Genomic DNA, 144,179 nt, shown 5'->3' with positions numbered 1-144,179 from the left:
CATGTTATTATGTTTATAGCTAGCAAAATTGGCTCAGCCTTCCGGGCCGGGCCGGGCCGCCTCGCCGGCCAAACGGGACGAGATGAGTTGAGTTTTTCAAACTTGCTGCTCGTCAAGTCCGCCAAGCCAAGTCTGTCAGCTCGCTTGGGCTGATTTTTTTTTAATTTTTAGTGTAAAATGTAACGGGCTTGACAAGCTGAGATTTCTAGCCCACCTTCAAAGGCGGGGCGGGGCGGGGCGGGCCAGCCAGTTTTTTGGCGGGCTGGGACGGGGCGGGCAGCCTGTTTTGCCACCTCTAGTTATATTATAGGAGATAAAATTATATCTTATACACACATAAAAGTATGCGGGTCTATTTTTTTTTTCTCTTCTTTTCCTATGGTCCATACGTGTGTACGAGATAATTTTATTTGGTATAACATCAAAAACATCAAACTCTTTTTTTAATAACCATGTACTAATGTTATATAATTGTTGGGTTGTGCAAGCAGTGGCTACTTCGTGCTCCTATTTTAGACTTTCCAGAATTTCATTTCTTACTTCGTCTGGAGATCATTCTTCCATCTTTCAACTCGAGTTTTCTGGTGAACTTGCTTCAAAAATGTCATATGCTTCAAGTTCTTGAGATTCGTAATGAGAGGGTTTGTTGAGTTTTCAAATTTAAAGCTTTGACCTATATGAATATATTTTCTCTGCTCTCATCTTATGAGCGGTGTTGTTCCTTGTTGTGACCAGGAACCATCACCTTTACGAAGCTGGGTGCAACCAATAAGTGTTCCTAATTGTGTTGAATCACACCTGACCTTTATTCAATTTAGAGGATATCAAGGATTTGCAGACGAGCTCGCATTTGCTGGGTATATTTTACGAACAGGACATGTTTTGAAGACAATGATTATTAATACTGATATTATGTTGGACCTAGACCTAGAGAAAAAGTATAGTGTTCTCAGAAAACTATCTATTATGCCAAGGGGCTCGAGCATGTGCCAATTGAATTTTTTTTGAGTTGTATCTCCTTAAGATATGAACTATTTCCATGTGGCTTACTTATTGAATAAAAAATGAATAGAAATGAATTTAATTTGCGCTACTAGTTATATTCTTATATACATATCACCACATTTTGCAACTATATTTTTGTGGAATTATATAATTTCATACACAAAAGTTCCTATTTTTTTATTTGTTATGTTCTTATCATACCTAATATAGTATTGACCCCTTCCAAAAAAACAGAATTAATTCTAATTTTGCCCCAGCAACTAAGGGCGCCAATTTAAGTTGGCAGATTGTATTTGAGTCAAGACGAATTTGACAAGAACAAGGATATCCTGACCGAAACATCACATGAATTGCTATTCATAACCCTCGACATTATCATAATTTGTTTATTACGCTAGCTGACACACACGACATGAATAATTCATTAATTTTACTTTTTGAATGAAAATTATATAAATTATCTAAAATTAACAAATAAAAATGTTTAGGAAGGGGTAAATAAGTAATTACGCATATGTTTAATTTAAACGGTTTAATTGAAGGTCAACACGAACACAAAAAGGATAAAAAAAATTTCCTTATCAGTTTTTGATTGACATAAACATAAATATTGATCGACACAAACATAAAGATTTTGTGTTGTATTTTGCCATGTCTACAGTTTAAAATTATCATCCCTACTGTTTGCAATCATATATTTTTTTTAGGATTTCAAAGCTTACCCAAGGAGTACTTGAGCTATCTACAAGATTTATAACAGAAGATTAAAAAAAACTATACATTTACTTGTTTAGTAAAATTGAAGGAAAAGCTTGGTACGTATGTTTCGTGTCACTTTTTATAAACTTAATAATCACTGACCCGATTAATTTGAAATAAAAATAATGTTGATGTTGATAATTTTCTCCCCTGTATTTATTTGTTGTTATTGCACCTAAATCTTTGTTCATTTTGGAGGCGCATTGTATACAGTGAAGAATCAACATCACCTTTGTTGGTGAAGCGTTTATGCTGTATTCATGAGTTTGATCTTCTAGACAAAATTAAATAATAGATTATCTTGGTTTACAAATATTTTTCCAGAGTTTATGAAAAAGAGCAGAAAATAGGCCAAGTTTTTGTGGCATTTGCATTCAATTTAACTTTTACAGTAATGACATATTTGAAACAAGTAAAATCGTGATGTTCATGGATCAATCACAATTTTTTTTCTCCACGAGTTTGTCACATTTTCTACCTACCAGTTAACGATAATTATTATGCGGTTAATTAGTAGGTACCACCATATTTTTATTATTTCAGATGATGAATTTCATTTGGGAATTAAATTATACTACGATGTTGTTATCATTGACCAAGTGTTGCAGAAAAGATACTTTTAATAAAAATTTAAGATGATCCAACGAATGATTAAAGAAATCTTTCTCTTTGAATTTCACGACCACAAACCAAATAACTATATTGACGCCATATTTTTTCAACCGCACAAATCCCTCTTGCAAGCTTCAATCAAAATTTTATAACTTTAGAATTATATGCGATGAAACATTTGTCAAATTTTGAGTTTGATTTAATGGTGCCTCTCAAAAGACCGTTGTTTGCTGTAAGAAAATTGTTTGGTTTGATTAATTACTAGGGATGTTTCAAACATCCAATCAATAAATCCATCATTCAAGATGAAGAACAATGAGTCAAGGACTCAAGGTATAACCCCCCACGAGGCGTTACACAAGAACTTTGCTGAAAAAATTTCAACTCAATCCAACGATGGAAGAAGGAGAGATCAAAGGTCGAAGAAGACAACCTCTAAAATTCACAACAACAAAAGTGTTGCCTTTCCTTTGTTCTTTTCAAACAATGTACTGATATTTTCTTGTCCAGAAAGCTTTTCTAAGTGTACACAAGGGAACCCTAGGATTTTCCCCTTATTGGGCTTGACTCTTTTAAGACTTTCAATGTGAATAGAAATATTGCTTTCCGGCCTAGTGAAATAGTTCTTCCCTTGTTGGTTTGAAAATTGTTGTTACTTTTTGTGTACAATAAAGGAAAGTCATGGAAGTGTTGGCTTATGGGTACTAGTGAAATATTCACACACACACAAACACCAAGCGGAGTCTAGATGTCTGTTTAGCCTTTTTAGAAATTTCAGTAAGGGAAAGTAATAGAATGAGTGTGGGTGGAAGAAGATGCTCGAAGGGATATGTATCAGGGAAGATTGAATTGCCTTGGCAATTAAGATGTAGGTTTTGGGCTGGAAAGCACGGATACAAAAAATTTCAAAATTTTGCGTGTCCGACACGGACACGCATCTGATACGCGGTTAACATTTGGGGACGCGGTCAACTTTTTGACACGTTTCGACACGTTTTTCCGACATGTAGTCAACTTTTTTGGACACGCGGTCAACGCTTGGACACGCTTTTTTTTGTTAATCTTAATTTTATTTTATTTATAAATTAATTTTTTTCTATTATGAAATTTGACATGAAAAATTAATAAAGTATGAAAAATTATTTTTATTTATATTTATGTTATGAAATTTAAATATTTGATTGGTTATATGACTTATTATAGACTCTTATATGTATTAAATATAAATTATATTATATATATTAAAATTTTTATTTAATATCAAAATATGTCCCAATGTGTCAAAATATTACATTTTTTAGAATTAACGGGTCGTCCTGTCGTGTCTCGTGTCAGTTGCATCATAGGTTTTGAGAATGTTTTGATAAGAAGAGTATTCCCTTAAAAGGTGGAAATGGAGTTGGAGTCGGGATGAGGGCATCAAGCAAATATGGTCGATGGTAAGGTGAAGGGATTGTTGGGGGGATGTTTCCAAATTTGACTTGACTATTGCACGAGACACAAAAAGAGACACAAAAATCCGTCCTTACCAAGAAGGATGAAGGATCACAGGTGTGGATGAGGATAGTTTGGGAATTTTCTCGAAAAGGACTAAGGAAACTTTAAATAATCTCTCTCTATAATTTTATTATATCCAAAGAAAAATTTAAATATAGGCTTGAGATATTGTGTGGTGAAAATAGCCCTTTAGGTGTTACACTGTTCGTGTTATGTCGTGTCATACATAGGTTATTCGGGTACTACTAAAAAAACTTATTTGCAACGTGCAAAATCCATCGCAAATTCCGTCACAAACACCAAATTTCGTCACAAACGACCAAATTCCGTCGCAAATCAGTTTTTTTTAGTAGTTATATTGTGTCATCTCAACTCGCATAATAAGCAACACACCTTAAGGTTTGACAGATTATTCGTGTCATGTCACGTCGTATCAACCCGCATAATATGCGACACACTTTGAGGTTGCAGGTTATTCATGTTGTGTTAACCCACAAAACGGGTCATGTTCGTGTCAAAGGTTTTAACCTGATTTCAAATTTGTATCGTGTTCGTATTGAATGTATTTGTATTTGGGTATGTTGAATTTGTGTCATGTTGTGTCAATGCGGATTATCTTCCCTAATTCTGCGGGAAAAGCTACACTAATCAATTTGTAAGACTAAAGCAAAAGATACTAGCACTTAGGCCGAACATGATACAAGCGTAGAAGTGTACCATGTTTGTGAACAAGTAATAAAAGATGTAATTATGGACAATACTATGAGTGACAAGTGTTTGTAAACTCAAAATATGTGTGTGTATTTTGCATTTCACTAGGTTCATAAGTCTTTTGCCAACATCAAAGCTTTTTGTAGACATAAATCAAGACATGGTACATAAGGGTCAGAATAATAGCGAAGATGGCTTGCTGGACAATTGAAATAGTTCTTCCCCTGTTGGTTTGAAAATTGTTCTTGGTGTTTTGAGTAGAATATAGGAAAGCCATTGAAATGTTGTCTTCTTTCTCACTTTTAAAGATTGGTCTTCCAGTCACGTGCTTGTAGTGTCCAACACTCAATATCTGTAGCGAAGCAATGTCAACCTTGTCAATTGAGACAATTATGTATTTTCTCACAATTTACGCTGCCATGCATGAAAAATTGAAATAATAGCCAACACGATACTAATAATTATACAAGACACACACATATATAAAATCTTACTCACCATCTAAAAGTTGAGATCAGAAATAAAATTCCTTTTATATATATATATATATATATATAATTTAGAGGCAAAAGTGTAAATTAACCTGGATTTGATCTCCACAAGTGATTATAAGGGCACCTTCTTCTGGGCAGAAAGAGAGCCAACTTTTCTTGGAGTAAAGGTGAAACTCTGAAGACCCATCACACACATGCAAGCACAAAGAATGAGAGTAATCGGCACCCTTAATCAGCATTCTAATCACGTCATAATTTAAACAATTAACCCAGCGATCAATAGAACTATCTGCAGGGCGATGCTTGTAAACACAACAAAGTGTCCCAAGATCATGCCCATGATGAGTCATATCAGCATCAGCATCACATGCAAAATTTCTCTGAACGTTTTTCAATATCACGGGCAAAATTTCCTTGGCCACCATCTCTATGCGTGACATAAGAGTCTCCATCTTCTCGCTGCAAGTTCAACAAATTTAACATTAACAACATTCAAAAAATAATATATTTAGAATATGACGTGTCATATAAGACCGAAATATTTACTTAACTCACAATTAATCATGGGATAGGATCAATTTATACTGGTATAAAAATTATAACTATCACATCATATTTAACCATTTATTTTTGTGTATGCAAAGGTTAAGATTAATTAATTATTGTGACTCAATAAATCTCAACTGTTGGACGTATGGAAATCAACAGTGAAGATCTAGTGTAAGATTTATTATTCTTCCACCAGTGCAAAAATAATCTACCCCATTAATCATATTTGAGAATAAAGTTTCTAAATTTACTTTAGACAAATTTGTCTAATGTTCATCGAAACGATGTATTTTTGGGTTGAAGATTAAAATATTAGAATAATAAAGACTGGAATAAATTAAAATTACAAACACACCAAGATTTATGCCCAAAAAGACGTCATTTCTGTAAACATTAGACAAATTTGCCTAAAGCAACTTTAGAAAAAACGAACCCATCATATATATATATATGGTAAAATTATTTCTGCAGCTGCTTTACGTACAACAACAACAACAGGTGTATGATTATGATTCCTCACATTTAATGCTTTCAAGTATATATATGACAAGTATTTGATTACTACTCGTACAACAGCTGCAGAAATGTAAATCCCTTTATATATATATATAGGGTTCGCTTTTTCTGCAGTTACCGCAGAAAAGTAATCTGCAGTTAGCCCAATACAATATCATTTTGGGGCGAAAATTATAGTATTTTTGTAATTTTAATTTATTTCAGGGTTATAATAGTCTTTATATTTATATTTTTTTAATATTTCAATATTAAAAACGACGTTGTTTTGGGAATAAATATAGATAACTTATCTGTATTAACTGCAGAAATATTTTTCCCATATATATATATATATATATATATATATATATATATAAAAGCTATTTTTACATCGATATAAAAATAAGAAGTCTTACCCTTTATTTGCATTTAACCACTCATATATCTAATAAATCAATACAATTAGATATAAACAGTATGATCAACGATAAACATTGAGAATGTATAATATAAAATTATTATTCAGCAAGTTATAATATCGATCTAATGATATTTGAATAACATATATAGTAAGGGTATATAGTGTAACCTGAAATTCGGATATTGAGTTGGTGAAATTCCCTCCATTTTCAACTTCAATTCAGCATCATTGCACCACACGAATTCTTCGCTCAACTCACTTCCCTGATCTTCTTCTTCCCCCGCATGATACTCCTCGAAACCCCAGGGCTTATCCGGCGATCTCGTTACCGCCGATCGCTTTCCCGGCGGCATGCGAAAGATTCCGACGGCGGCCTCCGCCGCGGAGGAGATGAGTTCTTTTGGAATCCCATGGTTGATGAGCTGAAAGCATCCGATCCTGGCCATGGATTCGGAAACGACGTCGCGCAGAGCGTCGTCGTGGTGGAAACACAAGGAGACGAAATCAACCTTGGGAGGCGTTTCGAGGTGCTTCTGTTTGGGGAATATCTTATCGGGCAACACCAGATCCGGGACTCGGAGTGACGTGTCCAAGAACTCCGTCAGAACGTCGTCGTTCGTCACCGACGATCTTCGGCCGGAGCCCACCGGTGACGGTGGCGGAGCACGGAAATCGATGGCCATTTCCGGCATGGATATTGGGATATGGAAGTGATCAGTGAGAGTGATTATTTGAAAACAATGGGAATGGTTTTGGTTTTTGTTTTGGGAGAGCAAGGACAGAAGAAAAAGCAGCGATGATAGCGTGTCCCTTGCATTGCCGACATTGGTTCCGGGAATCCTCACGACGTCGTTTGCTTTTCCTTTTTTCCATTTTGCTTTTTGCTTCTTCTTCCTTTACAGCACTGCTACCAGTGTGTTCCTCATCATTTCATTTCAAAGGAAAGGAATCACAAAAGTTAATTATTAATTTTGTGGGGGCTATAAGTATATAAAAAATAAAATAAGATGACCTATTCTTTTTTTGGAATTACCCAACCCTAATTATCTCTTTGAGACGAGTTGGCTCCCTCCAGTATCCCCACGAGCTTCGACTCTTTGAGCCGGCTATGAGACTAATCCGGAGTGCGGGAGAACAGTGATGGCTAAAGGTTCAGCCCCCTCCCCAAGAATGCATTCAGCGGGAATCGAACACATATCCAACCCCACTAACTCAGCGCCAAGTTACCAACTGAGCTGCACCCAATGGGTTAAGATGACCTATTCTTGAGTTATAAAATTAGGTTCGTTTTTTCTAATGTCAATATAGATAATGCCCAAAATGACATCATTTTCAGACATAAAAAAGTCTTTTTTATTATAATTTTTTGATTTTTCAACTTAAAATGATGTCGTTTTGAGAATAAATGTAGATAACTTATCTACACTCATTATAGAAATATTAAAGCCTACAAAATTATATATATATATATATATATATATATATATATATATATATATAGAGTTCGTTTTTTCTACGATCAATATAGATAACTTATCTAGATTGAGTCCAAAACGACGTCGTTTTAGGACAGAAATCAAGATATTTTTGTAATTATAATTTATTTCAGGGTTATAATAATCTTTTTCATTATAAATTTTAATTTTTCGACCCAAACCGACATCTTTTTTGGGAGCGAATGTAGATAACTTATCTACATTTGCCGTAAAAACATTAAAGCCATATATATATATATATATATATATATATATGAGAGATCATTTGACTCCAAGTCTTACTCATCATCTCAGCCCTTGATTTCCATCCATATAATGGTTATAACTTTTTTTTTTGAAACCTATAATGGTTGTAATTTAGGAATCACATTGACTAATTAATTATTAATTATATTATAAATGACAACCATTGATTTCCGTCTATCAACAGTTAAGATAAGCTCTAGCACTGTTTGTGAAAAGAAACAATTCTTTTCTATTTTTGTGACTTGGAACAGTTTCTGAGAAAATCAAAGTGTTTGATAACATGTTTTATTTTTATTCCGAGAATGAGAATTGTGTTTGATAACCCAACCGTTGATTTTCGTCCATCAACACTTAAGATAAGCTCTAGCACTGTTTCTGAAAATAAACAATTCTTTTCTATTTCTGTGACTTGGAACAGTTCCTGAGAAAATCAAAGTGTTTGATAACGTGTTTTATTTTTATTCCGAGAATGAGAGTTGTGTTTGATAATACAACCGTTGATTTTCGTCCATCAACACTTAAGATAAGCTCTAGCACTGTTTCTGAAAAAAAAAATTCTTTTCTATTTCTGTAACTTGGAACAGTTCCTGAGAAAATCAAAGTGTTTGATAACATGTTTTATTTTTATTTTGAGAATGAAAATTGTGTTTGATAACACAACAAATAATATAATAAAAAATAATTCCTATTAAATATAAAATTTTTGGATCATCACTTTCCTTTCCGTATGGTGTGGTTGTGGTGGTGGTGGCAGTGGGGGATGGCATGGTGGTGACAGCAGCGGCGATATGGTAGTGACGGTGGCAGTGACGTGATGATGATAGTGGTGGTGGTTGTGACGGCAGTGGCTACGACGATGGCGGTAGTAATGGTGGCGGCGATGGTGGTAGTGGTGGGGATGGTGGTAAAGGTGACGACAATGGCTGCGACAATAGTGGTGGGGATGGTGGAATTGGTGGTGGTGGCCATGGTGGCGGTAGTAGTAGTAGTGGCGATGGCATGGTGATGGTAGTGATGAGGGTGGTGTAATGGTGGTGATGGTGGTGGCGGCGACGGCGGCAGTGACGATAGTGGTGGGTTGGTGATAGTGGTGATGATGGTAGCGGTGGCGTCGTGATTGTGGGAATGGTGGTGGTGGTGGCGGTGGCATGATGATGACGAAGGTGGCGGTGGCGGTAATGGCAATGGTTGCGATGGTGGTGGTTGATGGCGGTAGTGATGATGGTGATAGTGGTGATGGTGGTGGTGGTAGTGACAGTGGCATGGTGGTAGTGATGGGTGGAGGTGGTGGTGGCATCGTGGTGGTGGGGGTGGTGACAACGACACTAGTGGTCCCACGACGGCGACAACGATGGTTGCGGAGGTCGTGTCAGGATGGTGGTGGTGGTGGTGGTGGTGGTGATGATGATGGTAGTGATGGAGAGTGATTGAGAGAGATAAGTGTTTATCATTTTGTGCCCGAGAACAAAAAAACGGAAATTTTTTGATCTTTTTTTCTATTCCTCGGCGCAAAAATTAAATCGGTTCATCCCGAGAACAAAAAAATAAACTGATTTACCAAACAAGTTTTCTATCCATTTATGTTCCCGGGAATAGAAATTAAAAAAATGATTCTGGGAAAGTTGTCATACACATCCTTACTCTGGAGTCAAAAGAACCCTTTATATATATATATATATATATATGAGAAAATATTTCTACAGCCACTTTAGATAAGCTTGTCTACAACTATCCCTTCGTAACTAAATATGACCGGTCATACATAAAAATTGCATTTTCTCTCTCCGCCACGTCAGCAAGAAAAGAGAAAAAAAGAACAGCTTTTTGTTATAAAAGGGTAGCTGTAGATAAGCTTATCTAAAGTGGCTGTAGAAATACTTTTCCCATATATGTATATATATATATGAGAAAAGTATATATACATATATGGGAAAAGTATTTTTACATATATGGGAAAAGTATTTCTACAGCCACTTTAGATAAGCTTATCTACAGCTATCTTTTTTTCACTAAGTACGACCGGTCGTACTTAGTTATAACAATAAAATTGTTTTTTTTTCTCTTTCCTCAGACATTGTCGGCTGACGTGGCGGAAAGAGAAAATGCAATTTTAATGTACGACCGGTCGTACTTAGTGAAAAAAGGGTAGCTGTAGACAACCTTATCTAAAGTGGCTACAGAAATGTTTTCCCCTATATATATATATAGAGTCAGGATCATTTTACACTCTTAATCTTATCCGTTGATTTCATTTTTATCTTAGGGCTCAAATTTTTTAGTGATGTGAGCCATTGGATACAAGTGAATCAATGGTTAAGATTGAGTGTAAGACTTCTAACTCTTACACCGGTGTAAGAATATCCTACCCCATATATATATATATATATGATACGATCTTTTAACGCTGGTGTCAAATTTTAAAAATTGACACCAAATCGTAACTGTTGATTACCACCAATCAACTGTTAGCATTTATTATAAAATAGTTAGATGTAAGTTATACTTTTAATTTTTGATTTTATTTATATATAACAACTCTAATTTAATAAATATGTAAATAGTTAGATGTAAGTAAAACAATCACAGAGATTTAAAGTAATTTTTTTTTTCTCACACTGCTCTAAGAATAACCTGCGCTGTCAAATAATATGTATAACTATGTGAGTAACATTACTCGTGTTAGTATCACAACTCCGTACGTGTGTATCGTGCATATCTTGTGTCTTTAGTTCAATAAAGTTGGTGACAGAGAATGAGGGAAAATAAAAATAAAAAATACAATAAAAAGCAAAAGCTCATTAATTCAATGCCAAAGATAATGATACACTAATTTATCTAAATTAAACTCGTATAAAAGTACATGGGTTTCAAAAAAACTTTTTCTCACCGCTTCATATGAAATAAATCTTTGCAATGAGAGCATTACACATCAGAGAAGAGAAAAAAAAATTGACAAAAAATAATAATTTATTTGACATGTAATATTATTATTGGTGAGATGTACTGAATCTTTGGTACAGCAGTAGTACCAAAGATTTATTCCTTCATATGATCCTAATGTAAATCTTACACATTTTTATTTATATATAAAAATTAAAATTATTTTTCATAATATGATAAACATTAATCACATTGAACAAACACGAAATCTAAATTTTACGAGATGCCCAGTTCAGTTTTGGGAGGAACATGACCACAACCACTTTTGAGCCCATTTTTTGATTCAATAGGCGTTTGCCTTTCTGTCTTTTTTAATTTTTTTTTGGTAACATGCCTTTCTCTCTTTATTTCATTGTTGACTGCGAGACAAAAAGAAATGGGCCTAACTTTAAGAAATTATCCCCAAACTGAACATTGGGCCTCAATTGTAAAAGAGAAATGGGCTCCACCAAAAATTCGTAATGGGCTTATACCAAAATAAGTTTAGTGGCGGAACGCGGAAGCTAGAATTTTTTTTGTCTTCTTTTCCCACTTCAATTTGGAGAAGACCCGTTGGAATTTAATAGATTTTGGCTGTCAAGGCATCGGAGTTTGGTGTGAATGAGGATTTGTGACAAAATCTCAAATTGGATTTGTAATAATTCCTTCATGCACTAAGAAAAAAAGTGTGAAAATTATACATACATAAACTTTGAGAGAAATATTTTATGGGTTTGTTTTTTCTGCGGTCATTGCAGATAAGTTATGTTATCTGCAGTAAGCCCAAAACGAGAACATTTTGGGACGGAAAACATAGTATTTTTGTAATTTTAATTTATTTCAGGATTATTATAGTCTTTATAATTATAATTTTTTAAACTTTCAATCTCAAAATAATGTCGTTTTGAAAATAAATACAGATAATTTATCTGCAGCAGAAATATTTTTCTGATATTTTATAGATACAATTCATACATAAATTAATAAACTTATACATTGTCTGCGTTATTTCTTATGCTAAGAATAGATTATATGAGGGAATGACGTTATACTAAAAAATGTCATGTTACGTTGATTGAGGCGGAACCAAATTGGTACCCTCGACTCAGGCAGTTGTTTGATATAAACTATAAAGTATGTTTGATTGATATTGACACGTACCACGTAAGAAGTCATTTGTTTATAAATTTTTACAAATTATTTGATATTTTTTAGTATAACCTAATATATTTTTAAAAATATATAATATAATTTATAAGAGTTTGTAATAAAAGAATTTGTAAATAATTTTTTTTAATAAAACTTTATCTTTTTTCTGTAACTATTAATGATTTTCCTCCGAAAAACCCACTTTTATGAGACGATATGCATCTGGTCTAGATAGTGATGTTTCAACTGTACTGCGGAAATAGAGATTCGTGTCGTTTGCGTATTACATTAATAGTCACCCTAAAAATGCATATCACTTGTAATTGAGAGATATCTCGATCAAAGATGCGTCATTCTATGTAAAAGTAATTATTATAAAAAATTTAGAGGCACCACTAATTAAAAAAGAAATGGTGAAGGGAAGAAACGTGATGTTATCACGAGCAATTTCTTATGTAATATATATGTCTTAGTGGCTACTGGCTAGTATTTTCCAAATCTGAAGTCCCAGTCTGGTCTCTGTATATTTGCAAGTTGCATGCTGTGTCGTCCAAAACCTAGTCTAGCTAGCTATATAGTAAAATATTGAATGGAAGAAGTGTGTATTATTTTAAAAGATATAAAATTATGTCATTTTAAGTGAGAGAAGAGAAAGATAAAGAGGAGAGAGAATCAATAAAAAAATATAAAGATGTGAGTCTCACCTCTCTCTGTGAGAGTGAAATGACATATATAAATTATGATATTTAAAAAGACAAATAATTTTCTCATATTAAATATCCATTTTTTTCTTTTTATATCAATTCTAATTACCCTTTTGAGATTAATGGGGTTTCCCAGATATTTTCAGAAATTTTGATTTTTTGAACAGGATACAAAACTAATTTCAAATACAAGATGAGTCCAAAATTAAGATTTTATGTTCCTTCCAAATAAAATATTGTTAGAGATCGAACCAAATTTTTTTACCACCTATTCTACTCCCATATCATATTATTGAATACCCAATTCTTATTATAAGTTGTACTGTGCCTTCACCACATTTTATACACCCCTTCTCTGAGCGTAGCTACTAGGGACTAGGGTCCCCGACCCCAAGACTTATCCAGCACTAACTTCCAACTAGTCCTAAATAATAGCGTAGTGACATGATTAGGGAAAGTAATAAATCTTTTTGTTTTGGCACCAAAATGAGAAAGCTTTATATACGGATATGATCTTACGTGTTTTTCAGAAAGTGCCAAAAATAATATGTCTCAATACTTTAAAATATATCACTACCTCCCAAAGCCATAAGAAATTAAGAATGGCATCAATCAGAATTCACTGTTTATGTGGGGAGCAAATTTTGAATTTTGAAGCACAACTAAATGACAAACTTCCGACTCCATTTATTGGTTTCTCATACGTGGAAAGAAAATAGGATAGTGGGGATTGTTTATTCCTCAAACTCCTATTTTTCGTTTTTCAATTTTCAAATTGAAGATTGACCTATAAAGCACAATAAAATAACAAAGATTTCCCGGGTCACCAACCATTTCTTGGATTCTGTTTGCTAAGAGAGAATGGATCTAGAGAAATATTATCACTTCAGTTAAAATTTGGCATGAAATTAAGAATGAAAAGGAGACCGTTTTTAAGTCAAACTTAAAAAAAAAAAAAAAAAAAGTGTTTTCATCTGGCAAGTTCTAGCTTAAAGAGAAGAGTAGGTATTGTGACTTATGACTCGCCTGCTACCAAGTTTCCCTTGAGTAATGACTAAAGAGTAGGTGAAATGGTGGGAACTGGCCCTTTGATTTTCTTTTTATAATATTTTTAAGAGTAGGTGAAATTTTATCCATTCTTCATTTCGTCAATTATGATGGACCTAAAACACGTTGTAAATGTGTATTATTTTTCCCCAACCAATGGAGATAGCTTAGCTGGTAGCTGCTGAGAGATCATAAAACACACAAAACGATAAATAATCTTATATATGCAATTGCACTTTGCAACAAATTGGGTTCCCCTTAATAGTAACCCCTCATATTTCTTTTTCGTATATGTTCCCAACGATTGAGAGAAAGTGAACAGATTAAAGTATCTATGTCATTAAGTACTTTTTTTATTTTTATAATGGTCCAATATTCAACAAGTAGGATTGAACGATTATTGACAAAAGAGTCTCGGGTTCGAAATTTTCACTTGTTATAGACTTTTGGGATACCCTGACTTTATAATAAAATAAGAATTTTATGTTTATCATTGTTACGTAATATAATTTCATTTTCTTACACACATATTAAAAAAGTGGAATCTATATGTTTTTGTTTTTCTTTTATCATTTCATTTTTTCTCTCTCATTTATTATGTGTGTTGAAAACAAAACTTATGTTATGTAACATAACATTAATAAAATCCATAAAATAATCTCCCAGTTTCCTAAACTTTTGTTTTGTAAAATTTGTTTTTCTTTTATTTGTCAATTCGATTGATAATATGAACTACTTTTTGCTGGTAATGATTTTTCGTATAATTGTTAAAATCTCGATTTATCACTACGATTTTACATTTTTATAATTTTTTATGTGAAAATTATCAATATTTCAAACATTTTTATGATTTTTTACGACATTTTTACATTATGATTTTACGTTTTATGATTTTTTAATTCTCTTTCGATTTTGCTTAAAATCTCAATTTTAACAACATTGATTTTTCGCACAAAAATTTTCAGAAAATTTTAAATTTATTAACGATGTTTTAAGTAATAGTTAATAAGGTGTATATAACAATTTGGCTATCCGAAGAATCTATTACTGATTAAGTAGTAACAGATTACTAATTCGTTAATCAATATATTAATCAATATATGCACCTTATTAATTGATAATTAAGTCAGTACTATTAGCTATTATCAAATAATATGAAAATATTTTAATATATATATATATATATATATATATATATATATATATATATATATATATATATGGGTTTTGGTTTTATCCTTTAACATAACACAACAAACTTTCCTACACTCAAAACATTTTGTGGGACCCACACTTTTTAAAACAAAAAAATAAATAAAAAATTAAGGCACGCAAAACGAATCTCTATAACATTACACAATCACTTTTCCTACAACATAACTCTTATAAAACCCTATATATATAGGGTCAGGATCATTTTACACCAGTGTAAATTACACTCTCAATCTTGTCCATTAATCTCACTTATATCTAAAGGCTCTAATTGTTTTAGTAATGTGAGCCATTGGATACAAGTGGATCAATGGTCAAGATTGAGTGTAAGACTTCTAACTCTTACACCGGTGTAAGAATATCCTGTCTCATATATATATATGAAAATTTTGATGTATGAATAACATTATCGCTACTTTTATCTCTGGCAAATGAAATTATATATTAAATGTTGGTAAATTCTAACTGAGTTCTGTGTAATTTTTTGAATGTGTGTTATATTAGTCATTGTTTAATAAAACTTCAGATATCGTAGAGCACACAAGAATCCAAACTACTAACTAGATACGATTCTATAAACCAGAGAAAATAATGATAATAAATGTTGAAATTACTCTTTTAAAGAAATACGAGATATTAATAGGTTTTTCTTCACAACTTTTTAATATCAATTTAGTCCTTAATATGAAATAATCATTAGTTTAAGAAATAAATTAATGTTATGGACTATAGTGACGTCAATTTTAAACATTAGAGACCAAGTGGATATTAAATTTTTTTAAAGAACCAACTTGATATATATCTCGTGTATTTTGACGAATTAATTTGAGTATTTGATTAATATTTTTTATACACTCATACATAATTGAAAACTTAGTGAATGCATTTTACCTAACCATATTTAAAGAGAAAATAAATAGATCCCGGAGGGGCTTAATACGAGACATTTTAAATTATTTGTACATTTTAAAAACAATCTCATCATTTGAAAAAAATAGAGTTAATCGATAGTATGTGCATAAGCATATTTGTTTTGCATTTAAGAACAAAAAATAAAAATGAAGTACAATGATGAAAGATTTTGAGGCTTGCATGGAGTGAGTGAGGATGTTTTGCAAAACTAAAATAGAAAATTACTAGATTGCCTCCTAATATGGCTTTTTGACCAATGCAAAAAACCAAACATATAACAGATTTATTCATTTCTGCAAATTATTTAACAATCTAATACAAGTGAAATATATATATATGGAAAATGTGCACATTTAAATAACGTATCACCTTCATGTGTGATTTGTGCAAAAATTAAAATATGTCTATTACATGTCATGTTATGCAAAATGCACATGAGGATACACGCGACTTGAACACACACTATCACGATATGCAATTTGCATTGCACAAACTTTTATACGAGTCATATATGATGATGATGTGTGACTTAAATGCACATACTCTCCATGTATATTTCACTCATATTATATATGAATGAATAATTTGTCAAAGAAATTAAATTGATAATATATTTATTTTATTTTATTTGCGTTGTTTGGATCAAAAAGCCGGCAAAAAAATTAATTTATTATTTTTTTAATAAAAAATTATTAATAAGTAGTCGTTTTTAATTTATTACTTTATTAATTTATTACCAATGTTGGGCGTGACCGAGGAGAGAGACACGCCCAATGTTGGGCGTGTTTCACCAGGTGCCGCCACGTGGCACAAAAGCCAACAGTTTGACCGTAAAACTTTGGAAGTCCATAATTTTTGACTCGGGTATCCGAATTTGGTAATTCTTTTTTTGAATCCACATAACTTTTCAAGATCTACGTAATGACACCTCATTTGGCATATTTTGTCTCTCACAAAAAAATTGAATTTACAATAATGATACCATAAGAACGTTTAAACAAAAATTAATGGACAGAAAACTACTGTTATGATTAGAAACATTCATAATAAAGATCCTTATGATTATAGAAAGTTTTGATAAGGTTAATTATGTATGTTATTGAGATATATATTAAAATTTTGAATGAAGAATTTTATGAAATTTATAATTAATAAAAGTTAACATCTGTCGGTGACAGAATATCAAATAATTTATATTAAAAAGTTAAGTGAGTGCTTTTCGTTTTATTTTGATTTTTAAGTTTTTGTTCATGATTATAAAAATGTTAAATTATTTTTAGTAATAATTATAAGGTAACAAAGCCATGTCATTTTTAATAATTATGGTACCATTGTTATAAATTTAATTTTTTTTGTGAGAGACAAAATAGGTCAAATTAGGTGTCATTACGTAGATCTCGAAAAGTTATGTGGAATCAAAAAAAAAAATTACCTAATTCGGATACCCAAGTCAAAAGTTATGGACTTCCAAAGTTTTACGGTCAAATTATTGACTTTTGTGACACGTGACAGCACCTGGTGAAACACGTCCAACATTGGGCGTGTCTCTCTCCTCGGTCACGCCCAAAATTGAGCGTGTCTCTCTCCTCGGTCACGCCCAAAATTGAGCGTGTCTCTCTCCTCGGTCACGCCCAATATTGGGCGTGTCTCTCCAACTTGGTCACGTCCCATCTGGGCGTGAGTCATGCTTAGGTCACGCCCAACATTAGGCGTGTCTCTCTTCAAAAGGTCACGCCCCTATGGAGCGTGTTTGACTGTTATATTTTCATAATTAATTTCAAAACGACTACTTATTCGTAATTTTTTATTAAAAAAACAATAAATTAATTTTTTCCCCTCAAAAAGCATCCTAATATACACTGCGAACATAAAAACTAGTTCTTGAACATTGAATGGTGTAAGTAAAGGCCATAAACTCCAGGTCACTTTACCAAACCTTTCAATTTGTTTTTTGTTTTTTAGTACCAAAAATCACTTGAATAGATCGAAAGCCATCCTTGATCAACGTACGCAATTAATATGATTTTGCGTAATGCATTTGTGTGCATTCAGCTTAATTTTCAGAACTATTGAAAATGAAGTGTCGACGTATGAATTGAACCTATTCGATTTCAGTTACGCCACATAATATGTTTAATTAATTACTTGTGTGGCGCGTCCGTACCAAACAATTAACAAAATGGAAAATATATATATGGAAAAAAATTTCTCAAATAGCTTGAGATAAGTTTATCTCCGGCTACCCAAAATTACGTCGTTTTATTTATTTATTTCCTTATATGTGTTGAAGAGAAGTTTTTAATTTCAATTTTAAATGTTTGTTGGGATCTGATATCCTTTGATAGAAATAGAAAAACTAGGAAGTTGTTAGTTTGGTGATAGTTTGTTAATATTCTAAAGTAGTTGTTTACATATTTGTTTCCCTGTATATATACACCTCAAGTTGAGGTTTCAATATATGAAATACAGATTATCATAAAGTTGACATGGTATCAAGAGCTTTGTTCTGATCCTAGGCAACGAACTCTCTTTCGTTTTTTTTTCCAAAACCAAATTCCTCATCTTACCCGTACTTTTTTTTTATCCAAAATCAAATTCCCGTTTTTTTTTAACCCCTTACTTTCTTGAAAAACCCAACCCATACCCGCCTCAGAACCCACTAAACACCCGAACATTTCCCCAACCTAATTTTTTCCCCAATCCGAAACCTAATCTTCTCCACCGCCATGGAAAACGACAACTCTGAAAACCAAAATTCAGAAGTCGTTCCTCCTCCTCTCGGCCCAAGGCTCCAAGAAACAGAACCAGAACCAGAAAATGAAACACAAGCAGCATCACCAATCTTAACACACATGACTGAATCAGCTTCTTCGGATGTCCCAAACACTACAATTCACATGGAAAATGAGGTAAATTCTGATCCACAGTCATCTACAGTTAACTCTTTTAACTTCTCACAACCTACTTCAATCTTAAGGAGATCCGAAAGAGCTACAAAAGACATCCCCATACAACTGTATGAACTGAATCTTCATGCTTCCATTAAATACCCAATTGGAAATTATGTGTCAACAATAAATTTAACCGAATCATATGCATTAGCCACTAATCAATTGTCTAGCATATATATTCCTACAAATGTGCAGGATGCTATAGCAGAAAATTTTTGGAAAACAGCCATGGAAGGGGAGATGGCAGCTCTACAAAAGAATTCCACTTGGGATATAGTCTCCTTAGCTACCGGAAAACAGAGTATAGGCTGTAAGTGGGTATTCACCTTAAAGCAAGGCTTGTGGCAAAAGGGTATACACAGAAGTTTGGAATCGATTATCAAGAAACGTTTGCACCCGTTGCCAAACTTAATACCATTCGAATCCTAATCTCCATAACAGTCTCAAAGAATTGGTCATTAAAACAATTTGACGTAAAGAATGCCTTCCTAAATGGAGATTTGGAAAAGGAAGTCTACATGGATATCCCACCAGGTATGAATTACGGTCCCTTAGAAAAAAATGCAGTGTGCGAGTTGAAGAAAGCATTGTATGGACTAAAACAGTCCCCAAGGGCATGGTTTGGCCGATTCACTCTTGCCATGAAAAAATTTGGATACAAACAGTGTAATTCTAACCATACTATGTTTGTAAAACAGAAAGACGACAAGGTAACTGTCCTTATAGTGTATGTTGACGACATTGTATTAACTGGTGATGATATAGAAGAGATGCAAGCATTGGAAGTACAACTAGCAACCAAATTTGAGATGAAAGACTTGGGACAGTTGAAATACTTTCTAGGCATCAGAGTGGCTAGATCTGATCAAGGTATATGTCTATCTCAAAAGAAATATGTACTTGATTTGTTGAATGAAACTGGAATGTTAGCCTGTAAACCGGTAGATACTCCAATTGAAATAAACCATACTCTTGCTATTTATCCTAGCCAAACACAAACTGATATTGGCAAGTATCAAAGATTGGTTGGGAAATTAATATACTTAGCACACACCAGACCTGATATCTCTTATGCAGTAAGTGCTGTGAGTAGGTTCATGCACTCTCCAAGTGAAGACCACATGAATGCAGTATACAGAATTCTCAGATACTTGAAGGGAACTCCTGGAAAAGGACTGTTTTTTTTTCAAAGAACCGAAATACATCTATTATGGGATATACCGACTCTGATTGGGTCGGAGATAAGACTACAAGACAGTCAACATCTGAATATTTTACCTTTGTAGGAGGCAACCTAGTCACTTGGAGGAGTAAAAAGCAAAAAGTAGTGCCAAGGTCAAGTGTTGAAGCAGAGTTCAGAGGAATGGCTCAAGGGATTTGTGAACTACTATGGATTAAAAACGTTCTTCAAGATATTGGGATTGAACATGATGAACCAATGCAACTCTACTGTGACAACAAGGCAGCCATTGAAATAGCTCACAACCCTGTACAACATGATAGGACTAAACACGTGGAAGTAGATAGACATTTCATCAAAGAGAAATTGGACAAGAAGGTAATACAACTTCCATTCGTTCAATCAAAAGAACAAGTTGCAGATGTATTGACAAAAGCAATTTCCAGCAAAGCCTTTGGAGAAGCAATTAACAAGCTGGGCATGATAGACATTCATGCACCAACTTGAGGGGAAGTGTTGAAGAGAAGTTTTTAATTTCAATTTTAAATGTTTGTTGGGATCTGATATCCTTTGATAGAAATAGGAAAACTAGGAAGTTGTTAGTTTGTTGATAGTTTGTTAATATTCTAAAGTAGTTGTTTAGATATTTGTTTCCCTGTATATATACACCTCAAGTTGAGGTTTCAATATATGAAATACAGATTATCAGAAAGTTGACAATATGTCATTCACCTTTGAATGATTACGATTTTCCTTTTCTCTCTCTTCCTTTATCACCATTGATCCATCTTTGTACGGTTATGATTTAGTAGCCGGAGATAACTTTATCTCCGGTAACTTGAGAAATGATAAGCCACACATATATATATATATATATGTGAGGTAGGATCCTTTGACATCAGTGTCAAATTTGAAATTTGACACCTCATATGAAAGTCGTTAGATAAAAAAAGGACAACGACTTTGATTTTTAAGTATATGACACCGTTGATCTTTTTTTATCTAATGACTCTCAGATGAGGTGTCAAAGGATCCTACCTCCATATATATATGGGAAAAAATCTATCCTTTTAAAGGATAGAAGTTTATATCCTTTTAGATCCTAACCGTTGATTTCCGTCTATCAACGGTTATAATCTATTGGGTCAAACTTAATGGGCCAAATTTATTATTAATTAATTAATAATTTTAATCCAATAAATTATAACTGTTGATGGACGAAAATCAACGGTTAGGATCTAAAATGATATAAGTTTATATCCTTTAAAATGATAGATGTTATTCCCTATATATATATAATAAATTTATTTCAAGCAGCTTGAGAAATATTTTTTCCATATATATATATATATATATATATATATATATATGGGAAAAATATTTCTCCGGCAACTTGAGATAAGTTTATCTCCGGCTACCTCAAAACTACGTCATTTTGTTTATTTATTTCCTTATATTAATTGATTCACCTTTGAATGATTATGATTCTTTTTTTCTCTTTCTTCTTTCATTACCATTGATCCATATTTGTACGGTATGATTTAGTAGCCGGAGATAAAATTATCTCCGGCAGCTTGAGAAATGATAAGCCCTGTATATATATATATATATTGTAAACAAAGAGAAAGCTAAAATCAGAAACAAGAAGATTAAAAAAAAAAAAAAACTGAAACAGGAAATAAACAACAATTTTACAATCATCATTGGAAAATTGACTCCCATCGCATCATCTCGCAGCAGGTCTCGGAATTCCTTGGAAGGTATTGTAACAACGTGTATGTCTCAGTCTTGCACCATTTGGTGGGTGGGCATCCAATCCGCAACACTACTGGCTTCTTTGTCATGACATATGAATTGAACCTATTCGATCTCAGTTAGGCCACATAATATGTTTAATTAATTACTTGTCCCGCGCGTACCAAACAATTAAAAAAATAATAATATTATATTTACTATCAATTAATTAAGTTTATTACTTTTTATCACTTTATTACAACCGGCTAGATAATGATGATAAAACATGATAAAAAGAGAATGTTAAAAGAGAGAAAGAGAGAGTGAAGAAGATCGTGGAAGAGAAAAAAAAAAATTATATCAAATGACAACCATTGATAAAAAAAAGTGATAAGAGGTGGTAAATTTTTTTTTTTTTTTTTGTATGTAAAAAGAGGTGGTAAATTTAGTTACTGGTAAATGTAACATCTCAAAAAAAAGAAAGAAAAAAAGATAAGGTTTGCTGATTATGCGTTGAGTGCTGACCAAAAGAGCCAAACACACATCCACCCAAAACGTGGGGAAATTTGTATCCATAAATAAATAAATAAAATTGACCTTTCCTCGAATGCCAAAGTTGAATTTTCGTATTGAAATTTCACATGTAGGACATGCTTACGGTTGCCAAAAGTTCATAACTCGTAACAACCATATTTTTTAACTTCCTCCTTTGAGATTTATGTTTATAATTCCCCCAATTTTCTTTTTTCTACGTAGTAGGACAGCACATCCTCTAACTGTATAATATATTTTATAATTTATGACTCCCACAATTTTCTCCTCTCTTTTTTCTTCTAAAGAAATACTTGCACATTCCCCACGTACACAGGCACAAAGAATTAGAAAATTCTATGACTAAAATTGGCACTTATTGTATTGATTTTACCAAATCAAAGGTTGAATTAGTCATATATACATATAGTTTCAAGTGTTTGTTAAATTGGTAATCATATTGTATATAAAAATATGAGTTTAGCTTAATGGAATATCATAAATATTCCACTATTTTATTTTACGGTGTCAATGTCAGGTCTTCCCTAGTTTGAACTTCTTAGCCTTGTTCTTTCCATAAATTAAGACTCCAATGCAGTATCCTTCCATCTCAGGTTCCATGTATGCGGTCCTAGTTTTGAGTTTTGACTGACATTTTCTAATTTTGTGGCAGTTCTCTTCACTTTCATTTGTTTACGATAAGAGTTATATTGATAATTTTTTTTTTTATAAACTTACAAATTATATTATGTCTTATTTACTAAAGAGTGTCTTATCAGTTAAACATAATATAATTTACAAGAATTTGTAAACATTTTTTTTTAAATATAACATTCCCCTTTGTTTATATAAAGGGTTATGTTTATCTCATGTAAAATGAGATAAACAATTTTCCTACACACAAAAGAGTGATGGGTTCCACCACTTTTTTTTTCTCTCCTCTTACATAAGGTCCCACATATAATTTTATTTCTATAACATGAGATAATTACTCTTCTACAATATATAAAAAATATTTTCCTTATATAAAATAAGAAATATATGCACACCGTTACATAGATGGTCCCGGTCATAATAATATAAGCACTGCAACCGGAAAGAAATTATTTATTTACATTTGCCGGTTTTGCCTTAAAGGAGTAAAACAATCTTCTCCGAGATATGATCATGAATATTTTATTTGGCCAATGTTAATTTGCTGCCAACTATATATGTTGAAAAATTGAATTATATAAGTTTGGAAAAACAAATCAAACAAATCTTTCTAATTTAATTAAGGTTGTTTTAGTAATTTAATATATGATTGATTTGGTTTTAAACGTGAATTGGATTCATTCAAATTAAATTTAAATTACTTTGACCTGAAAAACATGCGTATAATGATTGGATTTGAATTGAAACTTTAACATATTTATTATTTTAATGATATCATAAAATTAAGAAACACGGATAAATTAAATACCTTTTTTCATTTTATTTTATTTTTAAAAAATAGTAGGTGAGTTGGGTTGAGTTGTATGGATTAGAAAAGTCTCAACCCGCAACTCAACACGTTTCTATGGATTGAGTATTTTTAAATTAAACTTCCACAAAAATTGGATAAAAACTCATGATTTTGCAAGTTAACCCAACCTGATGAACACCCTAATTCCGGCGTTATATTAATCTCAATTATAAGTTGGGTCAATAGTTTTGAAATTACTCATCCACGTACACTGCGTGATTAATTGCATGATCTTCTTCCTGTCACTTTAATCGAATTTGAAAAACTGATATCGAAACAAGTTTACTCGTGGTGTTGTTTGCACCGCATGACAAAATGTTAGCAACATCAAATATTTCTGATTTCTGAAAGCAACTTGTTCTAGAAAATATCAATTTGTAAGTAGTTACCACTTACCACCAACCACCTAGTTAATATTTTCTGAACAAAATAAAAAAATAAAAGAAATCTGACTATTGTATTCGTTGTATGCTAATACGCATGTTGAACAATGCTGGTTCATAGTTAGTGAACTCTTAAATATATAGTCAGCGCAATGGTTTGTAAAATTGGAGACGGAGACTAAGAGAAACAAATATTTAAAAAAAAAAGAGACGAAAATGCGTTATTTGGTTGCCTGTTTGCTGTTGTTTAGCGCTAAAGGTAGCTAAACAACTTCAAGTAGAAACTTTAAGACAAATAAATAAACAGATAAAGGTAAACAGCTAACAAATTAAGTACGTGGAAGGTGATTACAGATTAAAATGCACAGTTAATAAATATTAGCTGATCCATCAAATTAGGTCATTAGGTGTATATACTTTTCCCTGATTATTTTTCTATTAATTTCAAAGGTAGTTATGGAAAATTATATGGAATCAAAGTTGATTTTTTTTTTTTTTTTTTGATAACAAAATCAAAGTTGATTTTATTATTGAGAGACGTTTATTTATAGACACACAAATTTAAGTACAAAATTGATAAACAATTAAGCAACTAATAGATAAGGATAAAAACAAGAAATTAATGTTTACATTGCTAATTAAAAGACAACTCAGGATACCGGATACATTAAAGTGATAAATGTTGTTTGAAAATAAACTCAGCAAAATGATTAGAATGACCATAAAAGTTGGTTAAAATATTACTTGACGAAATAAAAAGACTTTACTGGAATAATATCAGTAAAAATTTCCTTCGATGGAATAACCATCACCGAGAATATTCTATGCTGGAACAACCATTAGCGGACTTGCACTGTTGCCTCTGTGGGCAAGTGCACACAATGATTATTATTTTTTCTATTAAAAAGCTGCAGTTTGATTTACTAAATTTTTATTTTATGTTGTCTTAATGGTTGGTGTTGTGGTCATGTATCTAAAAATCACATTTTTTATTTTTATATTCAATCTTTTACAAATGTAATATAAGGCTATCTATTGTACACCCTTCCATAGATCTTATACATAGAGAGAGCTTAAAAAAAAAATTGGGAGCAGAGCTCTCAAACTCCGATCATTAAATATGCAGATATAAATAAAATTTTCGCTAGTGGGAACAACCATATGTTATGGCAAGCAAGCATATAAAGTAAGAACTAAAGCCTCTCCTCTAAATTCGTCAAAAACATCAATTGGAAACTTATAAAGTAGGCAACAACTATAACAAATGGGCTTTGTTGAAAAAGAAAATTAAATTAAATGATTGTTGGAAAATAAATGGGACATCAGGAGTTGGAAAAAGCAGTGTTTTAAAACTCGGGCCAGTCATCGACTCGGTCGAGGTACTGGGTTATTGGGTCATTGGTTCAGCTAGATTCAACTGGATTTACTGTTCACATATCAAAAAAATATAAACATATTACTTATATTAAAAATTCACATAAGAAAACTATCAATGATCTTCAAAAAATAAATTAGTTCTCAATGATAGCAAATATTATATACTTCTAGGCTTCAAGCTCTAGACCATATCCTAACATTGGATTAAAATTGTAATGTAAGCTAAATGCACCTTTTATGCCTTGACATAACACAGATAAATTAAATCATGATGACAAATAATAGGCATGAAATATACACTAAGGAGAAAGTTTCTACCATTGAGATGAGACCATAAGTGTTTATCCCTTAACTTCTTTAGATCATTATAAGATACAACTAAATTACATAAACGAAATGCACTAATCCAAAATACCTCTTTATTTTAACTTTACTTTTTAATCATATTTACCACAAAATATGAACATGATTTAATTCAAGAGTTCATAGCAACCACAAAAAAAATATTTACAAAAAAAAGAGAGGGTCAACTCGGTCACCGAGTCGCCGGGCCTCAGCCAGGTCAATCGGTCCAAACTGAGTTGACTACAGAACCGCTCCAAATAATCGCTCGGACTAGGAAACCCACCGGGTCACCGAGACAGGGGTCGACCCGACCGATCCGAGCTAGTTTTTATAACACTGGGGAAAATGGTGACGTAGAGCTACCGGCAATAAGAAATTTCACAGTAGAAAAGTCACGGATGATGAAACCGCTTTGATACCATATTGAAAATTCTATGGAATCAAAATTGGTTTTATTATTATGAGACGTTTATATATAGATGCACAAATACAAGATTCATAAACAACTAATTAACTATTAGAAAAGGATAGAAGCATGAGTTGTTTGCATAATTTAAATACGATTTTATCCTTATCCCCCTAATAATCAAAATTAGGTTTATATAATTTTTCCTGGTTCTTTTTCTATTGATCTCAAAGGTAGTTTTATATAGAACTAGACTAAAAATGTTAATTACTTTTCTTTTTATAATAAGATGGATAATAAGGGTGGGCAGGTTTTGACCTAAATTATTGTTGTTGTTGTTTTTTTTTCTACCCAATCAAACGAGTTAATTTAAACTGATTCGATTCAAAGAATTAAACCATTTTATTTTATCTGAACTGATTTTTTTTTTCTTTTTCAAATAGGTTCAGAACCTATACATAGTTCAAAGTCAGTTTATAATTTATAAATGATTCTGAACCAATTCAGAACCTTCAAAATCAATTTGGGTTTGCAAATCGGTTTTGAACCAGTTCTGACTGTTTGAGTTAAAACAAATCATTTCAATTCTTTTAATTTTTCAAATCAATTTTTTTTTGTCGATTTAATTTTTAAACAATTTTTAAAACTAGTTTAGAAAAATACAACTCGGTTTGATTTGATTTGGTTATTTTGCACAACTCTATTGAATAATGGAATTCTTCTTTTATATTTGAAACTTTTAAATTGTAATAATTTAATTAAAAGAATAATGAAATAACTACACTCTCACATACTGCTCTGTAAGATATTAGAAAACAAATTTTACATAAATTTCACGTAGTCTATATGTACAACTATCACTCTTCTTTAAGCAATAATGTCAACTTAAAAAATCAATTCAACCAATAAATATTCAAATTAACTCTTAACAAATTTAAATTTTTATGGGATTCTAAACTTCAATGGAGACTTACGTCCATTTTTGTAATTAATTACATTATTCCCTGATAAAAATAGTATACTGCCATTAATGTAAATTTGGGAAATCCTTTGCTTGGGAGAAGGGTTTAAGATTAACCTTATTAGTTATTAATGCAACCAATTCTTCCAAAAAGTTTAAGTCATTACTGATGGTTTTATTATATGGTTCGCTTTTTGTCATGTGACATGATTAGAGCACTTTCCTGCACACACAAATCAAGTGTGGATCCCACGCTTAAAAAAAAAAAATCAAACTAAAATCAGGATACGACGCTGTATCCTTAAGATACGGAAGCGGATCCTTGTTGCAGGAATAAACAGTGTCATTCTTGCAACATGATTCTTATATTTCTCTTTATTATATCTCTTAGCATAATAATCAAGGCTTGAAACAGAGTCTGAAGTTGCAGATAATCTCATTAAATGAAGGATGTGATGATTTTCCGATTAAATTGATTGTTCAATTAGTAGCTCAAGGTTACTCTAGCCAATCGTGTTTGTTTAATTGGTCTTAGTCTTATGCATACAACCCCAGTGCTTTTTCTGGAATCTGAAGCTCCTCCAGATGTTTGGAGTAAGTACACCCTCACGGAAGATATGTAATGAGCAATGTCTCGTGTAAAAATTTGAGTCATCACATAATTGCAATTGTTATGGACACATATACGAGGCTCGTTAATTGAAGTCCAATAAGGGGCAATCCAAGATATAAATCAGATATAATTATGGAAGCATATCAAACATATCAATCCTAATACGACAGCATAACATATGAGCTTGAGCCATCGTCAGAAGCACTGAAGGTCCAGAATTCACTGCCCACAGATAAACTCTATAAATGTTAGATTAGGAAGTTTAAATTTAGAAAGTTGTTGTAACAAAGAATATTTGTTTTTCTGTTTCAGCAACAAAGTATTTGATTCTTTATTTTGTTAGAGGATTTTTAGGAAGTTTAAAATCTTGTTTTGTGTATTTATACACCTCAATTGAAGAGGTAAAGATATCAATGAACAGAAGTATTTCAGTAGTGTCATGTTTTACATGGTATCAGAGCGTTCTGATCTAGGAACCTTGTTTTTTTCGGATTTTTCGTTTTTTCCTTTACCCAGAAGGAAAAAACCCGTATTGTTTTCTTTTACCCGAATCCAAACCCGTTCTTTTTCCGCATTCTTTCTTCCTCTGTAACCAAATACCCGCACCATTTCTTGCTACCCGAAAGTACACCCAACCCGTATACCACTTCTTCCCGTTTTTTCCCACCCACAAACGTCACCATTTTCCTAATCCCTAATTTCTTTCACTCGATGGCATCTTCACCTCCTTCATCGCCCACCGCCCCTACCCCACCTCCCTCAAATATTATTATCCAACAAGATTCCTCCTCTTTTCCCATCACTGTTGTCCTTGATGACCACAATTATCCGCTTTGGTCTCAGTTACTTGATATGCGAATTGGTGCGCGAAACAAAACCGGGTATCTCACCGGTGCCACCAAGCAACCACCGGCGGCTGATCCTTTCTTTGATACGTGGGTGACTGAAAACAAGAAGGTGAAAAGCTGGTTAATTGATTCCATGTCTCCTCCCCTCATGCAGCGCTTCATCCGAATCAAGTGTGCATCGGAGATTTGGGATGCTGTCCGGCGAACCTTCTTTGATGGTTCAGACGAAACGGTTCTCTTTGAGTTGAATCAACGGTCCTTCAACACCGCACAAAATGGCCGGCCACTGTCCACTTATTTCAACGACCTTCTTTCCATCTTCCAGGATATTGACCATCGGACCTCATCTCAGGCAGGCACGGTTGCTGCTGTTGTCCAGATGCACTCAGCCATGGTGCGTATGCGGGTGCATATTTTTCTCTCTGGTCTTGATGCTGAATTTGAACAGGTCAGGGGAGAGATTTTAAGAAAGGATCCTAAGTTGGATCTTGAAGCTTCATACGCCTATGTTCGGCGTGAACAGCAGCAACGTGTTACCATGAATAGACCTCTCTCCACTAATGATTCCTCAGCCATGGCGGCTCACAACTCACGATCATCCTCTGCCCCTCTGAAGTCTCGCAGGGATGGGTCTGCTTCTAAGATTATTTGCTCACACTGTGGCGACTCTGGTCACACAAAGAATCGATGCTACGAAATCGTTGGCTATCCCGATTGGTGGGATTTCACTAAGAGGCCTCGCCGGAAATCCTTGAACAGAGCATCATCTTCCATCACTGATTCGGGCCCTCCTCCTTCAGCCAATGCAGTTTATGAAGGCATCCTTGGTAAGTCTCATGCTCTCTCTACATTATCTGCAATTGATTCATGGATAATTGATACGGGTGCCTCTGATCATATGATTCGATATCCCCATTTATTGTCTAATCTTACCCCTTCCCCAAAGAGTGTAATTTCTACAGCTAATGGTGGGACATCTGCCATTGTTGGCCAAGGCTCCATCTCCCTTTCCAATCGGTTACATCTCTCCCTTGTTTTGGCTGTTCCATCTTTAGATTTTAATCTACTGTCTGTTAGTCAAATTACCTCTAATTCTAACTGTTCTGTGAATTTTTTGCCAAATATTTGTATCTTCAAGGACAACCAGACACAGGAGATTCTTGGTTTTGGTGTTAGAAGAGGAAAATTGTATTACCTGGATGCTTCTCAATTCGGCAGTCTCTCCTCTCCTTGTGTGGCTGCTACCTCTGTTATGGATTCTGCAAAAAATAAAGTCTGGCTTTGGCATAGGAGACTAGGTCACCTTTCCTTTAGATATCTCCATAGATTGTTTCCTAGTTTTTTTAATAATAATTTGAGAGTTAGTGATTTTCATTGCTCGGTTTGTGAGCTGGCCAAAAGCCATAGAATTCCTTATTATCCAAGTTTGAATAAAAGTTGTGTTCCCTTCCAAGTTATTCACTCTGATGTATGGGGCCCAGCAAAAATATCATCTTTTTCTAAATGCTTTTATTATGTAACATTCATTGATGAATGTACTCGTATGTGCTGGGTAAGTCTCTTGAAAAATAAAAGCGAAGTTTATTCTGTCTTCAAGAAATTTTTTTGCATGGTTCAAAATCAGTTCAACACTAAAATTCAAATCCTTCAGTCTGATAATGGAATGGAGTACATGGCTGGTGCTTTTTCTGATTTTCTGACCTCTAATGGAACTATACACCACACTTCCTGTTCCTACACACCACAGCAAAATGGTTTAGCCGAAAGAATGAACCGTACCCTCATGGAAGTAGTTAGAGCCTCTTTATTTGGAATGCATGTCCCTTCCTCCTATTTGGAATGCATGTCCCTTCCTCCTAAGAGGTAAAATCTACAAGTACGTTACACTCTCTCTTACTGTTATGCTATCACTGTGCGCGCACACCCATTTTTGGCAAAGCCATTTATAGTTCTTCTGTGTACAATGATTTACTTGACTCGAAATATCTTATCCATATATACCTTGGAGACGACACCTAGATCTGATAGCAACATACTAGTCCATTAGCTAGACATTTCTGTCTCTAAGACATAACAACAATATATTTCCTATGTTAGCTTAGTCAAAACTCAAACGACCAATAAAATTGACAACAATGTTCACAGGTCAAGTAAAGAGCTGAGCCTGAAGTCGTCTTTGTGTTTTTGCAGAGCAATACGAGATTGACTTGATATATATGTCTTCTATACTCTACTTCTAGAAGGAAGGAAACACAAACAGCGTGGATCTAACGTTGCCATTATGCATTGATAACTTCTGAATAAGGAAAGCAAAAGAAGCTAACAATTGCCACATGTAATTACAATGTGTGAACTAATTGACAAGAGATACCTGTTCTGTGAATGTGCTCATGACTTTCAGCATTAAACATTTAATTTCTTGGAGTCAATGGTTGAGCAAACTCATTTTAAGTTGTCAGACTATTAATATCGTATACCCTTTCCCTCTCTTGTATCACAAGAAAGCATGGATTCAGCTTTAAAAAAAAAACACTTTTTTTAAGGTTGAAAAAGCATGAGCTATTTTGTTTCAATTTTTTTTTTGGTGAGGATTTTGTTTCAATTTACTTTGTTAAATACGAGGGAGGTTATATTTACACAAATTTTCGCTCACACACTCTAATAATCAAATCTTAAACTAGTATTTTCATCGATTTGATGGTTATAATTTATTTGGAATTAACAATTAATTAATAAGTATAATCCAATAAATTATAACCATTAGATTTACAGAAATCAACATTAAAGATTTGTTTATAAGAGTTTGTAAATAAAAAAATTTATAAATATAACATCCCTCGTTAAATATATGTAATTTAAAATCTTCTTTAATTATATCTCCACTCTTTTCTTTCTTTTTTTAACAAAAAGTTACTTTCATAAAATTTTCATTTATGAAAGGAGGAGGTAGTACGTTGAAATTTAACGGCGTTCATCAACCGATCCAAACCGATTCAAATCGCGGTGACCGGACCAAAAGATCGATAACCGAATAAACTGAAAATCGAAAAACCGAAAATCGAAAAAAAGCCGCAAATTTTAATTGGATTGGATCGGTTTTTGGATGGGTTGATGAAAACCGATCCAATCCAAACTGATCCAATATATTAATTCCCCTCTACCTACTTGGGTCTTTTTTCCAATCATAGTCCAAAAATTTCTAAACCCAAGACCTATTGGGTATCAACTAAACCCAAGAAAAAATCTAGTCACATTTCATCAACAAAATTTTATCTTTGTAGAGCTTCATATCTCATTGCCCAAAAAAAAATTATATTATAGTTTACTTATGCTTTTGTATTTAAAAAATAATAATTTACAAAGACAATATATACAAAAGATGTTATTTGCATAATAATTATAAAATAAATTTTAGGATTTTCAAAAAACCGAAAACCGATCCAATCCAAACCGAAAAAAATTGGATTGGATCGGATCGGATTTGAAAAAAAATCCAAACCGAATGAATTATTATATGATCAAACTGAAGGAATTTGATTGGATAATTTTTGTTTTCAAAACCGATCCAATCTAGACCGTGAATACCCATACGTCGAATATCCAAATGCACCCATTCCTCATGATGATGTACGTCGAATATCCAAATGCACCCATTCCTCATCATGATATTGGATTATAGCTCTTTTAAATGCTTAAAATATAATCTGCAATAATTGAGTAAAACATCCCGTGATATGTGGCAGTATAAGAGGCAATGAAAGTGCTTCTAGAAACTAGCTAAAAAGAAACTCCCCATGGACTAGAGCTTGCATTTGATTATGTTACATTCAATCTATTTTTTTTTTAATGATATAATGTGAGTGCGGAATTATTCTTTTCTTCTTTGAAACAACGGGGGTATTTTGTTTTGGCATATCGTTGACTTGGCATTTTCTTTAGGTCCAGTTGAACACTTGCAGATTATCGAAGAAAAATAAATGAGATTTTACACAACATAGTTTAATGATGGAGAAATAATAGCAAGTCAAATTCCTTAAATTTAATCGTTGTTCCTGTTCTATTGATTCTGTTATGTATATTTTATATCTTGCAGAAGTTACATTTCGTTTAAAGGCTTTTTTCTCCCTAATTTTTGAAATCATTCACAATTTTTCCAATAAAGAAACAGAGGTGGTGTAGAGTTATGAGAATCACACTATCTCGGAGAATTTTATTGTTACAAAATCGGAAAATGCCATTGGTGACTAATGGTTGGAACCTGTTCCAGGTTTGTAGTCCTGATGAGCCTGATCATGTTAATTTGAAGATTACATATAAATTTATTCAGAACCCATTTAATAAGCCTTACCTGGAACCGGAATTGGAGCCCGAAATATGAACTTTAACCCACGATCTATTCCCACATGTTGGCAATGCCACGATCTTAATAATCATCTCATTGTTAATCACCTACGATCATTAATAACCGTTAACTAGTAGAACCTATATAACTTTTATTAATATCCCAAACCAAACTCTTACTTCCATGAGTTGTTTTCACATATTTTTTAGTAATTTTATACATAAAACATATTTTTAAATTTTAATAACCAAATATATTTTTTTTAGTTAAAAGTGTTGTACACATGTTACATCAAAATGCAAAATAACTCTAGGTTTTTTTTAAAAAAATCTTCTAAAAAAAGTAAAGTATAAAAAGACTTTTTTTTTTTTTCAAAAGCCCATTCAAATGAACTCTTAAATGCACATTAGATTAAAAAAAACGCAAGTTAGTATGAAATTCTCAACCAAAAGCCCATTCATACTAACTTGTATCATAAAAACTTTTGAAATAAATCATATCAAACTTACTTTTCACCAAAATTAAAATTTTAAAATCAAAATTACTTAAAATTAAGTTTGAAAATGTTCACTCAAATATATTCTAAATAATGGTAACATATTTTTTAATGACAATACAATTTTTTTTTCATTGTTGTTTTGTGTTTAAAAAAGGAGAAAATATTTTAGTAATATTTATGAATTATGATACAAGAGGAGATCAGGAGAGTAAAAGTTTTAAAATACCTTTTATTTTATTTTATTTTATTTTCAAAAACCAAAATAAAATCGATTTAAAATTACTGAAAATAATTGTATCTCATATTATAAAAAATCACCTTTCCCTAAATTTTATGTGTAAAATTACTTGTATAGTTTATATAAAATAAAAGCAACGTATTGAAGTTGTGTAAAATGATGGGCGGACGATAGTTCGGACATCTTACCTCAAGCTTTAGCTGCCAAAGAGGACTTTTCTGTTCTCTTTAATGAATCGTTGCTAAGAATTACATGGTGGATATAACTTAGTCAAACCTGCCCTATGGAGATGAATTATTTTGTCTTTTTTAAAATACTTCAATCGATTTATTGCTTCACAATTAATTTGATTCGGAGCGTATTCAAGATTAAGACTTTAAATTCCTTCCAAATGTGGTCTGGAAAGATTCGAACACATATTCTCATTTCCACCTATTTAGCTCTCATGCGCCAACTGAACTACCACTATTTGGTATGAATTATTTTCTCTAAAACTTAGTTTACATGTCAATTACTCAATTTACAAATTTGAACTGCTGCTAGGCTTTTGGATTGTACTATCAGTATTCATACTTCCAGATTGACCAAATCCTCAAATATCATTTATTTATTTTTTTGAAAAAAAGAGATAGAAAAAATGCGACAAAATATGATTCATTCACACTATTTACTCACTTTTCTTTTTAGGTACAAAGTTACCGAGTTTTTATTCTAAGTCACGTTGGAATCGGTCTGTAACACGGAAACTAATTCCATTAGATTGATAATCAAGCAGGACCAACATATTAAAAGTCGTAACTCCACATTTTTTTTTTCTCATTGCAAGTTCTCACCATATAGTAATATTTATAACAAATGTATACTAAACAAATGGTTTCTTAGCTATTAATTTTCTTATTCCTTTATATAAAGAAGTATTTTTCTCATCCTGCAAATCAATTTAATACTTCCAACTGACAAATGAGATATCAAATTATCATCTAATGTTGAGATTCCCGCATCCCCACCTGACTTCACATGGCACGATTGATCATTATTGATGAAGTGAACCTACTTTTAAATTATTATTTTTTTACCATTGTTTTTTTTTTTTAAAAAAAAAGAACGCGAAGGATTAATATAGGGAAATACTACTTTCATTTTACATGAGGTAGTTATCTCATTTTCTCTCACATCGAAAATCACACCTCTTCTTTTTTCTTTTTCTTTTTTACTTTTTAATGGTGGACCCCACTTAAACTCTCTCTATAGCATGAGATAATACTCTCATGTAACATAAGATTAATATTCCCCGTTAATATATATATATATATATATATATATATTTTTATTCAAAACTACGCATTTGTAGGAAGCTGATGAGAAGGTGGAAACGCTGGTCATGTTTGAATGGACTGTACTTTTCAACACAAGTTGCATATATTATATATTATTTATATAATAAATAATAAAGAAGTAGTCATCAAATTTCTCATTAGAAGATAGGATTATAGTTAACGACAATTCTTCCACTAACATCAATCTCTCTCGTGGTTTCCACTCTGTCTTCCTCAGTCTTATATATATATATATATATATATATAGAAATATCAAACACTAACACACATAGGCTTTCTTTAGAGCTTGGACTCTTCTGTGGCCAGTGGCATATCATTCCAAACATCTATCATGAGTGAAGAATAGATAAGAGAGAAGAAACCAAACAAGAGAGGGTACTTTGTAGAGTAAGAGTAGTAGACATAAAAAAGAGAGGGTGAAGTTACAAACAACCTTCCTCTTCGTGTTAAGCCAAGAAAGTAACATAAGAACTTCATGTAAGTATATATATACTCTTTCATTCTTTTACTCCTTGTTCTTGTGTTTGGTTTCCATTTTTAAACTTTTAATCCATTTTAGAACAAGGGAAAGCAAAAATGGATGGGAATTTAGGGAGAAGTATAAGCAGGAGCATAAGCAGGTCAAGTTGGAAAATGGAAGAAGTGTTTGCGAGTGGTAGGTATTCTCGAAGGACTTCTCAAGTTGATGAAGATGAAGAGGCTCTCAAATGGGCTGCAATAGAGAAGCTACCTACCTATGATAGGCTGAGAACAAGTATCATTCAAACTTTTGCTGAGGGTGATCAACCTCATGGAAACAACAAAGTCCAACACAAGGAAATCGATGTTCGAAAGCTTGATGTCAATGAAAGGCAACAAATCATTGATAAGATTTTCAAGGTTGCAGAAGAAGATAATGAAAAGTTCCTCAGGAAGTTCAGGAACAGAACTGATAAGTGAGTTTCATTTCTTTCACATGTGCTGTTCCCTCCATACCCCACCCAAAATAATTCAGACTTTCAGAAACATACTTGAAAAGCTTTTTTTTTTTTTTTTTGACTAACTTATACTAAACAATAATAAGTTTTTAGCCTCAATATTTTAAATCTAAGGAACTTAATCTATTTAGATGCCCTTGCTTTCTTTTATTATCTTCTTTGTGCTTTCTATCATTTGCTTGCTGAAGACAAAAACATGTTGAAGAATCATTTCATGATGCTGCTATGCAGATGAGGGGAACCAGATCTAACGTGAGGATTCCCCTCTTCCATTTCCTACATATGAATATTATTACAGATGTAATTTAAACTCAGAGACGTTATATTAACAAACTTTTTTGTTTACAAACTCTTACAGACTGCATTATCTTCTTCCGCGAAAACACTACGTTTCATTTTCTTCTCCCGGAAGAAGAAGATAATGTAATTTGTAAAAATTTGTCAAAAAAGTTTGTAAACGGATTCTTCTCCTTAAACTTAATCCTTAATTAATCAAGATTTTTAAGAAGCTATACTTTCTTTTACCTTCAAAAATCAAGTGTCAAATTTCCAACTTAACATTGTTAACACAGAGTAGACCATGAATTGAAAAAACGTACCTAGTTTATTTTTGTCAATAGATTATTAGTGCTATTATATGATTCGAATGCTTGGAGTAATGTTACTTACATATAGTATGTACTCAGTTTTTCTTTGAAAACATGACACTACGGTTCAGATTGTGCCCGCTAATAATCATTAATCCAATTGGTTTTCTTCTCATTGCAGGGTTGGGATCAGACTTCCAACGGTAGAAGTGAGGTTTCAGAATTTGACTGTTGAGGCTGATTCCTTTGTCGGAAGCAGAGCTCTGCCAACCCTACCAAACGTTGCATTGAACCTAGTTGAATCAGTTATTGGCATCTTTGGGATTAGTACCACTAAGAGAACAAAGCTCACAATTCTTAAGAATGTCTCTGGCATTATTAAACCAGCAAGGTACTACAACCAAGTTGTTATCTATAGTGTGTGGTTGTAACTTGTAACAATCTTAAGAAAAAGTTTCTGTAGGCTAGTTGTTGACTTTCTTATATAGTTTTTTTCTTTTTATAACAATTCTGGTTCTTTGCAGGATGGCCCTTTTACTAGGTCCCCCTTCTTCAGGGAAAACAACCCTTTTGTTGTCATTAGCCGGAAAATTGGACCCTGAGTTGAGGGTAGGTTCCAACCCCATCATTTTGCTGAAAAAATTGATCTTTATACAGATTATTACCTTTTAATCAAAAGGAATAATACTAATGATGAATAAGAGTTAACTATAAATGTTTGGTTTTGATGAAACAGGTAAAAGGAGACATCACTTACAATGGTCACAAACTTAATGAGTTTGTCCCAAGAAAGACTTCAGCATACATTAGCCAAAACGATGTTCATGTTGGAGAAATGACTGTAAAAGAAACCCTGGATTTCTCAGCTAGATGCCAGGGGGTTGGAACTCGATATGGTACTTGAATTAGCATTTTCTTTTAAACCCAGTTTTTTTTTTTTTTTTTTTGTTGTAAATCATTTATTGACAGTTTCATTTTGGTTTTTAATAATGTTAATATAGATTTATTAACCGAGCTTGCTAGAAGGGAAAAGGAGGCTGGCATATTTCCAGAGGCAGAACTTGACCTTTTCATGAAGGTATTTTCATTAATGTTCCAAATTCCAATTAATTGTTGTATACATTAATAGACTGAACAGTCAATAATTATATCAAATCTTGTTAATCTATGAAAGTTTTCTCACTTGTTTCATGCATTATAGGCAACTGCAATAAAAGGAACAGAAAGCAGTCTCATTACTGACTATACTCTCAAAGTAAGTTGTTTCTTTTTTCAACATTTCTGTTTCAAGTTGAAAGGAGAGGAATAAGGAAATAGTCAAATAGATGGTTAAATTTCACTTTCTGACTTTCTGTTAAATTAGACTTTAAAAAAATTCACCCACCCACCAAATCTCCTTCCCAAGAGTCGGTCACTAACTAAGATATGTTCTCAAAAGTTTTCCTTGTATTTACCCCAAAAAAAAAGAAAAAAGAAAAAGAGTTCCTTGTAAAAGTTTTCTGCTCACCTACCCTACAGTGCTGACTGCTTTCAAGATATGGTGGCTAAAGTAGGCCCCAGCTGGAGCATCACTTGTGCTATATGGATTATTACTGTTATTTGGCAACATAATTATTGTTAATCACTGTGCTTAACGGTTTGAGTATGTTCTAACAAATCATTCTTATTTGTTCCTTGCTGTATGAAACAGATATTGGGGCTTGATATTTGCAAGGATACCATAGTGGGAGATGAAATGCATAGAGGTGTATCTGGGGGTCAAAAGAAGCGTGTGACCACAGGTTAGAAGGACTAAAAAGTCAAAATATTTTATGGTCATCTTTTTATGCTCACAACTCAGACGGACAATTTTCTAAAAAAATTAAGAAAATGGGGCAATTATGTACTTTTGCTGACCAAACTCTTTCTTATTGGACTTGGTCCTTCTCCTTCACCTGCCACTTTGGTTCCTCCAAGAATATTGTTAAAAGGAGTTCCCTTTTTTCTTATTTGCTTTTTGAAAAATACATTACTTTTTTCTTATTTATTTATGCCATCCATAATTTTCTATGTATAATATACATATATATAACAAAGCCAAAAATCAAATGTCTAATTATTGGAATTGTAATTATTTCCTAAAATGAAATGGTTTTGATTTTATGCAGGAGAAATGATTGTTGGGCCCACAAAAACACTATTCATGGATGAGATATCAACGGGTCTTGATAGCTCCACAACATTTCAGATTGTGAAATGCTTGCAGCAGATTGTACACCTTACTGAAGGAACCATCTTAATGTCCCTTCTCCAACCTGCTCCTGAGACGTTTAATCTATTTGATGACATCATTCTCATATCAGAGGGTCAGATTGTGTACCAGGGCCCACGTGAGCACATTGTAGAATTCTTTGAATCATGTGGGTTCCACTGCCCTGAAAGAAAGGGAACCGCTGATTTCTTGCAAGAGGTATGTATGATCATTCATAACCACCACCTTGTTAATCATGCACCCTCACATACATTATGAAACACCACAACTTATATTTTGGGTTCATGTGCCCATACATAATATTGTCAAAGTCTCACCTTGTTAATCATGGTGCATGACATTGTTAATTGAAAAAGAAAAACTAGAATTGATTTCATAAATGAAATGCAACATACACTATACCATAACTTTCTAGAGTAAGTTGGTATTAATTTGAAAAAATAAAATTTAAATTTTTGAACAGGTTACCTCAAGGAAGGACCAGGAACAATACTGGGCAGACAAAAATAGGTCATATCGTTATGTTTCAGTGACAGAGTTTGCAAACAGGTTCAAGCAGTTCCATGTTGGAATGAGGGTTGAGAATGAGTTGTCTGTCCCATTTGACAAGTCAAGTGCACATAAAGCTGCACTTGTTTACAAGAAAAACTCTGTGCCCACAATGGATCTTCTTAAAGCATGTTGGGACAAGGAATGGCTTCTGATCAAGAGGAACTCTTTTGTCTACATATTCAAGACAGTCCAAATCTGCATCATTGCAATCATATCTGCAACATTGTTCTTGAGGACTGAAATGCACCGAGATAATGAAGATGAAGCCTCACTTTACATTGGTGCAATTTTGTTCTCCATGATCATGAACATGTTTAATGGTTTTGCTGAGCTGGCACTCACAATTGGAAGGCTTCCTGTGTTTTACAAGCATAGAGACCACCTTTTCCACCCTGCTTGGACTTACACCCTTCCCAATTTCTTGTTGCGGATCCCCATTTCTGTGTTTGAGTCTCTTGTTTGGATGCTTGTTACCTACTACACCATAGGATTTGCACCTGAAGCCAGCAGGTAATATCAAATACCTTTTCTTTTATTTCATAATTTGCATGTGGCATTAGATGCCATGATCATGGTACTAAGTGATGTATTCATAATTACTAAGTGAGCATTTTGGTGCCTATTCCACTTTTTAGGTTCTTCAAGCAACTGTTGCTGGTGTTTCTTATCCAACAAATGGCTGCTGGGATGTTTAGGGTCATTTCTGGAGTCTGCAGGACAATGATTATTGCTAACACTGGTGGAGCCCTCATGCTCCTTTTTGTTTTTCTACTTGGAGGTTTTCTCCTTCCCAAACGTGAGTGTGACAATCCAAACTTTTTTAAGTAAAAGCATTTGAAAACTGACTCCAAAGTTACACATGTTCATCAAAGAATATGCTCACATGGATGCTTAATGGTTACAGGTGAAATTCCAAATTGGTGGGTGTGGGGCTACTGGGCTTCACCATTGACATATGCTTTCAATGCTATGTCTGTGAATGAAATGTTTGCTCCAAGGTGGATGCATCCACAGGTAAATAGCATAAGCTTTTAATTAGCAGATGAAAGTGAATAATTGGCTTAAGAAGAAACTTGTTAATTTCTGACTTGAACTTATCTTTTGACTACAGACTTCTTCAGATAAAACTACCACATTGGGTCTGTCTGTGTTAAGGAACTTTGATGTTTATGCTGAAACAAAATGGTACTGGATAGGTGCCGGTGCTCTTGCGGGTTTCACAATTTTGTACAACGTTCTCTTCACCCTTGCACTTATGTACCTTAATCGTAAGAGCTCACAAATCTGATCAATCTTTCAAGTGAGTTATTTCCTTCACTTTCTGTCTTAATAAAGCTTATGTGTTTTCTTGTTTGGTGCACTAGCTTTTGGAAAGAAACAAGCAATTATATCTGAAGAAGATGCGAGTGAAATGGAGGCTGGAGGAGACCCCAATGAAGCACCTAGACTTGTAAGGCGTCAGTCCAACAAAGAGTCAATGCTTCGATCATTATCTACTGCTGATGGAAATAATACAAGTAAGAAGTTTCAAAGCAAACGACATTAATCTTTTCATGGTTTAGCTAAAAGTATATTCTTGTTGATATAATGTGGATTGTTGCTGATTATGCTTGTCTTGTACATGAATCATTTTAGGAGAAGTTGCAATGCAGCGAATGAGTAGCCAAGCTAATTCCAATGGATTAAGAAATGCGGATGGAACACTTGATTCAGCCACTGGAGTTGCCCCAAAAAGAGGAATGATTCTACCTTTTCAACCACTTGCAATGTCCTTTGATAGTGTTAACTACTATGTGGACATGCCTGGAGTAAGGATCCCTTCACTTGTTCTGTAAAATTTTATAATTTATACCATTTACAATCCATGGTGTACCTATGAAAGCAGTTCTAACTCATGTTAACTTTTACAGGAAATGAAAGAGCAGGGAGTGACAGAAGATAGGCTACAATTGCTTAGGGGAGTAACCAGTGCCTTCAGGCCTGGAGTTCTAACTGCACTAATGGGAGTTAGTGGAGCTGGGAAGACAACTTTAATGGATGTTTTAGCAGGAAGAAAGACAGGTGGTTACATTGAAGGAGACATTAGAATCTCTGGGTTCCCCAAGAACCAAGAAACTTTTGCAAGAGTTTCTGGTTATTGTGAACAAACTGATATTCATTCACCCCAAGTTACTATCCGAGAATCTTTGCTTTACTCTGCCTTCCTTCGGTTACCTAAAGAAGTTAGCAGTGAGGAAAAGATAGTAAGTAGTCAGCGCTTTATCTTTTGATTCCTCTCTTAATAAAGGTACTTAAGAGTGGTGAAATAAGACTTTCAATTGTTTTATCTTTTCAGCAATTTGTGGACCAAGTAATGGATTTGGTAGAGCTGGATAATCTCAAGGATGCTATAGTGGGGCTTCCAGGAGTTACAGGGTTGTCAACCGAACAGAGAAAGAGGTTGACAATCGCTGTTGAGCTTGTTGCTAATCCTTCAATCATTTTCATGGATGAACCCACTTCAGGTCTAGATGCAAGAGCAGCAGCTATTGTTATGAGGACTGTGAGGAACACTGTGGACACTGGAAGAACAGTTGTCTGCACAATTCACCAGCCTAGCATTGATATCTTTGAAGCCTTTGATGAGGTACCAACCAACCTATAAACCGTTTGTCATGTGTTTTCTATATATCTGCCAGCCACTTTGGTACCTAATAATGTATTTCCTTTTTTTGTGACAGCTCTTGTTGATGAAAAGAGGAGGGCAAGTGATATACGCAGGACCATTAGGTCGGAATTCCCACAAGATTGTAGAATACTTTGAGGTATTACATTACATCTAATTGATTATATATATTTTTTTGATCATGTGCTTTAACATGGAGTTCAACATCAAGTTTCATGTTAACTTCTTTGTCACAGGCAATTCCAGGGGTCCCAAAAATTAAGGAGATGTACAACCCAGCAACATGGATGCTAGAAGTAAGCTCCATTGCAGCTGAAGTCCGGCTTGGAATGGACTTTGCTGAATACTACAAGACATCAGCTTTGCATCAGTAAGTCAATGAACAATTAGAATACATATATTGTCAAGTGGATTTGCATATTTTTGTTGGTTTGAGTTAACACATGTGCTTATTGAGCAGGAGAAACAAAGCTCTTGTAAATGAGTTAAGCACACCACCACCCGGAGCAAATGATTTGTACTTCCCCACTAAGTACTCTCAATCCACATGGGGGCAATTCACATCCTGTCTATGGAAGCAGTGGCTAACATACTGGAGGAGTCCAGATTATAACCTTGTCAGATATTTTTTCACCTTGGCATGTGCCCTCATGATAGGGACAGTATTTTGGAGAGTTGGCAGAAACAGGTGAGAGTTGTTTCCTATTATTAAATTTAACTTCAATCTTCAACCATTAGTTCTAGATTTCAGCTAATTTCTTTCCATTTATCTTTGTTTAGGGGAACATCAACCGACCTGTCAATGGTCATAGGAGCAATGTATGCTGCTGTTATTTTTGTTGGAATTAACAACTGCCAAACTGTTCAACCAATTGTAGCCGTTGAAAGAACAGTATTCTATCGAGAAAGAGCTGCTGGAATGTATGCTCCTTTGCCTTATGCCTTAGCACAGGTTGGTGGATTGATTTACTTCAAAAAATACCAAAGTAACTTAAAAGGGTACATGTTGCTTGTTATGATGCCATTGCCTTGTTGCCTTATATTCCATTGCATTTTCAATTGCAGGTTTTTACCGAAATACCGTATGTGTTTTTCCAAACTGTATATTACTCTCTCATAGTGTATGCTATGGTGAGCTTTGAATGGAAAGTGGAAAAGTTCTTCTGGTTCTTCTTTGTCAGCTTCTTCTCCTTCTTGTACTTCACATATTATGGGATGATGACTGTTTCCATCACACCAAACCACCAAGTGGCATCAATCTTTGCAGCAGCATTCTATGGACTTTTCAATCTCTTCTCTGGCTTCTTTATCCCAAAACCAGTGAGTACCATTCTAGTTTTGTTATTCTATTAAAACACATTAAGCATCATAAGAATGTATATCTTAATAGTCTTTTTACTAACATAATTCTTTCTACCAACTTTGGCATTTCAGAAAATTCCTAAATGGTGGATTTGGTATTACTGGATTTGTCCAGTAGCTTGGACAGTGTATGGACTAATTGTATCTCAATATAGAGATATAGCGGACCCAATTATTGTGCCTGGGAGTAATATCAATTACACTGTTAAAGGATATATTGAAGACCATTATGGGTTCAAACCAGACTTCATGGGTCCAGTTGCTGCAGTTTTGGTGGCTTTCACAGTCTTCTTTGCCTTTGTATTTTCCTTCTGCATCAAGGCATTGAACTTCCAGAGCAGATAAAGAGCTACATTGTTGGAAAATGAAGTTCTGTTCTTGAAAATTGGTGTATGTATATCACTGAGGCTGTTGTAGTCAATGCTCAAGATTTATGCAGCATATTTTATTATATATTTGGTAGATAACGACGATTATATTGTTAGCAGAGGATTATTTAGTAAGTGTAAATCAAGTTGATCATGCTACTGTTAGTTTGGTTTGCTACCTAGAAGAAATTAGTTTTTTCATATGGTCAATTCTTGTAAAAAATATTACCTGTTATGAATAAAAACTTATTCTTTTACCATTTTTTTTTTTATTTTGAAGGAGGGTGTACTGCCGCACTCATTCGTCTCTATAATGACCCAAAATGATAAATCTTAATTAGAGATTTAATTTAAGGATTTAAATGCCATAATTAGCCGGTAGTGCGTTCTGTCGGAGAATTCGCAATCTTGTGAATTAACCGGTAGAGCTTAAATAAGCAAAATGATTTGAGAGACATAATTTGACAATTCTGACGACAAATATGAGTTCAGAATGAAAAATTGTATAGTCTGGCACTTTCCGTGAAAATCTCGTGAATAGTGTTTCTACTGGGTATTTTGTACTGCTGTTGAGCAACCGGTAGAGTCCAGAAAATAAATAAATGATGGAATAAGAGTAAGAAAGTCCAATATATGCCATACAAGTCAAACTAGGCCCAAGAAAATGATAAGTTTATAAGTGTTAAGTTTCAAAAATAAATAAAGTACAGTTAGTGGTGGTTCACAGTGCTTTTCGTCAAAAACGGTGCAGAAACGGTACTGTGAATTATGAATATTGTTTCTTGGGAAATAAAAAATGAATGTAAATGTGGACAGAAAAATAAAAATAAGTCTGTAGCTTTAAGTTAAGTTTCGGGTCATTTTAAGTAAAATACGCGATAGAAAAATATCTGTTAAAAAAAGGCCACATGTGCTAGCCTTATAAGTGACTTAGTCTCATTATCCCAAATCAGTTTCTCTCTCCTCTCACCCTCTCAAACCCGAGCTGCACCATTGGAGAAGGGGGGTAGGGTTTTGAATTTCTCCTCCATGACTCTCCATCATTTCTACTCCAAATTCAAAGACCCACCACATGAAATTGCTTGTAAACCACCCAATGAACTCATTCCAACCATCAATTTGAGGTTTTGTTGAGTGTCTGAAGAGTTATCCTCTCCTCCAAATTCGTGCACTATTCATCAAGAGGGCAAAAATGAAGTTTTTGGTGGAGATCCTTTTGGTAAAGGACTTCTAGGCTTTGGGGTAGTTGTTGGAGGTAACAAACCTCTATTCTCATGATGTTGTCTTGATTATTTAAGTTATAAATTGATAGATATGTTTTGATGGGAGAGTATTATGAGTTAAAAATTGATTTGTTGATGAATCCTTGGTACCTTGGATGTAAGTAATGAAAAGGAGCATTTTGATGCATGTTAAAAAGTAGAGAAAAATCATATGTTTTCCCTCCTTAAGTTCGGCCTTTGATAGGGTAATAAGAGTTATCATGCAAATTTTTATTGTATGTTTGAAGAGGTAAAATATGTTGGAATGTAGTGTAAATGGATGAATTGGTGGAAATGCCAAAGTTGGAAAAAAATCCTACAAATACTTGCTCTATGTTTCGAACTATAGGATGTTTAGGGGTATATATATATTGGTTACATTTTATTCTAATAAAATGGTTGCATTTTAATGTACCCATGGATGAGTTAAGAAGTGAAATGACAGGAAAAATGGTTGAAAAATACCTTGAGTCCCTAAGGGTATGCCCGCGACTTTAAAGAAAATAGCGTGATTTATGTGGAAAATTCTTAAGGAAATGCTTGATTAAATTAAAGAACGTCAACGGGTATATAGAGGTCTAGACTTGTGTATTGGCATAGAATTGACAAAAATATAAAGAAAGGAAAATAAGCGATAAAATGTATGCTTATGAAATAATCATGGCATAGTACCATTTTATTGATGCATTGTAAATTATTCTCTAGATGTGCCTAGGGATTGAGAAGGATCGGAAATCTCTTGAAGCGATAAAAGTAACTTGTTCCACAAGTAAGCGTATTGGTAAAGCTTCAAGAGGTAAGCTCTATGTTTAAGGAGTCTTTTCCTACTTGAGTGCTCCACCATAGTTAGTGGACTATGGTTGGACTCTATAATCGTATTGATACTCTGTATAGGTGCATTCATATAGAGTTATTTGATGATATGATATGAAATGATATGATATGACTGGTTCTGATATAAATTCTGTATTGACTTCTGGTACACTGATGTCTTCTTAGGACTTTCCTGATATTGACTATGTACACCTCTGAGATACTCTGGTTCCGCTTGGGGTCATCCCTTGGGAACACGTGCGTTGAATTCCGCTTGGGGTCATCCCTTGGGAATTACAGCGCACACCTCTGTTATGATATGGTTATATGTTCTGTTCTGTTATGATATATGTTATATGTTGTAATGGTATACTCTGTATCTGACTTTCATGCAGGAGTGAGCCAGGGGTATGGAGAATTCTCTATAAACCTGGAGCTTACTGAGATTTGAAATCTTACCCCTCGTTGGGGCAACATTTTCAGGTGCACAAACTTCCGGTGAGCCTTCGTTAGGCAGGGACACGACACGGGGCTGAGACGTTTGACGGATCAGTATTTTGAGTAGTTGTAGGCTACTAATCTTTTTGGAGTGTACCTATGTATTTCGTATTTCCGTAGTGATGGATCATTATGTTAGATCCTGTATTTTGTATATGGCCTGTATATGTTTTGTACATGTCATTCAGTTGATGCATGTACCTTTTGTATTCAGGCATGTTGATATGACTATGTAGTATTCAGTTATGTTTCTGTATTGGACTGCATGCTGTTAGATTAGTGGCACGGAGCCAAATTCTGCATGCGCCCATGGATGGGTATCTGATTATATTGCATGACTGGTACTTCTGAATATGAATATTATTGAAACTGTCTATCAGGAACTCTTGGGAGTGAGATTGGAAAATCCTCAGTTGTCCGATTTACAGAGGTTACTCTGTCCAATTTTTGGTTATACTTTGTATGAAGCTAAGAAGAAAAAGAAAAAGTTAGCCCGTATTTCCGTAAGATAAGTCTTCCGCTGTATCTGTTTATATCATATGTATGTTAATTGAACCGGCTCGAGACGGGGATGTTACAGTCTCTACTCTCCAACTATGCGTGTAAATAGGCTAGGCCGGCCTACAGAGGCGTACAGCCTAGCCTATATTAGGTTAGGTTTGGCCTATTACAAATAGTAAAATAAAACAACATGTTGATATATTTTAAAAAATTTATTTAGATAAAGCTAATTGTTCATTTGAATTTTCAATGTTATGAACATGCCTAGGTTTTTTAAAAAATTTATTTAGAAAATATGTCATAGGCTTTTTTGACATATTTTTGGCCTATAAGCCTACAAGTCAGCATATATCATAGTTATTCTTTTAATTGTTAAATGTTTAATAGGCTTAAACATTCTAATAAGCCTAGGCTAAGATTTTTATTTTTTAAATATAGGTTATGCCAGACTTGTAATTTGGCGTCTACACACAGTCACGCCAAACTCAATATTTTTTTACAGGACTGGCCTATTTAAGTCAAAGTCTAGCCTAACCTAACTTATTTACACCCCTATCTCCGTCATTTTTTTTTAAATGCCCTTTGGTAAATAATTTAGAGTTTGAGACATTAGGATAGAAAGACTTAATTACCATGTAGATATCCCCCCATAAGGATACCGACAGAATTCCCAGGTGGGTAATAATACTTTTCTTTTCTTTTTGGGTGAAGTAATATCATTATATCATGCAATTAATATTTTTCATGTATATTTTAGGAGACAATTTTATTTCTTATGTGTACATAAAAATATATGAAGCCAATGTGAAATCATGTGAGGAGAAAAGAGAAAAAAAAAATATGAGCCCGTAAATATTATTCTGCTATATTATATATGCATAGTAGCCTCAACTGTTTATGACTGATTGTGAGGTTTAGCACAACATCAATGATGAGTAATGCCAAATCCAAGCATCAAGTAGTAGGTGGAAAACCAAATAGGAAAAATGACCTAATTTTTGTGTGGCTGACTGCAGCAACATTGGTCAATTTCGCAGCCTATTCCCCTCTAATGTTTGCAGTCTGCGTCAAGAATTTATTTTCAACAGATGTAGTGAACCGTTTATGAACCAGCTTTTGGCAACTAGAAATTACACACATAATGTCCTCTTCCAACATTCACACAAAAATCCAGAACCGGGAATCCATAGAATGAAATACAGAAAAAACCAATTTATCCCTCGCTCCTATGCACCACATGAATTGCCTCGAATTTCTACCTCTTACACAAATTCTCAAACTGCTATGCTAGTTTACCAGTACGAAATCCTAACTCTTTAGGATTCCGAAATCCTATCACACAAGGGTTCTCAAGTTACTCTTAATTTTCAAGAAAAAGAAATATGCTGGTATCCCAGTTTTCCAGCCGAAGAACTGATATCCAAGATTTTCAATACAGACCTTAAAAAAAGGTCAAGAAGAAAATTATAATTAAAGTGCTTCTTTTCTTTAAACAGAAGCTGAATTCCTATAAAAAAATATTTACTTTGTCAAAGAATAAAAGTATGAATGAATATTATTTGAGAAAGCCCTTCAATTAATGCAAAGAAAGAATTCTAATTTTGAAAATGTCATCTTCAGGGACCAACAGTGACGTTGCCGTACAAATTGACAATAGTTGAGATACACAGCAAGTTTTATATATGGGAAAAGTGACCATCATGTAACTGGAACTAAACCAATTTTTCCTGCTGAAAGAACAATTCGTGTGAGTCCCATTCATGTAATTAAAATAAAAAACAAAAAGGGCTGGTGCGGAAATCAATGGGTGAGTTGGTAACATTTTTTACATCCTGTTACAGAATACTAGTTTTCCCCTTTATATATTGTTGTGAATCAGAAAGCAAAAAGATATTGAACCACCCAGCAACACTACTTCAAAGGGATCACCTTCCAAGATGCATACACAGAGTTACAGCAGTTTGCAGGGTTCTTGTAATTCCCTTAATTATATGCCCATATAGTTTTCCATTTGACCGCTCCGCCCACATGCCTACAGCCCTACACATGCATATCTATTATCTTGTACTCTATCTATATGCTATCAAAAATGCTGCACAAACATTCTGCCTAACTTATTATCTCACATTTTTTTTCCATCAAAGAGAGTTTGGATTCTTCTATATCTACTCATGCGGTACTTCATTGTGCGATATATAAAAGAATTCTACGATATATAGAAGATCCACCTGTATAGATATTATCATCTACATCCAGAAATTATTCATGTTCAAGCTAGTTTCAACAATACCATTGTGACTCTTACAGATGTTCGGGGTCAAGTGATTTCTTGGTCTATCAGTCTTGTCATTTTTCAAACATTTGTCTTTACTTCTTCTTTCCCTCTCACTTTTCCACAATTACTATTTTTTTAATCTTTGATTTGGAATAACATATTTACTAAAACTTATTTATATTCATGTATTGTGAATTTATTTATACAAAAAATATTTATGCAGTTATTACAGAAATTTTTGTCTACCCAACACTTTATATTACATAGGAAATTTTTTTGACATAAATTATATTGCAGGAAACCCACTTCTTTTTGTGGGACCCGTTCCCTTTTTTTTTATGAAAGTGGCAAACAAATTTTTTTGCAGCAACTACAAAAAAGTTAAATTCTTTATTTATATATGTTTTTCTAAAACTAAATGAAAATACAAATAATCAATATATTATAAAAATATACATAATTTGACTCTAAGATTATCATATGTAACTTTTGTAATGGGCTAAGTCAATTCCTTATAAATAGAAACCAAAATCTTCCGTGAGTTGCTACCTTAACAACCACATTTCTTTTATTCCATCATATTCACAATACAAAATCTAACTTAAAGCATCTAGTATATTTACATGTACAACTTCACTGCAATACTTGAAGTTTCCACAATATAATCTACGACTATCTCGATTGAGGTCATTCCAAATCCTTATTCTAGAATAAAACAGCTTCCATTTTTTTCTTAAAACACCGCAGGTTTTGAGGAATTAAAATATATTTTTCTACATAAATAAATGTTAATATATTGAGAGAAATATACTTACAGCTTCTTTTCTTTTACGATCACTTTTACTAATAGGGGAGCCACCTTGGTGCCTATAGATACTTTGACATTGGTTAATTTAGTGATATTTCAAGCGTAGCTAAATAAACGTAGCAAATGACATTTTAAATTTTTTGAAAATTAGCCACGTTGACGTAGTTATATACCATAACTATCTTAGTACTGGATAAATTTTTTGACACCAACTAAAATACATTGCTGGCTAGGAAAAATTTTGGCTAGCGGGCCAGTTTAACACAATTCTCTAAATTATAAAGCTTTGAGGGTTAGGGTTAAAAAAATCCCTAATATATTAGGGTCAAATATAAGATTTTACGAACTGACCCCAAGACTTTAGCCCATTTTGACACCAGTAATATTGACCGTGCAACCAATTAACCAATTAAAGAGATTACTCATTTACTAAATCAACATGGTACTGCTGCATTCTCTACGCAGGGAAATTATTCAAGTGATGAATGACGTTCGGTAACTTAACACGCTCTTATCGCTTGATAAAGTAAAGTTTCATGAATTGAGGAGGTGCAAATATTTTTTTTTTCGAGTGTTTTATTGAATTGTATAGGCACAATAAGAAAGGGGATTTCAATTTTCCCGTAGTAAAGTTTCATGAATTGAGAGGCGTAATTTTTTTTATTTTTTTTTAAAGAGGAGTTGTTGAAATGTACATACACAATAAAAAAAGGAAGAAAGGGGGTTATTGGTATATGCGAAACCAAATTAGTATACTTGGTACATAAGTTTACTCATTTTTTTTATATACTTATTTCTAATAATTACATACTTGCTAGCTAAGATGGCCAATATCAAGGCAAATCATGTCCGGTCAATGTTTTATTTTTCTTTAATTCTGTTGATCTATTTCACATATTTTATCATAGTAATCAAAATATCTTGCTAGACTCAATCCATTTTAATACTCTGCATCTCAAAATTTCTCATTTCTATCTCTCCAACCTAACTTTTCGGTTGTCCGACATAGTTTACCAAAGAAAAATAATCCCCATATAAAAATTGTGAGAAAATTACCTTTTTTCTGTAAAAGTAGTCATAATAAGGGCCCGTTTGGATGGACTTTTTTTTCTCCAGAAATTGCTTTTTTTGTGTGAAAAAAACACTTTTCATTTTTAGTTCGTTTGGATGTCTGCTTTTAAAAAAAACACAAGTCACAAAAAAAGTCAAAAACTTACTTTTTTCTGAAGCTAAAAATTTTAACTTCTAAAAAAAGCAGAAGTCAAAAGTCAAATATTTTTTTCAAAATCTAAATATTTTTATAAAAATATAAATAACTTTAATTTTTGTAAAAAAGACTTTTAAAATAAAAAAGAGATAAAAACTACTTTTTTTTTTTTAAAGCGCAGGCTCTAAATTAACAACCCGAGAAAGGAAGCATTGAATATCCAAGTATTATTTTGGGGGCATAGAATTCTGCAACCCATACCTAAAACGCATTAACAGCAGTGAAGTGACATTGAAGCAGCACAACCGAGTGCCGCACACTTTTGCCACGGCCTACCCTTTTGACATTGTTTTCTCCGTTTACGACCACTATAAACAAAAATATAAACAAAACAAATTTAGGGCTTGTTTAGATTAATTTAATTTAAAATTATAATTTTTTAACATTTTTAGGGAAATTTTTTCAAAAAGTATTATTCCTTAAAAAATTTATTACGACACTATTAAGATGAAAAGAACATAAGAAACATTTATAGATTTAGTATTTTTCCTAAATCACATGATATAAAATTGTTTTCTATCATTTAAAATGACATCATTTTTGGATTTGAAAAAAAAAAATTATAAAAAAATTCACATCATAATAGAGAAATAAAATTTTCGAAATGCTTTATATTTTTTGTCTAAATTCTAAAATAATATTGTTTCAAGCTCGTATGAAATGATTGGTGATATTTATAAGTATAAGATTTTTTTCCTTGACTGTAACATAATTACAAATTTTTTTCTCTTGAGGAGTGTTTGGTTAAGGAGAATTTTTTTACTAGAGAAATATAAATACAAGGAAGTAAGTAAGAAAGTAAGTTTGATAGGAAAATATAAAAAAAATTATTTGGTTTAGCAAAATATTAACGAAGAAATTGAGTTAAATATGCTGAGTGTGTGTTTGGTTGAAAATAAAATTTTGATAAGAAATAAATTGAATTTACGAAAGTAATCTTTTAATAAAATTTTGAACCATTTCAAGTAAGAAGAGGGGTATTCTTGTAACACTCTTCATGCACTTTTTTTCGTTTCTCCAGTTTTGACAGCAATACCACCTTGGAAGTTAGATTCGTTAATAGTGAATTTGTCCCTCTTTTATGAGAGAAAATGTAGGGCTCCTGATCTATTGGTCTCCCAAGACACAAAAAAGTAGAGAGAGGGAAAAAAAAAAAAAAAAAGGACCAGGGAATAAAATTTCCTCTTTTACATGTTTTTGTAAATGAGTTTTATAAGAGTTATGTTATAGGAAAGGAAAAGTGATTGTGTAATGTTATAGAGATTCATTTTGCCTGCCGTAATTTCTTTTTTTTCTTCAAAAAGTGTGGGTCCCACAAAATGTTGTGTGTGTAGAAAAATTTATTGTGTCATATTAAATGATAAATGCAAATCCCTTTATAAATAGATAGACAAATGTGTAAACTGGATAAAAATAATTAAAACGATCTGCCAAACGAGGAGAATAGAGAAACCCATTTCCACTTCGTTGAAAAAATGTTTAGAACTCTTAAACCAAAGAACCCCTTGAATAATTTAAAATGATTGGTAACCGTTTTCGCAACGAGTTATTGACTCCAATTAACATTGGTATATCCGCCTGCAAGTCACTTTCTCCAATGGTCATGTCATAGCTTGCCAATGCCAAAAACCAAATGGCCATCCCAATACTCCAACTAATTCATTAATTCACTATCAACTTTGATTTACCAACGACATATTTTCCAAGGCTTTTTCCCTTTTTGCCCCTTATTAATTAATTAATAATTATTTTGTCCCTGATTCGAAACTATCTATCAATCTGCCCATCTTTAATCGACTACCTTGCATTTTTAATCGACTAAACGGTTGTTGAGAGATTTAATCGACTAAGTCTCTCTACTTAATCGATTAAAATCATACTGACTTATTTTTTTTTGTTGTAAAATATGAAGATTTAGTCGACTAAATAGGGAGATTTAGTCGACTAAATCTCCCAGCAGCCATTTTTTGTCTGTTTTGGTCATTTAGTCGATTAAAAATGCAATGTAGTCGACTAAAGAGGGGCAGATTGATAAATAGTTTCGAATCAGGGGCAAAATGGTTATTAATTAATTAATAAGGGGTAAAAAGGTGAAAAAGCCTATTTTCCAATGTAACTCCGAGTTATCAGAATGGGAATTTTTAATTTTTTTATTAATATTTGTTATTTTAAAAGATATAGAATTATGTTATTTTAGTTAAAATTATTATGTTTTGTAGTGATAGAAAGAGAAAGATGAAAGAAAGTATGAGGTTTTTTTTAATTTAAACATTAAATAAATAATAATAATTTCACTAAAATAATTGTCTTTTAAAAATAATTTTTTTATTTTTTTATTTTTTATTTCTTACTTTCTTTTTTAAACTATTAATTTACCGTTGACTTTTTTTTTTTTGTAAATTACCGTTGACTTTTCAAGAAAGATAAATAAATGTGATAGGAGGAATTTCATGAGTGGCAAGAAATCGTAAAATACTTCCCCCGGATGCATATATATGATGGGTTTAAAATTTTTATACGTGAGAGATAATTTTATTTTTTATACATATATAAAAATATATGAAATGCATATGGAACTATATGAGAAGAGAAAAAAATAGAAAGATTAAATTTTACGTATTTTTATATATATGTAGAAAATAATTTTACTATATATTCTTAAGCATTGAAAGAATACAAATATATGTACTAAAAAAAGAAGAAGAAAGAATACAAATATAGATGTTTTGCCATTACTTTTAATACAAGAGAAGGTCCATAAATAGTCATAGGTTAATGCATCAAGTTTTGGATGCTTTCAGCTTGCTTTGTGGTTCCTTAAATGGCCAACGGTTTTGAATTGAAAGAAAAGGAGTCATTAAATTCAATAAGCCTGCAAGTTAGCCAAAAAGATGCCCTAAGCACGACACTTTTCCTACCTGGCGTTTTCCCCAAGTTTGAGATCCAAACTGGAAATTCTTAAGTTGTTCATATCTATTTTGGAATGAAAAAATTTCATGATCTACTAAAATAAAGAGTAGAAAAAAATAATTAAAAGATAGATATTTCAAATAAAAAAGGGTGATTCGATTTATAAAGAACATTATTTTTGTTCTTTTAGTTTCACGGATCTTTATAATTTATAATGAATATTACATTTATGATTTCGCCTTCCCTTTATAAATTTTTTTTGGCTTCGCCATTGTTTATATGCATATGAAAATAGTTTATTCGACAGCTGAAAAATGGAAGAAAGAATTGGCAATCAATAAAGAGAACTGAAAAGTGAGAAAGATATAAATTTATGAAAGATTAAGTTGAAGTGAACAATTGGTATTTTACTAATTTTCAATTTTTGTGTATTTTGAGTTTGAGTCACCCTTGAAAAAAATATATTAGACTCTCTTCTTAAGTGATATTTTTTAGAGTTACGTTAAACTTTTATCATTTCTTAAAAGCGTAATTTGCTTATCATTACACGCAATTTCATACAAAATTTTAGTTAATTTTTTACATTAACGTAAATTAAGTTCTTTCCCAATTCATCTTTAAGGTAGTGTTTGATAGAAGATTTATTTTGGGATTGATGAGAAAGTGTAAGTGAATATTAAAAAATACCACGTTTGGTTCGGATTTTTGAAAAAAATACTAGGTAAATAGAATAGATGAGGAAATGACTTTTGTGTTGATTTTTGGATGAAATTCACTCTTATAGAATACCACTTGAGATGTGGTATTTTGAGATAACTGGGGAAGTGAAAAAACAGGTGTGAAGTTTCTCTCGAACCTAGATTTTGCAAATTTAAATAATTTTTCCTGGTAATATTTTAGTCAACCAAACAACTTTTTTTATATTTTCCTACCAAACTCACTTTCCAATCATTTTCTTAGTAATTACATTTCTCTAATATTCAAAAAATTTCTCTTTAACCAAACGTCTCGTAAGTGATTAAAATATAGAATATAGTGTACGTCCTTGATCACTACCCAATCCTATCAGTTTGGGTTATATTTTGACATGGTGACCCAATTTCAACGACCATTGATATCGTCCCCATTGCCCACCTAATCAGTGCAACTCTTTGTACCTCGATTTCTCATTCAGTTATAAATCAAATTGGAAATTATTAGTATTTTATAATCAATATTGATGGCTAAATCACTTTAGTCAATGAAACCACGACGCCATTCCATGATACAAGTCATCATAGAAAGAATAATAATAATTAATAAAACTTACAATCAATGACTCACAACACAATGCCATGATATATGTAATTGTATAAAGAATAATAATAAAGTCACTAGATTTGATCAAGATGTGAGTGATTTTAGTAAATTGTATTAGGTTATGTATTTAATTTTCACTTATATAATAATAATAATAATTAATAAAACTCACAACTTCGTACCACAAGCCATTATATTTCACAAGAAGTAATGACAATTGGGTAATTTCATGATATATAAATTTGTTTAATATATAACGAGATATTTCGGATGGACGGATCATGTTTCGATTTACACAAATTTGATACAAATATAAATACTTTCAATTTGAACATGACACAAAAAATAATTTATATCAAAACATTCGACACTAATATATGATCTAACACGACACGAACAATTTGTTAAGTTTACATAGTAAATAAAAAATGTATAAATAAATTCAAATTATCAAATAAAAATGGAATACATAAAATTAATATATAATTAATTGATTATTTAATTTTAATGGATCAATTATATATCGACACAAATATAAATAACTTTAACATGAATATGACTTAATTTTTTCTGTATCTATTTTTCTTAAATATAAACACAAAAGTTTCATATTATATTCAAGTCATATTAACATGTTAGGTTGTTGCCACCTACGATGCACGGATACTGACATAGGACACGCCATAACACGCCGACACGTTAATTCTAAAAAATGACATATTTCGACACGTTGGGATACGTTTTGATATTAAATAATATTTTTAATATATATAATATGGGGCAAGTTATATTTACAAACTTTTTTGTTTACAAACCACACTAAGTACGACCGGTCATACTTTAATCATGCAGTGTACGACCGATCGTACTTAGTGCCTGTTTGGATCCTCTTATTTTTAAGCTAGAAGCTACTTATAAGCATAAGCTAAGCCAAACAGGTTTTGGGAAAAGCTCTTATAACGAAAAGCTCTTTTTTTTATAATGAAGAAAAAAGCTGAAAACTAAAAGCTCCTAGGAGGAGCTTTTTTTTAAGCTCTTATCTATTTTTCTTGAATTGTGTGCTTTTTTTTTAAATGAAGAGTGATAAAGATAGAGAGAAAGATAATTTTCTTGAAATATGTGATTTTAAGTAATTTTTAAGCTAAAACTTTTATGTAATTTCCAAACAGCTTTTAACTTATTTTTTTAAGCTTTTTTTTTTAGCTTTAGCTTATAAGTAGCTTCTAGCTTAAAAATAAGAGGATCCAAACAGGCTCTTAGTGTAATTTGCAAAGTAAACGGATCTTATCCCATATAATATAATTTATATTTAATAGATATAATATTCCATAATAAGTCATATAACCAATCAAATATTCATATTTCATAACATAAATATAAACAAAAATAATTTTTCATACCTTGTTAATTTTTCATGTCAAATTTCATAACAGAAAAAAATTGATTTATAAATAATTTTTTTTATTTAATAAAATAAAATTAAGACTAAAAGAAAAAACGTGTCTGAACATTAATCACGTGTTCAAAAAAATTAACTGCGTGTCGGAGAGTTGACCACATGTCATAAAATGTTGACCGCGTGTCGGAACATGTCCGTGTCGAACACGTGTTGAACACGCCCTTTTTCTAAAAATGTTCGTGTCCGGGTATTGGAGGTTGCCACTCCATTGTTGAGAACAAAATGACAAACTCAAATTGCACGCATGTTTGTATACACGTGTTTTTTTTCCGGTGAGATTACAGGTTGTACATAATAATTGTGCAAAACTAGTACCTGTAGTAATTGCGAAGTACTTTTTGTATTTCCATATGATTCTAAAGAGTAAAAATTACAAATAAAATTTGTAAATGTAGAAATACAATAAAGATATTTGGTTCGATAATAAATTTTAAGGAAAAAATGTTTCTTCGTTATAAGAGATAAAATTATCTCATATAATCTCAAAACAACATCGTTTTAAGATTTATAATTAAAAAATAAAGAGTATTTTACAATTTTATTTTTCTCTTGTATTATTAATTTCATTTTAAAACCACAAAATTGGGGTTACAAAAGATAAAGTTATTGCCTTGTGACAAAAAAATCGTTAATTTCATTTATTATTTATGTAATAAAGTTAGGGTTATACTTTTATTCAGTTACAAGAGAAAAATTATCTCTCATACCCACACAATACAAAATATGGGGTCCACTGAAACCCTACACCTTGTATTGTGTGTAGAGGTGTAAATGAGCCAGGCTGGCCCAGCTCAGCCTACGGTCCGGCCTACATTGAGCCCAGCCCAAACTCGACCTTTCAGAAAAATAGAGTAAACATAGACTTATAAAAAATTTTTTAACAAATAGGCCATAGGCCAATTTTGTCAAGCCCGGCCTACAACCTTGTAGGCTGGCCTATTTAATTTATTAAAATAAAATAATATTTATTTTATGTGGCAAAATACCAAATACCAATATCTCTTACTTTTTGTGCTATTTTATTTTATGAAAGGAAAACTTGTCTAATGTCTCCAAATTTTACATGCTGTTGCAGCTTAATACCAAGGAGTAATGCGTACCTTGCTGGATTATGATGTTACTGATGAAGATCTTTCAATAATACTCTTATTTTTCTTGTCTTGATGGTGGTTTAAAGATTTTTAGATAAATGACATTCTCTTGTAGACTTTATTTCAGCTTCCGATAATTGTATTTTTCTTATTTTCTCCATTTCTTTGACTCTATTCCTCTATGATATACATTCTAGAGCTGGGGTATTATGTTGACTCTTTCTTGTTTGTTATTTTTTTATTATGAGAAGTACTAGTGCATGCATGAATGAAACTTTCTTTGCTCTATAGAATTATTTTTTTTGCTTAGTATCTACAGTGGGAGGCCTACAAGGCCGGTAGGCCATGTCAGACTTTCTTATTTTTAAAAATGGGTCGGGCTTGGCTTACAAATAAAGCCTTTAATAGGCCAGATAGACTGATTTTTTTTTGACGTGGGCTTGGGTCAAAAATGCCAAAGCCAAGCCCATTTACACCCCTAATTGAGTGGTAAAGAGAGATAATTTTTCTCGAGAAATTATAATTCACAAAGTTATCATATGACGTGAAAATCTATATTGCACCGACATTTTAAAAAATTTGACGTGTCATGTCTGACACTCTCCGATACTCTGACACGTTTCAACATCTATAATATTTGAAATTTCATTACATATCATAAAAAAATTGATTGATGTTTTACCAAATAGATATAATAAAAATTAAAAACGGATATCGAATAAGTCTCACCCGAGTGTATAATAGATTTTAAATTTTAAAATATAATAGTAAATATTTATATCTTATGTTTCTTTGCAAAATTGATAGGTATTATAAGTTTAGTTTTATTTTTTATTAAATTATCGAATATTAAATATAATATATATTACATAAATTAAAATATTATTTAATATCAAAACGTGTCCTAATGTGTCAAAATCTAATATTTTTTAAAATTAATGTGTCGAAGTGTCATATCGTGTCCCATATCTCATGTTGGTATCGGTGCAACATAGATGATAACAAAGAATGATAAGAGCGGAGACACCACCTACACTTATGCATTTTTTTAATTGTTTTTTCTTGCTCTTTTAATGTTAAAAATTATAAATTTGATACTATCAATCAATTATTAAAAGGATTTTACCAAAAAAAAAAAGGATTTTACTTTTAAAGTACTAATTGTTAATTTGTTACCATGAATGTTTAAATATGATTAATAATAATGATAAAATTCATATTAATAACTCCTAAATTAAATCCTAAAATTAATGTAATGAGATAATGAGAATTTAACTACTCATAAATCTTATAAAATTTTAATATTATTTTCTAAAATGTTAAATCAACAATAAAAATTCAAGATTTTAAGTCCACTTGACTAACAATCAAACACCACAAGCACAAGCACAAGCACAAGCACAAGCACGTCTTTAATATACAGGTTTGACATTGGCCCTCTCTTGAAAAGGCATTAAGTTTTTCTGTCGAAAAAGCTAGTGGCTCTAAACAACATCAAGAGATTTTTATTTATTTATTTATTTATACCGGCCGTAATTATTTTTTTGAGATAAATTAATTTATATTCTCACAAAATTTTAATTCTTTGAATTGATTATAAAATTAACCCCAAATTAAAACTTAATCACAGTCAAACATCTTCCCAACATCAAAAGATTTTGGGTAGAAGCCACAACATATATAAAATCATCCTTGAAAGATCTATTAATAATATTTGCAAGGTGCTGCTCTTCGATCTCTACACTCTTGTTACATACACTTAAGAACGGTACACGACAAGATTGAGGTACAAGACAATACCAAAAATGAGGACATTTTTGTTGTTGTCATTCACGCAGATAGGCGTTTAAACCAAACCTCATGACAGCTGCAGAATCCCTTGATTGAGGCTTACTCTTACGTGAAGCCTGCGAAAAAGACATTACTCTATGTAAATCTCAATGTCTCATCACACGCACCTCCTACTCGAAGGTTACCTAGTAGCACAGATCACCAGTGTATTTAAACAATATTATAAATAAATAGAATAAAGTTAAAATATTTAATTATTAATTTTTTTTTTTTTAGAGTTACCCAACTCTAATTATCTCTTTAAGACGAGTTGGCTCCCTCCGGTATCCCCACGAGCTTCGACTCTTTGAGCCGGCTATGAGACTAATCCAGAGTGCGGGGAACAGTGATGGCAAAAGGTTCAGCCCCCTCCCCAAGAATGCATTCAGCGGGAATCGAACACATATCCAACCCCACTAACTCAGCGCCAAGTTACCAACTGAGCTGCACCAATTGGATTAATTATTAAATTTTTTTTTTTAAAAATAAAATTCACTTACTTTTACGTAAGTGTTATAAAGATATTTTTTTATAAGAAAATCAGAAAAAATTATAACTTAACTAGTGTATAAATATCATTTATGATCACACGATCTTCTCTCCTCTCCCAAGTTGTAGCTCAGAAACCAGGCGGAGAGAGAGAGAGAGAGAGGGAGGAGACAGGGAGAGAGACACAGAGAGAGGAGAAAATAAAGGGCAGCTTCCCTAAAGACTCTCTCTTTCTCTCTTGTCAGTTGTCATCATTCATCTCTCATTTCTTTCTCTCTCCCTCTGATTCATAGTTTCATACAACCGCAACTCTCTCTCTGTCACACATTTGTTTCGCCACCATGATCTCCTCCGTTAGATGCACCTTCCTCGTAAGTATAAAATTTTTGAATCCACATTCTGCATCAACAATACCAATCACACACAAATTCCCACCTTCATATTTCATTTCCTGCTGGTAAATCAGAATTAAAAACAACTCTGCGATTCCATTTTATTTTATTTTTGTTAACAATTTGGTACAACTAGACTAAAATAAAAAAATTCAACCTTTCTTCTAATTTTGCTGAGATGAGTTGAATTGTTTACCTGGGTACTGATAAAATATTCTCTTTTTCCCAATTTTTTGTGAATATTTTACACAGTGCAACTCTGGAATAGTTGGGTGGTCTTCTTGCAGCAACTTCACTGGTTCAAATAGAAGGAATTCAGGTCCTTCGAGGGTGTTGTGTTCAGCTAAAAGCAGTACCAGGAAACACGGCAGCGTTGTGATGGAGAATGAGGCATCGCTGAAAGAGGTTAGTAACGATTCCACGGTGGCCGATGTGGACGACAACCAAACCTCCGCCGGCGGCGTTCAGGATGTCTACGGTGAAGATAGGGCCACGGAGGATCAGTTTTTTACTCCATGGAGTGTCTCTGTTGCTAGGTAAATTTGATTCTATCTTCCATTTTTGTAATTTAACTATGTTTGCTTTTCTTGCAAACACTTATGTTTGTGCTTGTGATGAATGTGATGCTTTGTTCTTTAGTGGGTATACTTTGTTGAGAGATCCACACTTCAATAAAGGGCTGGCCTTCAATGAAAAAGAGAGAGACGCTCACTACCTGCGTGGTCTTCTTCCCCCATCAGTTATTCCTCAAGAAACTCAGGTTAATCATCTCACTATATAACATATTCCTTTATTTATATATATATATATATATATATATATATGAGATAAGATCTTTGACACGTGTCAAATTTCGAAATTTGATACCAAATCTTAAGATTTCACTCGGTAAAAGTTTATTATTTATTGAGAATTAATAATTAATTAATAATATATATATATATACATGAGTGAAGATTTTTTTTCTTCCGTAAAAGAAGTGTTATATTTAATTTTAACCATTGATCTCTTGCATCTCACGGTTATATTTTATTGGTTACACCTATTAATTAATTATTAATCTCAAATAAACTACAAGTGACAAATATTCATAAATTAATGGCTAAAATTGAATATAAGACTTCTTGTATTTATGCCAGATCAAAAAATCCCCCCTCTTTATATATATATATATATGGGTTCGCTTTTCTGCAGTTACTGCATATAATTTATCTAAAGTAAGCCCAATACGACGTCGTTTTGGGGCGAAAATCATGGTGTTTTTGTAATTTTAATTTATTTCAGAGTTATTATAGTCTTTATAATTATAATTTTTTAATCTTTCACTCCCAAAACGACATCATTTTGGAAATGAATGCAGATAACTTATCTGCATTAACTGCAGAAATATTTTTCTGTATATATATATATATAGGATCCTTTGACACCAAATATTAACTGTTGATTTCTGTTAATCTAATGGTTATAATTTATTCGGAATTAATAATTAACTAATGAGTGTGACTCAATAAGTTATAACCGTCAGATCCACGAAATCAACGGTTAAGATCTGATATCAAATTTTTTAATTTGACACCAATATCAAAGGATCTTGCTCTATATATATATTATTATTTATTTTTTTGGAAGGGGTTAGATAGTGTATGAGTATGAGGTCACACTATATCCAGTAATTGTTATTGCTGCTTCATTTGTCCAGGTGAAGAAAATGATCCAACATATACGCCAGTATCAAGTTCCATTGCAGAAGTACGTGGCAATGATGGATCTTCAGGTGGTGGCCTTGTGAACAATTCCTTTTCTTACTTTTAAGGAGAGTTAATAAATGAATAGTGTTTTTGGTCTGCTTCTCCTTTATAAATTTTATTTATGGTATTGAACTGAATTTTTCGTAGAATGCACTATGCAGTATGACAGAATTGCAAGTACATAAGATAAGCTGTTAATAATGACTCCAAAGCTTTTCCAAGGAAATCACTTTAAGAATTTTCTGTTTCCCGAAATGTGCTCTTTTCTGCACATTTTACTGTTTTTCTCATGATTTTGTTTTGAACTTGGAATTTCATCTTTACCATAAAATCATATCTGGGGGAAATTTTATTCACGATTTGATTTGCAAATATTGGATTGGATTCTAATGCTTACCTTTCTATATTTCCCTTTCATTTCAGGAGAGAAATGAAAGGCTGTTTTACAAGCTTCTAATTGATCATGTTGAGGAGTTACTCCCTGTTGTCTATACTCCAACTGTTGGTGAAGCTTGCCAGAAATATGGGAGCATCTTCATGTATCCTCAGGGTCTTTATATAAGTTTGAAAGAGAAGTAAGTCTGAGCTCAGTTGCTCCTTTATCCTCCTAGAATTCTTTGTCCGTATACTGTACACTTTTAGTTGAATATGCTGTGTCTATTATATGTCTCAAAGTTATTGTTCTATTTTTTCTTGGGTGGGGTTTAAAGAGGGAGGATTCTTGAAGTACTAAGGAATTGGCCTGAGAAGAACATTCAAGTCATTGTTGTAACTGATGGAGAGCGGATACTGGGTCTTGGGGATCTTGGTTGTCAGGTAATTTCTGTTATACTTCTACATGTGTATTATTTATGATAATTATATTCATAATATCTATTACTGTAATCTTTACTTTGGTACCTATGTTATATTCTCAGGGGATGGGAATACCAGTGGGAAAACTTTCTTTATACACTGCACTTGGAGGAGTTCGTCCTTCTTCTGTAAGTATTTTTAGCCTACTATGCCTGTCACAAACTTGTAATATGTTACTTTGCTTTAAGATGCTACTGAAATTTGAGTTGCAGATTTTAGCCCCCAACATATCCAAATGCAGAACCCCCACCTCCAAATAAGATAAAATAATAAATAAAAAAAAAGAAAGAAGGGAAACTGTTTGAAAGATTCCTATAATTGCTTTTGGTTTTCAGGAGCTTGGAAAAAAAAAATCTACATTGTGACAATGGGCAGCATTACAATTTGCAGTAATTGCTATGGTTGTTTATAAGAAAAGTGAAAACACTTTGAACACTTTTAGTCTTATAGTGTTCTAAGTTAGCTTCATGGGTAACTTTAAATTTTTGGAAGTTTACTTAGTCTACGTCCTAAGTTCTCTCCAATTTTTTTTTTTAAATTTTTTATAATGTGGCTTCAATTTCTTAACACAGACTATAATATTATCTTATGAAATTGTTCCAGTGCTTGCCTATTACCATTGATGTGGGTACAAACAATGAGAAGCTGATGAATGATGAATTATATATAGGGCTCAAGCATAGACGAGCAACTGGGAAGGTTGATGATTCGTTTTCTTTACTAGGCCTCATTTTTAATTTCAGGCATCATGGTTATCTAATATTCCATAATAATGAATTTGCTTCAACTTTCTTTATTCCAGGAATATGCTGAACTTCTACATGAATTTATGACTGCAGTGAAGCAAAACTATGGAGAAAAAATCCTCGTTCAGGTACTAAGCAGTGTGCATAGACATCATTTCTTGGTTTATTGGACTGCAAGTGCAACACTTACTGATCTCAAGTTTCCTGTTTTGCCTTTTTTTTTTTTTAGTTTGAAGACTTTGCAAACCACAATGCTTTTGATCTACTTGAAAAATATAGGTCAACTCATCTTGTTTTTAATGATGATATTCAGGTAAGGAATTCCTGTCTTAAATAATGAATTTAGGCACTTTGGAAACAAATAATTATCTCTTATATTCTATCTACTTTGTTGCAGGGAACAGCATCAGTGGTCCTTGCAGGACTAGTTTCAGCTCTGAAGTTGGTTGGGGGAAGCTTAGCTGACCATAGGTTCTTATTCCTTGGTGCTGGAGAGGTAAGTCCATACAATTCCAGGATCATGTCTCCTTCTTCATTAGTTCATGGAGAATTTAATCATTTATCGACGGAGAAAAAAGTGGAAAAAAGAGAGTATTTAACATTACCAAATCACTTTGAATTGTTCACTTGCATTCACTTACAACAAACAATTCGATTGTCTTTGTCCTTATTGATGAATTGTATTGTTTGTGGTTGCAGGCTGGCACTGGAATAGCTGAACTCATTGCACTTGAAATATCAAAACGGGTTACTAGCTACCTTTTGAGTCATTACTTTTTTCTTCCTTTTTTTTGGTGCATGGGGGAGAGATATAGTTGTTTTGGTTTGGGAGGAGGTAGGGATTTATGATGTGAACATTGCATGAATGGTTTACATTTATCAATAAACTACTATTGTTTGTGCAGACAAATGCCCCACTGGATGAAGTGCGCAAGAATATATGGTTGGTGGACTCAAAGGTTGTACAGAATCCAATTTAGCTCCTACCTGTAGAGAGTGAATTCTCATCGTCCTCTGATAAATCTTTTATTCCTACTTTTCCAGGGTTTGATTGTGAGTTCCCGTATAGAATCACTCCAACATTTTAAGAAGCCCTGGGCTCATGAACATGAACCTGTTAAGGAACTTGTAGATGCTGTTAATGTAAGATCTCTGTCTTTCTCTCTCCCACTTGCACACATCCACACCCAGAGAGAACAAAGCATCAAATTTCTTACATTTCATTGCTTTATTTTCAGCAAATTAAGCCAACAGTGTTGATAGGAACATCAGGACAAGGGAGCACTTTTACTAAAGAAGTGGTTGAGAGTATGGCCTCCATTAATGAGGTACTATGTCAATGTATTCGTCAACCTACTGTGCAATTTGATGTCCACTTAAGCTAATCTATGTATTATATGATAATGCTTGTAGACACCTATTATTCTTGCTCTTTCCAACCCAACATCACAATCCGAATGTACTGCTGAAGAAGCTTATACATGGACCCAGGTAATATGAAGATGCAGCTAGTGTCGTCAAATTATAATTTGAGCTACATTATTACTTATCTATTTATATAATAAGATTGATATTATGTGGTTGGAATGGATCAATAAAGAGTTTTAATTTTTTTGGTGTTCCTTATCCATTTTCATTTCTACCAGGGACGTGCCATTTTTGCTAGTGGGAGCCCATTTGCCCCTGTTGAATATGATGGAAAAATGTTTGTGCCTGGCCAGGTAAAGAGCTTAATGGAATTTTAAAAAATGGTTGAAAATTTGTCATATGAAATGAATTCTAATTTGAATGTATTATTTATTAATCAGGCCAATAATGCATACATTTTTCCTGGATTCGGTCTTGGTTTAATAATGTCTGGGACCATCCGAGTACATGATGACCTGCTTCTGGCAGCTTGTAAGTGCATTACAGATTGAAACATTTACTTCAATGTTAAGCTTGGGACATAATATATGTGTCAGGAACACCTCTGATTTAAATTATAATTCCTATTTCTTGGAACAGCTGAGGCTTTGGCATCACAGGTGACCCAAGAGGACTATGACAAGGGTCTCATATACCCACCATTCACCAACATCAGAAAGATTTCAGCACACATAGCTGCCAATGTGGCTGCTAAGGCCTATGAACTTGGTGAGCCTTAGTTTTCCTTTTGGTATCTATAGGCTTTAGAGTTTCATGTTTTTAATGCTTTTTGCTCCATGAAATATTAGGAATGATTTAGAATTATAATAAAACTGAGTTTACATTTTCCTTCAGGCCTGGCCACTCGCCTTCCTCAACCAAAAGATTTGGTGAACTTTGCTGAGAGCTGTATGTATACCCCGGCCTATAGAAGCTACCGGTGAAGTGACAATAGCCCCCTTTTCAACTTTTATATTTTTGGGTTTTTATCATAAAAATCAATTTTATTTTATTTTATTTTATTTTTTGTCCCTTTTCAACTGTTGTAAGTTATTGTATTTGGGTGGATAGAAATTAGGTGCTTGGTATTAGTGGCAGGTGAACAGTAGTGTAGCTTGAAATATTCTCTATTCTGCTATAAATTTTATGTGACAACAATTTAAATTAGAAAATGAAGCATTTGAAAGCATCAGCAAGCATAAATAATGCTTTTGCGTTCATAAAAAATGGTATACCATTATGCATTTCTCTTTTCCTTTCTATCCCTTTTATTTATGGGTGTTATTAACACCATGTTAAAGGAGATAAGTTATCTCATGTCATAGAGATAAATATATGGGTCTCACCACCTGAAAAAATAAAGAAAAAAGAAAAAGACTACACAGTTACAAAGGGTGTGTAACATGAGAATAGTTTTTTCTTTTTATTTATTCATTAAATCAATGGTTAAGGGTTTCGGGCACGTCATGAGCAACTAACAGAAAAAAAAAAAGTATTACCAAGTGAAACGTGCTGCAGAAAACTTATATGCTCCCAGGTGGGAAGTAACGTACTCCTGAGTGTAAACATCATATGAATCTGGGAGCTTTGGAACAAGCATGCAAGATCATTTTTTGACTTGAGGGAATTATGATTTGCACTTCAATATGGTCTCTTTTGGGAAAGGATGGAATAAGGTTGCATGACCGGTTAATGAGAATAAGGTTGCCTTAGCTCAATGTAATAATACTTGTGTGAAAGAAAATGTAAAAATTAAGGCTCCGTTTGATAATTGTTTTTAAAATTATTTTTTTGATTTTTAGAAAAATAAAATAAAAAAACTCGTTTGGTAAAATTTGTTTTCTAAAAAATATTTTAAAAATTGTAATATTTTTTTTGTTTTTAAAATTAAATTTAGAAAACATGTGTAAGCTGTTTTTGTTTTTTGTTTTTAACTTTCAAAATAAAATAAAAAACATAAAAAAAACACTTGTTTTCATAACTATTCTATAAAATAGTTTGAAAAAAAAAAAAAAAAAACAGAACACAATCAAATAGGCTCTAATTCTAGATTGTAGAAAATATTTACCTTTGAAGTTGGACCGAGAAAAAGACCAACATAAATATCGAGGAGGGATATTTTTACTACTTAAATTTTTCACTATCAACTTATTACTCATCTAATCATCGTTGGATCAAAGAGAGAGAATGTTAAAAAGTTTTTGAAAAGAGAGAAAATATTAATCCAACGGTGATTAGATATGTAGTAAGTTAGTAGTGAAAATTTTTGATAGTAAGAATATTCCTTCTCATAAATATCATATTGAAAATTGGATTAACTTAATCTTATTTTCCTATGATTTTGATGTGTACTGAAATGAATATCATATTGAAAATGTGAAGAGGAGCTCATCATGCCAAACAGAAGATATCACATCAACGATGAAAAAAAGAAACAAAAAGGATATAGGAGACAAGGAATATAATGAGTAGGAAGGAAATATTCCTTATGGATTAGGTAAAGAAATAAACTAATGTGATGTGTAGTAGCTTCAACCCCACCACTTTTCCACACGCCTTATTTCAAAAATAAAATAAAAACTCTTGGTAGAATAAATTGAAATGAAAATAATAGATAGATAGATACTATACAAGATTTAAATAATTAAACTCTTGATATAGAACCTGTGCTTATGTTCTAAATCCAGGTTTATCTATCTTATGCTATTAATAAACACACAGAATTTGATTTAATTATTATGCGTAGAGTTAGAATTATATGGCATGCAAGATAATGCAGTGTGTAATATGATATGATGTGACTGAGTTGGGGGCAGCATTACCAGCGCGGTGCACCATGACTCGGCGATGCTCTAACTGCAGCAACAATGGCCACAACTCACGAACATGTCCATCTCGCACTGTCAAGCTTTTCGGTGTGAGGATGAGCATCACCGACGGTGGATCCATCATGAAGAAGAGCGCCAGCATGGGCAACCTCTCCTCCTCCTCCTCCGCCGCCGCCGCCGCTTCCCCCTCCTCCGACGGCTACTTGTCCGATCACCCCTCCTCTTCCCCTCTAAGAAAGAAAGGTATTCATTGCATTTCACTACCACTTTTTTTTTTCATTTTTTCATTTTCCTTCTATTACAGAATAATTCTGATTCTGTTACATAACCACACATTCTGTTCTGCTTTCTGTTAGCTTTCTGTTACGCTTTCTGTTAGATTCTGTTATGCTTTCTGTTACGATTACTGTTGGCTGTTAGCTTTCTGTTTGTGTGTGTTGAATGCTGAAAACCAAGATTCATTTAGCTGTGAGCTCTGATTGCATTCGCGACATTTAATGTCCAAATTCATCAGTGATTTTCAAGAATGCGAAGATTCTATGTATTGGACACTTGTTCCATTAAGCAAGTTGGGTTTCCTTTTGTCGATAATGGTGAATGGTGATTGAATTTCTTTTTACTCAATAATGTACTTTAATGTGGTTTAGGTGTTCCATGGACTGAAGAGGAACATCGAATGTTCTTGATTGGTCTCCAGAATCTGGGCAAAGGAGACTGGCGTGGAATAGCACGTAATTTTGTTGTGTCAAGGACCCCTGCTCAAGTTGCAAGTCATGCCCAGAAATACTTTATCAGACAGAGTAACGCTACCCGAAGAAAGAGACGTTCAAGTCTTTTTGACATGATTCCAGATATGGTTGGTCTTCATTCATTATATCTAATTGATTCATGCTCACATTGCATAGATATCATGTACATTACAGAAAGCATAGAAACATTGAGTCCATATTACTTGCGATTTTTCTTATATATCTTTTTGCAAATTTAATTGGGATGGATGTGATTGATGTTCTTTATTTTTAGCATAGTAACCACCTTCTTTGTCGGGAAATATATATATATATATATATATATATATATATATATATATATATATAAAAGGAGGGATTTTTTGATTTCAGTGCAAGTATATATATATATATATATATATATATATATATATATATATATATATATATATATATATATATATATATATAAAAGGAGGGATTTTTTGATTTCAGTGCAAGTTCACGTCTCATCCGTTGATTTTCGTCCATCTAACGGTTATAGTTTATTGAATTATACCAATTAATTAATTAATAATTCTAAATAAATTACAGCCATTATATAGACAAAAATCAATGGTTGAGATAGGAAGTAAGATTTCTTCTTTCATCTTTTGTATGGTTATGATTCTCCATATTTAATACTTTTATATATATATATATATATAACAAGTATTTGATTGTTGCACGAAGAGTAGGTGCAGAAATGTAAACCCCATATATATTGCACCTTCAATTTTTTGTTAGGTTGCAATGTTGCATGATATTGGTTCTTGCTTTAAACAGACCTTAGTGTCTCTATATGACACATTTGTAGAAACCTATATATCTTAATGAATGCAAATGGAACCATTGTAATTTATAGCTGGACATTGAGTATGAGTTATGGTTCGTTGTATTGTTTTTCCCGTGTCCTTTTTTTTTTCTGCTGTTAACTTTATTTGATTATATATTAGGCTTCAGATCCACCTTCCGTGCCAGAAGAACAAGTACTATTGCCACCTTCTGAGAATGCACAGCCTAGTAACGCAGAATCACAGCCTTCATTAAATCTCTCTCTCAAGTCAGATTTTGAACCAATGGAAACTACTTCTCAAGAAAATGTGGAAGAGCCCAATGAAACTATGATTGGATCAAATGGAGAGATACCAGTGCCTCCTGAATTCTTCCCAACTTATTTACCTCTCCCATTTTCCATATGGCCATCAAATGCAGCTTCCTTTGAAGAAGTTAACGGAGCTGAAACATTGCATCATCGGGTCCTCAAGCCAATCCCGGTCATTCCCAAGGAACCTGTGAATGTTGATGAACTCGTGGGAATGTCTCAGCTGAGTATTGGTGAAACACAGGTACGTGATAGAGAGCCTTCTCCACTTTCCTTAAACTTGTTAGGAGAGCCGTCAAGGCAGTCAGCATTTCAAGCAAAGACTCCAGTTGGAGGTTCTGATATATAGACAATGGCAAGAACAGTGCAATTCAAGCGGGTTTGATCTTTTAATTTGGGTGAAGATAGCAGTGTTTGAGCCTTCTTTTGGTCATCTTTTTATTTGTAATATCATATATGATTTTTTCCTTTTTTCTGATCCATGCTGTTTAATCTTGCAGTAGTACCAAGTTATAGGGTATGTAGCTCAGGTTAGATCAATTCTTGACAAATATTTATTCTTTGTTAATGTAAACATGTGAAATTTAAATAATCAAATGAATATGACTAAAAGGTTCCTATTCCTCCAGATTTGGTTGTATTAGTTGACTAGCCAGCAGGCCCTGCATTCTGTATTATGCCAACTCAAGCACTGCCATAGTTATAAAATCTGAATATAAGTGCCTATAAATTTAGGTGAGACCAATTCAATTAGATGATAAAATATGTGAAGATGTGTATGGAAAGCTTAGTTGTGTTATTGATGCTCTCTATTCTCACTCCATAACCACATAGAACTAATCAATGCCACTCTCTTCCTTTTGCCATCTTTATTAACTTATTTAATCTGTCATGTCATTATTGTTGGTCTCCCCTGCAATTATTTTTCTGAACATATTTTATTTTTATCCGGTGGCTTCTTCAATTTGATATTTTCAGTTTCATTAGCAGGACTTTCCTTGTTTCCATTCGCTGCATCTTCTTCACCTGCAAGTTTCTCCTCATCTTCATCAATTATGATGACATATTAATCATACTTCCATCACAGATTGGAATTTTTTATTTTGACATTTTTGGGTAATTATAGATTGAGATTCAGAAACACTTCTTTAAGGAAAATATAAGTTTCACATAATGCCGCATAAGAAATTGTAAATAGTTGATTTTGATGAAGAAAAAGGGGAGAGATAGAGGAGGAGGAGGAGGAGGAAAGGAATGATATTGATTAGTATTATGTGAGTTATGTAAGGGTGACATAACTCTCATAACTATCTCCCATTTCTGTTTGGCTTGCTCATTTTTTTCTTTTTCTTTCTCATCATGCACGATCCACCATCTGTTGCATCAGCTATATTACGTGGGATTATCAATTTATCATTTTCATGTATAAAACCAATTTGCACAGAACAGAACAGAACATGAAAGCCATGATGTCCTACTAGCTACTTCCCCATCCCAGGCGTTTTGCTTTGCTTGGGATTCCCATGGTCCCATACCAGTTAATGGGAATCAGTGAATCATGTATTGGATTTGGATGTTGCCTTCAAAAAGGTCCAAACAGGAAAAAGTTAAAATAAAAAAGAGGGCTTGTATCCCAAAGCCAATTGGCTGAGTTTTAGCTTGAGTGTTGTTAAGCGGACTCCAGCCAGAGTAAAGGGAACATAGTCTGTAGCCACATATTAGTCCACATTTTACATTGCTTCTTATTCATTCTTAAAATCATTTTTCTTTTTTGCTGTCATTAAAATCAAATTTAAGAAAAAAGAAAATAGAATATTAGGTTGTATGTTAATGTTAATCAAGATACTAGCTATTTTTAAATATTATTATAGTAGAGGATTTCCTACTAATCTACTAATTAGTGGAATGATTTGTTAACCCAAAAAAAAAAATAATAATAATAATAATAACAGTATAACTGGTTCAGCACATCGTTGCCTTGAAATATTTGAGCCACCATGCATCCTCATTGGATTTGCATCCTCTCGAAATTTATATTGCGTTGTTGCAAAAAAAATTAGAGCATACATACAGAAATTGGCCTGATAATAGTCGTACTGTGGTGGCCTTATAAATCCATTATACATCGAGAGATATAGGATTTCGAATTCAAGTAAAAGACAATGTAAGACTTTGATATATTGATACAGTTCTAATCCTTTAGAGTTTGGTTTGTTGAACTTGGCATTTATTGGATTGTTTTCTCGAAAAATAAAGGACACCTAACTAGACATTATATATACCTTGGTTTGTTGAACTTGGCATTTATTGGATTGTTTTCTCGAAAAATAAAGGACACCTAACTAGACATTATATATACCTTAAATCCCTTAATAACAAAAAAAAGTTTTCAATCCATCCATAGAATAGGGGTAAAACTTCTCCTTTAGGTTCAACTTCAAGAATAGCCTCATTACAAAAAGAGTAAGGTTGCTTAAAAAGATTTTCCTCACTCCACCCTTGCAAGTCGAAGTTTTATGGGAAGTGATTTAGTTTAAAAATTCAGCCAAAAGGTCAATAATCAATCATTTGTCAGGTGGTGATCTGATGAGAAATGCTATTGTGGGGTTTGAATGATTTGTGATTTATCTTTGACTGCTGGTAGTTTGGTGTTCTTGCACTTTTTAATTTAGACGATTCTGTATAATCTATTATTGAACATTGTTTTCAAAGCTTGATCAACTGAAGGGTGCTTCATTATGATTTATGAATCTCGAATTTTGCCTAGCATTGTATTTTCAAAATTAGTTTAAAAGTAATCAAATGATAGTAGCTCAGTTGGCACTAAGAAACTGAGCAGGTGAGAGTGAGAACATATGTTCGATTCTTGCCAGTATCGTCTTTGGGAGGGGTTTAAAGCCTTAATCCTAAGACCCGCCTCGAATAGGACTAGTCGCGAAGCGATGAACCGATTGAAATATCTTCAAAATAATAATAATAAAAAGTATTAATGACAATACACTGGCATATGAATCCATGATTGTACTGACCTCTCTCGTGTGTCCATTGGAAATGCTGATAAACTGCATTTGTTAGTACGAGTATATTTCTTGACAGCTAACTTGAGGCAGTGTTTCTTTATTCTTTGTTTTGCCAGTTATCTATCATCCTTTGTTGCTATTTTTTACTTGTTCATTTTATCTTTATTTGGATAACATTTTAGCTAACAGATCAAAAGTTGTCTTTAGTGGGCATGCATGCTAGCTGCTTTCAACAATATCTTCCAAGAAATGGATTCTGTTCTGAAGAAGATGAGCATAATTGATGCTGCCAGATAAGAATACCACCCTAAAGTCACTGAGAAAGTAACCTCAGTTAACCTCTCCATGCCCACAGGATAGGATTTTTCCTCTCAGCACATTCTTGATGAGGAAAGGAAATAATATGGATACCATTTTTAGGTCCTTGAGTTGCCAATGCTTCAAGGTGGCAAGGTTCGAGAAGGTCCTACATAATTCTTTCACGTGGCATGTCATCTGGGCCAAAGTTTATTGCGTTCATGTCCCTTTAGGAAATAGTAGACACAATCAATGTTTGGTATAAAGATGGACGTGAAGGCACTTCGACGTGTTAAGATTCTAACTTTAGTTTGTCATGCTCACTAATTAAACATTCTTTCATTTTTGGTACCTACTATCTTGTTTAGTTTACAGCATTTAAAAATAAGTTTCCTGTTTTAAGGAAATGAAATAATGGCATTGCTTATGAGCTTTTCTTATTTCTTTTTGTTATGTTGATGAAATGATTCTGTGTGGTGGTAGTACTAACATCAGCACAAACTTTTTTTCTTATTTCCAGCAAGGTGGGATCCTTATCAAGATAGTAAATAGTGATAAGAGAAGAAAAAAAAAAAAAAAAAAAAAGCACAATTTGCCAGACTTGAAAATGACAGAGAAACCAGATTCTGATCCCTTTCCACCCACTCAAAACACTAAGCTTTTTAACTCTTTACAAAGAAGCAGATGTGACCACACACATGCAAAAGAAACAATACTATTGGAGGAAGTGTGTGTACTTGTGAGAAACAAGAGAAGCGCACTCATGCACAAAGAGGGAGTGAGAGGGTTGAACTGTAAATCATCTACTCCCTTAGTTCTTCTTCACTTCAGTGTGGCAGAGGAATCTCTTTTCCAATACTTATTTCTCCTTATAACATTTTGCTTTCCTGAAATTGATGGTGCGTTGCAAAATTCTGATTCAATCATTGGGAATTTTTCCCTCTTAATTGTTTTCCACTTTTGGTCACTTAATGATTCCCCTCTTTGTTATTCTCTATGCACCACATCTTATCACAATAACATGGTTTTCTTCTGTCCAAGTTTTGTTAATTTTAGGTGTGTAAATAAAATGCACAACATTCAAGAACAAAGCAATTGCAATAATTTATGTATAGCCCTTGAGGCTTGCCGCTACATTGCTTGATTATATTGACCTTAATGTAACACTTGTCTATGATCTCTCGATCTCAACTAGGAGGCACTTGCATGGACTACAAAGCAAGAAAGATTACTTAAGACACAAATAGAAAGAAGAACATCAAATATTTAAATTGGACAGTAGTGATAAATTTGATGTTGCCTTCCACCTTTGCCATCGCATTCAACTTGGTTAATGTGCAATGACCATTAGTGTTTTATTCCATTGGGAACTATAGAGTATAGACAATGTGGCACGTGTCCTGAAGATAGTGAAGATTTAATGAATTTGATTGGTTGATACTCAAGAACTCCCTTTACCCTGTTTCTTTTTACAGAAATATACAAGTTCTGATATATATATATATATATATATGGGAAATGATTCGTTTACAAATTTTTTTGAATTTTTTTTACAAATTACACTATGTTCTCCCGGGAGAACATAATATAATTTGTAAGAGTTTGTAAACAAAAAAGTTTATAAATATAACATGCCCCTATATATATATATATAAAAGTTTATTTTAATATTAGATTACAAGTTTAAATTGATTATTTGCTTTATAAATAATACATTTATATAAGTGATAATTAAGTATGAAATCGTTAAATTTTCGTATAAACAAGTTATCTTTCCCATGGGTCATGATTTCAAATTATAATTCTATGGTATGATTTTTTTAATACAAGTTCATGTTTGAATTATACTTTATTGTAGGAAAAAATTATAACTATAATATTCCAAATAATTTTTTTAATTGAAGTTATATTTAAGTAAAAAATAAATTCATCTAAATATATTTATAATTTTACTCAATTTTTTATTGGATATATACTTTTAAACTTTGTTGATTAACTAAAATTAGCATAAGTTAAAGAAAAATTACTTTTCAATGTAATTTTATATAAATAATATTTAATATTTTATTTTAGAGTTGATTGTAATTAATAATTAATATGATCATTAATTATTTACCAAATTTCTGGAAAATTTGTTTAATATTCATAGATACTTGAGGGGACAAAAGGGTTACTATAATCCTGGTGAAAATACGAATACTACATACGTACATTGACATTGACATTACCTTGCACATGCATAATTTTGTCATATTACAATTGTTTTATGTTCTATCATCGAATAAGCATTTTTCCAGAGTAGATGGTGAGCTTTTGTATCTCAATGATTGTATGTCCAATGCTGCTCATTCTTGAAGAATGATGCTAGACTCCTGCATCACATCTTATAGTTTTTATTATTTGATTGTAGTTGAGTTTATTTTATTTTTTATACACTTATATTTTGATCTTGTCAGTTCACAACATGTAAGAAATGTAAGATAAAGAGTATTAGGTAATAAGTTTTTTTTTTTTTTTTTCATTTTGATATGAATAACGGCTATTTCCACAAACTTATACACATACCACTTTCTCTCAATCATACAATTTCTATTATCTAATTATAATTAATCTCATTAAAGTATCTGTACATATTTCTAATTAATCGCATTAAAGTATCTGTACATCTCCATTTTAATTCGGTTACTTAATATTAACATGCATGGAACATGATATGTAATAAGAGGAATGATTCGTTTACAAATTTTTTCTATAAATTTTTACAAATTACACTATATACTCTCGGAATACATAGTGTAACCTAGTATATTTCTAGGAGTACATAGTATAATTTGTAAAAATTTGTAAATATAACCTTCCTCGTGTAATAAATTATATTGTTCTATAATTAAGGAAAGGCATAATATGTCAGACAAGAACAAGGGTTTTACATTAGCAATGTCTTTTCATAGAATCAATGACTTTTCTTCACTTTTTTTTTTCTTTCCCCGAAAGTTATTCCTTCTATAAATCATATTAACTAATGTATGTAATACTAATATGAAGGAAACAAAAGTAAGTAACAAAGGCGAAAGTATTTGCCATAAAGTTAATTGTCTAGTGGTGTCTCACTTAAATTTTAAGATTTGACATGTTTAAAGGATAGTGAATTTAATTTCTGAGAGTCAAACGAAACAGGATTAGTTTAACCCATTAAACATTGGATATTGGCAAGTAACTACCAAAAATTGAAAGTTTTTTTTTTTTTTTTTAAGAAAAAAATGCTAAGGTATTTCTCCTCTTTTTTAAATAAATCATAGATACTGGTCTTATTTATAACATTATATGTTTTAGTGGCCGTAAGCAAACTTTTCGGCTCTCATTTTTGGATAAATTCTTTGTTTCATGCGATGCCCAATATCGCTTTCTTGGAATTTTGTTAATTTAAATTCCTTTTGCTTCCAATCAACTAAAGGCTGTTTAGCTTTACCATACCACAGTCGACAGATATTGAATGAAAGGAGCTCATAATATTTAGATTATAATTTCCGTACTTCAAAGTTTAAATTTTAACGAGGAATGTACAAATTGTTTTACATAACCAATTGCATATTTGAATAAACGATAATTGGATTGGGTTCAAATATGCGAGTATTTTGCGCATGTCACAGATATTTTAAAATTTAAGTAAAATTAAGAAATATGAATTAAAAAAAATCAAAATTGAAATTATAAAGAAAATACGTGTAATATATATTTGAAAATTTAAATTTATAAAGAAGATGTATAAAATTATCTTAAAAAATAGTAAATTAAAAAAGAGAATAATAATTAAGAATAATATTATTTTTTTTAAATATATAATACGTTAAGAGATTTAATTACTCTTTTGAATTAGAATTTAATATATAAAAGTGAATATGATTTTGAATCACAAAATAATGTATAAGTATGAACAATTATTTTAATAAATCAAAATATGATTTTTAAACTATATATAATCCAACCAAACTAACAATAGGTCCTCAAAATATATGTGGTTTTTATACTGTTGCAGGTAAAAAAAAAAATATCCAAAAGTTAGTTGAGATCACACGGCATATATATGCTAATTTGGTATATGTCTCATATTAAAAAAGGAAAGAACTTCAAATTATTCTTTCTTGTCTTACATCCTTATTTTTTTTAAAGATTTCCGGACAGTTTGCATTTGCGTAATGCGACATTATGATGACAAGAGACAATAGCTTTTTAAGTATAGTTATGAAAGTTTTGGACATTCATCTCTTACTTTCACGATTCAAAAAGGAAAAAATATTTTAAATGACATAATTTTATGTTAATTTAAATGAAATTATTAAATTTTTTAGGGGCTTTTACTTTCTCTTTCTTTCACAAAATCATGAAAAAATATCTCACACTTATTAATTAATTATTAATTTGAATAAATTATAGTCGTTAGATTGACGGAAATCAATGGTTAAGATTTGGTAGTAACAAGTAGTAAGAAAAAAAAGTAGTAAGCATAACATCACCCTAAAAATAAAAGGCGTTACTGGTGTAAAAAAAAATGTAGTCTGTTTTCCCTTATTCGAAATGGAGCAATATTTGTATGTTACTGGTGTAAAAAAAAATTAGTGGGACAGAGTGTAACAACCCGAGTGCTGACGATTGTATGGTTAGTGAAAGAGCTAACGCACAATTGAATGTATGGTTAGTGGAAGAGCTAACGTACTATCAGCGAGAGGGGTACATGAATGAATCAAATGACACTGAAAAGAGAGGGATTCCAGAAATTGTGCTGGTATAGGACAGCACAACTGAGAATAGCTTATAAGAATTAATTAGTACTACCTATACTAACAAGATGCATCTACTTTTCGGTAACCCGGAACAGAAGAACTCCATAGTTAAGCGTGCTTGACTTGGAGCAATTCTGGGATGGGTGACCTCCTGGGAAGTTTTTCCGGGAAGTCTGCGAGTGAGGACAAAGAATGCTGAAAAGTCTCGTGTTAATGTGTGGGGACAGTCATTGATGCTTTCAAGTGGCTGGGTCTTACACAGAGATTGGAGAAAGAGAGAAAAACAATGAGGAAAGAGAAAAAAAGAGAGAAAAACAATGAGGAAAGAGAAAAAAAATTGGTCTGAGTATTAATTTCTTAGTGAAAGTACCATAGTATTTCTGTATCATATTAAAAATTTTCTTCCATGTGAGTAGAGATTGTTTTCTCATGAGAAAGTAATTTCGCATGAATAAAATTTAAAAAATAAAAGCCGATGCATAAACCTTCCATTTCTAATTTTATAAGGGGGCGTTGGGTAGGCGAGAAATATTTTTTTATCCGAGAATCACGATTTTCAAGAATATGATGAGAAAATGAGTTTTTTGGAAATGTTACCAAAAAATTATTTGATAGATCAAAATATTCCCAGGAATATTGGGTTAATTTTCTTGATTCTATGTTTAGTTGTATTAAATTTTTTCTTAACATAGAAATCTTAAAATACCACCCATGAATGATATTTCTGAAAAGTATTTTCAAAAAAATTTACACACAAAATAAAATCCTAAAAAAATCAGATTCTCAAGAAAATTTTAAAAATCTTACACAAAACGTGAATAAATACAATTACCACTTTCAATTTCTCGAAAATCCTAAAAAAAAATCTTATAACAAACGCCCCCTTGGATTAAATGAATTTAGGCTGCAACTACGTCCATGTATAATGTCATTTCAATGTTCCTATCAACATTGATGCGATGCTCAAATGATGGGCTCCACGGTACCGTACAGCCACCATTTTTTGCGGCTATGATTCTAATTAAAGTGTTACTTTTTTAAGAAAATAATTTATAACTTTTAAGTATGAAATTAATATTTATCTATACGTCAGTTTAATCTTTGTAGTAAGATTCTTTTGGTGAATTTTTAATCTATAAACTTAAAATAAAATTCGGAAATTTTAATTTATTAATTGAGTTGCATCTTTTGTTTTAATTTTTTATTAAATGATCAAACAATGATATTTGTACAGAAATAATTTTTAATCTATAAAATTCGGAAATTTTAATTTATTAATTGAGTTGCATCTTTGATTAAATTTTTTATTAAATGATCAAGCAATGATATTTCTACAAATAAATCTCTTACAAACTCTCATGCGAGCGGTCATAAAAATATTATAGTTTTATTGTAACTTTTTTCAACATTCTAGATGAATTTATCTTAAAGTTTGCAAAAGATTTGTGAAAAGATAAGTGTCATTACTCTTATATTTTAAGTATTTTATTAGGGTACCTAATTCCTTTTTTTTTATAAAAAGAAGAAGAAGAAGAATTTAAGATTTTTATAGTATTATTGTAAAATTTGAATTAGTGACTTTATACTTCGATCCGGTAATTATTCACTTGATAATAAGTAAGCACCCGATTGTTTCAAGAAAGAATATGTTTCTCTTGACCAATTTTATTGCGCATTTCGCACAGTAATTTTACCTATTTAGTTACTTTTTTGGATTTTTAAGATTTTGCAGTAAATAAAATTGATTTTGAGAAAAGTAAATCTTTTTAACCTCTTTACTAAGAATAATTGATTTTAGGTACAGAACATTATAAAAATTTTAAAATCATATATATATTTATACTTTAAAAATATTTTATTTTATCATCTAAACAAAATTAAATTTTAGAATTCACTATTATCATTGTTAGCTACAAGGGATTCATATATGCAAATAACATTCAAGAAGATACTCTCCCCCATAGTGCTCATGAAGTGTCCCTTTTTCCTTGACACAAGTTTCACTCTCAAAATGTCCTAAAGAAAATGCATGCAACATTCGAATTTCCAACCAGCCCCACCCCACCCATTAATGATGAAAATGAAAAAAGTTTCACTTCTTAGTTCCTTGACACCTGACATCTTTTCTCTGCTATAAAACCCCTCCATTTCATGCATTTTCACCACACCCTTCAATTGCAAGAACTACCTTTGCTTCTTTTCTCTTCACATCTTCTTCTAATGGACAGAAACCAATCTCACAGGCAGGTTGCTGCAATGAAACAGTCCCTCTTTGATCAGGTTCTTCCCTCATCATAACATCTCTATATTCATGTGTTATGTAGTATGATCTCATTGTTGAAAATAATCAAGTATGAGTTGTAAAGAAGTACCACATAGACTAGACATAGACCAAGTGATGACCATATAAGTGTGAAAGACCCATAAACCTGCAGCCTTAAGGTTTTGGGTTAAGATGTGGTGTCGGCCCACTTATTATGGTTTGTCATTTGGCCCATTGATGGATGTATCCTTTGCAAAGGGTTTTGGGCTCCCTCGTTCCATTTCCCAACACTCGTTAACCTTCTTTTATTGCTACTTATGATAATGGTGGCATTTTTGTGCAGTTACTATAGCATACATGAATGCAATGTTAATGAATATATATTGGTTGTGTGCAGGGATTACTGGATGAACAATTTACCCAATTGGAAGAATTGCAGGATGATGCTAATCCTAACTTTGTAGAGGAAGTTGTGACTCTTCACTACCGTGATTCATCGAGGCTTATCTCGAACATAGAGCAGGCATTGTTAGTCAATTAAATTCATCATTTCCTTTGTGTTTTCTTCACTTTTTCTTTTTTCTTTTTTTAGTTAATTAATTTAATCATTCTTTGTATTTTATTGACTTTCTTTTTTACTTTAATGTATAATATTGGTCCATTCTTGTGCTTGCAGAAGGGAGAGGAACCCCCCGGATTTCAACAAGCTGGACACACTTATGCATCAGTTCATAGGAAGCAGCTCAAGGTAAAATATATTATAGTCCAAAAGAAAATCATAAAAATTATTATTATTATTATTATTATTAAGTGAACTGTTAATATTTATTTAAGTGTATCATTAGGTACATACTGTATTGGCTTTATCACAACAAAGAATCCTAATTATTTGAACTCATTCTTTTTTTCTTTTTTTTTTTAATATTCTTTTATAATGGGTTGCAGCATTGGAGCCAAAAAGGTGAAAGCAGAGTGCAATATGTTTAGGGGATATTGCAATGCAGGAAATGCAGAAGGGTAATCTATCTTTAACACAAGCTTCCTAATTCATATAATCCTATGATAACTATCTTAATTAGCATTCCCAACTGCTGCATTATATTGTATCATCATGTTGAATAACTAATATTTCATTGAAGAGCCTAGCCAGGGCTATAGAACTGAAGGCTTAATGCATTTTATTATATGCACAATATGAAGAAAGAAAACAAATGATATTTCACTGACCCAACTTGTAAATTTTCCTAAACAAAGATGGTAATGTTATTGTGTGAATATGCAGATGCATGAAGAGCTTCCAACAAATGAAGAAAGAATATGCTGCACTGAGAAAGAAACTTGAGGCTTATTTTCAGGTGAATACATAAAAAGTGGAGTTTGTGTGTATAGTAAATTTGTTGTGTTTGGCAAAAAAATGTTTTAAACTCAAAATTTCCTTCTTTTTTCCTTTGTGCAGTTGGTTAGGCAAGCTGGGCCCCTGGAGAGAGCATGTCGTTCCAATTCCAAATGAAAACCTAAGGAAAATAATATGCCTCTGAAAAGGGCAAATGTAATTGGTGAATTTGGAACATAAAAAATATATTCACCACAAGAATAGGAAAGTGATGTTGGCCCGTCTCAGATATTTTTTGTTTCCAAATATCAGTTTTGTTTTCGAATGAAGGAATCTTGCTTTTGCACTTTATGCTATATATATATATATATATACATACATATATATATATGTGTGTGTGGTGTACAACTGTACATAATTAAGATATTTTAAAATTTAATTTATAATATTTGAAATATGATTTGGCTTTAACAATTACTAGGACTCGTCACGATACACTTTTTTAATTGCCATTCAAGTCAAATCATTCGAGTGAATTGATTTATAATATTTGAAATAAGAGAACTTAAATAAAAGGAGTTTGATTTTTTCATGTTACATGATAATTGAATTCTCATGTTGTGACTCATATAATGGTAGACCTCACATTTATTAAAAAGAGAAAAAGAGAAGAAAAACTTTGCACGCAAATTGAATGGTCATAACATGAGAATTGAATTCTTATACAACATGAGAAAATGTTTTCCCTAAATAAAATGCATGAAAGTATCTTCCCAATCATTTTGGTACATGAGAACATACAGGTCGCAACAAAAATTAATTATTTTTCTTACTATTGATTCATCTTAGTAAAGAAGAAGAATAGGAAGAATTCAGTTTGAACAGAAAAGTGAATTCATTAATTGATATTACTGATACAAGTTATCAGCTATATACTGATGTTTACATGCAGTAACCATTGAGTGGGAAAGATAAAATGAAAATAACCGAAATAACAGAATATTAACTAACTGACTAATTCCACTAACTAACTAACAGATGAATAAGCTTTCACTGGTAATAGCCCCCCTCAAGTTGGGAGATGAACATCAATCATCCCAAACTTGGATATGATATCCCGAAAAGGGGCAGGGTGTAATGACTTGGTAAAAACATCTGCTAGTTGATGATGAGTGGAGATAGGGAGCAACCGAATAAGACCACTGTTAATCTTCTCCCTTGTGATGTGACAATCAATTTCGATGTGTTTACTTCGTTCATGGAAGCTGGGGTTATGTGCTAGGTATATAGCAGCTTGATTATCACAATAAATGGGAACTGATTGAGAAATAGGAAGATGCAGATCCTTGAATAAGAATGCCAACTACTGGACTTCACAAGTAGTACTGGCAAGGGCTCGATATTCAGCTTATGATGATGACTTTGAGACCGTTGTCTGCTTCTTGGAATGCCAGGAAATTAAGGAATTTCCTAGAAAGATGCATATACCAGTAACAGATTTTCTTGTATCAAGACAACAAGCCTAATCGCTGTCAGTGAATGCAGAAAGTTGAAGAGAATTGGTGACAGAAAACAACAATCCTTTTCCAGGTGAATTCTTCAAATAACGTAGTACATGACAAGCTGCAGCAAAATGAGCACACATAGGATTGGAAACAAATTGACTCAGCTGATAGACAACATGAGTTATAACGGGTCGAGTGGTAGTTAAATATAACAGTCTACCAACAAGACGTCTGTATGCAGAAGGGTCTTCATAAGGATCACCTTGAATTCGTTGTAACTTAACTGAAGGATTAAGGGGAGTAGTAGCAGGTTTGGCAGCTAGAAGTCCAGAATCAGCTAACAATTCCAGAGTGTATTTTCTCTGATTGAGAATTAAACCCTGATGAGAACGAGCCACTTCTAAGCCCAGAAAGAATCGAAGAGGACCCAAATCTTTTATTTTAAATTGGCTGTGAAGTGTAGATTTTACACGTTGAATTTCATTTGCATCATTGCCAGCAAGCACTATATCATCTACATAAATCAGCAGTGCTGTAAATAAGTCAGAAACATGACGAATAAAGAGAGAATAATCGACAATAGACTGAGTGTATCCCAAGGATTGAAGGGATTGAGTGAGCTTTTCGTTCCACTAGCGACTTGCTTGCTTTAATCCATATAAGAATTTTTCTAGCTTGCATACAGCATGGGGAAATGGGCTTGCAGTACCAGGTGGCAATGTCATAAAAACATCTTCATGTAGGTCTCCATGGAGAAAGGCATTATCCACATCCAATTGTTCAAGATGCCAGTTTTTAGCTACAGCAATAGCAAGTAGGGTGCGGACTGTTGTCATTTTTACTACTGGAGAAAATGTTTGAAAGTAGTCAATTCCTTCACACTGGTTGTATCCCTTTGCAACTAGCCTTGCTTTGTATCTATCGACGGAGCCATCAGGTTTCCTCTTGATTTTGAAAACTCACTTACATCCAATTGGTTTCTTGTTGGAAGGAAGTGGGACTAATGACCAGGTTACAGAAACAGGATAAATCGAAAAGCCAATATGGCCACTCATGAAGGTAATGATTTTTTTGAGTATGCAGATCAATACCAAAGATCAATACCAGAGAATGAAGATGAAGGAAAGAATGATGACAACTTTCATTTCACCAAAGATCAATACCAAAGCTTACTTGGACTGATTCAAAATCCAAGAAACGATGGATCACATTCATCCAATATTGTCCAAACTAATGCAACATTGACTAATCCAGGTAAAACTTGTTTTCAATGGATCCTTGATACAGGGGAAACTGACCATATAACCCATTGTTTTGATCTTCTTTTATGTCCTAAAAGAATCAACCCTATCCCCATCAAATTACCAGATGGCAGTCAACTCACTTCACAGCCAATTCAAAATAAAAGATTTGGGTCCTCTTCGATTCTTTCTGGGCTTAGAAGTGGCTCGTTCTCATCAGGGTTTAATTCTCAATCAGAGAAAATACACTCTGGAATTGTTAGCTGATTCTGGACTTCTAGCTGCCAAACCTGCTACTACTCCCCTTAATCCTTCAGTTAAGTTACAACGAATTCAAGGTGATCCTTATGAAGACCCTTCTGCATACAGACGTCTTGTTGGTAGACTGCTATATTTAACTACCACTCGACCCTTAGTAAAGAAGAAGAATAGGAAGAATTCAGATTGAACAGAAAAGTGAATTCATTAATTGATATTACTGATACAAGTTATCAGCTATATACTGATGTTTACAAGCAGTAACCATTGAGCGGGGAAGATAAAATGAAAATAACCGAAATAACAGAATATTAACTAAGTGACTAATTCCACTAACTAGCTAACAGATGAATAAGCTTTCACTGGTAATAATTCAAATGTCTAGCGCAAAGATTATTTGCAGTGGAACGCTTTCAATGGAAAGGAACAAAAAAAACAAAAGAAAAATGTTGGGCCATTATTCAAATTGATTGAATATTTAATATATAAGGTAAATATTCACAAATTTTTGGGTTAAAAAAAAAACAAGTTATATCTAGCTACTTTTCCTTTACTTGATGGAATGTTAATATGTGTGTACATGAAACAGCTGAATCAACCAAAAGCAATGGACGCTCTTTCTACAATAGAGCTATACTATGGATCAGACAATGTATCAAATAAATTCCCATTAAAAAATGATAGAATCAAGATCAGCAACATGAAAACTGATAAAGAAAATGCCGTATCCGCATAGCATTAGGAGATGGGACTATTTTATAAGAAGTAATGATAAAGTTACTATCTTATTTGATCTTCAGTTCAACATTAAGATTGTTTTATTGATAAAAAGCCTGCATTACAGCAAAGGAGCAAACATTTTTTTTTTTTGTGGGGATTGTAAATGAATGGTACGTGTCACTATTCCCCTTATATAAATTGTGTTATATATAATAGTATTTCGGTTCAAGAAGGTACTGTGTTAATGTCATCCAAACCCTTTTCAAATTTTTATTTTTTATTTATGGACTGAAGCTCGGAACCAGAAGCTCAGCCATAGCTTAGATTACAATAATGTAATCTAAGCCAAAGCTAATGCTGGATTTGATGTAATAAGCATAATGTTCTAAATATCGAATACTATTTACTTAAAATAAAAATCCGAATACTTAATTATATAAAGGATCAAGAGTCTGTTTAGCCCAACAAAGCATAGCCCAAAGTTTAAATATCTTGGATCTCATTCCGAGTCTGCAGACGTCAACGTCCAAATTGAAAGCACGTTAAATTATAGTTTTATATCAAATGTACATTTAATAATTAAAAAAAAAATTAGATTTACGTAAGTGCAAACACTTACAATTAGTAATATATATTTATATACATGAGACTTATATTTCTGCAGCTGTTGTACGTGCAGCAATTAAATACTTGTCATATATATACTTGAAAGTATTAAATGCGAGAAATCATAACAATACAAAGGATGAAAGCATTAAATGTGAAGAATCATAACCATACACATGTTATTACTATACGTAAAGTGATTGCAGAAATAATTTTACCTATATATATATATATATATATATGGAAGATTGCCTTATAAGATTAAGGATTAGGTTGATACTCCACAAGAGCATGGTTCGAATTGCGTTACGGATATGAGAATTTTGTTGGTCGACAATTTGTAATCCCTTTCAAAAAATTTCAGGAATTTGTCTTGACCTTGGTAGGATATTGGTATGTAATCACACCTAAACTTTTATATAACAGGAAAAAAAATTACTCCTCATTGCAACTGTTAATTTATGTCCATTTAATAACCTTAATTTATTAATAATTAATTAATCTATATAACTCAATAAACTATAATTGTTAGATAAACATAAATCAATAGTTGAGATGAAAAATAAGATTTAGTCTCTTATATAAATAGAGGACGATTATATTTACAAATTAAATAGTTTATAAACTCTTCCAATCGAATATTAATCGATGATTTTTGTCAATCTAATGGTTATAATTTATTGGATTATACTTATTAATTAATTATTAATTTCTAATAAATTATAATCATTAAATTAACAAAAATCAACGGTTAAGATTTGGTTGTAAGAATTGTAAACTATTTAGTATGTATATATAATCTCCCTTGTGTGTGTGACATATTTTTTTACATTAGTATAAGAAGAATAAATCTTACACTCAATCTTAATAGTTGATTTTCGCATATTTGATGATTATAATTTATTGAAGATTAATAATTAATTAATGAAAATATTCTAATTAATTATAGTCATTTGATAGACGAAAATCAACTATTAAGATTGAGTGTAAGATTTATAATTCTTATACTAGTGTAAATTGATCATGTCCATATATATATATATATATATAAATAGACTATTCTACCTATATTTTTTTCATGTCTACCTTACCTATATCTTTCTAACACCATTAGATCAGAATCTCCATAAGAGAGATAAATGCTAAAAAATTATTGCAATTCTAATCTAACGGTGTTGGAGAGTAGAAGGTAAAATAGGCATAAAAAAAGTAGGTAGAATAATCTATTTATATATATATATATATATATATATATATATATATATATATATATATATTGTTGGGGACGGATATACTTACTACCAAAAAAAATTTAAAATTATTTACTACCAATTTAGCTCTATTACTCGTATTACCTGATTGGTTACCGTCGAATCAATTTAAAATTAACGAGAGTTAAATTTTGTTATTTTTCAACAGTTGATTTTAAATTGATCCAGCGATAACCAATCAGATAGTAAGAGTAGTAAGTATAAATTACTAGTAAATATAATTGTCCCCTATATTGTTTATAAACTTTATTGGTTTGATGTTTGTTCTAGGATATAAAACTATGTTATTTTAAGTGAGAGAAAGATATAAGCAATAAAAATCATAGGTGAAGAAAATAAGTGAATTTTTTTAATTTAAATTTTAAATAAAAAATATTAATTTATGTCTTACTCTCACCTAAAATAACAGAATTTTATGTATTTTAAAAATAAAAATAAAAAAATTTCCGTATCTTTATTTGGAGATTTTATATTGTTATTTTTATATCTCGTCTTATACTTACCATAAAAACAGTTTTCCCAAAACAAAACCCTCTGTTGTATATATTATATAGCACGAGCTGAATTAGAAAGCAATCCCACGAAGTACTTTGGCCTTGTCACTATTATTCTTTCTGTATATCACTCTCTTCTCTTCTCTTCTCTTGTCAGGGTTAAGAACTTTTCTACATTTTGATTCTGCTTATAATTAGGCTCTTGCAATTTTCCATCTCTTTCAATCTTGCTGACTGGTACATAGATGTGCATTATTGCCGCACGATTTTCATGAATTTGATTGGGAATAATTGCAACCCACCCGACCCGGTTCGGTTTTTTTTATTTTTATTATTTTAGGGTTTAGCTCTGTTGTTGAGTTTGATTTTTGATTTTTGAAGAAGAAGAAGAAAACCCTAGTGATTTTTGTTAATTGGTTTGAGTTAGTGATTGATCGAATAAATGGGGTCTTATAGGCCTTTCCCTCCTCAATCGAGTCAAAACCCTATCGCAGGAACTCAACAACGTGCGAATCATCATCAGTATAATCACAATTGGGTTGGTTATGGTGGAGTTGGAGTTGCAGATCCCTCTTCTTCTTCTTCTTCTTCATTCCCTCAAATCCCTCCTAATTCCAATTATCCTCATCCTCATCATAATCATCATCATGCTGGATATGCTCCTCCTCCTAATTCACACCACTATCCATATCCACCACCTGTACCACCTCCTCCGCCGCCGCCGCCGGAAACTTCATACCAGCCTCCACCACCACCACCACCACAACCACAACCTCAACCTCAACCACCTGTTTATTATCCTTCTAATAATCAGTACAACCACCAGCCACCACCACCACCTCCTCCTCCTTTGTCTCCTCCACCACCACCCAGTTCTTCTATCCCACCTCCACCTCCACCGAGTTCACCACCACCTTCTTCAGCTCCCTACAATAACGAGGAGAGGCGTTTGCATGATCGTAGTAAAGGGCCGTTGAAGGAACCTTCCACGTCTGGTAGGCGCGAATTCGAGCATTCCAATCATAGACAGCACAAGCCTTCTGCTGTTGTTCCTCCTCCCAATCATGGGAGGGTTGAGACTGAGGAAGAAAAGAGGTTGAGAAAAAAGAGAGAGTTTGAGAAACAAAGGCAAGAAGAAAAGCATAGGCAGCAGCTTAAGGAATCCCAGAACACTGTTCTGCAAAAGACTCAGATGTTATCATCTGGGAAGGGGCATGGTTCAATTGCAGGTTCTCGAATGGGAGAAAGGAGACCTACTCCCTTATTGAGCGGTGAGAGGATTGAAAATAGGTTGAAAAAGCCCACAACGTTTTTGTGTAAGCTCAAGTGAGTATTTTTTAGATCATTTTTTGGTTTTTACATTTTCCTTAGCAGTCATTGTTTTTCTGTATGCTGCAGAATTTGTTCTTCTGAATGGATATTTTGGTTTCAAGATTACGTATAATTTATTTTCTTTAAGCTCTCTTACCTTATGTTTTTTCAATTAAATTCACGTTTTATCAGTGTTAGTAATGATCCCTAAGGCTGGTAAATGAAATTTTGTTATTTATGGTTGATGTATAGTTTCGTCTGGTGGTTTTGTACTGTTTACTTCCGATACTGACACATTTTTATGTGTATTCTCATTTAAGATTCCGAAATGAACTTCCGGATCCAAGTGCACAACCTAAGCTTATGGCGTTCAAGAAAGATAAGGATCAGTATGTAATCTTATTCTCACATTTACTTTAGTATGCAGCTACCAAAACTTTCCTTTCATTTGATAGGGTAGTATTGATTTTCGGATTTTATGCTATTGTTTGCCCTACTAATAACTGTAGAGTTTTTCCTTCGTTGTGGTTGTGAGTGATAAATGTTCATGAGGGTGGGAAAGTTAAAGAGGAAAACTGATGCTTCGACAAGAGAGCTGGGAGGCGTATAATGGATTCATACATGATATGACGTTTGTAGATAGGATGTATAATTCTGGTATTTGATGAGATATGCCACATTCAAAGTGAGAAAAGTGATTTCTGACCTTTGAATTTTTCATGACGGTTAAAGAATGAAAGACCATTTGATTATCATGTGACTACTTTAAAATGTCACATGAGTTAGTCTTTTCATTTTGACCAACATGCAAGATCCAATGGTTAGGTATGCTTTTTTCACCTATCATTTTAAAGACTCCTATCACTTGATACATTCATTCCCTATATGTTTATTATTATTAGTAGTATTATTTGTGGGGGTTTTTTTTTTTGTTTTTTTTTTTTTTTTTTTTTTTTTTGGGGGGGTTGTGGGGGGGGTGGGGGGGGGGGGGGGGTGGAGGATACAAGCACTATTTACTAGTTTGGTGTATAGAGACAAGGGGATATTGGAGAGAATGTAAAAGAGATTATGTTTCAAATGGAAATGCTCATCTTCAGTCTTAGATGGTATCCCTTTAAGATGTCAAGAGTTTGTGAGGATGGAATTGGTGTTTGTGGATTTTGAATCTTTAGTAGTGCACTTGTTGTGTTGCGTTGATCACCGGTTTTTATTGAAATTTGTATTTTGACGATGATTTCAAAATTTAGTTTACTTGACTTGTATTTGTATGTGCTTTTTATGGTAATTTTTTTATCATTGTCCAGATATGCAAAATATACAATCACATCTCTGGAAAAATTGTACAAACCCAAACTTTTTGTGGAGCCAGATCTTGGGATACCTCTGGACCTGCTTGATCTCAGTGTTTACAAGTATTATCCTCAGTTCCTTTAATAAACTTGAATAGTTAAATGAATTTTGCTGCATGAGAAGGTCTGATGAACCCTTTTACGCAGTCCTCCTAGTGCCAGACCACCTCTTGATCCAGAAGATGAAGAATTGTTGCGAGATGATGAAGCGGTTACTCCTATAAAAAAAGATGGCATAAAAAGAAAGGAGAGGCCTACTGATAAAGGTGTAGCTTGGCTTGTCAAAACACAATATATATCTCCTTTAAGCATGGAATCGACAAAACAGGTATTAGGCTTATATGTCAAAATAACAATGCAATACTATCAATACAAGCAATAATTTATGAACATATTATTGTAGTCTTTAACTGAAAAACAAGCTAAGGAGCTGAGAGAGATGAAGGGAGGCCGCAGCATTTTGGAAAATCGTAACAATAGGTACATATATACAAGCTTGTCCATCTAAAGGCAATTTTAGAAGGAGAAATTACTATGCAAAAGTAATTAATGTTTTCTAAATATAATTGAATTCTCTCGTTTAGGGAAAGACAAATCAGGGAAATAGAAGCATCATTTGAAGCAGCTAAGCGATCACCTGTTCATGCAACCAACAAAGATTTGTATCCTGATGAGGTTATGCCATTGCTGCCTGATTTTGATAGGTATGGCACCGTGTATACCTTTCATAAGTAAAATCATTTCTTACCCTGGTTTGCAGTATATAAAGCCTAATCTTTTAATGCTAGAAGATACGAACTATCTCACGACATTCATATTTTTGTTCTAAATTATCTAAGCTGTTTTCTGCTGTCCTGCTTTGCAGGTATGATGATCAGTTTGTTGTTGCCGCATTTGATAATGCTCCTACAGCTGATTCAGAAATGTACACTAAGTTAGACAAATCTGTTCGTGATGCCTATGAATCAAAGGTAAGCTATGTTGCAAGGATGAATATATTCATAATCGATAGCTCATTTTTTAGAAGTTCAAAATGCAGGAGAAATGCTGAGCAAGACATTAAAATAATACATTTGATAGTATAAAAAGGAATTGCATTGTTTATTTCAATTTACCTTTGTTTATTTCATAGGACAGTGATATATGCTTATGTAATTCGTTGTGGTGCAACAAAACTTATTGGCCTAATTGCACCTGTTATTTTTTTCATGTTTTATACTTCCCATTACTACAATACAATTATTAGTCATTAATTTCTTACTTGATTGCTGGTCTTCTGGTTTTTGTATGTATTCGCAAGTAACAACTTACGAAATATATGAAGTGACTATTTTTTGGTTACTATGTTGATCAATGGTGCTGCTGACTACTGAATGTTGTTTGTGACTGACTCCTATCCATTTAACCATTTGTTCCCTGCAGGCAATTATGAAAAGTTATGTTGCAACAAGCTCAGATCCTGATAATCCTGAGAAATTTTTGGCATACATGGCCCCAACACCTGGAGAGGTATGCATTATTTAAATGTGGATTTAAAGTTTGAAACAGTAATTATTGTAAATGATTCTGTGGTTAACTTCTGGATTTTTCTAAATTTTGTGATGGCAGCTATCAAAGGATATATATGATGAAAATGAAGAAACCACGTATTCTTGGGTTCGGGAGTATCGTTGGGATGTACGTTGTGATTTGGTTTAAATTTCTGTAGCAAATTTTTAATCATTGACCCTGTTACTGTTAAAAAATTTCTCCCCTTTTTAACACTATTCTGAGAATTGTTATTACATCTTAATAGGTTCGGGGTGATGATGCAGATGACCCTACAACATTCTTAGTTTCGTTTGATGAGTCAGAAGCACGTTATTTGGTATTCCCTGGAACCAATATGTGTCTTTCTCAACTTATGTACTGGCACGTAGTTTCTTGGTTACTCAGTGCAATGTGTTAATTTTATTGTAAATTTGATATGCAGCCTCTTCCGACTAAACTTGTTTTAAGAAAAAAGAGGGCTAGAGAGGGAAGATCAGGTGATGAGGTTGAGCAATTTCCAACACCTTCAAGAGTGACCGTAAGGCGGAGGTCAAGCGTTGCTGCAATTGAGCGGAAGGATTCTGAGGTATGGCATTGAATTTATCTATAAGCTTGCCAATGCATTTGAATTTATGAAATAATTTCCTATATTTTCAAAGGGCAATTCCTCAAAGAGAAGGCGTCTAGAAATGGATGATGATCTCGAACAGCAACCGCACCAGGACAATTATCAGTCTAGTGGAGGAGAAGATGACATGTCTGATTGATTTTTTCTATGCAAATACTGCTGCTTTAAAGCGAATTTGTCCAATGACGTGGTGGTTGGGATTGGCGGCAGATAGCTGAATTTGTGTGGTGGCCTTGGTGTTTCAATGAAGGATAACCAATGACAAATCCCATATTTTTGTATGTCTATTTTAACCTAATGCATATACTTTCAGATTGTAGGCAACTTTTAAATTATATAGATTTTCTTTACAATACCATTAAAATAGAAAAAATTGAGAAATAATGAAATGTAAAAAGCATGTCAGACTAAATGGAATCCTGTCATTGATTAGAGTGTTTTTAGCGAACATATTTTGCTCACCAATGAAATTGCCCTCGACCCCGTTCTCTTTGCCAATAATGTTGTGGCATTCTGATTCAAATGTGTTCTTTTTTGCTCGCATTATTGATGCTATCTTGTTTTGAAAGAATGAAATCCTTATTCCCTTGAGTACATTGAGTGAGCCCAAACCATAATTGAGTTTGCTGACAGATAGCCTGTTAAATTTCTGGGACCTTTCATGAATGCCAAGCCATCATCGTGTAATGAGGAAGAAGCTGGTTTTTGGCGTATGAAATCATTCCACCACTTGGGACAGAAAAGATCGACTCCCATAAATACGTTGTGGGAATTAACTTAAATAAAGAAATTTTTTATTGGTATTTCTTATCGTAGACATTCAAATGAATAGTTGGTAAGTGTAAAGTAGTGTTAGATTAGCAATATATATCTCTAAAATCATTTATTTACGCATCTCAATTTGTTGATTCGAGCCTATATAATAGACGTTGTTCACCATGCACCAGTGCTGCTATAGTCATATAATTGTTGGCGGGGGATAATCAATACTAAGGCGATTATCTTTCCTCTCTTTGGAGGTTAAACGACCGTTCCTTCACAAGAGAGCGTAGTGTGTAAGATTGGTGATAGTTGATTAGTCATATCATCATTGTTGGTAGCACCGTTTACACAAGTTTCAACGAATGATAACGTGGAACATAATCATCATATTTCATTACCAAAAAAAAAGGTTGTTGCACCTGTAGGAGTATATTTTAATTTTAGAGAAATGATATTGCTACCAAATAATTTCTTTGCTTGTAAGTACATAAAATAATGGTATAAGAATGTATTCATTTCGTTTAATTTAGAATTTATGTAATTTTAACCTACTAGTGAATGTATCATTAGTTCATTTTAAAATAATTTTCAAAATAAGGTGGGTGCAAATGATATTAAATAGTGGCCGTTCGTTATAGGTTTTAAAAGCCTTTAGACGAAAAATTAGACATATTAATAGAAAACCCTTTTTTTCCTCTGAAACATTGTCAGGCATTGGAAGAAATGTAATTGTGATCCCAACATGCTTTAAAATAGAAAGGTGATGATGCTAAACGCACTGAGCATGCAAGTGCCAAGGTTTAGTTCCTTGAATGAATAATTATTGAGAGATGTGCAAATGATCAATATTTAAAAATAAAAAGAGTTTCACCAGCTACAAGACTCCAGTGTTTGTACGCTCAATTGCTCAAGCGAACACTAGCACATTCTTTTTTTTTTGGAGGTTAACACTAGCACATTCTAAGTTAGAGAGATAATATATTAGTGTTTTAAATTATGTTATTTTATCAACAGCAAAAAAATCCCAAGTTAATGAAAAACCAAGAGTTTTTGTTCTCTGTTATTTCGTTTTGTATTAATATATCAAAAAATGGCAAATTCAGGCAGTTGCACGAACTAATCGTTAAGAAATATATGATATCAAGGTATAAAATAGCCAAAATATATTAATGCCATTGATTTTTCATCAACCCTGAGTAAATTCGAGGATGACTCAATACATTGTGGCAACCTACCTTCCTCACTGCAGAATATTTGACCGTAAAAAACCAATTCAATTTAAAAATTTAAGATATTGTGTGAAGTAAAGTTACATTAATGATTTTATATATCTCTAATAAGTCCCGTCACACAAGAGTCCATTAGACTTGAAAAATGGACAATGCTATGACAAGACCCAAATTATATGTGATAAGAAAATCTACAATAATTATTTTTTATTAAGAGAATGAGAGCGGTGATCATTTGGTCACGGAGACTCTAATACTATGTAAAGAATCAATTCAACTCAAAAACTTAAACATTGTGTAAGACTATATTAATAGCTTTATATATCTGCCAAAAAGAAAATGGAGCTTGGAACACTAGCATATCCTATTAATATCAAAGTAGATGCCAAAGAATAGTAATACAGACGAGTAGCATGAGACAATACAAAATGTACATTTTTAGAACGCTTCACCCAAAAGTATACGAATTCTTTTGCCCTATAGGGTGGAGTTAAGAGAGATCTTTGCTACAAATCTTAAAACATAAACCAGCATGTACATGTCAAAATTATCTAATGAGATTATTTGCTTGCTTAGATCTTTGGCATTTTCATATTTTTAATTTATTCATCACATGAAGCTTCTTCCAGTAGGTCAAGAAACCCTTTCTGAGTGTCCTCTCGAACTGTGGGTAACTTGGATTGAAACCCATAAGTGGATGCTGCTTCAAACTTATTCCATAATTCCTTCTTCAAAGTATTTTCCCCAGGACGTTTCCCCGTTTGAAACGAGCTTTTAGGCTCCTGCCACATGGGAGTGCTCTCTATATGTGATAGGTTGCCAACAAAAAAACCTGCAAAAATAAATAAATAATTCTGAGTATTCTCCCGTATGGTCATTGACAGCATTTATTTAAAATGTGCAAAAAAAAAAAATATTCTAAAAGATATTAGTACGGTCAAGAAGCCAGCATGCAACTATGTTAACCCAACAAGTTAGAAGGCATACATAAATAGATTAAGCACTACCTTGGTTACAAGAGTTTTTAGTTTGAGTGTGGTCTTTGGAAACATCATCTTTCAATTTGCTGACTTGTTGCTTACGAATGGACTCAGTTCTCTGTATACGTGAGTCATTCTCAGCTATCTTCAAGTCCAATGATTTCTCATCAGGTGTCCCCAGCAAAATACAAGTTTTAGGAGGTGAGGTAAGCCAATATGGTGATGCTTCTACTGTTTTCTTTCCAACTCCTGATTTAGAAACCTGATTTATCCCTAAGAGCTCTGGATACTTCAATGCCAAACCCCGTGAAGCATCACTACTAGGAGATTCAGAATCTTCTGAATCACTGTAATGGATCCCAACAGGAAAGGGGGTGGACTTGCGAACCTTCTCCTTACCTAGATGATAGATTTCAGATATGGGTTCAAGCAAAACACAAGATTTTGGAGGGGACATTTTTAAGCAAGGAGTCATCATAACAAGCATGGAGGTGTCTCTTTTAGGTAAAAGTGGCGAAGATATTAATCCATTTTCTTCATTATTTTCCTCTTCATTCACAACAGAAGGGGCAGTCTTAATTGGAGTTGGCTCAGTTACAACACTGTCCAGCAAATCAGTCATATCTCTTGATAAGGCAAAAAAGGTTGATGTCCCAATAGCATTAGTGGAGGACGCCAATTTATTGAACTCTGATTTATATGATGGTTTCTGGTGTTTGGATGATAATGCCTTTGATATTGGAAGAGGTGTGAGCATAAACATTTGTCTACCTCTCTGAATGGTACAGTTGGCCCTCCATGACACAAGGGGAGAAGGAGAGACTAAAGAGTCCAACGTGTCCTGTTCAGGACTGTCACAGTCACAGACATTGCTTTCATCTCCATCAACATCATCAGAAACTGATGTACTTTTCAAAGCCTGAAGCTGCTGACTTTCAGAATGTACTGAGGGTGAGGAAAGTGCCGTTTGAAATCTGGGCACCCATGGCTGCATTTAGAAACAACACAAAACATTCAGTTTAAAAATTTTACCTTTAAAGAACCAATTCAACCCAAAAAGGCTACATTAATGGTTTTATATATCTTTAACATACTCCCTCACACGAAAGCTCACTGGGCTTGAAGGGTGGACAATGCACAGGCCCACCTACCTGTACTAATAAACTCAACAAGACTTGATTAAATATTAATTAAATGGGGGCCGATAAGGATCAAACCCGTGACACCGAGGCTCTGATACCATATAAAGAACCAATTCAACTCAAAAGCTTAAGCTATTAAGTGAAGGCCTCTTTAAATGGTTTATACTATGCTCTGACATTACCTTTGTATATTTGCAAAGAGTTTCCAAATTCGAAAACATAACTTTTTCGTCACAAAAGAACAGTTTTATCACTGGTGGAGACTCGTCCTCCTTAAGAAGATCATAATGTACTTCAAATTAAATTAAGGGTAATTATACCATTAATTGTGCATTCTACAAACAAGCCTACTTTAGAGTAACCTAATCCAAAAACAAGATATGAAGCGCAAAAGCGGTTAGATAAAAGCTTTGACCTTTAAAGATGAGAGCATGTCAGACAAGACATGTGAGAAAGATTCAATTTCTTTTCTCCCCTCTTTGCTTACACTCTTCAGTTTAAACGCTCCCACAACAAGCTCATCAATCTGCCAATCAAATTGAATCAATCAATTCAAAAATGTGATATTTCAGAAAAAAAAATTTCCACTTCATTGCATAAACAGAATCCCATGTCGTTTGTTTATTCCGTAACACCTTTCTTCAGTAAAATTTCATTTTCAGTTAGGTTATAAAGCTAATAATATTAATCCACCCAATTTTCACAAAAATAATAATAACAATGAATTAAAAGTGAAAAATGTTAGCATTTTCTTCCACAAACAAAACGAAAAATTGAATTGAAAAAGAATTAAAAGGTACTTACCTGATGGAGAAGAGAAGAAAGATCGGAGTGAATGCGATGAAGGGAGTCATCATCTTCAACCTTCTCAGAATCCATCTTCTTCAACTTCGATACATTCCCCAATTCCTTCTTCGTGTCTCTCGTATTTCAAATTTTCATCAACGCGGGTTCACAAACTGAAACGCACCGTTTGGTAAACTAATCGATTAGCCCATGGGCCATCACAAGAAGCATTAAAGAAAGTAAGAAACTATTTATCAGTTCTATTAAAAAAAGGTAAAAGTTATATTTACAAATCTTGTTGTTTACAAATTACATTATGTAGGATCGGTCCTACATTAATCACACAGGGTACAACCGATCCTACATTAATATAATTGCAAAAAAAATTTGTAAACGGATCCTGTCCCATTAAAAAAATGTATAAGTTATTTTTTTTTTTATCTTTTAATATATATTTATCAAATGAAGTGAAAAGACATTAATGAAATGAAAAACTAATTTAATCAAATAGACTTGTATTATTTAAAAAAAAAAAAACTAAAAGCATTTAATAGTTTTTTTTTTTATATACAAAATTTTAAACCACAATTTTTTTTTTTAAAATATTTCTTCAAATCTTACCTTCGCAATTGTTATACCACATAAGTATAATTATCTACCAACAATTTAACATTATAAATGAAACGTCTCGTGACAGATCTTTTGTGGTTGGTAATAAAATAGCAATTAAGATGATATATAAAAATTATATTTGAAAATTATTCAGAAATTCAGTGTTTCTAGCACGGTATGGTTGGTAATACTTTAGAATTATTTACGAGGCAAACTGTTGAGATATATAGTCCCACATTAGTTGTATGTGCAACTAATGTGGAGTTTATAAGACCTTAGGCACTCCCACCCTTTGAGCTAGAAGTGATGTATCCAAGGTTCTTTATATGGTATAGCCTCGCAGCCCCCCACTTTCTCTTGTGGCATTTTTTAGCACAGGTAGGCTGGGCCTGTTGCATTGTCCACTCTTCAAACCCAATGAGCTCTCGTGTAAGGGGGCGTGTTGAGATATATAATCTCACATTGATTGTATGTGCAACTAATGTCGCCTTTATAAAGCCTTAGGCACTCCCATCTTTGAGCTAACTTTTGGAGTGGTGTACCCTAAAATTTTTTACACAAACTCTTGATAAAAATATTTTCAATTTAAGAATAATTAACTACCCAATTAGTTAACAATTTTCAAACTGTAATCAATAAAACACTACTGATTTAATTAAGTATTTAATTGATAAAATAGTTCAAAACTGAAAATATTTTTATATCAAATTTGTTTTTGAACTCATTTTCAGGTTATCTTAAAAAGCAGTGGGTGCAGGTATGAGGCAGTTCTGCAATTGTTCTATACATACAATTATCTCAACACACAAGGTCTAGAAGATCAGCAACAAGTTCTATTAAGAATCCAAGCAACATTCCTACCACAGAAGCAAAGTTAAAACCATAAAATAAAGTAATAATCATATCATGCCTTAACATAAACATAACTCTCCATGAAACTCAAAAGAAAATATTAGAAGAGAAGAAATGCAAGGGATCAAAGAATATAAAAGTACATAAATTACTGTCGAATTACAACTTATATCAATACAAAGTCACAGAGCAATAAAATCTTCCCATAGCTCTGTCTTCACATACTCTAAATTACATCCAAAATTTTCTACATAATGGATTGCAGCTAAACAAAATCAACATATAGTATATCGCCAAAAATAGATATTGACCCACCAGGTCCATAACAAGTTATTAGCTACTATGGATACATCATCATCAACCATAACAAAAAAAAAAGGGGTATAAAGCAGGATACAGAAAAAAGAATCCTGTTGAAGTAGTGAGTGATGAAAGAGATGTTGGTGTGTAACTATCTTCCCTGAACAAGGCCACTGAATACCTGGCTATTCCCAGCTAGAGTTGCTTCCCACTCAACAGTAGACAAGAGAATCTGTGAGAGGGAAATCACAACTTGTTTCATGTCAGGTCTCAAGATGGGATCATCATCCACACATTGCTTTGCCAGCATGGCCATCTATGCACACAAACATATCAAAAGAACAAACGAAGAATGAGTCACAACAGTAAAACCTCATCCAAGTTTTTATCCCTTGAGATGTCACTTTAAAATAAATTATGTCAAATATTTCTTCATAATTAATATTATTATAATAAGACAAATTACACAGTTGTATGGATTCCTTGTGTAAAAATTTACTGGTTAATAGATCAAAATACCCTAAACCAAAAGGCATAAGAAAAATAGGTACCTTAAATACACAATCATGGGGATACAGATTCATCATATTTGGATCAATATAATCTATCATGCTTGACATGCTCATGGAATCAGGTGAGTTCCTGAGAACTGCCAACATCTGCAATTTGACAAACGTTAAGGCAATACCCCAGAAAACAGTTGCCATGCTAAAACACAACCGCATGTACATATGTTGCAGCCAAGTTTTGAATACAAGATGCAATACATAAAAAAATAAAAAATAAAAAAAAATAGTATTTTATAAATTCTCATCACATTTGATCTGAGGCTTACATGTGCACAAATGTAGTATTAATGTGGGAATCCCATTGAAAAGATTTTATGAATATAGATCTGACAATACTTCAAACTTATGATTCTTAAAGCCCCCATATTCATCTATTTCCATATATCTCATATGTAATTCAGCATAAGTCTCTGTCCTCTACGATGTGTTTGTTTACAAGAACTCAGCGTGATCATCTTAGAGGTTATTACATATTAATTAATAACATAATACCAAGCAATTTGTAAATTTAAAATGCTACATTGTATATGTTAAGTGACAACATTATTTTTACTTAATAGACCTATCTCAGGACTTCATTTATTTATTTATTTTGAGGGGAGGCGTGTTGGAGAATACGATTAAGTTGTTTCCACTCCTACCGACATTCTGAATATTGTGCCGTTAGTGCAGATATGATAAGGTCATCATCACAAGTGACTGCCGAAGTTACTCAAGCCCTTACAATCTTTTCTGAAAAGCAAGGCAGAACTGTTATTCATAATGATGCCTTATAAGCAGAACTTACTATGGATGCCAGTGAACGTCTATCAGGATTTTTTGTCATTGCGCCTTCTGTTAGAATAATGGCCTCCTTTCCAGAAATAATCTCAAAAAGGACAACACCAAATGCATAGACATCACTTTTGGTTGTTGCAAGGCCATCACTCAAGTATCTACAAAATATCAGAAATAGAAAATTAGTATTTCTTAATACAAGAGGAATAAATTTGAAAAAAATTAAAAATAAAAATTGTCAGTGGATATTACTTACTCTGGAGCAAGATATCCATATGTACCAACAACTTTAGTAGTTGAAATTTCTCCCTCATTTGTTTTCCCAACAAGTTTTGCTAACCCAAAATCTGAAATCTAGAGATACAGAGAAAGATCTGTGACAAATGACAATCAACAAATGTGAAACATTTAGAAATGATGTACTAGTGTATAAATTTGTTATTACCTTTGCTCTAAAGGAAGCATCAAGTAAAATGTTGCTTGTTTTGATATCTCGGTGAACATAATGAGCTTTTGTGTGCTCATGTATGTATTCAAGGCCACGAGCAGCATCAAGCGCAATCTGGACCCTCATGATCCAAGAAAGCGAGGAATGACCTGTAAGCAAGACCAAAAATGGTCATGAACTATATATGCATAGTTTGTTCATGCAATACAACATGGAAATTTGGCAGTCCTGACACTGATTCAACTCTTAACATAGGAAGTTTCTCTCAGTACTGACCCCACTAGAAGTTTCATTCAAGTATTTCAACACACAAGAATTTGTATACAGTAAAATAGCAGCTAGCTGTAACATCAACAATTGACTTGAATCTGACTCCACTTGACAGTCTCTGACTGCCCCCAAACAAAAGATATTGCAAATACAAACAATTGAAGACAATCAGTTGCTAGTAGTAAAAATGGTAGTCTGCTGACTTTGTTGGATGAACCCTGAATACCATCTCTATATGCTGGAATAATCTGATATAGACAGCAAATTTAGGAAACAATTAGAAGGATATTCCTCAAGTTCAAAAATTGGTCATGAGGAGGCACAAATGCCACTCTCACTTTTTCATTTTTCTCGTGTTATTACAACAGAAGATCAAATCACAGTGAGGAACACAATGGACACGATGAACATAATGAAAAATACAGTCTCAAAAACTCTTTAGGTTTCAAATGAGTGCACTCAAAATTAATGTTAGTATGAGTTTGAACCCCTTTAAACCTGTTGGAAAAAAATTCCCAATATGATTTTTCTTATTTTGCAGTTGTACATCTCATCACAATAAACAGGCAAAATGCTGCAATCAGTTAGTTTCCAAAATTGCTTTGAAGAAAGTATTTCATTCATATTTAATCTCAATATAAATTTATAAGCACCATGTGCACACATATAGCAGTGATTAATATTCCACAGACAAAAGCATAGATGCATAATCTTACCCTTATTTTGAGGATCATGTAAATGGCTTCTGAGTGAACCCTTCTGAGCATATTCATAAACAAGGAAAAGCTCATCATGACTAGCTGCATAGCCAATCAACTCTACCTTGACAAAGTTAATCAAAAATACAACTCAGACTTTTGACATGTTCCCAGCAATTGGCTCCAAAATCAAAGCATTTCATTTATTTTGATCAAAAGAGAAATTACCAGATTAGCATGATGAACCTTGCACAGAACTTTCATCTCTGACATAAACTCTCTTGTTTTTGTAGCTGTCATTCTTTTAATAGCAACTTCCTAGAAGAATTTAAGCACTTATAAGAAATGGTATGAGAAAAATACCTGCTTTATACTATAACGAAAAGAATACAACCACAAACCTGATCCCGGAGGAGGCTATAGTAAACAGAACCATATGTTCCATGCCCGAGTAGATTTGGATCAGAGAAACCATCAGTTGAGGAAAAAATCTCTTCATATGTAAAAACTACAGGCTTCTCCATGTCGAATACATCAGGCCCCAGAGCTGCAATAATAAATTCAGTCATATTATGCATAAATTTCAACTTCAAAGGACAGATCATTAATATTAGTACAGAGAGATGTATAATAAAACCAATAGTTATATATCCAAGCTCAAAGAATTGCATATATTTTGGAAGGCAGACTGATAATACATATTCATGAATAATACTCAAAATTTAAAAATAAGGCACAGTTAGTTGTAAGTTGATCATAATGCATCTTACCTTTGAATTTGCATCATAATGATGTAAGAGTAAGAGTACTATGCAATTTAAGCACTATCAACTTGACAGCCAGAACGAAAACAAATGCAAGTTATAAAATACCCTGATATATGAGTAAAGCTTTCTGATATTAATGTTTTAAAAACTGCAGGTATTCCCTACAGAAAATTAAAACGTACATATCCATGCATGCTCAACTATAATGGAGGCCGGAATATATGACCACCAAAAATCAAGTGCAATATCAATCAATATCTCAACATAATCCAATAAAAACCCATCATTAGTGGCAGGCAAACCCTTTCCCCTATTCCAACTTAATCAGATTTTTTGAAAGGAATCTTCAAACAAATAAGACTGCAAAACATTGTTTGGAGAGTGCTGGAGAAAAAATAAAAAAATAACATTAAAACGTCAAGGAATGTTCTGCCTGAACCACTATCCACTTACATCATATACCTACAGCTGCCAGGCATTGATACAGAACTGCACAACCTAAATCCTCAAAATTGTGTGTTGTGTGTTCTTGTTTGCCATTGGAACTATGCATATTCATACGCAATACAGAACATGCAAAACATGATTCCTTCAAGCTAAAATCATAGGTACAGTACAATATACAACTTGAGAATCAAATAAGTTGGTTAGTTACTTGAAACTTTGGGAACCGTAACCGTGTGATTGCTGGATTCACCATCTGTTTGCTTCTGTTCAACATGTTTGCCACATATGTACCTTCCAGAACCACAAAAAAAACTTGGGTTCCGAAGAATATGGAATTTATGAGAGATCTTTCCCTCATCATCTTTTTCATGACTTCTGGCATCAGCAAAACAATTTGATGATCTCAGGCAAACATAGAGAATTACGCTTAATATTATCAGAACAAGACCAGCTCCTAAACCCCCAATGATCCAACCATAGGGTACATGAGCATTATGATTGACTTGATCACCTGTCAAAAACAAAAAAAGAATATTAAAAAAAAGTGCATATTCTATTATTGCACAAATAACTAGAAATATTCTACCTAGGTTGACAATTTATATGAACAAAAAAAAAAAAAAACACAAATAGGAGAAGTCCAAGAAACACAAATAACATGTAATATTGGAATTCATTGAATAATGGACAAGATTCAGTAAACTCAAAACAGAATTTGCCAAAATGCTACTCGCTAAAATTAGTTACCTTTATTTGAATACATGATAATAGTATTTTCTTTATACTCATTTTTACTATCATTTGAATTGCTTAGCAAGAGTCTAAACAAGACTTGTGGCATCTCCAGACCACTCTACTACCAGAGCAAAACCCAAGCCTACATATATATCATTTGTAATAAGTAAAAACCCCTACAACTACTTGTCAATGCGTTTGTAATTTATAGCTACAAAATGTCTTCTTCACAGAAAACTACATAGCTGTTACATGAAGCTCTTAGCTTCACTTTATACAATGAAGCCATGAAAATAATTTTATTTTATTTGAAATTGTAAAGAACCAATTCAACCCAAAAGTTTAAGATGTTGGGTAAGGCTATATTAATGGTTTTATATATCTCTAACACGCCCCCTCACACGAAAGCCCATTGGGCTTGAAGAGTGGATAATGCACAGGCCCACTTACCTGTGCTAAGAAACTCCACAAGACTAATTATTTGGATTGAATTGGTTCTTTACATGATATCAGAACCTCATGTCACGGATTCAATCCTCACCGCCCCCTATTTAATTAATAATTAATTCAATATCGTGGAGTTTCTTAGCACGGATAGGTGGGCCTGTACATTATCCACCCTTCAAGTCCAGTGGACTCTCGTATGAGGGGACGTGTTAAAGTTATATAAAATCATTAATATAGTCTTACGCAACCGCCTAAGTTTTTGGTTGAATTGGTTCTTTACAGAAGTCAAGTGAATTACACTTGAGCATAGACATCAACACGACAATTTTTCCTCCGGAATTTTAATGTTTCAAAATAATCAGTAAGAATCAGCTTCAACTAAAAAACAAAAGACAACAGACTGTATGCATGAAAACTTTTTTTTTGGTTAATACAAAACACAATTTAACCTCTATTAGTTTGAGCATAGCTAGAGATATGAGTTATGACCGACAAACTAAAAACCACAAGCTAGAGGAAAAGGAAAAATGATTTTCCTTTTTACAGCATATGTTGATCAATACCTGAAGAATTATCAACAGATGGGGCAGGAACAGGAGCTGGAGGAGTAGCATTGTTCAGGGGATAAGGATCACCAGGAACTGCAATGCAGTGAAATAATTCAAATTGAAGTCAGGATTCATCACCAGGAACTGTCCAATTCATATTTTCCAAAATTAAACTGCATTACAGAATATATAACAAATCCCCTTCCCTCAAAGAAACCAATCATATTTGTCCCACATGTGAAGAAACCAAAATATATAACCCAGACATTATGTTCCCTAATTTAAGCTCCTCTAGGTCTCAGATGACCTGACATCATCAACATGGAAAATAGGATAGGATATTCTTCAGTTTTCACTTTGTATGGAGAATAAACCACTCTTAACAACAATCTGCCACAAAGATAACTCTATGCTTTGCAAGTTGATTTAATATTAAAAGTTATCTCAGTTGGAAACAGAATGCAACAGTCCTCAGGGAAAAAAAAGGTGTTAAGAAAAATCTCATATTTAAAAATTTAAATGCAGTCAGTAATCCCTCCAATCTAGTTCCTTGTCTAAGTGATCGATGCACAAAAAATAATCAATTCTCTGTTTTGAATTCTAGCACATATGAAGTATTTCCTATACATGCATGAGTTTCTCTACACATTAAATGATAACAAACCAAGGATTTTCCCAATTCCCAACTACTTAAATGAAAAAATATTCCACTCGATAATAAGTTTGTTACATGTACATATAATCTTTACAAATATCATTCGCTAGTTGCTTTATGCCCTATTTTGAAATTCCCATTTATCATGGGGAACTATTTTTTATTTGCTCAAGTGATCTAAGAACCCCTTTAAACTAGAATGCGCAAAAAGCATTATAGTAAGTAACTTTTTCCCAAATCCCAATTACAGAACCCTCATAAATTGCTCTACTAAAAACAGTCCCAACTCTCACATTTAATCCACTTGTTCTAAAATGAACAACATGCCACTGCATAAAGCAATATAGAACTAAAGCATCAACGAAAACAGAACAGAACCAAAGCATCCCTCTCAAACATACAAGCACACACATAAATATATATACACAGGCACCTTCCAAGAAAAGGATTGAAGAATATTGCAAGAAAGGACTAACCCGAATTCAGAGGTATATAATAAAGTGAACCAACAGTGACATTATCAGGATCATCGATGCCATTTACTGTCTCAATGCTATCCATACTAACCCCGAACCTACTTGCCAATGATTCAACACTATCCCCATCTCTCATGACATAACTCAGCAGATAGTTCCACAGTCCACTGGAGCAGCCACAAAACAACCTCAGTGATACAACAGCACCATTCCTTGCTCTCCTGGTGGTGTTGGGAAGGAAAGCAAGCCCATCATAAGCATCCATCACCATATCATACACCAACCCTTTATTGGATTTCACAGTGAAGGTGGTGCTAGACAAGTACTTATCAATACCAGCAGCACAAGAACAGTTTTTCCTTATGAATATGTAATCCCAGTCATTGCCTTCAACGGTGATGTCACCGGGCAACACATCAAACATGCTCTCTATCACCGCCAATGTCTGGTTTGGTTTAGGCTTATAGGCCATGAATGAAGTGCAAACACGGCTTGTGTCAGTACAGTTCATGGGATTCATCGGGTAAGAAGAACTGGTCCTGCTGCAATGAAGGTGAAGAAGCAGAAAGAGAAGAAAGTGAAGCAACTTCCAATGAGGTTTTCGTTCAAGAGTCATCATTGCTTAGAAATAAATAACCGACAAGGATTTTGAGCTAAAAGGGTCAAAGAAAAAGAGTGGAACTGTAACCACTGTGAACTCAAGGGATGGAAAAGAGCGAGCTTGATCCAAAGAGAGTAAGCTATAGTGGAAAAAAGAAGCAAAATAAAGGAAGCAACTTGATCTAACTTTGAAGGAAAATGGTAACACCCATTACACATTCAGCTGATAAAAATCAAAAAAAAAAAATCCAGACTCAGCAAAAACTAGAAACCAAAATCATAAGATTTTGATGCAGAGTTGCAAGCTCTAACTTAAAAGAACTTGTTTTTTTGTTTTGGTTTTTTCTATTCAACAGTTTGATGAAAGATATGACAAAAAATAGAAACAAAACAATGGAAAAATCAAGTTGAGGAAGATAACAGGAGGAGAGGGAAGTGTGAAAAAATGGGTTATGATTGTGAAGTGCTAAATTTAGGAAGCAAGTTAAGGGAAAAGAAAAGGTGGTAGTAGTAGTACTAAGGGGGTATGAAGTTGAAGGGGTGAAGAAGAAAGGAATGAAGAGACTGTAAACAGAGCATTTGTGTTTGTACAGAGTCTGGTAAACCGCTTCCTGAAAGCAGTAAAAAGAGAAAGGGACCTGCAAATACAAAACTTTCAGAACCACCCACCTGGAGCTTACACTATATGTCTCTCTAGATATTTTCTCTTTTGACTGAACCACCCCTTTGTTCTATGGAAGCAAAGTCATCTTATCTTACGATATAAAATTTAGGAAAATTATTTTCTCATTTTACATGATTTGATTATTTTATGCTTTTTTTATATAAAAAGTTATGTCATCGTTATTTATTTTTTTAATGGATAGTAAATCTCACCGCATCATGTATCTACAATAGAAGATATTTATCTCCAACAACATGAGAGAAATAAAATCCTAAAATTTAATGTAAAAATTAAGCAAGAAGACAAGTAAATCACAATTAAAAGGTTATACTGATAAAAAAAAAAATTCTTACAAATTATATTAAATACCAGTAAAAAAATTCTTACAAACTACCTTAAGTACCAGTCATACACTGAAGTTGTTAAGATATAATATAGTTTGTAAAATTTGTAAATATAATATTCTCCTTCTTTTGTAGGAGAATTCTTTTTCCTACTATAAACATAAGATTTGATGGATTTTCATCACCTATTAAAAACATTTGTTATATATAATTCTATATCTCACTAATTACTAGTAGGAGAAAGAATTCTCCTACGGTATATGAATTCTTTTTCCCATTAAAATTTGGATGGTTATATTTATTATTATTTTAGATTTATTCCTTTTATTACCTGATTAATTATTGTTGAATTAATTTAAAATTAATTATAAAAAAATGCCAATTTATATAGACCAATGATTTTGAGATTATTTTTATAATTAAAAAATTAAATCAATGTCTCATTTTTTTAATGACCAATATATATAGACTAAAATTGATGAGTATTATAATATGTGATGTTGTGGGATATTTCTCAAAACTTTTATTAGCCTCTTGGTATGCTCTTGGGTCAATAAAAAATTAATTATTAATCATACAAACGTCTATTGGATCAAGACATCTTCATATGTCTTTTATTTACAACTAGAGTAACATTTGTATTAGACACGAAGTTACGTAACAAAGAATTTAATATAGATTTTCACATTAATGATAAATATCAGTAAAAGTATGTATGTAATTAAAGGTATTAATTGGAGCCAACAATATAAATAGGTGAATTAATTATCTTAGCTTATAAAATAAACTAACTTTTTAGGACAAGAGCCTATTAACAAAAATCTTGTTTTATGTAGCAGAATTAGTAATAAATTAAAATAGATATATTTGGAATATATATTGGGTGTGGTGTGAGGATAATATGGGAATTGAACATTACGTTACGGAAAAGGTAAGGCACATACAGCGAAGAGCTGGCAATAATAAGCAAAGAAAAACGACAGTTTTTGCGGTGGGTCCAATCAAAAAGAGACTCCAATGTGACCAAGAACTCGCCGAGGACTTCTCAAATAATCGGAGACTCGCCCATTATAACGTAAGAATCCGTTGACCTCCCTATTTTTGACTCGCCGAAACCGACACAAAGAAGAGGGGATATGATCCTATGCTTCTAGGTTTATAATTTTACTGTAACACCGGGCTGGACTTTCAGCAGCACCAGTGATAGAGTGAAATGGATTAAAATGAGAGATTAATTAAAATAAATTAAGAATTAAGGACTAAAAACTAACATGAAAAATATGAAAAATGTTATATTTATTACCAATTAAGTTTATTATTTCTTATCATCAAATTTGAACCATTGATTTTCGCAATTTGACGATTATAATTTATTAAGAATTAACATGAAAAATATGAAAAATGTTATATTTATTATCAATTAATTTTATCATTTCTTATCATCAAATTTGAACCATTGTTTTTCGCAATTTGACGGTTACAATTTACTAAGAATTAATAAATAATTAATAAATGTTATCCAATAAATTAAAATCATCAGATTGACATAAATCAATAGTTAGGTTATTGTGCCTACTCTTATTTTACCTACTTTTGCCTACTCCTTTCGTTACCGTTCGATTAATCTCATCCAACAATCCATATTTGTGATATAAAATAAATCTTTTTTTCCCTTTTTTTCTTCTCACTTTCTCCCATACCCTTTCTCTCTCCTCCCCTTTCTCTCTTCCTCTGCCATATACCTAATTTTTTCCCCTTTATCGTTAATCTCTGCCCAGGTGAACGGTGCGGAAGCATTTGAAATCAATTACCACAGCATTTGAAATCATCGTCAATATACATTAGTCTCTGTTTTTATTATTGTAATATAAATTTTCTCCTTCTGAATCAGTTTCTATCAAATTACCAGTGTCAATGGATTGAAAAATCACAAAAAAATTTAGATCTGAAGAACAACATAAATTTTATAAATTAATAAGATTGAATCGATGACTAACAAAGAAGTTTTAATGTGATTCAAAAGATCTGTGAAGAGTTGGAAAAAATTCAAAATAAAAAAAAAAATTAAAGAATAAAAAAAATTGATATTGGAAAAATCCGGAAAGAGGGTTAATTGGTGTCATTCCAGCAATTATGTTGATACGGATAGCCAATTAATTATTAGAAATTAAGAGTATCTATCATGTGGAAGAACAGATCGACATATTGAAGCAGAGACAAGGAGGATTCTGTGAACAGATCGACCTTGTGTGGCACCACCGCTTTGAATCACATCAAAACTTCTTTGTTAGTCATCGATTCAATCGTATTAATTTATAAAGATTAAAAATATCATTAGAATTGAACAGTTTGTCAGGAGATTGAGGTCCACGGCGGCAGAAGGGAAAAAAAATTAGGTATGGCGTAGAGGAAGAGAGAAAGGAGAGGAGAGAGAAAGGGTATGGGAGAAAGTGAGAAGAAAGAAAAGGAAAAAAAAGTTTATTTTATATCACAAATATGGATCGTTAGATGAGATGGTAATCGAACGGCAACGAAAGAGGTAGGCAAAAGTAGGTAAAATAGGAGTAGGCACAATAACCTATCAAGTGTTTAAAAAGCAGGAAGAATAATCGGACATAATGTAATGTGGAATTGTGATGTTTTTTAGTTACATAATTTTTTTATCATACTCATATAAATAAATGGTTTTCTTTAACTTATTCATTTTTGTGATGGAAACAATTATTTTTATGCGAATATGATTGGGGATAGGGGTGAAACTGACTGGAGTGGGCCAAGCTTTGCCCCGAAAAACCAAAGTCTACGTCAAAAAATTTCAATTTGGCCTAACCTAAGCCTAGTATGAGTCTAACTGTTAGTTTGGCTTGACCCGTTTATAAAAAAAAAAAAAAAAATGGTCTGACCTAGCCTGTTAATTTTTAACTTTCAAACATAATCATGAATCAACTTTACAAAATACTCAAATTATGTTGCTAAACCAAAAATCATAATTTCAACGTCTAAACAGAATCATGAATCACAACAAAACTCATACAATCTGCATTTAAGTAAAAAAAATAAAATTGGTAAATGCATTTAAGTCAATTTTAAAAGCAAAATGCTCAAACTAAATAACATATATTTCATCAGATCCAATAAACAAATCCATACTATGTAAATTAAAATATAACTACATGAATCCAACAAACACATCATGATGCTTATAGTAAGTATAACATCTCCCAAAAACCTTTTAATATATTCATATACACAATCAAACATGTTGAGATGTTGGTTCCTCCTATATAAGAAATAAAGTTATATTTCTATTAAAATATAATCGAATATAATTAAGTTATAAATAATTGCAATTGATTAAATTTATATCTTTTATTTTTTCTTCAAGTCATACTTATTCTATTTTATTGTAGGGTTTGCTTTTTCTGCAGTTACTGCAGATAAGTTATCTGCAGTAAGCCTAATACGACGTCGTTTTGGGACGAAAATCATGATATTTTTGTGATTTTAATTTAGTTCAGGGTTATATTAGTCTTTATTTTTATAATTTTTTAAGATTTCAATACTAAAATAACGTCGTTTTGGAAAAAATGCAGATAACTTATCTGCAATAACTACAAAAATATTTGTTCCTTTATTGTATTTAAAATAAATAATGTAATATAGGCTGACATGTAGGCTTATAGGTCAGACCTTTTGAAAGTGAGCATACGACTTTTTTATTAAACAAGTTTTTTAAGACCTAAAATTGATCTATTTTACAAAATATATTAGGTCAGGTCTGGCCTGACATAGGTCGAGCTGTAGGCCAATCCAATCCAGTTTCCCCCTATTGGGGAGGGGGGTTTTCAAGAAAAATAGAAATATTTTTTCTATTATTATGATTAATAACGTAAGCACAAAGTAAAAAGAAATGGAAAACCGATATATTTGTGTGGGGGGCATAAAAATCGGGGACTTGGGGAGGCCCGCACGTGGACTGAAGACAACTGTAAAATATTATATTATTATCTATTGGGACACACAGATCTCAACCACCAATATAATAAACAAAATTACTTTTGAAAACCTAAAAGGTCGATTTAAAGATAAAATATAGTTTATACTAAAAAAATACGATAAATTTGTAAATATTTTGTATTTTTAAAACTATATTTATTTTTTAATATTTTTTTATTTTCACGTTTTAATTTACGATTATTTTTTTAAATTTTTATACCGATAATAGAATCTCCAATCTTGCTTATGTTGAAAACTATTAATATCGTTATACAAAAAAAAAAAAAAACTATTAATATCTATTGTGAAGCTTAAAATAAAAATATATGATCATCAATAACTTCAAAAAACTGCCACATATTTTAACTTTTTACAAAGATATAGCACCGGTGCTTCGATGTAGTTTTAATAGTTAATAAACCAAACTTTTATTTTCAATCATGAACAATATATGCGTCATCATTTAAGTATTTAAAAAATTATCATTAGTCTGATCTTTGAATATGCAAAATACTATTAAATTAATATTCCTTCTTCTTCTTTTTTTTTGGAAATAATAGGAAATTAAAACAAAAACACAACAAAAAGAAACTAGGCACAAAGCCTAGACCAGTGAACACCTATAGTGTCACCATACAGACTATCAATACAACCTGACGGTGGACAATCAAATTCCTGGATTACCTAAGAGAAACCATAAGAGTAAGAGGCTAGAAAGTCCGCTACTCTATTTCCTTCACGGTGAATGTGAGACATATAAATCTGCCAATCTCGCTGCATCAAATTTCGAATACGATTCACCAAATTAGCCGCAGGGTAATCATGGTGGCACCCAAACTTGCCTAAAACCTCTATCCTAAGCTAGCTCCAAACCAACCAAGCAAGCCCATAACTCAGCATGCAAAACTGTACCTAAGCCTAAATTTTTACAGAATCCGACGATCCAAGTTCCTGAGGCATCGCGAAAAACTCCTCCACACCCAGTCCTAGTACCATTAGCATCACATGCACCATCAACATTAAGCTTAACCCAATCCACAGGAGGACAACACCAAGCAACCAATCTCTCTATTCGATTCCTTGGTTGATTGCCCGCTCCAAAAACAGGGTTAAGTTAGTAATATTTTGCTTTAAAAGTTTTTCCACTTTATATCATTAAAAGGATTAAATTGATTACAAGAATAGTTCAAAAGAATATAATAACTGTTGCGTTTTTAGAAGAAAAAAATGAATTTATTATAGCTAATGTATTGATGAAATATCGTCTACATACATAAAAGTAGCACTTATAGTAAAAATTGTTTCAAGGTCAGTTTTACTTTTACTGATAACCTTAGTATTTTTATAATAGGTTATGGCCATATTTAAGCGAGAAAGACGCAAGAAAAAAGAGAGAGCAATAAATGCTCCATACCCTCATAAAATAATTTCCCATAAAAGGGAATCGTTTTCATGAATTCTTAAAATATGCTTCCCGAGGAATAGAAACTTAGGCCTGTGTCAAGAACATTATAAATTCATAATTTATACCTAATCAACCTAATATGTGGAACATAATACCAAACCAAAGCTTCAGCAGAAAAAACTTGGGCCCATCACTTACGTCGGTTGCATGTGAATTCGGGTTAAATCATTGTCCACAACCACAAGCCAGAACATGTGTACGAACAAACATCATCATCATACTCCAACTCATTATTCACATCTTAGCATAATAAATTAAGCGAAAAGCCATTGGAGTTTGCTATTGTTTTATTTTGTAGTTAGTAAGTAACCATGTCATCCTCATCCAGTCTGGATTTGTCGTAAATAATAATATGCTTCTTTTTAAGTTGTGCAATTCTATTATTTAATACCATACCCCTCATCCATATTTCTGTTTTTTGTTCTAAGGTCCCCACAACACTAGGATCTTGTCTGCAAATGTCTATCCCCATTGCGTGAAAAGTTTGCCATCTTTAGTATCCCTTACTAGAGAGAGGGTCTTTGGTTTTGGTAAGTTTTAATTATGATATTAATGGCATAGCTATACACTTGGGATATGTTCTGACCAATGTTGTTAAAATTTAGATCTTAAATAAAATCAGAAGAGGATTAAAAAATCGTAAAATATAAAATTATAATGTAAAAAAATTGTAAAAAATCATAAAAACGTAAAAAGTGTTTGGAATATTAATAAAATCGTTTTGATGAAGTAAAAACATAAAATCATAGTGATAAATCGAAATTTTAACAACAATGACAATATAAGAGAACCGATTGACTCGATTAATTGCTTCTAACCAAGCTCATTTACTAAACACACTCACTATATATACTCCATGGGATTTATTATAATAATATTTCATTTTAAAAAATATATATATTTTAAAGAAAATATTAAGCTGATAAACCAATGATAAAAGTATTTTACATTTCAAGGAATATTTAAATAAGAAATTATAATTCATGAAAATTTACTTTTAAAGATACACAAATGTTCAACTATTAAAACACAATTCTGATATCTCGCATAGGGATTTGGATTCAGAAAGATTGGACAGTTTCTTTTCGTCATACATTTCGAGAAGGCAATACTGTTGCTGATTGGTTGGTCAATTTCTTACTTGATGATCAAGAGCAGCCTGATAAAAGAGTTTGGTGGGATCCTCCTCCAGGTGTTTATTTTTTGTTGCTTGCAGATGTGGCTTCTCTTTGTAGACCACGTGAGGTGATTTGTAGTCCTTAAGTGTTCTTTCTGTCTATTTTCCCTTTTGTTTGTTTGGGCTTAGGTCTTTTATTTACCAAGAAAAAACACACAATTATGATGGCAAAAGAATTGCGTATCAAGTCATGGTGGTTGGTTGGTTGATAAATAGTAATTAAGAATAATATTAATTACACAAAGTAGATATTGAATTGAAATGAGCTAAGGATATTTATGATTGTGACATTTTGATATTATTGTAAGAACTTTGGTATTGACATTGACATAATCAAGCAATATAACATGAGAATGTGCATGAATGCGGCCCAATCTATTGCGCCAACTTCTCAAGGGATTGCCAGAACTTGCATCACTAACAGGATAATTTTGTAACATGGTCGAGACTTGGGACCAAATATTCTTAAGTCACTAACAACAATAGAAACGTTAGATATTTTCAGTATTGACACTAGACGTTAGATATTGACACTAACTTATATATACAGTATTTTCATTTCATACTTTTGCTTTAATCGAAATTAAATTCCTTTCAGACAATCTTAGTATACACTTACAAAATCAGCTAAACTTCAAATTTCTAATACGAGTAGTTAATATAAGAAACACAAGTGGGAATGTATTTGTAATTAGGATGAAATTATTTTAGAATTGTATGCAAAGTATATAAATTAGAATATTTAATTTTAATTTTACTTAAAATACATCACTATTTTTACTAATTAAAATTTAAAAGTAATTTTATATTTATTTGTGCAGATAAGTTGATTTTAGACAAAAATTTCCTTGCAATGAAATACGTTGAAATTTGCAAACGGGCCATGCCGAGCCCACCACCCTTTAATGGACCTTGTGTCCAATATTCATTGGTATTGGGGTGCAATCTCCCATTGAGTCGGATCTAGTAGCTAACATTTTCTCCCTAACCGGTTAAACCGTGAACTTGCCAATTTGTTCAGTTCAATCATTGTTATTATATTATTCAGTTTGAAGTTAAACATGGTAGATCATTAATTTAACCAATTAAACTAAGGGCTTGTCTATTTTCATGTTGTAGGAGATAATATATTTTATGCTAAGACACAAAATGATGGGACTCACAATTAAAAAAAAAAGTGACAGTTGAAGTGTCTATGACATAAGGTAATAGTCTCCTACAAATAAAACTATTATTTCCCTTAAACTAACCGAAATTTTTTGATAATTTGATTTTCAGTTTTGTTTATAGAACATTAATTTGACCTTGGTTTTTTCCCCGCTCTCCATGGTAGTGTTAGAAGAAGAAATCACATCTTCTTGCCGTGGCAAAATTGTTGTATGATTCTCTAATATCAAATATTGTGTGGAAGTCACATTCTAAACAAATGCACCTAGACAAGTAGAGATCTTACAAAAAAAAAAAAACCAAGTAGAGGAGCATAGCCATCAGAATGTATGTAGTAGGTGCAGTTCGTGGTCCAACTATACTAGGAACTTAGTGCCTGTTTGGATTCTCTTTTTTTTAAGCTACAAGCTACTCATATATCATAAAGCGTGTAATCCTCCATGCCATAAAATAAATATCCTAAAGGGACCATATATGGTCGTGGGCTTGCACTTAAAATTAGATAAATAAAGTACTTAGGTGTGCTTCAAGGCTCCAAATTGCACCACTTAATAAGTAAATCCCCCATCTGCATTTTGCTTGGATAGAACTTCATTGATTATTGAAATTCACTCGCAGAAGATATTGATATTGAGGCATATTAAATTGCGGAAATAAAAATCCAAGAAATAAATTGTTCAACAAGTTTTCAAATTCGGCAGACTCATAAAAAAATGTTATTATAAGTTCAAAACTTGGTTACATGATAATTGAAAGATTTAGCATTATCAAAACGTGTAACCCAAATTTTGATAGGCCAATAACGGTGAAATGGGTAAAATCCAATCATGGGCGCACTTTACCATGACCATAAGAAAATGACTTTGATAAAGAACAACCCTATGATCAAAGCTACAAAAGGGACTCGTAATACAAGCCATTACAAGTTAATGGCTGCTAAACAGTAAATCATAGATGCACACATCCGTAGAGTCTTCCTTGTACTATTTTTACAATACATAAACAATTAAATCAAAAACAAGATAACTCATACACAGAACTTAGAAATTGAACATTTCATTCCCTGATCTCTTTATCAAACAAAGGAACCAAAATGTAAAGCAAAAACAGCCTAATCCTTCATTTCTCATTGCCGGGTCAAGTGGGGTGTCTTGTTTTGCTTGCTACCAACTGAGAACAAGAACGTTTCTTCAATCAATAATCACAACCAAAACAGCCTAATTCTTCTCTATCAAGTCAAAGACTTCAACTCACGGGTAAAAGCAGGAAGATCAGAACTCTTCAACACACGCAGCCTCTTCACTGTTGATGCGAACATGCTGCCAAGCATACACATTAAAAAGGAATCATATAATAACAAATCATTGCTTCCAATACAGTTTTCTAGCAATAACTTAATCATTAAAAAAAAAAAAAAAATTAGCATAGGGAAAAGACAATTGCAATAGTTCTTTCTAGCTTATTTGTATTTCAAGAGTCATACAATTGTTTTCACGTGAGAAACAGACATTGCATGAAAAGGTGAATAGTTTATATTTATGTAGTAATTGTTACTATAATAGTTTTAAGAACAAAGGTTACTTTGGCTTTAGCCCCCAAACTCTAATCATGGAATAAAATATTGAATAGAATAAGATAAATAAAAATGCATCAGATGCACATTGATAAGATGCTTACTGCCATGGCACATCCCCAACAAGCATCTTGTCTCCTTCATTATCTTCATAAACAAGAGTATATTCCCCACTTCCAACCAATAAACCCTTAATTGCTTTCTCTCCCTCTTGCTTCTTGTGATTTCCAACAGCAGAGGAATCACTTTGAGTAGAACATCCGAGGGGGAAGACATTGTGACATAAATTTATCTCTGCATCAAGTTTCATTATTATAATCAGAAAATGAGTTTAAGAAGCAAAACAAATATATATATATATAAAGGCATATTGGTATAAAAGGCCATATATATAAAGGCAAATTGGTATAAAAGGCCATTTGGAAATTTTACATTAAAAAAAAAATGTGTTAGGTGGAAAAAGATTGACTATCATATTCAATTGCAATAGAGCAAGATTTAAATATTGAAATATCATAGCCAAACCAAGGACACATTTTGCCATAATTTTAGTAACATACTAGTTGGTCAAAGGGTATAGCTAACAAAAGGATAATACCTGTCAAGACTAGCTTTCATTACCGAAGGAAAATATTTCCACTCTCAAACAATTATGTCAACAACAAATGAATAAACAAATGTGACTAAATTGAGCACAGGTGACACAATTATTGAAGTATTGAACTAAAAGGCCCATGAATATTACCTGCAAGGAGGCCTCTAAAGAGCTCGTCAATAGCTGAGGAAAGTTTTTCATAGCTATCGTAAGCATTGATGTCCACTTTTCTCCCAATGGGAACTCCATCCATATTGATCTTCACAAACATGCTTTTACCTGAGTTGTCAATAGGTTTTTTACCAGCAGCAACCTTGTCTGGAACAACATGCTGATGTTGTTGGTGGGACTCAGAAGACTGCTTAGAAGAGCTTCCACTTGCAAGGTTCTTCCTGAAAGAACGAATTGGAGGCCAACCCACTACTGGAACAGGAGCATTTCTGTTTCAGATAGGTCCATGTAGAAAATTAGGCATGAAAAGTGAACAGTAAAAATAATAAGCAACTACACTAAAAAGAAGACAAATAGCATATCAGCATAGTCATTCAATTTCTCATATTTAGTACTTTTAATTTATTTTATTGAACCCACCAAGCAAGCAAGAATACCCTTTCACCAGGAGGGACCAAAGAAGATAAAAGCACAAGACAGTGGAAGATGAAGGAAGAGAGGAAAGGAAATATAGACAAGGCCAGACACACCAATGTCAAATTTCAAGACTAGATGAGGAAGGGACATAATAAATGACAGATAGCATCAGCAATCAGAAATAGCAAGGAAATATAATAGACCAAAAACAGCCAGTGAAGAGAAAAATGTTTCAAATCTAAAAATTGCCCTTGTTTTGTTTTGTGGATGAGGATTGCTATGGCTATGAAAATATACAGAAAATTTGTTTTGCAATTACTAATGAATAGCTTCATTATTAATTCTCACTCTGGAAAGTGGTTTATAACATACATATAACATATTGTAGAAACGCATAACTTTGCATGGACACAACAACATAAAACTTGACTCTGGGAATGAGTATTCTCTGATACAAAATGTTCAAAATATGCAGATACAAGAGAGAAAAGCAGGAGCACCTTTTCTGTGGGCTTGAAGGGAGCTGAAGAACTGATGAAGCTTTAGCTTTAGCATGGTATTGATTATGCCGGTGGTAGCATGTGGAATCAGAAGTAGATATTTTCTGAGTTGAGAAGTAACCAAGAGGGAGTGGTGATTCATCTCTTTCTCTTTTAATGTTTTCAATGAGAGACTCTTCACCAGGTGGACCAAGTCTAAGCTCAAGTTTCCTCTCCTCTGAAGACTTGTGGCTTCTTTGCCACATCTTGCTTGCAATTCTGCTTCTTTACCTTTATGAACAAGCTTTTGGTTCTGAGTTGAACCTTTGATATCTGAACCACCTCCCACAAGAACCTATAATAAAACCTTTTAGCTATAAACCAGTGCAAAAACCTTGAACAACCAAGTACTTAGAGAAAGGAGGAGGGAGCTATATTATAATAGCATGAAATTGTTGACTAAGTTTGCTTTAAATCTTTGATTCACACGGTTGGTGGGTTCTCTTTCTTTCCACTTTTTAAGGAGGGGATTTCAGAGGAGGAACAGATTGATCAAACTAGTGAGATTCCCCTTGCCTAATAACCCAAAACTGGGAAAGAGTTAGAGCATAACGCACGTAACCTGAAACTTTGACACAGTAAGCTTAGCTCCTACAATGACTTTGGCTTTGTTAGCACACTACCCCAGACATGCCCTCAACACTTTTGCATCTTTTTTTTTCTTTGGTAGGAATCAAAATTCAAAGTTCGAATAAAAAGAGGGACACTTGCACACTCAAGTCCTTTCCTTGTTGGCACAAAGGACAAAAAGTTTTTCACTTTTACTAATGATGTTAGTTAATGTCAAAAGTTGTTCTGTTAAGCGCAGTTTAAGTCAGGCGGATAAGACTTTACAACACATTTTGAGGGCTTAAAGTAAAATTAAATTGAATTGATGCACGAATGGTTGCCTTTTTTCTTTTTCTTTTTAGAAGTGAGAGGAATTGCTTATTCAGCAATAAAAATATGAGTTTAATATCTCTCATGTTATATAAGAGAAAATTATTTCTTTAACACAAATAAAAATATAAATGATTTATTTTTTTTCTTCTCTCTATATGGCTCCTTACACACTTTTATATGTGTATAAAAAATAAAATTATTTTCTAAAAACATCAAATCCCAAAAACGTTGAGTCCCATGATCTTTGTCTGCTCTGTAACTATGTTTCTCTATCTGTCTACGTATACTCATATAGGTCCATACGATGTATGAAAGTAGCGATATTCCCTAATATCATTAGACGTGTCATATGAATTGGACCCCAAAAAATGTTAAAAGAGTTTTTCTTTATTATTTACGATAAAAAGAAGGGCAACTCTCAAATCTGTAATCTGATCATAATAGCTGAACCAGGAGTCACTCTCTCTTTTTTCTTAAAAAAATTTAAAAAATTAATTTTGCGAATACAATTCAATACATTAATGAAAATAAAAGGAAAAATGAAAGAAGGTATAATTTATGAAATAAATCACTTCAATTTGATATAATTTTATGAAATGAATAATAACACTAAAACCACTATCCGTTAAACTCGAATAGCGAGTGTGAGATGGAGATAATCTTATTTAAATTTAACACTATTTAAATTTAAATATCAAATAATAAAAAATTATATTCTAGGTTAGTTTGTGTTATTATTTACTTTTAAGAGTTATATAAACTGAAAAAGAAAACTTTTTTTTGGGATACACTTATGAGTCATTTTTAAAAAAATTGAATTGAACAAAACCCTTGATAAGCAAAGTGATATCCACCTCACAATTTTAATATTTTAAGATTATAATGTACTATAAATTAAATTAATGATATATACTTTTACATATACACTTTAAAGACATTCACTTTAGATTACCAAAAAAAAAATATGCATTCACTTTTAAAAAAAAGAAAAAGAAAAACTTTTTTCAAGGCCAAAAAATAACCTCCACAAACCCTGCAAATGCGTCGAGGAGAAATATCATAGTGCGGTGCCTAGTTCCCCAAATGGCATCTAAGGCTAGGGTGTAAATACATCGGATTAGATTTGGCTTTCGTCTTTCGCTTAAGTAGCTTAAGTCTGTATAAAATAATTTAGATCTGATTTGGTCTGTTAACTTTGTATAAGCCCCAATTATAAATCTGATATTGCCTATATTTAAAGGAGAAGAATATTGTGACAACCAAATTGTGTTACTACCAAGTGACTACCAATCAATCTCACCGTTAGATCAATTATGTTGATCCAACGGTTATATTTATTTCCATCTTTATATGGTCATGATTCCCTATATTTAAAGTGAAAGCATTAAATATGAAAAATCATAACCATACAAAGGTGAAAATAAATAAAAAGTATTAAATTTGGAGAATCATGACCATACAAAGATGGAAATAAATATAACCGTTAGATCAACATAATCGATCTAACGGTAAGATTGATTGGTAGTCACTTGGTAGTAACACAACTTAGTTGTCACAATATCCTTCCCCATATTTAAAAAACAAAAATCTTGACCTAGACTTGTTAGTCTATTTAAACATTCAATAATAAAAATAATATTATTTTATTATTTGAAATTTTTAAAATAATAATTTATTTATTTAATTTAAAATAAATAATATGATATAAACTAGACTGTAGGCTTATAAATCTAGCATATAAAAGAAATCCTATGACTTATTTTCTAAATATATTTCTTTTAGCCCGAACCTTTTATATTTGACTGTATATAATAATAGGCCAAATCTAACCTGATCTAAGTCGAATCGCAGACCCTACTAGGTCAGGCCTAAATGGGTCATCTAATGTACCACAAGAAACCAGTGTGTCACTTAGCGGCTTCCAAGTCCTAATTTTGCACTTTTTGATCCAACAACTCACTGTTGTCCTATCACTAGCAAGTACCTAATCCAATAATTGAGGCACGAAAGATATCCTATCCTAAAAAAAATGTAGATTCAGGTGGCGTGAAATATGATGTTAAGTCTAACACGGTAAGGGAAAATTGCATAAACTTTCCAGAATGAATTAAATATATGAAGTGAAGAAATGATGTCAAGCAAATAATGCAAAAATTGGCTTTAAGAATGTGTGTAAAAGTCAACCCTCCCAAGACTGCTGTGGTCAAAAATGAAAAATGACGACCACAAAAAATAATTGATACAAACCCCAATATCAAGATCATTATTATTAGCCTTGAAGATACTGGGAATGAGAAGCAGCAAGAAGGGCAGCACCAATTCCTGAACCATCATTGGAGTGCTCAATGATGATATTTTCTGAGACTTCTTCACCAAGCAATTCTTTAAGGGTATTCTCTAGGCACTTGCTATACTCGGTGTAATGCTCATACAATCCACCATCCATGGCTATCACACTCTTCTGACCCTCATTACCATCACTGACGGTGTCTTTTCCCAACTTCTTCAGGATACCTAAGATGCCAGCAGCAGAAAGACGAGCACCACGGGTAGCAACAATATTGCAGAGCTCAACAACCACTTTCCTCACTTCCAGTGAGGTATCAGATATCTAGTGTTGGAAAGGAGGACATAAGTTAAGTTTATATAAGTTTAAATGCCAGTGCAAGTGCAACCTTTAGAAGTTGGAATTCTCAACATGAATCACAAGTTTAAATAACTAGAACATTGAAGGTAATTGATATGTCAAGCTTGGACTCGAATTGTAAGCACATAGAGAACATCTCTATAACACTGTCACTTGAAATAGCTTTCAAAACATATAATTATAATTATACACATGCTATAAAAACCCTTCCGGGTATATCTTTTGTTGAGATATATAGTCCCACATTAGTTGTATGTCCAACTAATGTGGAATTTATAAGGCCTTGGGCACTCCTACCCTTTGAGCTAGCTTTTGGGGTGGTGTATCCCAAGGTTCTTTACATGGTATCAGAGCCTCGTATCCCAGGTTCAAACCTCACTGTCCTCCACTTTCTCCTGTGGAATTTCTTAGCACAGGTAGGCTGGGCCTGTTGCATTGTCCACTCTTCAAGCCCAATGGGCTCTTGTGTGAGGGGGCGTGTTGAGATATATAGTCCCACATTGGTTGTATGTCCAATTAATGTGGAGTTTATAAGGCCTTGGGCACTCCTACCCTTTGAGCTAGCTTTTGGGGTGGTGTATTCCAAGGTTCTTTACATCTTTATCCAAATAGAATAGAGAAATTTTATATACCTCGAAAATTTTCTTCAGTTTGCTTCCAACCACACTGAGATCAGCAGACGAGTCATGATGCATTGCAGAAATATCCGGTGTCCTGCACATCCAATGCTGACGGACATGATATAAATTTTTCGATGATAATACCAGTAATTATAAGAAGCACAGCAATCTTGGAATTTAAGATTATTATGAAATCATGAGCCAGTGTGAGCAGTATTAAAACATTAAGTATTTCACTATCCAAAAAAAAAACATTAAGTATTTCTGAAGGACTAACTATTGAATACTCAAAAGTTTTCACCATCTACTATCTTGTCTCCTGGCCAGTTAACTTAAAGGACAACCAGAGACACCAAAGAACTGCATCTAAAACATATAGCCATAAAACTTTTCCATACTGTCCCCTGCCAAAACCTCCCAACTAGATTAACAGAAAGTGTTTCAAATTCTAAGGACACATTGAAGAGTGAAGATTCACCAACAAACAACCAAGAATCCTACTCCACATGCAAGTCACTGAGTGGCAATGTAAAAAATTCGACCCCGCCCCCTATTTTTCATTATGATGGCTATGAAAACCTTATCAGATTTATGATTCCTTGCAAAGCTCTCCCCTTTACCACATAACCTATTTCTTTAAGAGAGGACAACAGCCAAAAGGATCCTTCTAAAGGCAGTAGAACAGAGCAAAAGAGTACTACCCTCTTCCAAAGAGAGGTCAGACTTCTTTGCTTCAATGTAAAATGTTTACCCCAAAGACAGCTATTTCAGACAGAATAAATAATGCGACGATAAAAATGTTTTTCCTCTATATTTGTCTTTTTGCTTGTTTTTCTTTCTTTTTCATGTTCTTTGGAACCAGAGAATCATATCTATATAGAAGCATAAAGGGGAAGCAACCCATGTACAAATTAATGGACTTATAATTGTAAACACAACATTCAACTTCATAGTGAACTATGAAGCAATCAACCAAGCAAGTTTTTGTTCAAATTCAACTGCTGACATAAACAGCAATTTTGAAAAATGATTTTCAGGGGGTGGGAGGGGTGGGGGGAGATAGTGATAAAACAGATAGAAAAATAATGAATAAACAAGATCACAATAACAGAGTGGCTAGTCAAAAGCCTAGCATTGTACCTTAATACGAATGTTACTTTCAATTTTGGAGGAACAGTGTCCCCAAAAAAGCAAGCTTCTTCAGCCATTTTGCATAGTACTCTACGAACAATATCTCCCAAGTACATGCCAGAAATTATCTTCTCAAAAATCTGAAGTATGGTTGAAATTTTCAGGAAAAAAAATTATATAACCTCATTATTTAAGGCAGATAAGATGGTACTTAGAAGTAACACAAACTCACCTGCTCGCCAGGGTTTAAACTCTCGGCATCTAATGCATAATCATACTCAGTTAGTGGAAGGTGTGAAGACCGGAAGTTTCCCCACTCCATGTTGATAACCTACAGTCATATCACACATTCAGAGAAGCTTCAATATTTATTCTACCATACATAAAATATAATCTGTAGCCATTGTAGACTACACACTCAGCCAAAGGAAAGTAAGATAGGAATTGCTCACCATTTCTCCAGATTTGGGCAAAAGACCATGCCATTTTGGTATTGCTTGAGCACGCTCCACGTAAGCTGCATTTGTACCAGTACCTAAAATTACGGCAGCAATAACATCGTTGTTTGTGTATCGACCTCCTGCTAATGTCCCAACTGTATCATTGACCTAGTGTAGATATAATATAAGTACAGACTTTACAGATCAAAAACATAATACCATGAAAAGTCATCTGCCTTGAGATCTATCAAAAACTCCAGAAGATTTAAAAGTCTTATCATTTTATGTCATGCAAAAGAATCAAAAACTTTAATTACCAGTGCTGTTATATGCAAATCAAGACCTTGTCTCTCAATGGCTTTTGTCAATTCTGCCACAACATCCCGGCCAACCTATTTGAACAACAATGAAACTATGTATAAATACAAAGGCAATAGAAAAGCAGTTTCTAGAGTATAAACCCATAATTCTCCAAAATTAATAGTTGCAATAGTAGTAACAAGTAAATATATAAGAACTTAAAGCTATTAATGACTATCTGCACCAAGTCTAAGCTACTTCCATATAAACCAGTTTAGCGGAATCATCTATGCTGTCTGCGAAAATATAAAGAGATACAGAAGATAAATGAAAAAGTTATCATACTGATTACTGACAAATTTAGATAAATGAGCTAACAATTTATATTTGTGATATTTAAATTAACACGAAAATAAATGTTGGGATCTCATGAACATATCCTCTTATTAAGTTGTGATGCAATTAAAAATTCAACGTTAGGGTTTGTAATTGGAGATGCAGGAATTAATCATCAGTAATTTATATCTCTGAAGTGCTATAATCCACAGACAAGGAGATAATCAATCTGAAAGAATGTAGAAGACATCAAAGCAATCAGGATTCAGGAATAACTGTATCATCAATGTTGAAGCCTTTCGTCCACTTGATAAGGTTCCCAGAAGCAATTGACGTTTGCATGACAGGAAAGGAAAAGGTAAAACCTAGCTCCCTCTGTCTACCAGGAGGAACTTGAAAATCCTGACTTTCTTGGGCAACAAATTTTGCAAGTTCTGCTGCAACGAAGTCAAAGAGTGCCTGAATCACAATTTTTTTAGATTGATCATATTTCTCATACGGCTTGCATCAAGCAATTAAGCATTGTTAGGAAAAATAGTGAACAACAATTGTGAGGCAAAAAGAGGAAATTGATGTTGATAGGGAAAAAAAGGACTTACATTTGATGACCCAACCATTAAATTAGAAGGAATTGACACCTCAGTAAATTCCTGACTAACAATACCACCATCCTTGCCTCCCAGTTGCACACGTAAAACGCGAAAATTAGTCCCTCCAAGGTCCAGTGCATAAAATAGTCCTTCCTCTTTCCTATGAAAAAGGGAGGAAAGCATAAGAGGGACCAGACAGTAAAATATTTGTTCACCATCTCTATGATTTCAAAACGTTCAAAAACACATATAAGGAAAGAAAAAGTACATTGACTTCAGAAAACTTTAGCTGTTGAAATATGAAATGTTACTGACATAATGCCCTTGCACAGCAATTTTCAGAGAATAAGCAATAAACCCCATAAATATGAATTCATGTGATTCTGTATCTAAAACCTGGCTAAAGAAAAACAATTACACCTTATTCGCTATAATTGTTGTTGCTTTGCAATTTTATAGCATTCTTGAATTGTGCTACTACAAAAAGTGAAACAGCACACACACAAAAATAAAGGATAGATTCAGTATGCTCATAGAGATTCCGACCAACCTATTTTAGTAAGACAAAGGCATATCCTTTGATATAATCAATCACACACCATAACATGAGTGACCAATGCAAAATACAACTTCCCTCTATTATAGAGATTGCATTTGAATAATCAATGAGATGGAATAGCTAGAGAATCATCCGAGCCTCAAAATCCATCAACCAAAAACGTAGTTATGAACAAACAAAATAAATCTACCACCCCAACAACAATTAACCAAGAAAAATGAAATTTTGATATTGGAAATGGATTTAGATTTGTTTTAGGACAACAACCCAAATAAACTGAAATCAATCAAATTAAAAAAAAAAAAAAAAAAAAACAAATGTATTAAGTCCATAAGATCAAGGTGGATTGGATCAAATGCAAGATCAAGGAAAGAGAATTGAAAAATGCAATACCCAGTTGGAAGATTATCAACGTAAGTGATGAGCATCTTGAGCTTGCTACCACCTTCAGAAGCAAGACCCGCATGCATCTCCACCGTCATTGCATCCGCAACCTGATTCAGCTTCCATGCGGGTGTCGCACATTTCTCCTCCAACTCCTTCAATATCGACATTGCTTTTCCCCACCGTCTCGATTTCTTCATATACCTCTGCACCACCAGCGCAGCCACCGCGCACGCCGTCGCGGCGCCGATCACCGTCGCAGCCACCACCACCTTCCCCATCCTCTGTTTACGTGATTAAATTCTTATACACAACAATCCAAATTTACCAAGTGTCTTGTTTTTCTCACGTTTTTATGTTTATTTATATATATACAGAGAGAGATGTATATAAGAGAGTTAATAACCTCGTGTTGCTAAAGTCTTATCTCATTTGAGATATAAACACGTGGTTATTTTTTTTTATAAAAAGTGAATATTTCTGTGACACCAGACAAGATATATTCAATAACACGAAAAAATATTTTCCCTCTATATAAACACAAAAAATAAAATTAAAGAATATTTTGAAATGAAATTAATTTAAATCTGAGATTTTGAATATCGCGGTTAATTAGGAAATGGACAAACGAATTTAATGTAATAATTAATTAATTATTATTTACTGAAAATAAATAATTAATTAATTAATTATTATTTTGAAATGATTGTGGGTCTTACACGTGTAAACGTTAAATTTGGTTTGGAGGAAAGACAATGACAATAAATTTGGTTTGGAGGAAAGACAATAACATTGTCCGCACTCGGCACACGAACCTCTTCCTTTGTCTCCTTATGTTATGTTAGAATTGATTTTCACTTTTACCTTCGGCAGCTGTAGCCTGTAATGTAAGTAAAAACTAATGTGAATCAAAATTAGGTAATTAATATAAGGGAAAAAAAAAATTATGTTGTAGGAGAGTTCTCTTCTCATGTTAGTGAAAGTTCATTTTGCGTGCAATAAATTTTTTTGTTTTCTTTATTTTTTATGTGTCGGCCCCACCATATATTTGAGTGTGTTGGAGATTTCCTCCTCTCCAATAACATGAGAAAAACATTGCCCTTAATATAAATTTAAAAATTATTTATAGATAAAGAATTTCTTCGAGATAAATTATCTCCGATGATCCTAAAACGATATCGTTTTGTGATAAAAATCAAAGTAGTGATATAATTATCATTTATTACAAGGTTTTATTAGTCTTTGTAATTATAATTTTTTAATCTTACAACACAAAATAATGCCGTTTTAAGTTCACTGGAAATAACTTTATCTCCTGAAGAAATACTTTTCCTATTATTTATTCAATTAATACGTATTTGAAATTATTATTTTTTGAAAAGTATTTAAAATAATAAATAAATTTTCAATGTGATTTTAAAAATTCTTATAATTTTTAAGATATTAAACTTAATATAATAATTTAAATTATTTTTTTCATAATAAAAAAATTCTTTTGTCAACTCGTTATTGATTATAATAAATTTATTCTTATTAATTTTGATTTGATAATTTATTTTTTTAATTTTTTAGAGAAAAGAATTTAAATATTGATTAAACAAAAAATTGAATTATTTTGCTAAAAATTAAAAAAATAAGAACATTGAAGATAATAAATTTATTGCCATTAATTACGATTTCATATTTTTTTTTTTTCATTTTCATCAAAACAATCTAAAGTATTTTCCTAAAAATTGAAAAAAAATTCAATTATCAAAACGTGATTGATGATAATATTTTGTAATAATTTATTATCATCAATTACGATTTGATAATTATTTTTTTATTTTCATAAAAAAATAGGAATTATTTTCATAAAAAAATAGGAATTATTTTCTTAAAAAAATTAATTATCAAATTGTTATTGATGATCACAAATCTATCATCATTAATATTGATTTGATTATAATTTTTTTTATTTCTGTTAAAGAAATTCAAATATTGACTAAACAACAATTTGAATTATTTAATCAAGAAAAAAAATCAGCTATTAAATTATGATTGATGATAATTTTATGATTTCATAACTATTTTTTTCATTTTTGTCGAAAACAATCTGAATTATTTAACCAAAAATGGAAAAAGAATCATTTATTAAATTGTAATTGATTACAATAAATTTCAGGTTTTTAAATATAAAACCCCAATGTTTTGTCATGAATCTCATGATACAATCTAATTAGTTGCGCATAGAGTGTGCGCAATTCACCTAACTACGACGCAACTGGTTGCACTTCCCTCCATACACAACATGTTGTATTATTTTGAAGAAGAAAAAATCAAATCTACATTGGATAACTTGTTTTGAAATTTACGTTATTAATTTCATTTTACCACTAATGGGACTTTTGTTGATGTTCCTAAGGATATTTAATCCTATTTTAAAAATAAGATTGTACTCCGTGCATTTTGTGTGTCTATTTCGAAGAACAGTCACCCTTTTGTCATGTTTTTAAAAAAAAATTACTCAACTGTAATGTGAACAATAAGTTTTTTCAAAATATCAAGCATACAAATTCGCTACAACAAATAACAAACTTTGTTTACTGATGTAGCACTCTTCTAGTACCTAGTTTGCTATTAATAATAGCAAACTACGTGATAAAAAATGTCTGTCTATTCTGAACACTTTTAGGATACGTGAGAGACATTTAAAATACAACGATAAACAAATTTGCTATCCTATACAGCGAAGTAATTCTAACACTTTTTTTTTATCCTATATCAATCATGCTCCCTTTGATGTGAGTCACTTGATCTAGTAGTAGTGGCCAGAATCAGTGCCTATGCTAACTCTATGGATAGGAGCTTATTACTTATTAGCTACTACCCTTAACCGTTGGTCTATAGGTTACTAACTATTTCTGCTTGTCTATAACCTTTTAGGATCCAATAATATTATATATATCTCAATATTTTTTCTTTTATTAATGAGAAAATATATGTCTTTTAGGTTTTGTTCATTTTTAATATAATTTTTTCAACTAAATTTTTACACTTATTATTATGTAATAAATAATCTCCATCATTGTAAGATTGTCAACTCATTAACTGAATATGAGTGATTTTTTGGGCAATAAGTATTGTTTATGTGTTTTTTGTAAATTGTTCTGTAAATTTTTTTGTAAATACTCAAAAGATTCATCTTTATTTTTTATTTTAAAATATTAAATAAATATTTAAATTAATAATATTAATAAAAAAGTTCGCTATCAACACTTATTAATTTAATATTTTTTATTTTAAAAAAACACTCATATTCTATTAATGAGTCGACAATCTTACAACGACGGAGATTATTTAATACATAATAATAAGTGTAAAATTTTAGTTGAAAAAAAATTATATTAAAAATGAACAAAACCTAAAAGACAAATATTTTTAAATCAATCTTTTCATTAATAAAAGCAAAAATATTGAGATATATATAATATGGAAAATATTATTCACCTTGCACATGAGATATCATCTCTCATTTTCTCTTACTTCAATTTTTGTATACCTCTTTTTCTTTTTTTTCTTTTTTAATGATGAGACCTACCTATTTTTTCTCTACAATATAAGATAACTATATTATGTTAAATGAGACTAACAAAATCCATATAATATTAGTGAATCCTAAAAGATTATAGACAAGCTAAAATAGGTGGGCAGGTGGGAACCTATAGACCAATGGTTAAGGGCAGTGGCTAATAAATAATAAGCTCCTATCCATAGAGCTAACAGGTACTGATTCTGGTTACTACTGCTGGATCATGTGACTCGCTTAAAAGGGGAGCATGGCTGATATAGGATAGAAAAAGGAAAAAAGTGTTGGACTTAGTTCGCTGTGTATGATAGCGAAACTTGTGCAGAATTTCTCAAATGTCTTAAAATTATTCAGAATAGACTGATATTTTTTTATCACGTAATTCACTATTAACAGTAGTAAACTAGATACCAAAAGAGTGCAACTCAATAAACAAAATTCTGCCACTAGTGTAACAAATTTTATTATTCATAGCACTTTGAAAACATATTATTATTCATGTGTCAATTGGGTAAAAAAATTTTGGAAAACGTGACAAAAGGGTCACCATTCCTATTTCAATATACCAGTTCGCTGAACGAGTGGATTTGATTTAGATTAGAATGATGGATATCTGCTGCAAAATAGTATTATACTATTGTATCTCTGCACAAAAATAAATATACATTACAGATATTTAGGTGACTTCATTAAAAGCATCAATACGTGAAAGGATTTAGGTAAGGTCATTAAAAAAAAGTATATCAGATCTTACTACCGAACACGAATTCCCTTTGGAAACAAATAAGATTTTATTCTAGGAAATGGTGCGGGTGCGACAATACAAAAACACTTGAAAAAGTTGGTATAAAGGATTTCTCCAAGATAAATTATTTATGGTAAACCAAAAATAATATTTTACGCAAGAATCAAAGTATTTTTATAATTTTAATTTATTATAAGATTATATTAATTTTTATTATTATAATTTTTTAAGCTTACAACTACAAAACAACAATGTTTTAGACTCACTGAAAATAACTTTATTTCCAGTGACTGAAAAATATTTTTTCCATAATTTTTGTTAATCATTATTAATAAATATGACTCAATAAATTATAACTATTAAATTAACGAAAATCAACAATTAAAATTTAATAATAAAATATAGTAAAAAATAATAATAAGTATAACTTTCCCTATATAAAATATGGCAAATTTATATATATTTTTTGTTAATATATTATTCTTATTTCATTTAAAGCAGTAACCAACAAAGCCATCATCTTACTTTAAAAAGTTATAATCGATTTAAAAAAACAAAATAAGTGAGTGAGAAACATCACAAAATTCACGTATGGGATTGAAAATGTGATGATTTGCGCAAATTTCTTCCACTACAAGCAAGTCCAGTTTAGTTTGCATGTATCAACCACGTAAATAACCAATCACTGGAACATGTTTAACTGGAATATTGTCTAATTGTTCAGCAGGCCAAGATTAGTATAAAACAGTATGCTAGGACAAAGCAAGAAATATAGATAAGGTTGAGATAGTAGCATATCATTGCCAAGTTCATATGCAAACCTCTTGGAGGCAGTACAAAAATTCATTATAGGGCTCAACTACACTAGCCAACACCCTCATCTCTCTCTCTCTCTCTCACTATCTCTAAAAAGTAAAAAGCAAAGCACAACCAAAGCCTTTAAAGTATGCCTACTAAGTTTAGGGAGAATTCTAACATACTCCAATGAAGTTAGTTTGGAGTGATCATGGACACCACAATGCACAAAAATTACCAACTGTACAAATGACATAAGTTCCAGCCACAGCTCTTCAGATTAATATGCCAGTCGAGGAACAAGCAAGCCTGAAAAGATTAGCGAAATGAAAGCCAGCCATTTAAATTAGTACTTACCGGAATTGCTGGCTTTCTCCACTGCACAATATGTTCATTTAAAAACATTGCCATCTAATCCTACACACAGATCTCTCACACTGTCGATGCTAGACTCAATCTCCTGTGAAATATCAAAGCACAAGAAACAGTATAAAGACAAAATACAGACAGACAAGATGCAAAAGCAATAATTATTAAACATTGAACATGCCTTATCACCGGCTTCTGCACAGCTTCTGAGTGACCTCGTCCCTTGGAATTAAGAACCATCCCTAGCATTGCGTTTGGCTTCACAATAAACCCCAGAAAACAAAAAAGACAGGTAAATTGGTCAATATACAACATTGTCCATAACAAGCTAACCAAAGAAAAAAAAATTAATTGGAACAATATAACAGTAGATGTGCAAAGAAGTAAAAGGAAAATTAGAGTTTGGAAAGGAATTAAAAGCCAAAACCTCCAACTGTTCCTGTAGCTCATATTGTAATACTTCATTTCCATGTGCCACCGTATTTTCCACAAGGGTGACAGAATCTGTCCCACAAGTGCTATCCTCAACATAAGCTGTCACTGATACAGATCCAACATCTTCAGGAGAACCACCATCACTTGTAACAGATGTAATCCCACTAGAATTCGAGGCACATTCAGGTTCAGGTTCAGGAGACTCAGTTCTATCCAACTCATCTTGCCCACTGGTTGACAAACGAATGCTCTCCACATTTCGCAACTCTTGACTATTAGACACAGAATCAACAGACAAACCACCAGAATCCAGGCATAAGTTGTGTCTTGCCAAGCTATCCACAGGAGGACTGGTACATTGTTTTTTCAGTGCAACATCCTGCTTCACAGCCACCTCGTCATGGTACTTCCTCTTATTATTTCTCTCACTATGTTCAGTCCGAGAAACCTCATCTTCATGAAATGATTTATGAGGATTCTCCAGTTCCGCATCTTGCCCACTGGTTGACAAACGAATGCTCTCCACATTTCGCAACTCTTGACTATTAGACACAGAATCAACAGACAAATCACCAGAATCCAGGCATAAGTTGCGTCTTGCCAAGCTATCCACAGGAGGACTGGTACATTGCTTTTTCAGTGCAACATCCTGCTTCACACCCACCTCGTCATGGTACTTCCTATTATTATTTCTCTCACTATGTTCAGTCTGAGAAACCTCATCTTCATGAAATGATTTATGAGGATTCTCCAGTTGCGCATCTTGCCCACTGGTTGACAAACGAATGCTCTCCACATTTCGCGACTCTTGACTATTAGACACAGAATCAACAGACAAACCACCAGAATCCAGGCATAAGTTGCGTCTTGCCAAGGTATCCACAGGAGGACTGGTACATTGCTTTTTCAGTGCAACATCCTGCTTCACACCCACCTTGTCATGGTACTTCCTCTTATTATTTCTCTCACGATGTTCAGTCCGAGAAACCTCATCTTCATGAAATGATTTATGAGGATTCTCCAGTTGCGTTGTAGGCCTCAATGGTCGAGATCGTTTATAACCACCAGGAAACACATAGCATGGGATTTGCCTTCTACGGACATGAGAAACATAAATGTGCATCCCCGGTTTCCAAAAGATGTACCTATTAACAGAATGCCTAAATTCTTCCACAGCCCCTCGTATATCAAATTGCTGGCCTTCTTGAGCAATATCCCCCTGCTTCCTCTGCAAGCCCATGAAGAAAGCACAGTGTGCACAACGCCTTGAAGTATCCATATACTCAATAGGATTGGGATGGCACTGCAACTTCCCAAAAGTGTTACGCTCAATCTGACCACAGAATCCAAATCCAATCAATGAGACTAAAAAATCAAGTTGATATCCAACCTTGCAAATTGAATAATGTAACAACCTTCAAACTTATCCTAAATTCACAACAATAAATAAAAGAGCATACCATCAAAGTCAGCTGCCGAAGGCGTGATTCCACCCAACCTTTCCAAGCGCGCAAGTCATCAACATCAGCAGCAACTATGTCAACTTGCAAGTAGTTTTTGTAGCTTTCAAAGAAAATGTATGGCTCAAACAAAGCACTCCAACAGACTTTATTCAGTTCTATTTCCTGGATTTGTTCCACAAAAGCAAAGGCATAAATTATTTGTAGCAAAGAGGTATTAGTATCGAAAATATTTACAGCAAACTCAAAAGGAGAGTAATCATTACCCCACAGATCCGGTTGCCATATTGAAACTGCTCCATCATAACACGAAGTGTGCTTGTACAAACATTATAACTAGAGTTCATACATGGATAGGCAGGAGTAATTATCGGCATATGATGGGTTCGGTCACGAGGATTTTTACGAGGATCCCACACAGGAAACCCAAGCTGATTCTCCTCTATTGGGCATAACATGACAGGATTAGGCCACCGCCACTGTGTATACACCCTAAAGAATCGAGAGACAAGCATGCTTGGAACTGCATTCGGATACCACTGGCACACTCGAGCTACAAGAAGTGCCAAGTTAACGCCACCCAAAAATCCTGTCACCTGAAAATAAAAATACAAAAAATAACAGTTATGTTTATAAAGTATAAACAACTAGCAATTAACAATATTGGTGGAGATTCAAAGCAAACAAATGACTTAACATGATTAGTAAGAGGGAAAAAAATAAATATCACTCACATTGGAATAAACACCTCGCCTTTTGGCCCAAAACTTCAAGCATCGAAGTGTTGCTCGGAAGTGCTACAATCCAAACAAAAAACAGTTGAATATAAACATTTATGGGACACAAAAAATAATAAGAAATGGTTGATTTAACACAATAAAAAACAACCCACAAAAAATTTACCTCAACATTTGGAACAAGCTTTAGAATTTGATCTGCAACCCTGCATCCATTCAAACTTCGAACAGTAGGCTCATCAACATTGTGCAGAACAGACACATCAGATATATCCAAGTCCTGTTCATAAATGGGAAAACAAAACAGTTTCCAAACTATATCACACAAAACCTGAAAGAACCCTCAAGATACAGGTTACCAGCACAAAGAAAATATTAAAATCTAACTTCTTTGACAATTCGACCTCCTAATAACATCCAGACCAACACAATATAAAGCACATTTGAACAGTAGCATTCCACAACACATGTGTTCAATCTGTACATTAAGACCAATACTGAAAATCTACAAACATGTTTCAGCAGTAAAAGATTCATTTCAAAATAAAATGAAGGATCAAAAGCCCATTCTAAAATTCGCATAGCCCAAATTCATAATCTAATAAGCAAAGACATTGATTAGAACAAAAGTATGCTTGGATCCTTCTTCTAGAAGAATCTTTTGAATAAGGAATATGTAGAAAATGAAAATTATTTCACTTACGTCAGGTACAATTAAGCAAGAAATACTTGCATATAGTAGGTCAATTGATATTCCATCAAACTTAAATTTCATAACTGGGACATGAGCATCCGGAACTGGTTGCAGTTCTGTAACTTCATCCATGTTAGCTAGGATGTCATGCAAAGTGTAGAAAAAATCCTCCTGATTAAGAAATAAGTAAGATTAGACATGAAAATTAAGAATGATTTTGATGAAGAACACATTCAAAAGTTATTTGCATTCTCAAACTACCTCCCGGTTCACATAGGATGGCCCAATACATAAAGTGTCTAAGTCAGCCCCAGGACCATGAACCTGCGTCATAAAAAATTCAAAGAAGAAAGGCTTATTTAATCCATAAATAAAAAAACGGATGCAGCAAATTACATGCAAAACTTGACTGAAGACTAAAAACAAAGTTTAATACAATGTTACATGGATAATGATTAATGATATGGTTTCCGTGGTACGGGACTTTTTCCGGAACACGAAACTGACGGGTAGACTTCATCCAATTGCTATTTAGGATCGAATTTCATTTAAAATTGGATCACTATGCATGAACTTCAAACTATTATTGCATGGTAAAAAAATTAATAGGCCCAATTGTTCCATTTTAGAAAACTAAGCATGGCCCATAATATCTTTTTTTATTATTTTTTCCATATTTTTTGAAGTATATTTTTGACTCACTAACTTAAATGTAAGCTTCAATCTCCAAGTTGTTTTTTCTACAGTGTGAATGTGCTGACCAAATTTAAAACATTAAATCCTAAAGCCCTATTAATTCTCTACCTTAGGCTATATTTAAAAAAAAAATTAAAAATTAAAAAAAAAAAAAGAAGAAAGAACCTACATGAAACTAAATGTTTCGTATAATTGGGTTTTCATCTTATTTTATTAGCCAGGGACTCTGTCTCCGCTTTCTGTCATATTTGCAACTGGGTGCACCTTGTCTCCCTCTTTCCGTCATCTATGCACAACTGGCAACCATGGGAGGTTTTTGCATTCATTGTAACGTCCACAAATACTATTGTGCTTGGTTTCAATTCTATTATGTTTAAGTTTGGAACCAGGACACAAAGGACCCAAGTTTGGTAAATGTTTGTTGGGGAATGCTTGTTCTGAATGAGGTAAGATATCAAAAGCCCCCATACATTCCGTTGTACACTAGGCAAGATTATCATATTCACAAAACAGTGGAGAAAGATCCATTAAGTACATTGTTTAATTTACCAACAATAAATAAATAAATGAAGGAGAGCATGTCAAGCAAGGAGAGAAGGAAACTCACACCAAGCCGATAAGAACCAAAAGTGAATATGAGAGCATTGGCATCTTCCACCATTTGATCAGTGTATCCTCTTAGGCGGGTAAGTTGCTTCACCCAACCTTTTACTACCTGAAATAAAGAAAACAAATTATAAGCAACGACAATTACCCTGAAGGCTATGGATCCGGGATAAAATAAATCACTTCCCCAAGTTATACTAAAACAGGATAAAGTAACAAAATAGCTTCAACAAATGATAAAAGGTAAATAGCAAATATTGAATCACTACAATAATAAATATTACCAGCAGGATAAAGCAACAAAATATCTTTCATAAATGATAAGTAATAATAACCAAGCATTTAAACACTCCAGGGATAATTATCACCAGCATGCAATAGCAATGAGACTAAGCTCCCCCCAATGCCAAAAATGAACATCCATGCTGATCAATTAAAACATATAGTTCCATATTTACCCATACAACTCTTAGTTTCATCATCTTCAATATTGGTATCTTAAAAAATCTGTTTTCGTCAAATAATTATATTGATTGAGCAATGCCAAAAAATCTGTCATTATAACGAAGAATAATCAAAACAGAACTTCCTCTCTTTCTACCTGTCCAAGTCGGTGAAGGACCTCTTCTCTCTTGGCAGCTTCCTCTTTGCTCTCGTAAAGCCCTGAATCAACGAGAAACTTGCACACCCAGCAAATAATTTTTCAGTCAAGTTAATTAATAAACCGCTGACAACGAAAGGGCATACCGCATGTATATATTAAGAATATAGTATAAGACTTATCATTCACTAACTCCGTAACTACCAATTACCTTGATTCTTTGTGTCAAATCTTGTAAAAATTGAACAGTGTTAAGAACATAGTCGAAAATTTATTACCTTGATTTTGTGTAAAATCTTGTAAAAAATGAACAGTGTTGAGAATATAGACTTTTAGTTACTTAGATTTTTTGTCAAATCTTCTAAAAATTGAACAACAATAGTCAGTTGAATATCATTAGAATACTAAATAATTTTGGACTAATGTAATATTTAATAATCATGATATATTGGTAAGATCTTTCAATCCACAATCTATCAATAAATTTTGATATAAAATTATAAGAGTGATAATAAATTAACCTATTCCTCCTTGTGTGTGTACATATATATAAAGCAATGAAGCAAACCTTCTCTAACTCCAGAGTCCTTTGCAGATCAGCAACCATCGGGCCAGCCATTGATATGGGCTTCGTAACACCATAATGTTTCGGCGGCGCCTGAGAAGGTTTCGACGAAGCTCCCAATCCTTCAGAGCTCCCCATGATCTCACCACCCAAAAATTCAAAAGAATGAACCTTTTTTTATTTTTCTTTTTTTTCTAATAATAATAGCCTCAAATAAATCGAACCCCAGAAAACACAATTTTAAGAAAGAAAGAAAAAAGGAACGGATCGAGAATTCAGAGGCAACCCATAATGGGGAATCGAATTGGACAGGAAATTGGAACCCTAAAACGCAGGAAACAGAAAAGCGGATGAAAAAAAAATCGGAAGCGTTGCAATTAAAACGAGGAATTAGAAGCCCTAGATCCCAACAACGAAAACAAAATAAAAAGGAGGGAAAAATCAGAGGGGAGAATGGAAGGTTGGGGCTAAATCGGATCTGAAAGGTTAAAGAAACGAGAAGAGGAAGAAGAGGAAGACTTCGGGGAGAGATAGAGAGAGACAACGGTGCGGGTGAGCTCAGCACAGAGGGGAGAAAAAAAGAGAGAGAAAGCGCGGTGAACGCAATAGTGGGGTTAACGCGTCCTTGGATTTTTTCTGGGATATTTTGTTATTGTGTATTTATATAGGGAAAAATAAACCTGATAATGTAAGAAAATATGGGCCTCGTTACTGAGATCTATAAGGTCCGATAATATAAGCTTATATTATACGTTATGATATTTTTAGTTGTTTTGTGTGACCATTGTATAGTATAAGCTTATACAGCAGGACCCCTTTATATATCAAAATGATGTATAACTTAATCCGGCTTAGGAGTGGTGGATTAGGCCTGATAAGGAGTTGATGTATTAATATTGCTTACAAGTACAATTTACAAGAACTAATATATCATTTCAATATTTATATATTAAAATAAATTTTTTTAATATATTACTTTTTAAAATATTGGAGGATATTATCTTATACAATATCATACTAAACGCTGGATAGTATTAAAATTTAATCAGGTCTTATACAATCAGATCTTATACTATCAGGTCTTATCCTATACTATGCACCAAACATGCCCTAATCTCATATCATAGATATATCAAATGTGGGATTCACTTATTTAAAAAAAGAGTGACACGTCTCTTTATGGAATGTGTATGAAGGATTTGTTTTCTTATACAACGTAGAAAAACAAATCCCACTTGATATCAAAAAAAAAAAAAAAAAACAAATCCCACTAATATATGGCTTTTATTTTGTCAGATTTCATGATAATTATTTTCTCATTGTAACTCTACAAGCTATTTGACCCTTTTGCTCCTTATTAATTAATTAATAATCATTTTGTTCGTTACTCATAACTATCTACCAATATGTCCCTCTTTAATCGATTAACTTGAAAATTTAATCAATTAAATGGTCAAAATTAAAAAAAATGATTGACTTGAAGATTTAATTGATTAAATCTTCAAGTTAATCGATTAAATCTCCTTCTTAATTTATTTAATCGATTAAAACTTATATTTAATCGATTAAATATCTCAAAAGAGCGTGAAAGCATTGATATCAACTCGTAAAATGGCAACTCTTAATAAAACGCAATCAGCTCTTATTAAATACAAAACAGAATCATCTCCTATTATTAAATACAAAACACAATCAGCTCATACTAAATACAAAACGCAATCAGCTCCTATTAAATACAAAACGTAATCAGCTCCTATTAAATACAAAACGCAATCAGCTCCTGTTAATTACAAATCGCAATCAACTCCTGTTAAATACAAAATATACCTAAATTAGTATTTATAATAGACTTTTGACCTGTTTTGATAAGATTGATATTCTCAAGGGAAAAATCAATTTTAAAAGTAAATTAGTCAACTGTCGAAAATTAATAATAGACAAACAAGGTTTTGTGACATATATTTTTTTATTTTTTTTTATAACATGTGACATATATATTTCGTTTGCGAGTTAATGGAAAACAATGAAAAGAAAAAACTCTTAATATATTAATTAAAATTTAAAGGCAAATTTAGGTAATTTCAAAATTTGTAACGGTACATTGCCACTGACATAAAAGTTAAAGAAATTGTAATGTCATTGGAATAAAGACAATACATTGTTGTTATCCAAAAAATATATATATATGGGAAAAATTGTTTGTGGGTAGAAATGACAAGTGGTCGTACGAGAGTATCTCACGCCAGCAAAGTGAATACTTTGAAGAGGGTGTTGGTACACAATTGGATAAATTATTCAAATAACAGTGACGTGACTGGTTTTCAACTAGGTCACGCCTTTTATAGGTGTGACTGGTGTTTCTGTTACGCCTCTTTTAGGCGCCAGGGGTCACACGTGCCTAATGTGCTGAGTGTAGTAGTCACGTCCAATTTGGACGTGACATCCTACACTACACTTGTAAATAATTTGAAAATAATAATAAGTTTGTAATTTTTTATTTAATTTATAATAAATTAAGTTTTTTGCCCATTAACTATTATACAATACAATTTTAAGAATAAAAAAAAATCAAAATACAATCAAACAAGCCTATTATTTCTTTAAATACGAACAAAGTTTAATTCCGAACGAAACAATTTAATAAGAGGAAGAAAATTTATTCCTTTTTTACATGTCAAAAAAGAAAATTAAAAATTAAAAAAAAAAATCAACACAAAGTGACCTTCCTTTTTTTTACTTTTGTTCCACCCATTTATCAATCGTTGTAGTATGATGCACAAAAGCAACTTAGGGTCTCCTTTTCTTCGAAAGATTTATCGACATTGTCATCTTAGTAAACTACTTGTCAAACATCAATTTCTGACGTATTTGTTCATCCGAGACCACCGCAAATATTGCATTGTAAATTCCATTATATAAAAATCTTATGTTTTCCTTACATGATTCTATAAAATTTATATTTAATAAAAATAAGGATTTGTAGTCAAAAAAATGTTTTTTTTTTGTAAAAAAATAAATAACATCGTGTAAAACATATTTCTAAAACATTCTTCATTTTTATTTTTAAGTTTTAACTCTTTCATATCTTACGAGAGAAGTGTTTAGAATTTTCAAAATTCTATATATAAAAACAATGCATGTATGAAAAAATTGCTCATACATGCAAATTTCATGCATGTAAAATGTATTTGTGTCATGAAATTCATATTTGACATTAAAATATCATGAATAGTCACGTGAATTCATAATTTTTCTTTTCTTTTTATATCTACTAGTTGATTACTCGTGCAATGCACGGAGAAAAAAAAATCGGTTTATTTGTCCCCCGTAAACGAATTAATAAGAAAATCGGTTTGTTCGTATAACATAAACGTGTAACTTTTAAGGTAGGAACAAAAAAAAGAATATAATAATTTAAACACAGTAAATTCCATGATTGACAGCAAAATCTCCATTAAAAAAATATAAATGTCATGTTGACAGCAATATAATAAGAAATATGCCCAACCGATACTCGCAACAGTTGTAAAATATCGTCCGCCATGCACTATTAGTATTTGTTGCTGTTCAAAATGAATCATAAACAATATTTGGAAAAGAAAAAATTATTGAAGGGAATTATATAGTTTAGGCAGATGAATAATTCAGAATTACAATGAAAAACCTTTGACTCTGAAAAACCTTTCCCACCATCCATATTTAAATTTAAAATTTTAAACCATTTCAAATTTCAAAATTCAGATCAGACGACCAATTCCAACATAAAAAGCAATTAAAACACCTGATTATCCAATTAAAATTTCAAATTTCAAAACCATATTTATTTATTAATTATTCTTTTATGTCTGCCACCACAAATGGTCATTTAATTATTCGATTTAAATTTTAAAATTCAATTTTGAAAAGAAATTCTTTTCCCACCATCCATATTTAAATTCAAAATTTCAAACCATTTCAAGTTTTGAATTTCAGATCAGACGACAAATTCCAACATAAAAAGCAATTAAAACACCTGATTATCCAATTAAAATTTCGAATTTTAAAACCATATTTATTAATTAATTATTGTTTTATGTCTGCCACCACAAATGGTCATTTAATTATTCGATTTACAAATTAAAATTGGATTTTTAAAAGAAATTTTTTTCCCACCATCCATATTTAAATTCAAAATTTTAAACCATTTCAAATTTTGAATTTTAGATCAGATGACCAATTCCAACATAAAAAGCAATTAAAACACCTGATTATCCATTTAAAATTTCGAATTTTAAAACCATATTTATTAATTAATTATTGTTTTATGTCTGCCACCACAAATGGTCATTTAATTATTCGATTTACAAATTAAAATTGGATTTTTAAAAGAAATTCTTTTCCCACCATCCATATTTAAATTCAAAATTTTAAACCATTTCAAATTTCGAATTTTAGATCAGATGACCAATTCCAACATAAAAAGCAATTAAAACAGCTGATTTCTTTTTGAATACCAATGTGATGGGCAGTGAGACATTCAATGCCTTGTCTGCCACCACAAATGGTCATTAAATTATTCGATTTAAAAAATTAAAATTTGATTTTTAAAAGAAATTTTTTTCCTACCATCCATATTTAAATTCAAAATTTTTAATCATTTCAAATTTCGAATTTTAGATCAGATGACGCATTCCAACATAAAAAATAATTAAATCAGTTGATTTCTTTTTGGATACCAATGTGATGGGCAGTGGGACATTCAATGTCTTGTCTGTCACCACAAATGGTCATTTAATTATTCGATTTAAAGATTAAAATTCGATTTTTAAAAGAATTTCTTTTCCCACCATTCATATTTAAATTCAAAATTTTAAACCATTTCAAATTTTGAATTTCAGATCAGACGACCAATTCCAACATAAAAAGCAATTAAAACACTTGATTATCCAATTAAAATTTTGAATTTCAAAATCATATTTATTAATTAATTATTCTTTTATATCTGCCACCACAAACGATCATTTAATTATTCAATTTAAAAATTAAAATTCGATTTTTAAAAGAAATCTTTTTCCACCATCCATATTTAAATTCAAAATTTTAAACCATTTCAAATTTCAAATTTCAGATCAGACGACCAATTCCAACATAAAAATCAATTAAAACAGCTGATTTTTTTTTGATACCAATGTGATGGGCAGTGGGACATTCAATGCCTTGTCTGCAACTATTATTCGATTTAAAAATTAAAATTCAATTTTTAAAAGAGTTTTTTTTTCCAATACAGAAAGTTTGTATATAACCAAATTGTAGAATTAACCAGGGAGTGACACTTGGCAAAACTTTCCTGCAGTGAACTCTCCTTTATTTATATATATATATATATATATATATATATATATATATATATATATGTTATTTTGTAAGTTATGTGTTTTTTTATTTGTTGTAATTAAAATTAGATAAGTTGTAAGGCCCACCAAATTCACTATGGCAAATAATTTATGCCATATATAAAAATTTATTTTTAAGGCATAAAAAATTAAGTTTAATTTAAAGGCAGAATAGAATGAATTTAGTTTTATGCTATATTTAAATAATATATAATCCAAATATTTTTGTAAGAATTTTTAAAA

General features: G+C 32.5%; 12 protein-coding genes across 16 annotated transcripts in view; 6 read left to right on the top strand and 6 right to left on the bottom strand.

Annotated features, from left to right (window-relative positions):
• The window catches only part of LOC133302582 (F-box/FBD/LRR-repeat protein At4g26340-like), a 1,976-nt gene extending 968 nt beyond the window's left edge, over positions 1-1,008 (top strand). The window contains exons 2-3 of the mRNA XM_061502385.1: positions 492-641; positions 736-1,008. Coding sequence (XP_061358369.1) covers positions 492-641; positions 736-1,008 — 423 coding nt within the window. The remainder of the gene's footprint in view (positions 1-491; positions 642-735) is intronic.
• A 3,706-nt stretch (positions 1,009-4,714) lies between these two features.
• Positions 4,715-7,235, bottom strand: LOC133302579 (1-aminocyclopropane-1-carboxylate oxidase 4). Its single transcript, XM_061502382.1, has 3 exons — positions 6,712-7,235; positions 5,168-5,537; positions 4,715-4,936 (listed from the first exon to the last, which is right to left on the bottom strand). Exons 1-3 carry the CDS (start codon positions 7,233-7,235, stop codon positions 4,715-4,717), a joined length of 1,116 nt encoding a protein of 371 aa, XP_061358366.1.
• Positions 7,236-35,752: 28,517 nt separating this feature from the next.
• LOC133302587 (ABC transporter G family member 36-like) lies at positions 35,753-44,480 on the top strand. The gene is made up of 23 exons (XM_061502391.1): positions 35,753-35,954; positions 36,037-36,412; positions 37,223-37,432; positions 37,566-37,650; positions 37,778-37,937; positions 38,043-38,119; positions 38,243-38,296; positions 38,732-38,822; positions 39,189-39,490; positions 39,756-40,354; positions 40,480-40,640; positions 40,749-40,858; positions 40,956-41,112; positions 41,209-41,361; positions 41,480-41,652; positions 41,755-42,087; positions 42,180-42,470; positions 42,565-42,648; positions 42,746-42,879; positions 42,970-43,197; positions 43,290-43,461; positions 43,575-43,829; positions 43,944-44,480. The coding sequence occupies exons 2-23, from the start codon at positions 36,054-36,056 to the stop codon at positions 44,214-44,216; spliced, it is 4,461 nt and encodes a 1,486-aa protein (XP_061358375.1). The 5' UTR covers positions 35,753-35,954; positions 36,037-36,053; the 3' UTR covers positions 44,217-44,480.
• A 16,395-nt stretch (positions 44,481-60,875) lies between these two features.
• Positions 60,876-67,071, top strand: LOC133302597 (NADP-dependent malic enzyme-like). Its single transcript, XM_061502406.1, has 20 exons — positions 60,876-61,112; positions 61,386-61,669; positions 61,773-61,893; positions 62,833-62,907; positions 63,305-63,456; positions 63,592-63,697; positions 63,799-63,864; positions 64,340-64,435; positions 64,539-64,610; positions 64,712-64,795; positions 64,880-64,978; positions 65,182-65,229; positions 65,388-65,441; positions 65,527-65,625; positions 65,721-65,810; positions 65,896-65,973; positions 66,129-66,203; positions 66,291-66,381; positions 66,490-66,618; positions 66,745-67,071. Exons 1-20 carry the CDS (start codon positions 61,083-61,085, stop codon positions 66,831-66,833), a joined length of 1,938 nt encoding a protein of 645 aa, XP_061358390.1. The 5' UTR covers positions 60,876-61,082; the 3' UTR covers positions 66,834-67,071.
• A 1,654-nt stretch (positions 67,072-68,725) lies between these two features.
• On the top strand, positions 68,726-70,938 carry LOC133302598 (transcription factor MYBS3-like). The gene is made up of 3 exons (XM_061502407.1): positions 68,726-68,960; positions 69,365-69,573; positions 70,441-70,938. Exons 1-3 carry the CDS (start codon positions 68,726-68,728, stop codon positions 70,936-70,938), a joined length of 942 nt encoding a protein of 313 aa, XP_061358391.1.
• Positions 70,939-80,869: 9,931 nt separating this feature from the next.
• Positions 80,870-82,609, top strand: LOC133302596 (histidine-containing phosphotransfer protein 4-like). Of its 2 annotated transcripts, none has more exons than XM_061502405.1 (6): positions 80,870-80,967; positions 81,348-81,478; positions 81,630-81,698; positions 81,896-81,967; positions 82,233-82,305; positions 82,407-82,609. In XM_061502405.1, the coding sequence occupies exons 1-6, from the start codon at positions 80,908-80,910 to the stop codon at positions 82,458-82,460; spliced, it is 459 nt and encodes a 152-aa protein (XP_061358389.1). In that variant the 5' UTR covers positions 80,870-80,907; the 3' UTR covers positions 82,461-82,609. The 2 variants fall into 2 exon arrangements, with proteins under 2 accessions (XP_061358389.1, XP_061358388.1); XM_061502404.1 differs by having other exon boundaries at positions 81,627-81,698.
• Positions 82,610-88,475: 5,866 nt separating this feature from the next.
• LOC133302586 (protein PAF1 homolog) lies at positions 88,476-93,686 on the top strand. 2 transcript variants are annotated; one of them, XM_061502388.1, is made up of 12 exons: positions 88,476-89,704; positions 90,010-90,078; positions 90,994-91,101; positions 91,186-91,366; positions 91,442-91,518; positions 91,623-91,742; positions 91,904-92,009; positions 92,461-92,547; positions 92,647-92,715; positions 92,834-92,905; positions 93,011-93,154; positions 93,228-93,686. In XM_061502388.1, the coding sequence occupies exons 1-12, from the start codon at positions 88,821-88,823 to the stop codon at positions 93,333-93,335; spliced, it is 2,025 nt and encodes a 674-aa protein (XP_061358372.1). In that variant the 5' UTR covers positions 88,476-88,820; the 3' UTR covers positions 93,336-93,686. The 2 variants fall into 2 exon arrangements, with proteins under 2 accessions (XP_061358372.1, XP_061358373.1); XM_061502389.1 differs by lacking the exon at positions 93,228-93,686 and having other exon boundaries at positions 92,853-92,905; positions 93,011-93,150.
• A 2,103-nt stretch (positions 93,687-95,789) lies between these two features.
• On the bottom strand, positions 95,790-98,188 carry LOC133302581 (uncharacterized). Its single transcript, XM_061502384.1, is given in 5 exon segments — positions 95,790-95,989; positions 96,195-97,155; positions 97,492-97,601; positions 97,685-97,835; positions 98,114-98,188. Coding segments are annotated over 5 exon segments (1,497 nt in total).
• Positions 98,189-99,753: 1,565 nt separating this feature from the next.
• Positions 99,754-107,926, bottom strand: LOC133302584 (lysM domain receptor-like kinase 3). The gene is made up of 11 exons (XM_061502386.1): positions 106,697-107,926; positions 105,581-105,658; positions 104,044-104,346; positions 103,023-103,168; positions 102,850-102,939; positions 102,640-102,745; positions 101,651-101,802; positions 101,462-101,559; positions 101,216-101,363; positions 100,411-100,518; positions 99,754-100,175 (listed from the first exon to the last, which is right to left on the bottom strand). The coding sequence occupies exons 1-11, from the start codon at positions 107,313-107,315 to the stop codon at positions 100,011-100,013; spliced, it is 2,013 nt and encodes a 670-aa protein (XP_061358370.1). The 5' UTR covers positions 107,316-107,926; the 3' UTR covers positions 99,754-100,010.
• Positions 107,927-116,909: 8,983 nt separating this feature from the next.
• LOC133302588 (auxin-responsive protein IAA26-like) lies at positions 116,910-120,030 on the bottom strand. 2 transcript variants are annotated; one of them, XM_061502393.1, is made up of 6 exons: positions 119,967-120,030; positions 119,366-119,699; positions 118,428-118,717; positions 117,787-117,976; positions 117,364-117,428; positions 116,910-117,279 (listed from the first exon to the last, which is right to left on the bottom strand). In XM_061502393.1, exons 2-6 carry the CDS (start codon positions 119,608-119,610, stop codon positions 117,236-117,238), a joined length of 834 nt encoding a protein of 277 aa, XP_061358377.1. In that variant the 5' UTR covers positions 119,611-119,699; positions 119,967-120,030; the 3' UTR covers positions 116,910-117,235. The 2 variants fall into 2 exon arrangements, with proteins under 2 accessions (XP_061358377.1, XP_061358376.1); XM_061502392.1 differs by lacking the exon at positions 119,967-120,030 and having other exon boundaries at positions 119,366-119,946.
• A 2,525-nt stretch (positions 120,031-122,555) lies between these two features.
• Positions 122,556-127,574, bottom strand: LOC133302590 (hexokinase-1-like). The gene is made up of 9 exons (XM_061502396.1): positions 127,303-127,574; positions 126,360-126,510; positions 126,037-126,219; positions 125,442-125,516; positions 125,137-125,292; positions 124,917-125,015; positions 124,694-124,824; positions 123,566-123,647; positions 122,556-122,897 (listed from the first exon to the last, which is right to left on the bottom strand). Exons 1-9 carry the CDS (start codon positions 127,572-127,574, stop codon positions 122,556-122,558), a joined length of 1,491 nt encoding a protein of 496 aa, XP_061358380.1.
• A 4,786-nt stretch (positions 127,575-132,360) lies between these two features.
• LOC133302589 (nuclear poly(A) polymerase 4-like) lies at positions 132,361-139,179 on the bottom strand. Of its 2 annotated transcripts, XM_061502395.1 has the most exons (12): positions 138,568-139,179; positions 138,000-138,077; positions 137,400-137,507; positions 136,358-136,420; positions 136,106-136,267; positions 135,569-135,682; positions 135,400-135,462; positions 134,932-135,261; positions 134,666-134,830; positions 133,198-134,538; positions 132,952-133,028; positions 132,361-132,861 (listed from the first exon to the last, which is right to left on the bottom strand). In XM_061502395.1, the coding sequence occupies exons 1-12, from the start codon at positions 138,700-138,702 to the stop codon at positions 132,834-132,836; spliced, it is 2,664 nt and encodes an 887-aa protein (XP_061358379.1). In that variant the 5' UTR covers positions 138,703-139,179; the 3' UTR covers positions 132,361-132,833. The 2 variants fall into 2 exon arrangements, with proteins under 2 accessions (XP_061358379.1, XP_061358378.1); XM_061502394.1 differs by having other exon boundaries at positions 132,361-133,028.
• Between the last annotated feature and the right edge of the window lie 5,000 nt (positions 139,180-144,179).

Source organism: Gastrolobium bilobum, unplaced genomic scaffold (genome assembly GCF_033153095.1).
Source record: "Gastrolobium bilobum isolate Gb01-03AN ecotype WA unplaced genomic scaffold, APGP_CSIRO_Gbil_v1 utg6257, whole genome shotgun sequence".
Classification (NCBI taxonomy): Eukaryota; Viridiplantae; Streptophyta; class Magnoliopsida; order Fabales; family Fabaceae; genus Gastrolobium; species Gastrolobium bilobum.
The sequence above is the reverse complement of the archived record's forward strand: the minus strand, read 5'-3'. Positions and strand labels throughout refer to the sequence as shown.

What these genes read in the sequence shown, in the direction of transcription:
- LOC133302598 (XM_061502407.1), top strand. Translation starts at nt 68,726, where the DNA reads ATGACTCGGCGATGCTCTAACTGCAGCAACAATGGCCACAACTCACGA. An exon ending in TTCCCCTCTAAGAAAGAAAG is followed by an intron (nt 68,961 to 69,364) that starts GTATTCATTGCA and finishes AATGTGGTTTAG; the next exon opens with GTGTTCCATGGACTGAAGAG. An exon ending in TTGACATGATTCCAGATATG is followed by an intron (nt 69,574 to 70,440) that starts GTTGGTCTTCAT and finishes ATTATATATTAG; the next exon opens with GCTTCAGATCCACCTTCCGT.
- LOC133302579 (XM_061502382.1), bottom strand. Translation starts at nt 7,235, where the DNA reads ATGCCGGAAATGGCCATCGATTTCCGTGCTCCGCCACCGTCACCGGTG. An exon ending in ACTCAATATCCGAATTTCAG is followed by an intron (nt 5,538 to 6,711) that starts GTTACACTATAT and finishes TTGAACTTGCAG; the next exon opens with CGAGAAGATGGAGACTCTTA. An exon ending in CTTGTGGAGATCAAATCCAG is followed by an intron (nt 4,937 to 5,167) that starts GTTAATTTACAC and finishes GCTTCGCTACAG; the next exon opens with ATATTGAGTGTTGGACACTA.
- LOC133302590 (XM_061502396.1), bottom strand. Translation starts at nt 127,574, where the DNA reads ATGGGGAAGGTGGTGGTGGCTGCGACGGTGATCGGCGCCGCGACGGCG. An exon ending in TGCCCAAATCTGGAGAAATG is followed by an intron (nt 125,016 to 125,136) that starts GTGAGCAATTCC and finishes ATATGACTGTAG; the next exon opens with GTTATCAACATGGAGTGGGG. An exon ending in AACTGAAGAAAATTTTCGAG is followed by an intron (nt 122,898 to 123,565) that starts GTATATAAAATT and finishes TTCCAACACTAG; the next exon opens with ATATCTGATACCTCACTGGA.
- LOC133302587 (XM_061502391.1), top strand. Translation starts at nt 36,054, where the DNA reads ATGGATGGGAATTTAGGGAGAAGTATAAGCAGGAGCATAAGCAGGTCA. An exon ending in AAAGAAGCGTGTGACCACAG is followed by an intron (nt 38,823 to 39,188) that starts GTTAGAAGGACT and finishes GATTTTATGCAG; the next exon opens with GAGAAATGATTGTTGGGCCC. An exon ending in TGCCTTATGCCTTAGCACAG is followed by an intron (nt 43,462 to 43,574) that starts GTTGGTGGATTG and finishes TTTCAATTGCAG; the next exon opens with GTTTTTACCGAAATACCGTA.
- LOC133302597 (XM_061502406.1), top strand. Translation starts at nt 61,083, where the DNA reads ATGATCTCCTCCGTTAGATGCACCTTCCTC. An exon ending in TATTCCTTGGTGCTGGAGAG is followed by an intron (nt 64,979 to 65,181) that starts GTAAGTCCATAC and finishes TTGTGGTTGCAG; the next exon opens with GCTGGCACTGGAATAGCTGA. An exon ending in AAATGTTTGTGCCTGGCCAG is followed by an intron (nt 66,204 to 66,290) that starts GTAAAGAGCTTA and finishes TTTATTAATCAG; the next exon opens with GCCAATAATGCATACATTTT.
- LOC133302589 (XM_061502394.1), bottom strand. Translation starts at nt 138,702, where the DNA reads ATGGGGAGCTCTGAAGGATTGGGAGCTTCGTCGAAACCTTCTCAGGCG. An exon ending in TCCTTCACCGACTTGGACAG is followed by an intron (nt 137,508 to 137,999) that starts GTAGAAAGAGAG and finishes TCTTTATTTCAG; the next exon opens with GTAGTAAAAGGTTGGGTGAA. An exon ending in TTCGGCAGCTGACTTTGATG is followed by an intron (nt 134,539 to 134,665) that starts GTATGCTCTTTT and finishes TTCTGTGGTCAG; the next exon opens with ATTGAGCGTAACACTTTTGG.
- LOC133302588 (XM_061502393.1), bottom strand. Translation starts at nt 119,610, where the DNA reads ATGTGGCAAAGAAGCCACAAGTCTTCAGAGGAGAGGAAACTTGAGCTT. An exon ending in CCTTCAAGCCCACAGAAAAG is followed by an intron (nt 118,718 to 119,365) that starts GTGCTCCTGCTT and finishes TATCTGAAACAG; the next exon opens with AAATGCTCCTGTTCCAGTAG. An exon ending in TGATCTTCCTGCTTTTACCC is followed by an intron (nt 117,280 to 117,363) that starts GTGAGTTGAAGT and finishes TCTTGTTCTCAG; the next exon opens with TTGGTAGCAAGCAAAACAAG.
- LOC133302584 (XM_061502386.1), bottom strand. Translation starts at nt 107,315, where the DNA reads ATGATGACTCTTGAACGAAAACCTCATTGGAAGTTGCTTCACTTTCTT. An exon ending in AGGTTCATCATGCTAATCTG is followed by an intron (nt 102,746 to 102,849) that starts GTAATTTCTCTT and finishes AACTTTGTCAAG; the next exon opens with GTAGAGTTGATTGGCTATGC. An exon ending in ACATGATCCTCAAAATAAGG is followed by an intron (nt 101,803 to 102,639) that starts GTAAGATTATGC and finishes TCTTGCTTACAG; the next exon opens with GTCATTCCTCGCTTTCTTGG.
- LOC133302586 (XM_061502388.1), top strand. Translation starts at nt 88,821, where the DNA reads ATGGGGTCTTATAGGCCTTTCCCTCCTCAATCGAGTCAAAACCCTATC. An exon ending in GCATGGAATCGACAAAACAG is followed by an intron (nt 91,367 to 91,441) that starts GTATTAGGCTTA and finishes ATATTATTGTAG; the next exon opens with TCTTTAACTGAAAAACAAGC. An exon ending in TTGGAAAATCGTAACAATAG is followed by an intron (nt 91,519 to 91,622) that starts GTACATATATAC and finishes TCTCTCGTTTAG; the next exon opens with GGAAAGACAAATCAGGGAAA.
- LOC133302596 (XM_061502404.1), top strand. Translation starts at nt 80,908, where the DNA reads ATGGACAGAAACCAATCTCACAGGCAGGTTGCTGCAATGAAACAGTCC. An exon ending in AATGCAGGAAATGCAGAAGG is followed by an intron (nt 81,968 to 82,232) that starts GTAATCTATCTT and finishes GTGAATATGCAG; the next exon opens with ATGCATGAAGAGCTTCCAAC. An exon ending in AACTTGAGGCTTATTTTCAG is followed by an intron (nt 82,306 to 82,406) that starts GTGAATACATAA and finishes TCCTTTGTGCAG; the next exon opens with TTGGTTAGGCAAGCTGGGCC.